General features: G+C 44.9%; 3 protein-coding genes across 7 annotated transcripts; 2 read left to right on the top strand and 1 right to left on the bottom strand.

Annotated features, from left to right (window-relative positions):
• The first annotated feature begins 13,486 nt into the window (after positions 1-13,486).
• Positions 13,487-71,096, top strand: PDE9A (phosphodiesterase 9A). 4 transcript variants are annotated; one of them, XM_058045678.1, is made up of 18 exons: positions 13,487-13,856; positions 29,225-29,295; positions 31,323-31,400; positions 32,277-32,320; positions 40,649-40,703; positions 41,564-41,634; positions 46,103-46,187; positions 51,030-51,111; positions 53,256-53,330; positions 56,350-56,436; positions 60,868-60,972; positions 62,817-62,899; positions 64,097-64,346; positions 66,542-66,655; positions 67,289-67,393; positions 68,157-68,285; positions 68,486-68,581; positions 70,138-71,096. In XM_058045678.1, exons 1-18 carry the CDS (start codon positions 13,788-13,790, stop codon positions 70,186-70,188), a joined length of 1,650 nt encoding a protein of 549 aa, XP_057901661.1. In that variant the 5' UTR covers positions 13,487-13,787; the 3' UTR covers positions 70,189-71,096. The 4 variants fall into 4 exon arrangements, with proteins under 4 accessions (XP_057901661.1, XP_057901662.1, XP_057901664.1 ...); XM_058045679.1 differs by having other exon boundaries at positions 13,489-13,856; positions 64,190-64,346; XM_058045681.1 differs by lacking the exons at positions 13,487-13,856; positions 29,225-29,295; positions 31,323-31,400; positions 32,277-32,320 and adding an exon at positions 37,694-38,242.
• Positions 71,097-90,293: 19,197 nt separating this feature from the next.
• On the bottom strand, positions 90,294-112,835 carry WDR4 (WD repeat domain 4). The gene is made up of 11 exons (XM_058043586.1): positions 112,714-112,835; positions 109,467-109,529; positions 108,556-108,702; positions 105,745-105,901; positions 105,094-105,206; positions 102,392-102,452; positions 101,275-101,373; positions 96,270-96,334; positions 95,421-95,604; positions 94,462-94,531; positions 90,294-91,435 (listed from the first exon to the last, which is right to left on the bottom strand). The coding sequence occupies exons 1-11, from the start codon at positions 112,833-112,835 to the stop codon at positions 91,254-91,256; spliced, it is 1,263 nt and encodes a 420-aa protein (XP_057899569.1). The 3' UTR covers positions 90,294-91,253.
• Positions 112,836-112,918: 83 nt separating this feature from the next.
• On the top strand, positions 112,919-122,505 carry NDUFV3 (NADH:ubiquinone oxidoreductase subunit V3). 2 transcript variants are annotated; one of them, XM_058043600.1, is made up of 4 exons: positions 112,919-112,998; positions 113,097-113,178; positions 116,579-117,487; positions 122,122-122,505. In XM_058043600.1, the coding sequence occupies exons 1-4, from the start codon at positions 112,948-112,950 to the stop codon at positions 122,280-122,282; spliced, it is 1,203 nt and encodes a 400-aa protein (XP_057899583.1). In that variant the 5' UTR covers positions 112,919-112,947; the 3' UTR covers positions 122,283-122,505. The 2 variants fall into 2 exon arrangements, with proteins under 2 accessions (XP_057899583.1, XP_057899593.1); XM_058043610.1 differs by lacking the exons at positions 112,919-112,998; positions 113,097-113,178 and adding an exon at positions 114,569-115,278.
• The last annotated feature ends 240 nt before the right edge of the window (positions 122,506-122,745 follow it).

The raw sequence follows: 122,745 nt of genomic DNA, 5'->3' as shown, positions 1-122,745 counted from the left end.
TCCTTTGTCTCCCTTCTTTTGGATAATTTCCAGTTTGGAATAAGGAGATAATTAGTTGATGCTTGGGGTGGTTTTTTGTTTGTTTGTTTGGGTTTTTTTTCCCTCTATAATTCCTTTGTCTACCAGTTCCCAGTTGGCTGCTCTGTAACTTCGGAATACAAGAGCCAAACTTTCTCCAGCATATTTCAGGATCCTGCTCCACTCCTGCATCAGGACATCAGCTACAGAAATGTGTGCCAAGTCTCTTGGTGGTGTACTTAAGGATATTTTCTTCATCTCATGCTGATACTGGGGTAGGGTTTCTCTCCCTCCTTCTCTCACAAAGCAGCTGACAAATGCCCACATTTCCACAGTATTCCCTTTGGTCCAGCTGTTTGTTTCAGCAGAGGAGGATAGTAAACCTACTTCACATGTGCTGCCATATAGGAATGAACTTTGGAATGCTGTTACAAGGCTGGAGTTATTCTCAGTTTATCTGGTACCTAAACCCTGAGCAGGTGGTCTGAATTGCATGGGTTATTCAGAAACCAGCAGCTGCTTCCAGCCTTGGGGCCAGAACTGGAAGCAGCAGCCTGAGTTTGTATGTTAAAACAAAGTGATCAATAATATCTGAGTTCTCAGCTTTACTCCCTGTGATGTGAAGGGTGGTTGGTGTGGGCAGCCCCTCACAGCTGAATGAAGCAGGAAAAACCTTTGGAAGGGGTGAGCTCCCCCTGAATCTTCCACCAAACCTGCTGCTGTTATTTCTGCTGCAAGGACAGAGTATTATACTCCACTCTGAGTCACCCAATTTCAACACAGGCCACATGAGGCTCCAGCTTAGTAAGTACAGCAGGTTCTGAATTTTATTCTTAAATTGCTCAGATCATGTGGTTGGGAGCAGCTGAAGGCTGTGTCCTTCTGTGGCAGAATCTGCAGGTTTAGTTTTGTACTGAGAGGTAACAATGGGATTCAATTTAGCCATTGCTGTTAAAAGTGTTTATAAAATCTCCCTCCCCCTCTCCCTCTGGCTGCAGCTTTTCAGTTACGTGAAAGGGAAAAAATATGGTAAAAAAAGAACAAAAGAAGTAAAAAAAATATCTCAAAAGCATAATCTTTTTTCTAAATTTTGGTCACTTCCTTGGCACCAAGGGAGATCCACTATCACAGCTGGTTTGTGTGGCTGCCTGTAAATCTGAAAGCAGAGAAAAATAGAAACCTTTGGGTTTCCTTGCTCTGATTTTCACAGTGGCAGCTCTCAAAATAGATGTCCCCAACCCGAAAAGGCAGAGCCAGGGTGACTGACAAATCTGGGCTGCAGGCAGAGAAGCCCAAGGATGTTTGGTTAAGGACAGATACCTGTGTTACAGCTAAATTAGATGGATTAAATTCCCATACAAATCCCTGCCAGGGATATCAGGAAGCTCTAAACTTACCCCAGGTGTCAGCAAATAATCTTCTGAGGAGGGTGAAATCCAGCAAAAGCACCTAGAAATGGAGCTGGAATGGATGAAATCCCATGAACATCTGAAGCAGAGCTAACACAGGCATTTCTCACAACAATATTCACTGTCATTTGAAATGAGACCTCCTGGTAGAAAGGTTGCAGATGATGTAATCCTTACAGTAACAGGGAAAACAAAGCTCCCCTGTTTGCCTGCTTGAAACGCTCTGATGAAATAATGCATCTGTCAGAGCAGCATCTAAATGTCATCCCTCTGTGTCACCAAAGGGGAAATGTTATTCCAAAATGCAGGCTGGTGCCCACACACAGGGTTTTTTCAGGCTTCCCAGACCCATAAAAGCAGACAGAATGTTTGATTAGCAGCCCTGGTACATTCACCTTATGCATCTCTGTAAACACCAGGAGCTGCCTTCTGCATTGTTTTTGCTGTCTCTGTTTTTCAGGCACAATTGGAATTGTCCACTTAAATGGGTTCTGCTTGGAACAGCAGCCAAAAACCACCCCATGATAAACTGCCTTGCTGGTCTTATTTTTGAGGCAAAAAAAAAAAAGGGAAAAAAATAAGATGTAGTGCTGTGTGCCTTCCATGCAAGTTTAGTATTCTGTGGCATGAGTCTGCTTTCAAGCAAGTTTGCCCAGGCAATTACTTTGTGAATTACAGTTTGATTCACCCAGAGTCAAATCCTGGGCTGTTTAGGAGCAGCCTTTGCTGGGCTCTCTGGGCAGATCTCTGAGCTGCCTGCAGCAGCTCCTGCCTGGGCTGGAGGCTGGACTGGGCTGCCAAGGGCAGGATGCTCTCACAGAGTGATCCTGAGTGATGGTTCAGGGGGATTTGATGGAGTTTAAACCTCCCCAGCTTTGGAGTGGGAGGCAGAGCTGGGTTCTGAGGCCAGCAGGCTCCCAAGGGATCACAGAGTGGGTGCACCTAGGGAGAAACTGGATCCCAAAAACACAAGGAGAGTGTGGGGATCCTCATGGGATATCTTTATCTTGTTAGAAGTTTGTGTATCCTTGCAGAGGGCTCAGAGGGAATTCCTAAAATTGACTTTCAGCGATGCTAATGGTGATGTTTGTTGCAATGTGATGCTGTAACACGCTGGCAATATTTAATTCATGGAGCCAGCAGCAGTCTCAGTGTGTGTGTGTGTGTGTGTTTGAGGAAGCCTGTTCATGGTGCAGGTTATGCCTTCAAGCTTTGCAGAGGCTCTCCCAGACACGGCTGTGCTCACAGAATATTGTATTTGCAGGGTCTCCCCACAAGGGAAGGAGTGATGGATCTGACTCCATGTTTTCAGAAGGCTAATTTATTGTTCAATGATACTATATTATATTAAAGAATACTATACTATACTAAGGAATAAAGAAAGGATACTTACTGAATGCTAAACAGATAATAATGAAATCTCCTGACTCTTTCCAGAGTCCTGACACAGCTTGGCCCTGATTGGCCAAAGAGTAAAAACAATTCACAGCAGAATCCAATGGAACAGTCACCTGTGGGTAAATAATCTCCAAACACATTCCACATGAGCACAACACAGGAGAAGCAACTGAGATAAGAATTGTTTTCCTTTTCTCTGAGGCTTCTCAGCTTCCCAGGAGAAAAATCCTGGGCAAAGGGATTTTTCCAGAAAATGTGAATGCAACAAGAGACCTGCACACAGCCCAGGCACTCCACTGAACACAGCCCCAGCCTCAGCCACTCACCCTGGGAATGTGATGTGCTCAGGTGGGAGGAGAAGGAGAGCAATGGGGAGAAATAAAGCAGACCAAAAGCACCATTTCAGTGGGAGAAACAAGTGGGGTGTTGCCTTTGGCTTTCTCCCCAGCGTGGCAGACTCCAAGGGAAGCAGGGCTGGGTTCCTCTGCAGGAATCCTGCTTGGCTGCTGAGGGATTCTGGGCTTTGCTGCTGCCCCTGGGCACAGTTCCTGGGGCAGAGGGAGGCAGGGAGCTGGTGGCTCTGCTGGCAGAAGGGCTGGATGGCAAACTGAAGGGAGATTGCACCCCTGGGATGTTGGGAAGGATGAAAGTTCGACAAGAAAGTCTCACAGATATGTGTGCTTGGCAGAAAGATTTTTAAATGTAGAGTCTGATGAAGGAATAGAGATGGAAGCAGGTTTTGATATAGAGGAAAAGAATTGCTGAGCCAGTCTGACTGGATAACCAAGGAGGCAAAGGGTGTGTTAGATAGAAGGGGTTTTTATGGCTTAGAGCAAAGGATAAACTCACCTCAAAAAATAAGATGTTTTTCCAAGCAGAAAGAGAGCACACGCAAACAAGTCAGCAAAGCTGCAAGCAGAAAAAAGGTCTCAGAATTTTCCACTGCAAGAAAACTGAAAAACAACTTCTAGCTTAAACTGTAATGTACTGACTTGTAGTGATTGGAGAGCAGTAACATGAATATGGTAATTACAGTAGTTATGATAGGCTATAGATAAAAGTTAAGGTATAGATTGGTTCTGCTGTATGAAGATGCTCAGCAAAGAAAAGTAAATAATGCATTGTAACCAAAACCAAAGGGTCTCCAGGCCTGCCTGCAGCTGGAGCTGACAGCTGTGGGCACAGCTCTGTCACCCACCACCCTGGGCTGCTGTAACCTCTTGGATGGAATAAACTGCATTTTGGAGAGCTGCCTGGAGTCCTGCATCCCTCATTTAGGCTCTTACACTGGGATGAAGAGGGGCAGGGGAAGAGTGTGGAGCCCCTTGAGCCAGGCAGGGAGTGGGGAGCAGAGCACTGGCCAGAGGAGATGATGGTGATGAAACAGCAGCAGGGAAAAACAAATGAGTAAAAGTGCAGGAAAAAAGGTGTGGGGCTGGAGAAAAGAGCAGGCACAACGTTGTGCCCTGTTTAGTGGAGGGCTCCTGGGTTTTCAACTTATTTCTGTGTGTTTATTTCTGTACGTCCTTGATCTCAGTTCCTTGATCTCAGTTTCTTGTTCCTGATCTCAGTTTCTTGTCTGGAAACTTCCTTCCTGTCTATTAGAATCTTTTAGGCAGGGGCTGAGGTCCAAGCAGAGGAAAGCCTTCACATCCAGTGTCCAGCTTGTCTGTGTGAAACTGAAGGTGAGAGGATAAAATTTAGGGGGGGAAAAATGATTTTGTGTGAATCCAGTGAAATCCATTCCAAGACGAAGGAAAAGGAGAAAGAGGAGGATGAAGGAGCAGGAAGGAGGCATGGCTTCAGCTGTGTTGTGACTGGAGAGGGTCCAGCCTCTGACAAAGCCCCTCTGGAAGAAGCTTCTCACTAAAAGGTTTGCCTGGGGCCACCTCTAAGAAAAGGAGGTGCAGGAGGGAAGGGGAGGCATGGGCTGAAACCCAGCACTGGGGTGAAAACCTGGGCTGTGTCCAGTGAAATGGAAGCTGCAGAAAGCAGAGTGAAAAGTAATCCAAAAATAACACAAAATTCAAGTTCTGTATGAGGCACTCCCTCCCCCCATAAGCTACTTCCCTTTCATTTTCTGCATTACTTCAGCACTGCCCTCTCTCCTGACCACACCATTAATCTATGATGTTTGCTGTTTCCTCAGGAAATTGGATTGTCTTATTGCATGAAAGTCTCAGTTCAATTTTCCTCAGTGAGAGTTTCTGGCTCTCAAAGTTCCAGAGGGAATCTGATGTACCTGACATGGATGAACAGTCAGGTTCAGTGAAGAGGAGCCAACCAAAAGGGAAAGCCACAAATGTGTTATTTGAAGGCAGACAGTAATGATTTGTCATCCAATCTTTTGAGTTCCTTTGGTGGTGACCTGTGATTTTTTGAGGTGGTAGAAATGCTCTGGAGAGTTGTGAGATTCCCAGGAAAAGTCACACTCAAGTGCTCATAATTTTGGGAATTAGTTAAAAATGTCCCCATTTCATGTTGGCTTCAAATGTTCTGGCACAGCAGATCAGACAGTTTCAGTGCTGCTGGAGGCTTTTGTCATCTTTTTCACATGGATTCTGTGACGGTTTTTTGGCCTCCCTCCCTAAAAGCTGAGAGACTCTTTCATCTCTTCTACTGAGAAAATGTTCTGGCCCTTAATGGAAACAGCCCTGCACAAAGGAACAAAAAAGAGAAAACACCTACATCACAGAAAAAAAAAAATCTCATATATCAGAGAGATTATCTTAGCTATTTATGAAGACTGGTACTTTGAAAATATTAACATGAAAAGTCTAATTTTCAATGCACTGCAAAGAATTGTGCAAAGTCTGCTTGACCCTGCAGGAATTCCACATGGCTGGCTCTGAAGTGGTGCAGCTGAGGGACAATCTCCCACCCAGCAGCCCTTTCTTGGTTTGGAAGACAGAAGTCTGCTAAGGAAGGCAGGAGCCTCCCCTGAAATGGAGAATGTGAACCCTCCCCACCCCTCCAAATTGCTGTCAATTTTAAATTAAGGGGCTCTCAGGCAACAAATATGGGAGCAGGAAATAACAGTTCTTTAATAGGGAAAAGGAAAAAAATAAAAGGATAAAATAAACAATGCAGTACACTAGAACAACACTGACAGAGTCAGAACCCAGCCTGACACCCTGTGGGTCAGGGTGTTGGCAGCAGTCCCATTGGAATTGTGGCTCAGCCCTCCTGCAGTGTCAGGGGTGGTTCTGTTGGAGCAAGGGGATCCTGTAGAGAAGGATGTATTCTTCCTCTGAGGATCCAGTGGGAGAAGAGGCAGCTGCTGTTCCTGTGGGGAATCCACTGGAGAAAGCTGTGCTGGTGTCTCAAAACCTCTGGATTATATCTGGGTAGCAATGCTTGGCTCCTCCCTCTGGGCTCACATCTCCCAGTGGGATGCTGTAGTTCTTATCAGCCATGCAGTGACATTCAATAGCTGTTATCAGCAATGTCCCCTCCAGAGGGAGGAGTGAATGTGGTCACTCAAAGAGAGAGATAAGGCAAACTGCCCACTTGACAAAGGTAATCTGCCATACAGATGGTAATGGAAAACAACTTGCATTGCAGTCTTCAACACAGCCCCAAGGAGTGAAACCCTTTGCAGACATTGCTGCTGCTGTGCTGATGTTGCAGGGGGTGATCAGCAGAGCAGGAGGCTCCAGGGATGAGTCACGAATGATCCCCTCATGCTCTGCCCGTGCCAGGTCTGTGTCACTGTCACTGTCACCACTGTCACCCTGTCCCCAGCTCTGTGACCTGAGGGACAGATGGCGCCAGGCTGGCAGCAGGATCAGCAGCCCTCAGCCTCTGGGTTAATCTTTGCCTTGCCAGGATTTGAGGATGTCTGAGTTCTGCTTGTCAGGGAGATGGAGGAGCTGACTTGCAGTGAGTCACTGCACAGCTCCGAGCTGCTCACATGGCAGCCTCCCAAACCAGGCATCTGAGGGAACTTCACTCTCCTGCACCACAGAAAATGCCAGGCAGCTTCCTTCAAGTGGAGCCATCTATCCCTTCTGTCACAGACATCTTTTATGAAAAATCCTTTCCTTGGGATTTTTCCTCCTGAGAAGCTGGAAGCCTCAGGAACAAAATGTAAACAATGATTATCTGCTGCTGTGGAATGCAACAGGTGCATCTGGGATTGGTCTCATGTGGTTGTTTCTAATTAATGGCCAGTCACAGTCAGCTGGCTTGGACAGAGTGTCCGAGACACAAAATTTTGTAATCATTTTTTGCTATTCTATTCTTAGCCAGCCTTCTGATGAAATAATTTCTTCTATTCTTTTAGCATAGTTTTAATACAATATATATAATAAAATAACAAATCAAGCCTTCTGAAACATGGAGTCAAATCCTCATCTCTTCTCTCAACCTCAGACCCCTGCGAACACCATCACACCCTTCCCTCCAGTCTGGGACCATGGGCTGCAGCCCCTGCTCAGACCTTGCTGCCAGGAGCATGAGCCAGCCTTGCCCAGTGGAGGGAATCGATTTTTCCACTTCTTGGCCATCACCCCTCTAAATGATCTACTGGGTGACTCCAGGCTCACTTCATTTCAGTTCTTTTTTTTTCTCATCAGCTCTTGAAAGTTCCAGTTGGGTCTCATTAATTTCTTCCATAACCTTGTGAAAACACAGCTCTGGGAGCTGGGCTTTCCCAGCAGCTCTGCTCCAGGGATGCAGCAGGGCCATTCCAGCCAGCTGTGTGTGTGTTTGTGTGCTTTGCCCTGCGAGCTCCACGTCCTGCAGAGGTGCTGGGACAGGATTCCTGGCTCTCTAATACCTGAAATGAAAGCCCAGGAGCAGAGAGCTGGATTGAGGAGATGGCAGTGGGACACTGAGGTAGGAAATGGAAAGCAGAGAGGAAATGGAGAAAACCAGGCAGGGAGGCTGCAATGGAAAGGAGGGCAGCCAAGGCTCTCTGCATGGCACAGGGGTGGAGATTCCTGGGGTCCTGTGGCTTCTGGAGGTGAAATTGGAATTGAATTCCGCTGGAAAGGAATCAGGATGGAGGGTGGGCTGTGCCATGTTTCAATAGTGAAAGGAAATGCTTGTGGAGAGTGTGACAGCACTTACAGGGGTCTCAGGATGAGGGAAGAGACGAGGATCGGACTCCATGCTTCAGAAGGCTGATTTATTATTTTATGATATATATTATATTAAAACTATACTAAAAGAAGAGAAGAAAGGATTTCATCAGAAGGCTAGCTAAGAATAGAAAAAGAAGGAATGATAACAAAGACTTGTGGCTTGGACAGGACTGTGATTGGCCATTAATTAGAAACAACAAACATGGGCCAATCACAGATGCACCTGTTGCATTCCACAGCAGCAGATAATCATTGTTTACATTTTGTTCCTGAGGCTTCTCAGCTTCTCAGGAGGAAAAATCCTAAGAAAAGGATGTTTCACGAAAGATGTCTGCGACAGGAGAGTGAGCTCCTTCCACAGCCAGCAGGGAAAGGCAGTGGGTCTGTCCCACTGGGAAACCTTCAGGAAACCAGCCTAGCACCTGCCAGGCACTGCAAGTACTGTAGAAAACAGATCACTGAAAAAATGCTAACATAGAGCAGAAGAAAAAAGGTTTATTCCCTCAATAGATAAAAGAGGAAAGCCAAAAAATGCCAGATGTTATCTGGACAAGTGCATTAAATGTGCTTTATGGCTTGGGTCTGCTCTTTTCCAAGGCAGCACTGCATATAGAGATATTTGTGAGGTACCAGGGATGGCTGCTCTCACTTTCACAAGACCTGAGCCTATTAACTGGCTCTGAGTGTTGAGACACAGCAAGAATTCCTGGTAAGCACCAGAATTTTCCCTACAGCTGTAAAGAGCAAGAAGGCAGCGTTGTCACCAGGGTGGCCAGGGCTGCTGCAGCGAGGAGCAGAGCCGGTTCCTGGGTGAGTAATCCCACATCTCCCACATCTCCCACCCACAGAGCCCTGCTGCTGCACCCAGTGCCCCAGAGCAGCCACGTCAGATGCCACAGCTCCCCTCCAGCCCACGCTCCTGGGGCTTTGCCATGGAAACCAGGCTGGAGGACAGCGAGGGTGGCTGCACTGCATGGGCTGGGCATGGGCATGGGGCTGGGGAGGGCAACAGGACCCAAAAACGGGGCTGGAGCCAGGAGTGAGGTGCAGAGCTGTGCTGCTCACTGGGCAGGGGCCAAACATCACTTTCAGGGTGCTCAGGGCCTGTGTGGACAAATCTATAAAGGTTCTTGTGACGGTGTTCACAGGGGTCTTATGCTGAGGGAGGAGATGAGGATTTGACTCCATGTTTCAGAAGGCTGATTTATTATTTTATTATATATATTACATTAAAACTATACCAAAAGAATAGAAGAAAAAGTGTCATCAGAAGGCTGGCTAAGCTAAGAATAGAATAGAAAGAATGATAACAAAGGCTCTGTCTCAGACTCTCTGTCCGAGCCAGCTGACTGTGATTGGCCATTAATTAAAAACAACCACATGAGACCAATCACAGATGCACCTGTTGCATTCCACAGCAGCAGATAATCAATGTTTACATTTTGTTCCTGAGGCTTCTCAGATTCTCAGGAGGAAAAATCCTAAGGAAAGGATTTTTTCATGGAAAGATGTCTGCGACAGCTTCTAATATTAATAATCAGACATTCTCTAATTAACATTCAGTTTGATCACTTCCAGGACTGGGCCTGTGGAAATCTGGTCCAGAGTTTAAAAGAAAAGTGCAAAGAAATGAAGTGAAATTTCCATGTGCAGCACATCATGATCTTTCTGTGGGTTTAGGGAGAGGAAGGAGAGCTGGGCTGGAAAGGTCATTGGGGCTCCCATTGCCACAGCCACCATTTGGCTGTTAAATCAGGAAGTTTTTTCCAATCAGAAAGTTAATTCCTGCATCAATCAGAAAGTTAATTCCTGCAGAAAGCCTGCATGACTTCAGGTCTGTGGGGGAAAAAATAAAAAACCCAGAAGCAAAAATGACAAAACACCGAAGAGGGTGAAAAGAGAGAGAGATGACTGAGTGAAGCAGGGAGAAGAGGAGCTGTGGGAGGGAAAGGAAAACCTCCCCAGCTCCAGGGGCAATCTGGCATTTTGGCAGGTTGGAGCATGGAGAGGTAAAGCAGCAGGTCAGGGCCCTGTGGGGACATGGAGACAGACACAAGGGACCTGCAGCAGGAGGGATTAATGGGCAGAGAAAGCACTCGAAGATATGGAACTGGTAAGGAAGAAAGTTGATTTCATGTTTTTAATTCTGTTTTCTTGTCGCAGACATCTTTCATGAAAAATCCTTTCCTTAGGATTTTTTCTCCTGAGAAGCTGTGAGGCCTCAGGAACAAAATGTAAACAATGATTATCTGCTGCTGTGGAATGCAACAGGTGCATCTGTGATTGGTCTCATGTGGTGGTTTCTAATTAATGGCCAATCACAGTCAGCTGTCCAGACTGTCTCAGTCAGTCACAAACCTTTGTTATCATTCCTTTTCTATTCTTAGCTAGCCTTCTGATGAAATCCTTTCTTCTATTCTTTTAGTATAGTTTTAATATAATATATATCATAAAATAATAAATCAGCCTTTTGAAACATGGAGTCAGATCTCCATCTCTTCCCCAATCCGAAAACCCCTGTGAACACTGTCACATTTTCTATTCCCTGTTTTTAATTCTAGGCAAACTTCTTTCAAAGTACAAAATCTTTCACTGTAAGTTTTGCATTTTGTGGCTCTTTTCCCCTCATTTCAGTCCCTCTGAAGACCCTTGATGTGCAGTGCCCAGGTCTGGATGGGCACACAGTGGGTTGCAAGGGGCACTGAATTTGTTGCCTGCAGCAAGAAAATCAGGTTTGAGAGAGGCTGAGGGCTGTGTCAGTGACCCCAGGGCTGGGGAAAGACTCAGATGGGAGGGGACAGGAGTGGTGCCACCCCAGGCCTGCATGGAGAGTGACTTGAGCAGCCCCTTCATCCTTACAGCTTCTCCCTCTCCCTCTGAGCAGGGTTTGCAGCAGGGGGAGATCTCAGCCCATGCAAACCAGCCTGGCTGAGCTGTGCCTCAATCAGCACAATCCCAGGGCAATGTGGGATCTGAGCATCCCTAAAAATCTGCCTCTACACCACCCACAGGGAGCTGACACCAAGGCTGGGAGACGGAATTGCTTTTGTCACCCCTTGGGAGCACCCCTGGGGTAAGGGACACCTGGCTGGGGCACTGCCACATCCCTGGGATTGACCCTGAGCTCTCCAAAAGGAACATTCCAGGCTTGGAGTGTACAGAGGGAAGAGTGTTGGCCTCAGTAAAAATCCCAGGGGAGGCAAAGCAGAGCTGGGAAACACCTGATGGGGTCAGGGGCACAGGAGCCTGGCACTGCCCTGAGCTGGGCAGAACATTCCTTTAAGGCAAATGATGGAAAATCACTGTCTGGCACTCTACTGCTTGGATTTGGTCTTGGATTGGAAGGATTTGATGAGACAGGATAATGCTTCCCAATAATTTTTTGCCCCACATTGCCCAGTGTATACTGAAATAAGGAGACTTTGGAAGGTTAAAGCAGCTGAAGGCAGTGATCTGCTGGAGCTGCACACTCTCTTTTATTAATATTATCTTTTGTCTTCTTTCAGGCTTGGTCTTAAACTGGGCCTTTGATTGCATCAGGCTTTTGTCATCGTTTCTGAGTGCTCAGCTTTTGAAGATTCACTTCTGCATGAAGTTCTTGAAAAGAGCAATAGTCAGCAGCTGTACAGAAAAGCAGTTTTTCCAACAAGCATTACTGTAATTAGGGAAAGGGGGATGGAGCTTAAGAAACAATTTTAAATACACAGGGAGAGTAGACAGGACAAGGACAGTGGAGAGGCAGACTGGAATCACCACCTGGATTTCAGAGCTTGTCCTTTTGCTCTTGGTCACATTAAAAAAAAAAAATTAAAAATAATCAAAAAGTAGGTTCTCACCAGTGTGAGACTGATCATTAGATATCTCAGTGATGTGTGATCAAATCCTGAAATGCCCCAGTGATGATGTCTGACCACTCCTGGAGTGGGTGATGACAGTGGGAGAGCTCAGCATCCTCCTCTCCCACCCCAAATGCCCCATGTGCATCCCCAGAGGGAGTGCAGGGAGTGCTCTTGCTGTCTCCTTCCCAATGGCTGCATTTTTGTCATCGTGGTCACCTTCCCCAGGAGCCTGCTGGGTCAGTCAGGTCACTGAGGGCTGAGCCACAGCAAAGCAGGGTTAAGGCAGTGCTCAGCAGAGCAGGGTGTGGAGTGGGGGGTCCCAGGGGTCCTGACTGGGGTGCAGAGCAGTGGGGCTGGTGTGGAAGGGCTGTGGAAGTGGGAGAAGCTCAGAACAGCCACAGGGATCACCTGTGGGGCAGTGTGAGGGATCAGCCTGTGGGAGAGTTTCCAGGATAATCTGTGGGATGGACAGAGTGCAATGCAGCCCAGAGGAGAATCGAGTGGGTAGTGGGGTGTGGGACAGGCTGTGGCACAGCTGAGGGGACAGGACAAGCCACAGGACACCCCTGCAGTGCCCAGGGCTCTCTCCTGAGACACCCCCAGAGCCTGCTCCAGGCTGCCAGAGGAATGATGTGAAGCAAAACTCGCACTTCCAATAAAACCACTTTGCTGCTGCCTCTGAGAGCTTTGGAAGCACCACTGCCTTCACCCTGAAGGGCCAGCCCAGCTCTGACTGCCAGGCAGCTCTGGGACCCAGGCAGCCCTCCAGCCCTACAAATCCCCTTTGAGGAGCAGCAGAGCCCTGCCTGCCTTCCCTGGGGCAGCAAACCCCAGACAAGGAGAAGGCACAGCCAAGGAGAAGGCACAACCAAGGACAAAACAGAGCCAAGGAGAAGGCACAGCCAAGGAGAAGGCACAGCCAAGCCCCTTGGCCTCTGCTGGGGTCAGTTTTGTCTCTCTCTGGCTGCACAGAAGGCTCAGGGTGGGCAGGGTGAGCATCCCCGACTGCGCTGCCCCAGCCAGCACAGCACAGAGGAGGCCAGGAAATGCTTTTGCAGCCCCTCCATGAAAATCCCCATAAAACCCAGAGTTCAGGCTGTCAGGACAGGCTGTGTGCTGCCTGAGCAGCCTCTCTGCTGCCTGTACATCCTCTCTGCTGCCTCCCAGCTCCATGCCCGAGCCGTGCCCGGCTCCGCTGCCCCGGGCACAGCAGAGGGCACCCGGCATCTCCGGGAGCATCGCTGGGGCTGCGCTCCCTCCTGCCCTCCTCGGGGGTGATGCCTCTGCCAGGAGGCTCCACATTCCCCTAAATAACAAATCCCTTTGCTCCGGGGCTGGCACGGATGGCGGTGGGCGAGAGGATGGGGTTTGTGGTCTCTTGGTGCTGCTGGAGCTTACAGAGGGGGGAAAAAGCTCCTTCTGTCCTGGCGATGGTAACGGGAGGGATGTGGAGACGGAGCTGCTGAGTTTGGAGTGAGAAGGTGCAAGCCTCGGCTGGGTGTCTGAAAGGACACTTCCAGCACAGGGCACTTCCAGACGGGAGCGTGTCACTGTGCAAGCAGCTCAGGAGGGGCACTAACTAATAATTGCGGTCCTATTTCAGCGTAAAATTAAATTATATCTCTCAGCACCCCGATGAAGGGGTGTTTCCTCCTCTGCAGCCCCCTTGGGGGATAAATGCCGAGCTGGCGAGTCCCGGGGTCAGAGCCCGAGCGCGGATGCCCAGGCTCAGAGCCACGAGGGGCTGTTGCTATGGGGATGGAGAGGGGGCTCGCCGGCAGCATCTGGAGCCTGTGCCTCTCCCCGTCCGAGGCAGCTGGAGCCGGAGCGAGGCAAAACTAAAAGGAGGTGGCAGGGAGAGACAGAGGCACAGCAAAATGCATGCACGTTAGAGGAGGGACCTTCCCAGAATGAGAGTACGGCGGGATACAGCGGAGCGGGGACACCGAACTGTCGGGCAGCGCTGGCTCGGCCGGCTGGGACAGAGCTGATTTTCTGCTCTGATTGACGCCGGGAACGAGCCCAGCCGCGGCAAGATGGGATCGGCCTCCTCCACTTACCGGCCCAAATGCATTTATTTGGACATTGACGGAAGGATCCAAAAGGTACTTTCGCTGTTTTTGCGGCCGCTCCCGGATGGGCTCCGCATCCCTTTTCCACGGCAAGGGGGGGATCCTGCCAGCCCGCTGCATCGTGCACGGGTGTTTATTTAAAGGGGAAGGGGAGGCTGGCACAGGGGAGGGCTGGGCGCTGCCAGCACCGAATCGCTGCCAGCTCTCCCTGCCGCCGTGGGGATGCTCGCTTTCGGTTTCCCCTCCCGGAGCAGCATCGCGCTGTGTTTACAAAGTTCAGCCCGGGGCGAGGTGTCCCCCCCAGGCAGTGGGAGCAGGGATTGAGCCTTTCGAGCTCCTGGAGGTTGGTTCTGCCCCCGGGCACCTCGCTCGGCCCGGCAGTGCCGGGGTTGCGGGACGCTCTGCCGCCCCTGCCCAAGTTAATGCTCGGTAACGCCGATAATTCAAACTTTCCCTGCCTTGCTTGGTTCAGCACGGGTCACAGCGCAGGGAGAAACGTGTCCTGGCTCTCTCTAAATGTGTCCTGGCTAAAAGGGAGGGCTCGCACGCTGTCGGGCTGACAGCCCGCTGCTTTTAAACGCGAACAATGCCGGCGCCTTTCTGCAAGGCTTTTTTATTTCCCCCCTTCTCTTTGTCAGCGGTTCTTTGGCCGCAAACCAAGCGCCTTTTCTGTAACAGAGAGCTCCGGAGCAAGTAAACTCTGATTTGCAAAATTCACATCACTCTCGCCTCCCTGCTCTAAATTTTCTGTTCACCCAATGTCGCTTTTTGTTTTTGATTTTGTAAAGAAGCAGCAGCGATGCCGCGTCCCTTTCTGTCCCCTGTGGTGTGTGAGTGAATGGAGAGCTGCTGCTCACAGTCCCATCCCACCACACGCCTCCACACTGCCCTGGAAATTCACTACCACCGCTCAAAGTCACATCCTTTGTGACTTTGGAGAGCAAGAGAGAGAACAAGACCTTGGAGAATCCAGATCTGTGCCGGGTTCCCCAGAGAAAGCTGCTCCCCTTGATCCATCTCAGACGTAGCTTAGTGGTGATGCTGGTCCCTGTGCTGCCGTGAGATCGTCCCTGCCGGCTCTGCTGAGATGAGTGAGGGCTCTGATTCTCTTTATCCAGGGTTTAATAAATTGGTTGCTTAATAAATTGTGGGCCCGCAGAAACACGGATTGAATGGAGGCTACTGGTACCTGTACAGTGCAGTACAAAAATTGTACTGAAATAATTTTTGTACTGAAATAATTTTTCTACTGAAATTTCGGAAGGTGGTGAGTGTCTCCATCTCATAGATGTCGGTAACGCACAGTGTTTGTCATCTATGCTGGATTAAAAAAAAAATAAATAATACAGCATTTCTCCAACCAGCCTCTGGAGAGTACTTTTAGCACTAAAGGAAGGCACGGGAGAGGCGCAGTCACATGAGCAAGCAAATGCAAACTCAGGCAGCATTAAAGGGGGTTTAATCTCGGTCAATGTTAACTGTTTCTTTTGTCAGATGTGAAATCCCACCCGTGCAATGTTTGGAAGGATTCCTGAAGTAAAAAAGCCGTGTAAATGGGGTTCACCCAGCGGTAAGCAGGGCACAGCTCAGATTCTCCTGCCTGCTCAGTAACATCATTAGAACGAAGCAGAAGGGAGGGGGGATAAAAAGCAGCAGCCCTTAATCTTCCAAGGAATGCAGCAGTGGAGGCTTCTGAAGGGACCTCATTAAATCAATGCTAAGCTTCTTGTCCACCAATAACGAGGAACAGCTTCATTATAGCAGCACTTGTTGAGTTTGGGAGGGCTCATGAGGCTCCAACCCCAGCTGGCATTGGGGACCGAGCATCCTTCCCCAGCTCTGCTTGTGGCTGCAGCTGCTCAGCGCCAATTTTTGCGTTTCCATGGCCTCATCCTGAGTTTCCAGCCGTGCTGCCGCAGGGTGTGCTGCTGCCTTTGGGAGGAGGAGGAGCTGTTTCACCTCGGTGCGGGGTAAAGGAAGGGACAAACCCGGCTGCCTCCCCCGGGACCCTGTGCCCTGCGCCAGGAGAGTGCAGCTAAACTAAGTAGGTTTGTGTGCTGGCAGCTCCAGAGGGGCTCAGCAGCGAGGGCAGAAGGACCTGGTTACAAAAGAAGAGCTGGCTGGCTTTGAAATCCTTCCCAGGAGTTATTAAAATAAAGGAGGCACCACCAGCCTGCTCTAAAGCAGTACGGTGCCAGCACGTCCCAGAGGAAGGGCTGAAGGCCATGTCTGTCTGTCACAATGTCCTTCTGGGCAAAAGGTGCAGCCCAAAATGTCCAGCCCACAGCTGGATAACTCTGTGGAATGGTGGGTGAGCAGCTGGCTCACAGGTCAGGCACAAAGGGTTGGAGTGAAGGGGTGACATCAGGCTGGTGTCCCATCACTGGTGGGGTCCTGGAGGGCTCCTGGGCCTTTCAGCACCCTCATCAATCTAGGCACAGGACTGTAATGAATACTAAATAAATGTGCTGATCACACTGAACTGGGAGGAGCTGTTGGCTCCCTCAAGGCCAGGGAGGCTCTGCAGAGAGACCTTGACAAGTTTGAGGGCTGGGCAATCACCAGCTGGATGAAGTTCAACAAGGGAAAATGAAAATGCACCTGGGATGGGATAACCCTGGCTGTGTGCATCAACTGGAGAGTGAGATGATGAGGACCAGCACAAGGAAAGGGACCTGGTTGAGAGAAATTGAATGTGAATCAGCAGTGCCCTGGCCAGGAGGGACATCCCAGTCCCAGGGCCACCAGGCCCAGCATGGCCAGCCAGGCAAGGGAAGGGATTTTCCTGCTCTGCTCTGCTCTGGGGCAGCCTCACATCAACTGATGGGGGCAGTTTTGGGCACCATAATATAAAAAAGTCATTGGACAATTAGAGAGTGTCCCAAGGAGGGCCATGAGATGGTGAAGGCCTTGAGGGGAAGCTGTATGAGGAGCTGCTGATGTCACTTGGTCTATTCACCCTGGAGAAGAGGGCACTGAGCTAAACTGACCTTCAGAGGCCCAGCCAGGCACAAAAATTGCCTTCACCAAAGCTGACCACAGCCTTAGGCTCTCCTCCAGAGCTGGCTGAACACCTCTCCAAGCTGGGGCAGCTTTAGGAGGGACCTGAGGTGGCCCAGCCCAGCAGATTCCACCCGTGAGACCCCAAGCTGGCAGAGGTATGGACATGCAGGAGGGGAAGATGAAAGGCTGTGGGTTTACAGCCATGCTCCAGATCCAGGGCTCTGCACAAAACAGCTTCAAAGAGATCACTTGTTCTGGAGCTGGGTGAAAAATGAAACTCCAGTGTAACCTTCTTCCTATCCAGCACCCACGTCAAGGGATGCACACCCAGGGGAAACAAGGGATGCACACCCAGGGGAAACAAGTGCTGCTCAGTTTATTTATTTGTAAAGGATCTCTCGGGATCTCTAACTGCTCAGAATGACCCCAAGATGCATTAGGAAGTCTCTTTTCCCAGCCCAGTGGTCAAAGAAGGAGTCAGGACTCTTCATTTCTCAGTCTCAAGGTTGTTTGTTGTATCTTATCTATAAAATTCTTTCTCCTGACCTGCCGAGGTCAGCTCAGCAAGACAGTCCAGGCACTCTGCCTGCCCCTGGGGCAGTGTTATATCTTTGTACTAAAAACTACATGTACAATGTTTACAATTACTTTCCAATACCTATCACCTATGTTAGACAGTGAGCTTCTACTCTAAACCAATCTGAAAGTGCCAACATCACAGCAGAAGATGGAGGCCAAGAAGAAGAAGGAGAAAGGCTGGACACGCCCAGTTCCCTCCATCTTGCCCCCTGAACCCCCATTCTAAAAACCCCAAAAATCTATTTTTCACCCCGTGATAAATTCACTATCATTCTATTTAAACTGTTGTGGCTTGCAATTCTTCATCTAAGGTTGGTAATTGTCTCCATGGGTTGCAATCAAACCCACAGGGGCACCTTGGGCTCTGTGCCAGGGTCTCTGAGCCCCTGGCAGGGGTCCTGGCAGTCCAGGACAGCCAGAGGGATGTCCTGAATTCCAACAAGGATCTTCTCAGCCAGCAGTCCATCGCCCACTTGCTTGGACACGCAGCTCCCTCTGCACTTCTCAGTTGCACCTGGGGCTGAGCACACAGGGAATCCACCACCTCCATGTGCCGGCCCAGCCTTGCTCTGCTGCCAGGCCCAGGAGAGCACAGCAGGGCAAGGGGAAGAAGCCCTGGCTATGTCCCATGTGGGATAAGGTGATCTCAGCAAACCCGCATGGACTGGGGTTTCTCCCAGTTCCTGGAGTGCCACTAGATGGGGTCAAGCACCCAAACCCCCAATATCAGTGGAGAAGTGCCAAATTTAAGTCAGATATTTAAGGCAGATCTGGAGTCTTACTTTCCTTCATACTGTTATTAACCCTTTGTCTGCGTTTTGAAGAAAAACTCCTATTGAGTCTGTTTTGAATTAAAAAATCCACCAGGAAAGAAATAAAAAAACAAACGTTCCCCAGCTCATGCCCAATCGTTTTTTCCATGGAGAAACTACTGGGAACATTTTCTTTTGACCTTTGAGATTTAAATGGTAGCAGAGCAGAACCAGCCAGTGGCCTTATTCCCAGCAGGATGGCTCCATGGCTCTCCTTTTTAAATGTCACAGGCTAGTGGCTTTGCTTGAAGAGTTTTAAGGAGTTCATCTGAGAAAAATGCTTCTTTCAAGAGGATTTCTGTTTCCAGTGTCTTAATCAACATCACATTTGTAACAAGTATGGAAAATCAGAGAGCTACAGAGCCTGAAGTAACTGGAAAAAAAGAAGATGACTGTTGTCTTTGTCAAGGATTCTATGAAATCACTCAATGGTATTTTCCTCAGAAAGCAAGTAAAGAATTTTGGAGTCATTTTGCTGGTTTATTGAGTCATTCTGGATATTAAGCAGAAAATTTGCTTCTTCTTTTTTTTTCTTTTCCTCAAAGAAATGCATTGAGTTCAAGATTTCTGGGTATCTACTGACCTGACTTGTGTTGCAGGACACTGAGCCATCCACAGCCATCTTGTCCCTCTTGGCCTGAGGTCCCCAAAGAAGAGGACAAGGCTCAGGCTGAGCTTTGGTGCCAGAGTGTGATGGTGTTCACAGGGGTCTTATGCTGAGGGAAGAGACGAGGATCTGACTCCATGTTTCAGAAGGCTGATTCATTATTTTATTATATATATTACATTAAAACTATACTGAAAGAATAGAAGAAAGGATTTCATCAGAAGGCTAGATAAGAATAGAATAGCAAAGAATGATAGCAAAGGCTTGTGTCTCAGACTCTCTGTCCAAGCCAGCTGACTGTGATTGGCCATTAATTAGAAACAACCAACATGGGCCAATCACAGATGCACCTGTTGCATTCCACAGCAGCAGATAATCATTGTTTACATTTTATTCCTGAGGCTTCCCAGCTTCTCAGGAGGAAAAATCCTAAGGAAAGGATTTTCCATAAAAGATGTCAGCAACACCAGGGTTGTTGCATCGAAACATCAGCGCGCAGGAACCGCTTCTGTCACGTGAGATTTTCATTTCAATTACAGCAGCAGCATCTGTGCTATGAATGCCCAGATTCTAGCAAAGCCAACAGATTTTTCCAAGGCTCACCAGGCTATTTTTAACCTGCAAAACTGGATTCAGATGAAAAACAAAACACAGCAGAAGAAATAATGGCGCGATGATCCCTTCGAGGCGATGAAGCGTTTTTGCATCCCCACGAATCCTTCAGCACAGCAAGGCGAGCCCATGGAGCCCACACTGTGTCTGTTTGCTCTGAGGGTTTAGGGGAACACCCTTTCAGCTGCCAAACACCAAAGGGGTGCACAGGGTGGGTGTTGGTGGCACTCAGGACATGGGCACCTCTGGGGGATGCTCCGTGCTACATCCTGCCTGAGCACGGTGAGCCATAGGAATGTTTGTGTGGGATCAAGGCCACTTTCCTAATGCTGGCAGAGCTCTGTGGGTGTGGGAGGGAAAGGTGGAACAGCCTGAGTCTGGCCAGGTCTTGGCTGGCCTTGGCATCCTCACTGCAGCTGGCCCTGGTGAGCTCCAACTTTACTTGGTGTAGAGCAGCCCGAAATGAGCAGCAGGTTCCTTGAACTCTGTCACATTGCAGCACATAAACATTTTAAGGAGTAAAAATGTCTTCAGCTCATGCTTTTAAAAACATGAAAGATAATGTCACACATGGGCCTCTCTCTCCTCTACTCTCCCTTCTCCTTCCTCCCCAGTGAGGGCTCCCCAGAGCATTTAGGGGAGCAAACCATAATCCCAGCACAGCTCCAAAATTCTTCCACACCCATCACCCAGCAAGGCTTGTTTACTGCTGTTTATCTTTGTGAAGTCACACTCAGTATATTGTATTTATTGCAGTTTATGTTCACACTAGACCAGACAAAGTGTAAGTTTAACACTCTCAGTCTAACACTTTTCTCATAGGTAACTCTGGTGTTACCTATGGGTTCAGAGCAGCCAAATATAGCTCATTCTCCTCATAAACAACTCTTCTGGCTCCTCACAAACAGGACAAAATCATTCTGTTTCTAGAACTGATGCCTTAACTTTTAGCTTTCATATTTTCCAGATTCTGTAGTGCATTAGCACAGAGCTCTGAACTTCATATAAAGTGTTAGCAAGTTCTCTTTGCAGTTTAATTAGATAAAACAATCCTTTTACAGCTGGAGAACCAAGGACACCATTGCAGCCTCAGGCCCAAAAGGTGCAAACAACAAAAAGGCCCAAAAAGTGCAAACAGCAGGGAATTGAGGAGAGCAGTCTGGGAGGATGGGACTGCATAACCTGAAGCTGTAATTGGACAATTAACCCCAATATGGAAATGGACCAAAACTTATAAAAGTGTGAAAACTCGTGACCATCTTGGGAGTAGCCTCAGCCAGGCTCTTGTGCTGCCCAAGGTGCATCCTTTGAAGGCTTTTTAATAAATCCCTACTTTATTCCTTTAACACTGTCCAGCCTCTGTTCCAGGCAGCCTCTCAAAGCATCAGAACCTTCCTCATGAACTTGCTTATACAGATTCCAGCCAGCCTTTTGCTGGTCTCTCCTCAAACCTGCTTTTCCTCTCTCCATTAATTACCATTTTCCTTCTAACAGTCCCCTATTACCAAGCCAGTGCCAATGTCAGGCTTTAATTGTGTGAGCAGCTTGGAAACAAGCACTTTCACTCACAGCCACTGAGAACATTTGGTGCTGAAGCATCTCTATTATCCAGTTTACAAAACATTTCAAGGCTCGTGTCTTCGTGTGCTGCAGGGTTAATTGCACTTAGAGAACTCCATTAGCAGCAAATGTGTGCCCTTCTTGTGTTAAGAAAAGCCAGAATATAGACATTTGTTAAAGGTTGAAATAAATAATTGTACGAAATGTTTTTACTTTTGGTGCAGAAGATAGGAAACTTTCAGCCTGACCCCTCACAATCAGCCTTGCTGGTTCCTGCTTGTGTTCTGCCATTAATAATTAGCACTGACAGATGCAATAATTGCAATATGTCCCTTAGTATAGTCAGTAGGTTGCACAAGTCTCTCCTGAACGTAATCTCCCTTTTTCTATGAGCCCTGATGACTCTAAAAATCACAGAGAGCCTTCTTTGCTCACAGTGGAAGAGCCAACCTCTGCCATGCTGTCCCTCTCAGTGACAATCTGCAGGGCTGTCCTGGGAGCGCATCATGAACATTTTTCTTTCCTAAAAAGAGGAAAATCCCTTTTCCCACAGCTCTCTTTTCAGGGATGTTAAGGGGTTGGGATTGTGCCTTACCACATGCCTTGGGATCCTGGTTCTTCAGCTCTGTCTGGCAGCTGCTGTTCCCTAATTTAGGGCAGTCCATAGGGGAAGGAATGGGATTGACCCCAGTTAAGCACAAGGGAGGGATGGCTGCTCCAGGAGAGCCCTGCAGCCATTGAAGGGGCAGGTGGCATCTCCAGGGATGATTCATCCCACCCCAGAGGGGCTTTGGGAGATTTGGGCTGATTTGGAATTGTCCTTCTTTCCTGCTGGCACCAGAGGGCACCTGGCAGAGAGGCACTCTGAGTCTGGGGAGGGTTAAAATCACATCAAACAAACCCCACACAGACATTTATGGTGAAATGAACATTATAAGCCATGTCCCTGCCCAAAACTGTGTGAATCAGCAGCATTTCAGAGCTGTGGCTTTTTGGGATAAAATATCTGCCACACTTCTCATTTTTTATCAGAGTCAGTGTTTGAAGAGCTCGGGGGAGTTTTCATTTCTGCTCAGACCCTCAGCTGAGGCTCTCGTGTTCTCTCCCCCACACATGGACATGCACACATGCTCTGGTTTTCTGCTCTTCTCCCAGAGCAGCTCCCACTGCATCAAACAGATGGCAAATCTGGCAGCCTATTTTTAATGCTCCTAACACTCCAAGCTCAGATAAATGAGTGGTTTTCTGAATATCAGCTGTTAATTAGTGCCAGAAATAAAAAAAAAAAGGAGACTGAGAGTTTGGGTGTAGTTGGGCTGATGCTGTGTTTGTATCTGAGTTTAAAGAATGAGAAAGCTGGAATGTTTTTAAATATGGGATTTTAGGTAAAGCTTCTTTTGGATACTGGGGACTATGGATATTTTTTAAAGATCTATTTGCTTATGGGTTGAGAAATATGAATTCCTTCCAGTGATTCCTACAGAGGGATACCTGGATTGTTCTGGATTGTTTTTCATTTTATTATGGATGACAAACAACTCTGAAAAGACAGGGAAAATCACAATGAAAAATTTCACATGAACCTTCTGCCTTAATAGTTCAGAAATCCTCCATGAAAGCTGCTTGTGCAGAAACAGCAGCAATTTTCACAGTCCATGCAAGATACATCACTGAGTTTTACTAGAATCTTTTCTGACACAGTATCCCCCATTCTCATTAGTGAAAGACTGCAATTTAGATTGTTTAAAGCCTGCAATTTCAGCCCTGACTCTGAACATTGCTCACTGAGCTGAATGAAAGACATGACCAAGTGCTAAAGTATTGAAGACAGCAGGTTGACCAGGAGAAATGAAGTAGAACTGGAAACTGAGGGTACATTGGCTTAAAAATATTTTTACATTATCTATTTAGGAATTTTACTAGGGTGAAATAAAAATAATCAAACAGAAATTAAATTCTTGAAAGAATACCCAATTACAGAGAGCAGATCAGAACATGATAATGTTCTGGACAGAGTTTACTGTTTACAGAGAGGATTAGCTGTTCTGAGGATCAAATATAGAACAGAAATTGGATTTGTAAGCTGTGGTTTTACCTATCCTATCTGAAAGCAAAGTATAATGTGATTATTTGTAAACTTGTAGGCTGCAGAGCCTGTGCACAATGGTCCTTTAGCAAAATCTCCATCACAGTCCTTAATCTGAGCTCCTCTCCAAGTGGGGAAGCCAGCCCAGAGCACCAGGGCTCTTATCCCTGCTCTTCCCAAGAGAAGTTTTTAAATCCTTGTCCTAGACCAGAGGTGGATGCTGTGCATTAAGAGACAATGGCTCCTTATTTCAGAAAAAATGTTAAAAAAAAAAAAAAAAAAAAAAAAAAAGCAGAATTGTTTCCAGGAAAGAAACCAGTCCCACAGAACTGAGGGCCAGGCTAGGAACCAGGCATCCCATCAAACTGTGCTGTCCTACTTTGCAGTCCCTGCATGTCTCATCAAAATGTTATTTCCACTCCAAAAAGCCTCAGCCATTATTCATTCTGCTTTTCCCCCAGTTGCATCACGTTGCTTTCCAAGGCACACAGAATATTGCCCTCCTAAATGGAATGGCTGCTCCTTGATCTTGATGGAATCTCCTTGGCACAAACAGGTTAAACATTCAGAGAAGGCAGCTTTTCCTGTCTTTTTGTTTTTTATACACGTGGTAGAATCACAGAATTGGGTTGGAAGGGACACTTAAGGGTCTAGTTCAACCCCCTGCAATGAGCAGGGACATTTTCAAATTGATCAGGTTCCTCAGAGACCCTCCCAACCTGGCCTTGAATGTTCCCAGGGATGGGATATCCACATCTCAGAGGTTTTGATAACAGCAGCAAGGACAGAAATATGAAATCATGTTAACTCTCAGGGGGAAATAAAAAACCCTGTTTGCAGATGCCGCATGACTTTCCAGGAATCCAGCCTTTTCCTCCTGGCACAAACCCAAGGGAAATGCAGTTAGCAGGGCTTATGTGTGGCTGATTTTCTTCTTGGCAATTAGCCATCAATCTGCAAGCTGAAGCAGAGGCCTCTGTTTCCCTTCCCCACGTGGTTTGTCACTGCTCAGACCTGATTTCAGTTCTGCCTTTGCTTTCAGCAGCTGAGTGATTTGTGTGTTGACTTGCAGGAAACCTTTGTGCCACCAGGCAATATCGAAGTCCCTGTATCTTCTTTTTCTTCATTCCTGGATTTTTTTGGCTGACTTGCATGACTATGCACTTTTAAAATGTGTACTATGAGGAAACCTGGAATTTCATTGCAGGAAACCCTACACATGCATGATCTTAGCCCACTACCAGAGCTGGAGGAGCTGCTGTGCTCTCCCAATTTTGGCCTCTGCTAAGCAAGATCTCAAACTTCTCCTGAGCAAGGAGATCTTCCAGCACCAGGCATTAATGCAGGGAATGAGGTCCTGTGACACATCCCAGAAGTGGCCTGTCACCCACAGGGACCTGAGCAAGATGTGGGTCAGAGACAGCTGAGACAGGTCTGAAGGGAGATGAAATTTGGGGATCAGACCCTCAGACAGTGCCAGAAATGTATGATCATGGAGACTCAGGCTGAGCAGCAAGGTTTGGGGACACCTGCCCAAGCAGGGACATCTCTGTGGTGGTGTTTTCAGGGTTCTCAGGATGAGGGAAGAGATGAGAATGTTGACTCCATGTTTCCGAAGGCTGGTTTATTATTTTATTATATATATTATATTAAAATAAAATGATATATTAAAACTATGCTAAAAGAATAGAAGAAAGGATTTCATCAGAAGGCTTGAAAGGAAAGGAATGGAAAGATAATAAAATCTTGTGACTGAACAGAGAGCCTGAGCCAGCTGACTGTGATTGGCCATTAATTAGAAACAACCACATGAGACCAATCACAAATGCACCTGTTGCATTCCACAGCAGCAGATAATCATTGTTTGCATTTCGTTCCTGAGACTTCTCAGATTCTCAGGAGAAAAAATCCTAGCAAAAGGATTTTCGATGAAACATGTCTGTGACACATCTGCACAGGGCTGGGTGAGTGTTCTGTCTGTCCCCCAGTGCCAGGGCTGCTGTCCTCAGAGCTGCAGGTCACGGGACAGCCCACGTGGCACACACGGGTGCCACCAAAGTGTGGCCACCAGCCAAGTGTCCCCACATTGCCTTCCTGCCGCTGATGTCCCCCCAGGGATAATGGACTGCAGGCACACAGGAGTCCTGTTCTGGGCTGGAGCCATCAATAGCACGCAGGGCTGGCCTGCCATCCTCCAAACCACATTATTCCAATTGTGTTCCATCAGCACAACTGGCATCGACTCTGCTGGGAGCACAGACCGGGGGACAATCACGGGAACAATTGCACATTCCCACAGAACATCTGAGGCTGGCTGCTGTGCTTCAGAGCACAAGGGAGGTGCTCAGAACAGCTCAGCAGGCTGCAAAAGAAGGAAGTTTTAATAGCATGTGCTTTTTGATTAAAAAAAACCAACCAGCTGAGAACAAGCATCCTGAGATGAGTATGAAACTGCGATGGGTGATTCACAAATCCAGTTTTAGCAAACCTAAGTAAAAATGCCAAGTATGGAAAACTGAAAAGCATGTATGGAGATGGCTCATGATCTAGTATCACAGGCTTTGTTTCCTTCCCACTCTTTCACTATTGCATGGAGTAAAAGGAAACATTAAAACTCATCCTCAGTGTGTTGAAAGCTCCTACTGCTTTCTATGAGTCAGGCCAACTTTCTCACCTTTAATGTTCCCTAATAATTTTTTTATCTTTTCCTCTCTTGTCTGTCCTGGTCAATAATAATTGATTTCCAGAATAAGAAACCTCAATACCTGAAATAGCACTCCTGGCACATCACAAGCCTTTGGCCTCTGTTCAGCCACAATTAACATCATCTGCCCAGTTACTGCATGTACCAGTTGTACTCCAATATTCTGCCAGTCAATTTCAGCAGCTATCACTCTGTCAGGATGCTGGGTTCTGCTAGGAGCAGGATTTCAGCCCTATGTGAACTCCACTGGCTATGTTTTATTGCTTTGATTGCTTCTCTGCTTTAATAACCAAGGGTCAGTCTTGACTTTTGAGACACGCCCATTTTCCCCAGCAGCAGTCACTCCCTGCCTCAGAAATCAGGTGCCTGAAGGTGTTGTGTTTGCATGGAGTGTCCCAATGAAGCCAGGAATGATGCATCTGGCTCCATGTTCAGAAGGCTAATTTAATACTATATATTATATTACATTACATTACATTATATTGTAGAATACTATACTAAACTATACTAAAGAACACAGAAAGGATACTTACTGAATGCTAAAAAGATAATAATGAAAACTCGTGACTCTCCAGAGTCCTGACACAGCTTGGCCCTGATTGGCCAATGAGTCAAAACAACTCACAGCAGAATCCAATGAAGCAATCACCTGTGGGTAAACATTCCACATGAGCAAGACACAGGAGAAGCAAATGAGATAAGAATTGCTTTCCTTTTCTCTGAGGCTTCTCAGCTTCCCAGGAGAAAAATCCTGGGCAAAGGGATTTTTTCAGAGAATGTGAATGCCACATGAAGGTTTTGTGAAGACATTGCCTGGAGTAATTTCACCTGGGGCAGAACACAGGGAAGGTGGGTGTGAGTGTAGGTGTGGGTCACACCCACCTCTAGAAGTGACCACCATCATCCTCCTTTGTGCCACAAAACCCTGATGCTTTGCTCAGGAGTGAGAATACTCCTCACCACCAGTGAAAACTGAAAGCTGGAGCTTTGCTGAAGTCTCTGTGCACCACCAGGGCAAGCCAGGCCTGTTATACTGTCCAGGCTGTCCTGGTACTTCAGGCATTTCCTGAGCCCTGAGCAGGCATTAGTTGCACAGCACACCCTGGATCTCCCAAAATTTTCCCATTTCCAGTGGAAGAGCTCTGATTGTCACCCTGTGACACCTCCAGGTGAGGGATTTCCCCTGCAGCCTGAAGGGCATCTTAGAGGAGCAGGGGAACCATGTCACACCAGTGCTGTGACAATTTAGGAACTAAAGCACCTGAAAATCAAGGCTGACAAAGTGAAGCTGCAGGCTTAATTACCTCCTGGCACCCACACCTTTCAGAGGAGGCTTTAATTAGATGATGACTTGTTATTTTTTAGTGTGGTCCTCACCTCACTGAACACACAGGGCCTGCTCAATCTGAGAGGGCAGCTGCAGCCCCCCTGTCTCCTCCCAGCTGTCATCCCAGGTGACACATTCCTTATTTCCTGTGTCACCAGCCTCCAGGCTGCTCTGTGGACATGCACACCCCTCATGCCTGTGGTGGGTGGCACCAGAAGCTGTGCATGAGAATGTGGGGTGGTTATAGGCGGCGGAAAAAATCACATTTCCAACACTCACAAGGAGAGAACTTTGATCTTGACGTCCCTGTTCATCTGCAAAATGCAAATTTCTTGTTTCTCCTGAGATTTGCCATTAGGTCAATCTCCACAAGTGTCTTTGAGCTGCTGCATCCTGAGCCCAGAGGCTCTGGGGCTCTTTCCTGTCGGATGTGAGAGGAGAGGGCTGCAGTGCTGGGCAGGGAAGCTGCCCCTCTCCACACCCCTGCTCCCCCCTGCCAGCCCCTGCAGCCATCCCATCAAAACCAGCAGCCTCTAGACAAATTATTCTCACTGGATAAACCACCCCCACTGAATAAACCACCCCCACTGGATAAACCACCCCCACTGGATAAACTTCACCCACTGGATAAACCATCCTCACTGGACAAACTACCCCCTACTGGATAAACCATCCCCACGGGATAAACTACCCCTACTGGACAAACCATCCCCACTGGACAAACCATCCCCACTGGATAAACCACCCCCACTGCTTGTTGCTGTTCCTGGCTTTAAGGAGAGTCTGGCTACAATGAGATATTTAATTTCTGCCTCCACCAGTCACTCAGAGGAGCTCAGAGTTGCTCTGAGGAAAGGGGCACAACACTGGCAGAAGCATTCAAGCCCCATCCTTCATTCCCATGTCTGCAATTTCTTTTTATTCCACCCACACTTGGCTGTTTTCACTGTCAGCAGAGATCCTTTTCAATGGCTGTTTTCCTCAATAAGTCCACTAGGAACAAGATTTTGATTTAGAGCAATGGAAGATTCAATAGTGCAACGTGCAGCCAACAGAGAAGTGAGTTTGGATTGGGAGCAACCTCAGGGACCTCAGTCACAAGGACAGACATCCTATAAACACACAATTATTGAAATGGGACACTCCTCATGCAGAGTGCTGCTGTTGAATTCCTGAGTGTTTTTCTTTCAGAGGCAGTGTGCCGTCTCTTAATCCAACAAGACATCAAATTAGGACTCCTGGGTTCTGTTTCTGCCCTGCCACTCACCCATGATAAGATCCAGGGCAAGTAATTTAACAAGCTTTAGATTACAGAGTTTAAATATTGCACTGGGGCATAGTGAGACTGATGGGAAGTGCTGTAATGGTATCATTAAAGTGTTTTCTGACTGCAGGAAAAGCTGGGAGGACCATGACCTACAAGTCCTGACGGACACAGGAGTCTTGGGGAAAATTGTGGCTGGGATTGTGTCACTGAATGGAAAAATGGGACTGGGGATGTGCTGCTCAGTCTTTGCACTGGGTCTGCCTGGTGTGTGTGGAAGGGTGGGAGGATGAAGAGGTGTTTGGGGACATGGGAAGGTAACAGTGGCAAATTTTGTGATTCTAGGTCTGGCTTCTGACCTAGCAACAGGAACATCTGACAGTCAGTAGGAATTTTGGCACAAGCTCAGCTCACTTTCAACCTAGTATAAGCTGGTGTGGTCCAAAAAGCAGTGCCCTTTTATACCATCCCATGACCTGCTCAAATCTGGGCAGTTTTCTTCCTAAATCTAGGCTCTTACACTCTTTAATTTACAGCTGTTTTCATCCCACAGCTGCACTGCATTTTAAGGAAGCCCCCTGCTCTCAGCTCACACAGGTTATTGCTCCACTTCTGAACAGCACTTGGGTCTCCAGAGCTTGTTTGTTTTATTGACAAACACACAGGAATTACACAGGAGCAGAGAAATATTCCAGCTCACAAATCAAACCAGATAACTGAAATCACAGACTGTGCCTTGAAATTAGCCCAGTGCATGCCTGAACAGGATTCATATCTCTGTGGGAACTAACCATCCTTTCTCTTTTTCTTCTTTTTTATCCCCCTCTGCTGCTGTTTCCTCTGGAAGGTGATCTTCAGTAAATACTGCAATTCCAAAGATATTATGGACCTTTGCTGCATTGCAACAGGGCTACCAAGGTGGGTCTGTCATTTGTGACATTCATTTCACTTTTATTTCTTTCCTTTGGGAGCAATTTAAAGACAGGCCCCAAATTATTTATTTAGCTGCTATTCAGGCTTGTCTCTTGTTTCTGGAAGAAGAAACTGGGGCAATCAAGAGCTGGAAAATGTGGAGGCAGGGAATTGAGCCACCTCGGTGTTGGCTGCACACAAGGAACAGAGTGGAATAGAGTAGAACAGAGGAGAAATAATCTAAAATAAAAGCAAGGGAAGAAGCCCAGCTCTGAGTACACACAGGCTGGGCACACCTACCACTTATATCTCAGTGCTACATTTTTGCCCATATTGAGTGAAATGCAGGAACATTTTTAGAACCTGTTTTTTAGGGGAGAAAATGGGGCTAACAAGAAGTATTGCCACCAGGTAATAAGCTTTCTCTTTAGGGGTTTTAAAATCTAATCCCAGGTATGGGATAGTCAAACACAAAGCACCCCAGCTGAACCATTTTATAGAACATAAATATCTCCAAATCCATTACCCAGGCCATGTATTTCCTAATTTATGTTGTCTCACAAAGTCTCTGTATCTCTCCTGTTGTAATTTTCCATTTGGGGAAAATCCAAATAGGATTTGTTCCCTTCAACCTCAAGAGCAGTATCCAGCTGAAACCTCAGTGCTGAGAGGGGTCCAGGGTCATGGGAGGGTATCTGGGAAGGGCTGGGATGTGGTGGATGGTGTAACATCCATCCATCCATCCATCCATCCATCCATCCATCCATCCATCCATCCATCCATCATCCATCCATCCATCCATCCATCCATCCATCCATCCATCCATCATCCATCCATCCACCATCCATCCATCCATCCATCCATCCATCCATCCATCCATCCATCATCCATCCATCCATCCATCCATCCATCCATCCATCCATCCATCCATCCATCCACCCATCCTGATCCATCCATCCACCATCCATCCATCCATCCATCCATCCATCCATCCATCCATCCATCCATCCATCCATCACCTCCAGGCAGTGAGGCAGGGGAGGGAAAGGGGAGGGAAGCCCCTCAGTCATTTCCAGAACCCTTAATCACCTCCAGAAGGGAGAATCTGCTGTTTCAATAAGGGCCTGGAGCAGCCCAGGCAGGATGCAACAAGGCAAAGTCTTTATCTCTGGACACACAACTTTACAGTACAGGAAAAGTGCAAGAGAAAAATAAGCCAGTCTTCTAATCATGGTTTTACTGCATGACTCCAGCTCTGAGGATTGAAAGATAAAATTGAATTTGCATAAGCTGCTGGACAGAATTAATGCCCTTTGCTGTTTGTTCTATTTCCTCCTATTTGACATTAGAGAGGTTAATAACTCTCATTTTCCTGTGATGTCAAAGACTTCCACTCCATCACCCAGGAAACTTTGTTCAGCAGTTTTAATCACTCACAGTCAGGGTGTTCATATTTGGCATTTTATTTTCATCAGAAGATTTTGAAAGGAAAATTGCATTTCAACCAGGAACCTGGAGCCAAAGTAAACCTCCAAGGTTTACATCTGAGCCTATGAGATCACCCTTAGCACAGTAATTAGAAAAGAGAAAGACCCCATATTCAGCAAGATATTTTTTTTGTTTGTTTTGGTAAATGAATAACTAAATAACTTCAAGATATTCATAGCACCAAAAGTCATTTGTATGGGATGAGTCAATACGTAACTGCTGAGTCAATCTATCACAAAATACAGCTTTTTAACAGAAATTATTATTCAGTGAGTCAAGAGAATAAATGAATTAGCAGGGAGCAAGGTCTGCTCTGAGATCAAAAATTATCACACTTCACATTTTTCATGGGTGAAGCACTGAGCCTTCCCTGCCCTGGGCTTTGACTCTTTCTGCTCTGAGGTAACAGAGGTTACCAGGCCAGAAGCAAGGAGAAAAGAAGCATCTGCAGGAGGGAGGATGGCTCTGCATCCCATGCAGCACCAGCACAGAATTCCAGCTGGCATTTCCAGGTCACATAACCCTCTTTGGAACTTGCTTTTCAGGAACACCACCATCTCCTTGCTGACAGCAGACAACTGCATGGTGTCCATTGACCCCACGATGCCTGCCAACACTGAGAGGTGAGCCCTGCTGCCACCTGCTCCCCCAGGACAGGCTCAGCCCCAAGGCAAGGCAGGGGCAGCCTGCACAAGGTTTTTTGTGTGCAGTGGGAGGGGATGGCAGAAGAAATGTGTGCTGGCCTGTAGCACGAGTGATGGTTGGGAAGATTTTTGGTTTATTACAAAACTTTTACTTGTTAAAGCAAGAGTAATTGTCTTAGGGGAAAAAAAAATCCTGCTTTTAGGTGTTTAATGTGGAATATCTATTCCCATCTCTCCCTGTTTGCTGTCAAAGGTCTGTTGTTCCCCCACTCCTGATTGCTCTGCAGGGCACAACCAGCAGATTACTTAAAAAGCAAACTCAAAATCTGTGATCAGTGATGAGTTCAGGTCTCTTCATTGCTGGCTTTGGCCCATATTTCATGATGACTTTTCAATGCCTTTATTGCACTGTGTGGTGCAGCCCCAGCAGCTGGGAGGGAGCTCCTGCACAGGACAGGGCACAAACACAGAGCAGAGGTTGTGGCTGCCCCATCCCTGGGAGTGTCCAAGGGCAGGCTGGACAGGGCTCTGAGCAGCCTGGGATGCTGAAGGGTGTCCCTGTCCATGGCAAGGGGCTGGGACTGGATGATTTTTAAAGTCCCTTCCAACCCAAATTCTATGGTTCTATGATTCTGTTTCTAAATCAGAGAATGTAATAATTCTGTTTCTAAATTCTCTGTAAATCAGAGGGTTGTGTGTGTTCAGGAAAAGTGCCCATTGCTTACTCAAACTCACAGGTTGCAAGAGAGCTTGGGATATCTTCAGATACTTCTTTGTACTTCTCAGGGAGCACAGATGTGAAATACAAACTGCATTTTGAGTCTTGCTAACATCAACCCTCTGTGGCTCTTCCAGGTCTCCATACAAAGTGATCCCAGTTATGACTGAGCAGCTCTCAGGTAAAATGACCCTTTGGAGCTGAATCTACTAAAGCTGAATTAAGTAAAGCTGAATTTTCAAATGTTTATTTGCATGTGGAAATTATGTGGCCATGAGGCAAAAACCCAAAGATGTCAGTGTCATGGTTGTAGCTGCAGCAGAATAAGAAGTGTTTGATCACAGTGTTCTGCAGGAAAGCTTAAAAAATGTGCCTGGATTTCAATGAATGTGAGGATCAGGTGAATGGTCGAGTTCAGGGAACTTGCTCTGGTCTGACTCAGCACTCCTGATGCCCTGGGGGAATCCTTGCATGGACCAGTGGGGGTTTTTCAGGCAAGAAAAATGAAAGTCTGTTCTACAATGTTTTGTTAAACCTGCCCATTCCTCTGCTGGAAAGCTGAGCACAACATTTGAGCCTCGTGTTATTTCCAAACAGCTGAGGAGAGAACATAATTTCTGCTGTGGGCATGGTAGCTGTAAGTGTGATAAATATTTAAATTCACCTGACAAGATTAAAGAGCGCCTGGGTGAAAGAAAACATTTGGAGCACATTCCCCAGCCCCAGGCAGGGCTGGAATGCCTCTTCTCCCACTCCTCTTTGCTGTCAGTACCATGCTCTCAGACTCTGGAGCAGAACTTTGGCTTGGGGCAATCCCTGTGAGCATCTGGCTCGTGGATTCTCTCATCTGTGCAGCTGCACAGTCTCCTGCTACTCACACCAGGACACTCTGGAGCCACCGGGAGAGGCTGGCAGGGCTGCAGCGGGACAGGAGACATCAGCTGGGGACACTCCTTGGAGCAGTCAAGTGGGAAGATAAGAGAGACAAAGGGCACGAGGTTGTGATTGTCCTGGAAACACAGAACAGCAGTGAGACAAAGCCTGGGGCTGGAAAAAGTGGTGTGCAGGAGTGGGTGAGCTTGTTGGGGTGGGAGAGGTGATGTTTTGGTGGACCCACCTCATCTTCTGGCTTAGGGTTCTGGATTATGAATGGAAAGTGACACTCTGACACTCTGAAAATATTCATTTCATTAAAATCACTGTGTCTTCTTCAAGGAGAGGAGCAGGGAACTGAGGCTGTTCCCTGAGGCATCTGCCTTGGCAGAAACATCTGGAAAGGAGGATGTGGGGAGGACACAGAGGCAGCAGCAGGGAGATTGTGCAGGGAGCAAAGGTGAGCAGAGAGCACAGAGGGTAGGGAACAGGGAAGAGCCACAGTGAGATTTGTGAGAAGCCATAAACAAATCCCATGTCAGTGATTGCCAGTCACACGTGTGACTGCAAAGGGGAAGGAGCTGTCTGCCAAAGTGTTTCCTTATTGTGACAAACCCTGCAGCAGCAGCAGCATCACTCTGCTGCTCTGGGAGCACAGTCTGCTTTATCACAGCAGAAAAGGTGGGGTGAGCACGTGGCTCTGTGTCCCAGCTGCTGTGAGTAACCCCATGGCAGAGAAAAGGAGACAGCATGGCTCCAGCAGGGAATGCCACTGAGTTACACCAGCTGGGGAGCTGATTGAGGGGATTTCTAGCAAACACACTCCTTTTTGAATGTATTTTTGTTATTCCCCTAACATGGAGCTAGCAGTGTATTTTTATAGGACCGTGGATGACTTTTCACACTCTCCCAAGGCCCTCATTTTTCATCCCCAACTGACAGCACACGGCTCTGCTTTGTGCAGAGCACAGCTCACTGTGTCAGCAAGACCTCTCTTCACTCCCTGCATTTCATAAAAAAAGGATTTCCAAAGATCTTGAGCTGAAAAGGGCAAGAAAAATCCTGGCCATAGATTGTCAAAACATAAGACAGAGTCTGCTGTGGAAAGAGGGAGAAAGTTGAGCTGAGTGTGATGGAACTAATGTTCCTTGGTGCCTTTTTTCTCTTTCACATGGCTTGTCATTAATCTTAAGCATTCCTGACATTTTGCTGACAGTAGGAAGAATAAACAGAGTGGGAAATTGTTCCTTTTCATTAAAAGAAAAAAAAAAAATGAAACAACCCAGCTCTGTTCTGTTCTTCACTTCTCACACAACTCTGCCTGATTCCCAAAGCAGCTCATCCAAACGGGTGCCAAAAAGGGGGTCACCCCAATTTTCACAGTGGTGGGAGGTAATGCACCTCTCCCAGCAGACTCCCAGGCAGCTGCAGGAGAATGGCACAGGGAACAGAGGCTGTAAAAGGTGGGATTGGGAAATATAATCCTTGGGGAAGAAAAACATGAGCAGTGGCTGCTGTCCAGCAGAGGAGATCTCCACTGGAGTCCTGCTAGGGAACAGTTCTTCATTTCCTGGCCATGGTCATGGGACAGGGTTGGAAATAAAAGCATCATTATTATTCCAGAGAGTGTGGGATGCAGCAGCCATGGATGTGGCAGGGGTCAGCTGTCTGCAAGTGTTGGGATCAGTCAGGATTAGGGTTAGGGTCAGGGTTAGGGTTAGGGTTAGGATTAGGGTTAGGGTTAGGATTGGAGTTAGGGTTAGGGTCAGGATTAGGGTTAGGGTCAGGGTTAGGGTTAGGGTTAGAGTTAGGATTAGGGATAGGGTCAGGGTTAGGGTTAGGATTAGGGTTAGGTTTAGGGTTAGGATTGGGGTTAGGATTAGGGTTAGGGTTAGGATTAGGGTTAGGGTTAGGGTTAGGATTAGGATTAGGGTCAGGGTTAGGATTAGGGTTATGGTCAGGGTTAGGATTGGGGTTAGGTTTAGGGTTAGGATTAGGGTTAGGGTCAGGTTCAGGGTTAGGGTTAGGATTAGCGTTTAGGTTAGGGTTAGGGTCAGGGTTTGGGTCAGGATTAGGGTTAGGGTTAAGTTTAGGGTTAGGATTAGGGTCATGATTATGGTTTGGGTCAGGGTTTGGGTTAGGTTTAGGGTTAGGTTTTGGGTCAGGATTAGTGTTAGGGTTACGGTCAGGGTTAGGGTTATGGTTAGACTTCTGTTTAGGCTTAGGCTTAGGTTTAGGCTTAGGATCAGCGTTAGGGTTACGGTTATGTTTAGGGTCAGGATCAGGGTTAGGATCAGGTTTAGGGTTAGGGTCAGGATCAGGATTAGGCTTTGAGGACAGTTACGGTTAGGTTTAGGTTTCGGATCAGGATTAGCGTCAGGATCAGGGTCAGGATCAGGTTTACGGTCAGGATTCCGGTCAGGTTCAGGGTTAGGGTTAGAGCGGCCTGTGCTGGCTAGCTCTGAGCCCATGAAGCTCCTGGATCTCACCCTGTCTCTCCTCCTATGGCCCTGGAGCAGAAGATTCTTGGCTATCCAAGCAGAGCATCAAAACCCCTGTGGCAAAATCTTTTCTCTGTGGTATTTTAATTTCCAAGCCCATTGAATGAGCATCCTGTCCCTCCCCGCAGCAGAAGGGCTCTGGTCTGTGTCCTCCTGGTGGAACTGGCTCACAGCTCACAAACTGATGGCTGTGTTGTTGCTTTAATTAGTAAGATTCATGCACTTCTAGATTTGACAGGGGTGACAATTAAATGAACAAACCCTATTAGCAGCACCCTCTTGAGGGATAAAATTGAAATCTGTTTAATTTCTGATTGTGCAGAAGAAGGAGCTGTTATGGAGTCAAAAGTGCTCCTGACAGGACAGGAAAACATTCTCAGGGAATTTCTGACTGCTCCAAAGTTAGGACAGCAAAGCCCAGCATTGCTGCACTGGGATGATTTTCCCCATGGATGATTCAATACCTGAGATCTTGTGTGGTTTGGTATTGGTAAAACGACAGAAATTTGTCACTGGGTCTAAATCTTATTCTGGCACCTCTCTCTTCTCCTTTTGGAGTCTTGTTCATGCTCTCAGCTCAGGCAAGACTGAGGAGGCAGAGACTGAGAGAGAGAAAAATCCTCCTCCCACTGCTGCTCCGTGCACTGGGATGTGGCCAACTCCTTTGGGATTGCTCACCTGATGGGGAATTTGCATGCAACAGCCCGAATTAACCTGAGCTGTGAATTACATCCATCTGGGGCTCCATGTGACAGATTCATGGATGTGGGCTCGAGCTTAAAATTCACCCCTTCCTGAGGCTTTTGTCCACCTGGCTCCTTGTGGGTTTTTAAAATTCCTCTGACTACCCTGATCCAAGCAAACCACAGAAAGTGAAATGCAGAGAACAGCCTGAGCCAGGTGATACAGGGCAGGGATTCACCAGCCTGACGCTGGCAAGGAAAGGGAGATGCCCGTGCCCTCCCAGCCTTGCTTGGCCAAAGCAGAAAAACCAGGGGGAATCCAAGCCATTCCCCCAGCCCCAGGGACTCCCTGCCCACAGCCTGTGAGGCTGGCAGGGTGGCAGGGGCTGACAGGGTGGCAGAAGCTGGCAGGGTGGCAGGGACTGACAGAAGCTGGCAGGGTGGCAGGGGCTGGTTTGCAGGGTGGCAGGGGCTGGCAGGGTGGCAGGGGCTGGCAGTGTGGCAGGATGGCAGGGTGGCAGGGTGGCAGGGGCTGGCAGGGTGGCAGGGGCTGGTTTGCAGGGTGGCAGGGTGGCAGGGGCTGGCAGGGTGGCAGAAGCTGGCAGGGTGGCAGGATGGCAGGGTGGCAGGGTGGCAGGGGCTTCTTTGCAGGGTGGCAGGGGCTGGCAGGGGCTGGCAGGGTGGCAGGGGCTGGCAGGGGGTGGCAGGGTGGCAGGATGGCAGGGTGGCAGGGTGGCAGGGGCTGGCAGGGTGACAAAGGGAGTCACGAGAGGATGGAGGCATCTCCCTGGCCGCGATCCCAGAGGGTGAGAGGCTGCAGGAAGAGGCTCTGTGAGCAGGGTGGTGGAGGCAGAGGGTGCCTGCCAGTGTGTAATAACCCATCTGTGCCAGGGCAGCTCAGCTGAGCTGCTCAGAGTGCCCCTGGTGCCAGGCTGGCAGGGAATTTGGGCTCTCCCTGCCAGCCTCCCACCCAGCCACGGCAGGGGCACAGGAACAAAGGCTGCTGCCAAATCCCCCACACCTGCTCCGCTCCCAGGACCTGCTGGGGACGAGGCAGAACAGCTCCTTTCTCCACCGTGTCCTGGCCAAGCTCCCTGCTGAGCTTGGCACAGGCCATAGGGCAAAGAGCAGGAGTGGCACAGAGCCCTGGGCAGCCTGAGCTCTGCCCAGCATTAACCATTGCAGCATCTTCTGGGGGGTTCTGGTTGTCTTTTGTCAGCTGCAAAACACCCAGGGTGTTGTGCAAAAAGCTGGCTCGCTGGACACCTGCATCTGTAAATATTGCTGGTTTGAAGTGAGGGGGGAAGAAAGGGGATGTTTTGGGGGGGATGCTGCAACAGGACCCTCAGTAAAGCACCCAGGGCTGCTGCCAGGGCTGCTTGCAGCAGGATTTCCTTTTCAGAGAGGGAATTGCAGCAAAACAAAGGAAGCAATCTGAGGGAAAAGGTATCTGTGTGAATCTGGGGCTTTAGCCCTGCCCAGGGGTATAAAAAAATGAGACAGACGGTAATGAAGGGAGCAAAAGCACCCTTAGCCCTCCTGTTTTACAAAGGAGGGGACAAACAAGAGTAAATTATGTCAGATCAATGTCTCATTTTCTTCAGAACCCGGGGTTACCAGAGGTCTTCCCTTTGGAAAGGAACAGGGCAGAGAAATGGATCTTTGTCTCTTTAAGATGAGGCGAGCTGCCACTCTTAGTCATATATCTTTACTGCACCCTAGGGTTATAAAAACATACATCTTCATTTTGAAAGTCTTTTATTACATCCATAAACATCAGATTGCAGCTGACTGTTCCCTGGATGGGAATTTCTTAGTCCTCTGAGTTTTGACAGGGGGAGGGAGTGAAAGTAAGATTGTTGGGGTTTGGTTTTTTTTTTTTTTTTTGCTGGAACAGTGTTTATAGGGAACTTGTCAGTCTCTGGCACGCTCCAGCCACTGTCAGAGGGCTGAGCAGCCTCGAAGGGAGAGGACAGGGGTTGGTTTCTCTGCTTTCCCTGCTTGTTTCCCCTGTTGGACTCTGTGCCATCCCAGGTGCTGCCCACGGTAAGTTTTCCTCCTCTCTTAAATAGGCGTTTGCTTTGTTTCAGCGCTTGGTTTTTGTCAGAAAAAATGGAAAATGGGTCTCTGTGAGAAGAAGCAATTTCTGTTTTCTCTGCTGGGAGCTGGGGGGGGGGGGGGGGGCAAAAGGAAAATAAAAGAGGGAATTAGATCTGAGACCTTCAGAGCACAGAATGCTTGCTCCAGTTTCGAGGCACAGGGGATAACAGGCAAATTGTTTTGACCTGTGATGTGAATGCTCCTGACAAGTATTGCTGATGTCTCTAATACCCGAGGAATTGCAAATCCTTTCAACAGGTACAAGAGCTGTTATTTGGAAATGAATGGTAAATGCTGGGCTGTATTTCTGTCTGATGTGTTTTGCCTGGGTGATTGCACTTGTGAGGTGCTGTGTTCCCTCGGGGAAGGACAAGAAGTATCTGCAGAAATGCCATGGGGTGTTTCTGTGTGGGGTATAAATAAATAGGTGTTCTGAGATCTGCAGTGTGTTTCTGAGTGCACTTAGTGCTTCCTTCCCTTGAGCACACCCCCAGTGCAGGAATCTCTGCAGCACTTTGGGGCAGTTTGCTTTAGCTGCTGGGGGAAAGAGGGAACAATCCCAAAACAGCATCTCAGGGCTCAGCAAAGGTGATTTGGGCTTCCCCTTTTTGTGTGGACATGCTAAAAGATGGGAAAACATTGCTGTCATACTTCTTCCTTCCTAAAGTGTGCTGTCCCTTGAAATCTAGGGTCCTGCTCTGAGGGGTTGTTTGCTTTTCCTTGTGCTGGGAATTACAATCCTGTGATTTTCTTGGGAAGAAGCTGGGGCTTCATCAGCCTGACTTTCCTGAGGCAGCAGGAGATCCTGAGAGCCCACAGGGCTCCCAGTGTGGAGGAACTCAGGGAACAATGGGGTCTTGACAGGATCCCTGTGGCAGCTCCATCCAGGCTGTGCTCTCAAGGGAAAAGGGGCTGGAAAGTTGTACCCTGCTGTGTCCATCCCACAAACCGGGAAGGGCAGAGCTCATTCTGCAGGGACAGCACTTTGTCATCTCGTGTTTGCCTGGAGTTTGTGCAAGGCAGCACAATCCTCAGGCACTTGCACCAGGAAAATAAATAAATGGTTCTCCAGGATAAGACTGAAAGGCAGGCTGGGTTTTATTTAGTGTTTATGGGCTGTGGGGCTGTTCGTGGGCTATGGGGTTGTTCATGGCTGTGGGGTTGTTCATGTGGGGTTGTTAATGAGCTCTGAGGTTGTTCATGAGCTGTGGGGCTGTTCATGGGCTGTGGGGTTGTTCATGTGGGATTGTTAATGAACTCGGGTTGTTCATGGGCTGTGGGGTTGTTCATGGGCTGTGGTGCTGTTCATGAGCTGTGGGGCTGTTCATGTGGGGTTGTTAATGAGCTCTGAGATTGCTCATGGGCTGTGGGGCTGTTCATGTGGGGTTGTTCATGTGGGGTTGTACATGGGCTGTGTGGTTGTTCATGAGCTGTGGGGCTGTTCATGGGCTGTGGGGCTGTTCATGAGCTGTGAGGCTGTTCCTGGGCTGTGGCATTGTTCATGTGGGATTGTTAATGAACTCGGGTTGTTCATGGGCTGTGGGGTTGTTCATGTGGGGTTGTTCATGGGCTGTGGGGTTGTTCAGGGGCTGTGGGGTTGTTCATGGCTGTGAGGTTGTTCATGTGGGGTTGTTAATGAGCTCTGAGGTTGTTCATGGGCTGTGGGGCTGTTCATGAGCTGTGGGGCTGTTCATGGGCTGTGGGGTTGTTCATGTGGGGTTGTTCATGAGCTGTGGGGCTGTTCATGGGCTGTGGGATTGTTCATGTGGGATTGTTCATGGGCTGTGGGGTTGTTAATGAGCTCTGAGGTTGTTCATGGGCTGTGGGGTTGTTCATGTGGGATTGTTCATGTGGGGTTGTTCATGGGCTGTGGGGCTGTTCTTGAGCTGTAGGGTTGTTTATGGGCTGTGGGGCTGTTCATGGGCTGTGGGGTTGTTCATGTGGGATTGTTCATGAGCTGTGGGGTTGTTCATGGGCACTCTGTCACAGAGTGGTGGTGGTGTAGAGACACCGACTGTGAGCAGGAAATTTCAAAAGCCAGGTGGGGTTCTTGATGTCCCACCCAAGGTCTGTGAAAGGGTCTCCAGAAAGTGCTGCCTTAAAACGAGCCACCTCTCAGACACTCAGCCTCCCAAAAATAAAACTTCTGGAAAACCTGTCTGTAATCTGCAGGAAGAGGAAGGCAGGTGAGAAAAGGAGCCATTTCCAAACCCTGTCACTCTTCAAAGCACCTAAACAATTTTTTGGCCTCCCCATCAGAACTGGAAGCCCACTTTGCAGAAGGGCTGAGGGTATCTTTCCTTTCTTTTTTTTTTTTTTTCTATCATGTCTTCTTTCTATTTTTTTTTTCAGAGAAAGAAGAATTGTTCCAGAATTTATTGGGACAGATTGCTGAGCAGTTCTCGAGGTAAGAAACTGAACGTCATTATTAATTTAAAATGCTGTTTCTTCTATCTACCTGAAGTGAAATTTTCACAGGAGGCAGAGGGGCATTTAAGACATCTTTCAAATCCCACTCTGCCTGCCAAATTTAGGTCTGGGATACATTATTTCCTGCTGACAGCAATACAGTAGCTCAAACCAAAAGCAATTTCAGTGATTATCTTTGATCTAAAAAGGAGATCAAGTAGTAAATGCTCCTTCCCTCTTAGGAAGCAAAAGAGACACTGCTTCGTTGAGCAGTCACATCATCAGATTTGTTTCGTTTTCCCCTTTATCACCCAAAAATGTCTCTCCTCAGAGAGGATTTCTCCACATCTGTGTAGCTGCTTATTTAATCCCAGCTGGTTTCAATAAGGCAGATCAGTCCCAGAAATCAGCAGCGTAACTTGGCAGGAGGGGAGGAGGTTTCAGAGCCTGCAGACACCAAGATGCTGCTCTTGGACAATCATGAATTACCAATTGGACAATCATGAATTACCAATTGAACAATTAGGAATTACCAATTTAACTTTGCTTCCCTGGGGGGGTACAGTAGCAAGGCACTGCTGAGAGAGGGGCAGATGAAGTGTTGTAGAGCCACAGGACATTCCCAGGGCCATAAAAAAAAATATCTCCTGTTAATTTTTCTGAAAATTAAACCCAGGTGTATTTTCTGCCCCAGTGTTAGCATTTCCATGGAAAATTTGCTTTTCCTTATGGCAAGTGTGAGCTGGGCAGATCAATCACAGAGATACAAATATGGACATTTCTAGCAGAAGTCCATAGCATCTAGGGTAGGTAGAGCATGAAATGGATGCCATTAATAAATGAGGGTTTTCTTTCCAGGGTTTTTAAAATCAATGAACTGAAAACGGAAGTAGCTAATCACTTGGCAATGCTGGAGAAAAAGGTTGAATGTGAGTGTCCCTTTATTCCTATCACAGTGGGAACTGGTGCCTTGTGACCTCTGACCTGTCCTGCTCCTCCACTTTCTCTAACCCCTTGTAATTTGGCCAACTCTGAGCCCCCAAGGCCACAGGTCAGCCCGTGGGGATGGTGGGGATGTGGGGACCAGGGTGGGCTGGCTGGTGCTGCCAGCATCCAGAGCTCTTCCTGTCCCCCCTCTGAGGGGCTGCTGAGCCCTCCACTGAGCTTTGGGGCTGGGTCCTGCTGTTCCCATGTCCCTGTGGCACAGGGTCTCCACCACCCCCTGTCCATCTCCACCTCCCAGCCCCTGGCCAGCCCTCCCATGTCCCCCATGGCCCAGTGGTCTGTCACCTCCTGCACCCAGCAGTGACCTCCCCATCCCTCTGCACCCCCTGATCCTCTGAGGAGCTGATCCCACCCTCACTGGGGCTGTTTGGTCTGTAATTCCAGGGGGTAACACCCTCCTGCTGCTCTCAGTCCCATCCCTCACAGAATTCACAGAATCACTGAGTTGGAAGAGACCTTCAAGATCATTGAGTCCAGCTCAGCCCCAACAGCTCAACTGAACCCTGGCACCCAGTGCCACATCCAGGCTTTGTTAAATACACCCAGGGATGGGGACTCCACCACCTCCCCGGGCAGCCATTCCAGAACTTTCTCACCCTTTCCATAAAAACCTTTTCCCTGCTATCCAACCTATATTTCCCTTGGTGCAGCTCGAGGCTGTGTGCTCTGGGTGTGTCAGTGCTGCTGCAGAAAGAGCCCAGCCCCAGGTGAGCACAGGCACCTTTCAGGAGCTGTGCACAGTGATGGGGGCACCCCTGAGTCTCCTTTTCTCCAGGCTGAGCACCCCCTGCTCCCTCAGTGATTCCTTGCACTGTAACACAACCATATTTTTACAGTGCAACAGCCAAATTCAATTCACCCGCTCAATGAGCTCCTTTCCTGGGTTTTTTGGTGGTTTTGTTTCCCCCTGTGCAGTTTCTGAGTTGTTTCAGTACATCAGGCAGAACACAGGTCCCAGAGAGGCAGGGAAGGGTGTGGATAAAGTGCTGCCATCCAATTTTGACTTCAAACCCCCTGTGTCCTTGAGGATGCTCAGGGGCATGGGAGAGCCTTTCCCAGCACTACAGCTGCAGAAACAACTTTCCCACTAGGGTTGTCTGGGAAAAAAAAAGAGTTTCTGGTTCTTGAAACTTCCCCTGACCAGAAGCTACCTTGACCCTGCAGCTGCTCAGGGAGACTGATCCCTCTGTCAGCAGAGGGAGGAAGAAATGTCCTGATTTGAGGAGCAGCTGCAGGGAAGCCTCTCCCTGTGGCCACCCCATCCTCAGGCTCCTGGTGCTGAGGGATGTCCATGGAGGGGGCAGCCTGCAGCTTTCCTATCCCCAGAAATGAACCCAGGTATGGATTCCTCCCTGTTTGGCTGCTGCTCCTCCCAAGGCTCTGCTGGTTTATTCTTTGACCATCCCCCCCCCCAACAAAAGAGAAAAGAAAAATGAGCTCAGCCACTCTGCATTTTCAAACTTCTGCCCAGCTCCATTCCTCAGGGCTAAATGCCATGGGTTAGAGCACATGAGGTAAACTGTGGGTCTCTGTGTCCCCTTGGCAGCCCAAGAAAGGAACAATCCCAGCCAGCCAGGGGCTGCTTTGGGGATCCCTGGCACAGCTCTGCCTCTCAGCACTGGCACAGGGGGGAGATAACCATGGCATCCATGCCATTCCTGGCAGGAAAAACTGAGCACCTGCCCAGTGCAGCACTTTATTCAGTGCTGGTTTAGGGAAGGCAGCATGCCCAGAGCCATGCAGGTGGCTGAATTCCCTGCTCCCCAAAGGAGGATTCTCTCCCTGGGTGGGTCCCACTGCTGATGGAACCAGCAGCTGATGGATCAATCCATGGGAAGGAACTCCCTGGGCTGCCCCTCTGCTCCACACCAGACTTCCAGAGTTTGCAACAGAGCCCATTCTGCAGCATTCTGAAATAACTCCCTGGGCTGTCATGTGTGAGAAGCAAAACCGTTGGAGAGAGGGAGTGTCCAACCTCCCTGCCTGAGCTGGGCTCCCAGAGGCTGCTCTGAGCCATGTTTCACTGCTGGATTCAGCCCAAGGATCTCTTTAGACAGCACAGGGTCTTTTCAGAAGGTATTTCTCGCTGCAGAATAATGTATTGAGCCCTTAATCAGTGCACATGACATGACCATTTATCATTTGCAAGCCAAATGTGGAAAGAATTGTGCTTTTTATTTTGCCTTTTCTCCTGCCTCCTTCAGAGATCCCTTTTCCACCACTTCCACATGTGCTCTCCAGGATTTCTTCCCCAGAGGGGACGTGTGTGTGTGTGTGTGTGTGGATAAGTGCTCATGACAGCACCACATCTGCACCTCCCATGAAATGTTCTCAGCTTCCTTCCCGTTCCTAGAGGCCTCACCAGAGATGTGTTTTCAGGGAGCCAAATCTTTTAGTTGATTTTTAAATCCCAGCTAAAGCTTGTCAGTTCCCCTTGGAAAATGAGCCCATGCAGAGCAAGCACTGGGAAAGTTTTGTCCCATAGCTTGACTTTGCACAGCAGCCCACACAGGAACAAGGAAGCTGCCAAAAAACCCTTTGCAATTTGTCAGCACTTCACATCTACCTTAAGAAAATAATTATGTAAAATTCTCTGCTTCCCCAGAGAGATTTGGGATGAAAACCAATGAGAAAAATGCTCAGGGCTGCCCATTTTGCACCAGAACTCCTCCCAGCACTTGCCTGCCCCATTTCCCTGTCACTGATAACTCTGCTTGGCTCCTACTGCTTCAAATAAGCACTGGCCACCAATTAGACACCTTGGAAAATGGAATTTCTCCCAGGTGAATGCACCAGTGTGGTACAGAGCCGCACAGGGCCTGCAGGTCAGCTAGAGATGACCATCAGCAGTTGAGCAAAGCACCCAAAAAATGCAGGTATCCAGAACTAAGATATCCAATGAGCAGCTTGTCTGCATCACCACGTTGTGATCACCCAAAGAAATTGACTGTAACAATGACACATGAAAAAATATAAATGCCTAAATGGGATTTTTAGGAGAGCATCCCTGTAAACAAAAATAAACTAACACCCTTTTCCCTTTCCTCTCCTAATATAATAATTTATATCAGGATAATAATATAATATATTATAATATTATAATATATATTATAATATATAATATAATATATCTTATAATTTTATATAAATATTATATTATATAATATATAATATATATTATATAATATAATATATATTATAATATATAATATATAATATATAATATATAATATATTATATATTATATATTATATAATATATAATATATAATATATAATATATAATATATAGTGTATATATTATATAATATATATAATTATCAAACACATCTCTTTCCCTTTTCCCAGCTGCAATCTTTGTTGTTACTCTCCTAAAGGTAAACAAAACTGAGGTCTCTGCTTATCTCCAGAGCTGTGCCCTTCAAGGCAGGGCTTTATCACTTGCTCTCCAGATAAGTGAGATCCAGACTGTGATTTTCTAAGAAAGTTGCTGAATACTGATTTTCCTCCATGCAAACAAGGAGTTCAGTAAACAAATGAGCTGTGAAATGATTGCATGTGAATGACATGCAGTGATAAATGGAGCTGTGTCCTTGATCACACTGACAGTGCAACGAGGGGGAAAGAAAAGGGAGAATTATTCTCACACTCTCATTGCATTGGGCTCTCTCAGCTATGGGGAATAAAGTGCCCTACTGCATAAAAAGGCAATCAAACTTTTTGCCTCATGGCTCTCACAATTACATGCAGAAGGGAAATATAGGATTTTCTGTGCTTCATGTAGAAATAACCTTTGATTACAGAATTGATTGGCAAAAAGAAGTGACAGGATTTCAATAGCTTTAAAAAAAATCTATCATTAGAGCCAAATTTTCAACATTTTTCTCTCCCCTCTGCATTCTCACTTTGGTTTTTCTGTATCCAGCAATGCCTCCCAGAGCTCCTTAATGCTCTGCATGAACTTCCGAATTAAAACCTTTTATCTTAATGGGAATTCTAATCCTGCCGGGACGTGTTTGCATAGCCCTGCTTATCATCCCATCAGGGGAGTGGGGCTTTTTCCTGCTCAGGATTTCCTCTGATTCCTGCTCTGCAGCCCAGGAGTGAAGGCACCAGAGGAGCAGCCTGCTGCTGTGCAGAAGCTGAGATGTTTTAGCCATCGAGTGAATCCAAGCTCTGTGGGTGTTCTCTGCGTTGGCAGCAGAGAATCCCTGTGGGTTTCCAGGGTCTCCTCTTGCTTTGGCAGCACCTCTCACCTGTGGGAGAGCCCAGGCAGCCTGTGGGAGCTGGATAACCCCACTGGCAGAGCTCCCTGAAGTTTTGCACCATTGTGAAACCAGACCCTGCGACTTCTGGCCATGGTGACAGCTCTGTTGTTTCCCTTTGTTGGCAGTGGAAGGCCTGAAGGTGGTGGAGATTGAGAAATGCAAGCGTGACATTAAAAAGATGAGGGAGGAAATGGCAGCAAGGAGCAGCAGGTAAGTTCTGCTTGGCACCCAACCACAGGAGTGCCTGGTTTCAAACCCTCATGCAACATTTCCACTCAGAATTATCTCCTGGGCTTAGAAGTAAAAGAGCAGGGAAACCAATAACCATCAATGACAGAGGTTTTAATTTACTATTTGAAGATTTATAGCCATTCACCAGTTAATTTAGCTTGGGCCATGGGAATAGAGAAAAAGGTCCTGGGAGTTATTTGTCACCATACAGAATGGGAATTCTTCATCCAGATTTACTGGGCGAGAGAGAGAGGGAATGGGAAAAGAACTTCTGCACACTGCAGCTTTTGGTTGGGAACCAGTTAGCACTCGAATCAGCTCCAATATATTCTGGGAGATTACCAAATAAATATGTAGCAGCTCCTCTAATTATGATCTCATGCTATTATAAATCACCCGTTTCAAATTCAACGAGAAATTGGGAATTTGCATTCTAATGCAAGGGCTCATTGTGATGGTGGAGCTGGGTTTTGCTGTAATTAAAACAGCAGCAGAAAAAATTGCATTTCCTACGGTGCGTGGTCTCAGCTGGAAAACAGCCCCTGTGTCACTGAAGTGCCCCACTAGGACAAACAAATCACTCTGAGATTGGGAATACTCCTGGGAAAGATGCTGGAGAGGAATGTACCCTGCTGCTCAAAATGGGGGTGAAGGGGATTTTTCTGGGGAGGAATATACCCTGCTGCTCAAAATAGGGGTGAAGGGGATTTTTCAAATGTAACTTTGCTGTCTTGACAGCCTCGGGGTCAAATTGTCTGACCCTTAATCAAAACTGTTTCCTGCTGAGGGCAGTGGAAATGTGCTAAAAGATTCAGGCTTTATAATCACTCGTTTTTGTAAATGTTGCCATGCAGATATGTCAGGAGGCACAATGATAATTCATTGCCATGAAGTCCAAGGCCAAACTCAGCTGTCATATTAGCATAAAAGCAGAGTGACATTATTAACCTCAGATTTGTGTGCCTCAGCAGGGTGGAATGCAGTCTGCCCTGTGACTTGCATCATTTCTTTTTGGGGTGTGTGGAGAAATCTCATTAGAAAAATCCAAGCCCAGGCTGGCAGCCAATGCAGGAGCATGTGTGCTGGTTTGTGCTGGGTGTGATGTGAGGAACGTGTGTGCCCATGTGTCTCTGCCTCAGCTGTGGCAGGGAGCTGGCAGAGCTGAACTGTGATGCGCAGTGATGATGATGATGAGCAGTGATGCACAGGTGGACAGGGAATTAGCTCCAAAAAAAGAAGTTATGGCAAGTTCACGTTCACTCAGTCACCACCACAGCACATCAGGGAGTATGAGACTGTCCCAGCAGCCATGACTAATTCCCATCCCAGATCCTGTCCCCTTCCAATCTATATTTTGTGGTCTAAACAGCAACCTGTTAACAGGAAAAGCTGGAATGGGGGGTGTTCCATCTGCTCAGTGCCAGCTGGGGTGTCACCTTCACAGAGGGCTGGTGGTGAGATGTGACAGGCTCCAAAAGGAGGGACCAGCACAGGGTGTGAGGCTGGAAAGCTGTGCTAAAGATGGGAGTGGGCTCAGCTGGGCACAGACACCCACCCTGGCTTGCTCTGGGCTCACACCCACAGCTGCTGTCTCTGGAGCAGGAGCAGGGCTTGCTCTGCTCAGCATCACCTTGGTGCTGTGTCCACATGGTTCTGTCACATCATCCCTTTGGTGCTGTGTCCATGTGGCTCTGTCACAGCTCCTCCTGGTTACCCTGAGCTGCCTCTCCCTCCTCCCAGCTGCTCAAAGGCTCTTCCTGCTCATGCAGAATTCTGCCCATGATTATCTTCACCCTGTGAGTGTGGGAGCCAAAGCAGCTGGACGTGGATACAAGTCTGAGGAGATGATGATGCTCCTTGGTGGCTCCCATCAGGAGCTGAAGTTCCTTATTCCCAAGCCCCAGAGCAGCCAGGTCACCAGCCTGTGGTGACCCCAGCCTAGGGATGCTTCACCCACCTCAGGAAGCTGAAGCCTGAAACCTTCTCCTGCTGGCATGGGATGTATGTGGGAACAGAGGCATCCCAGAGAAGTGGAAATGCTATTTGCTCTCATTTGGACCTGTCATCCCTTGTGCAGTGTCATTTGCTAGATAATGCATTGTGGTTGCAATTAGGGATCCCGTGTAAATTTAATTGATGTACATAAATATTTGTGAGTGCCTGTATTCCTTCAATAAGATCTCAGTGTACACAGCTGTATGGGTGTTTACCTTTTCTTATATTTGCTGTTACATTATCAAATGAGAGAGTAAGGCAGGGCAGCCAGGTTTATAAAAGCTCAGCGAATTGTTCAGCTCTCTGCTCAGAAGAGCAAAGCAGCTCCATTTGCATCCTCCTCAAATTGCTTTATTTTTTTGCTTGTCTGCTTTTTGCACTCACCACTGGCAGATGCTAATAGCATTATGGTGTCATTTAAAATCATGATCATTTGCAGATCCAGTTTTGCATTTGTGAAGGTCTGATGCATCCTGGCTCTGGTGTGCTCCCCAGTGTGCTGGGATGAAGGCTTCAATATCCTGCTACAGCTGGGAATTAGAGATAGCTGGCTGACCCTCAGCTAACCCTGGCAGTCAGCTCCAATTAGGGCAAGGAATGCCCCAATCTCACTATTTTTATCCTACTAATACCCCACATAGTGGAGTTTTGAGGAAAGGGCTTTAGGAATGATTAAGACAGCTTTTCATCAAGTGAGAACCTCCTTAAACAGGGCAGGAAAAGGCAGCTGGCTGATGTCAGCTGACCACCATGAGCTGTGAAATGACATAACTTTCACAGGATTCTGACACTGCCACCAGAAATGACAGCAGACATCAATGTTAAGAGGAAAAAAGAGACCTGGACTAATTCCCAACAGAGAAGAGAATCACTCAGAAGAGATACAATGCAAAATGTAATAATCAAAAATGCCCAAACCGAGTTAATGGAATGCTTTGCTTGGCTTCTTTTGGGAGGTTTATTTCTGCTTCCTTTGGCAGGAGGCTTGAAAACTGAGAGAGGATAATCCAAATGTTAGGACTCCAGGGATAAATCCCTGGAAGTGCTCAAGGCCAGATTGGATGGGGCCCTGAGCAACCTGACCCAGTGAGCAGCATCCCTGCCCACAGCAGGGTGGGTGCAGCTGGATTTTTCCAACCCAAACCATTCCATGGCTCCACAAATGCAAAATGCAAGAAGATCAGCCTCACACAAGAGTTAACAAAGTCCATGTGGACAGCTAGCTGGGAAAAGCCCTGCAAGGCCATCTTGGCCAAGCTGGGCCTGGTCCCCGCCTTGTCCCCAGCCCAGAGCTCTGAGTGCCACGTCCAGGCCTTCATTGGACACCTCCGTGGATGGGGACTCCAAACCTCCCTAGGCAGCCCCTTCCAGTGCTTGACCAGCTTTTCAGTGAAGGAATTCTCCCTGATGTCCAGTCTGTCCCTGCCCTGGCGCAGTTTGAGGCCATTTGGGAGAAGAGCCCAACCCTCCCCTGGCTGCAGCCTCACCAGGGAATGGCAGAGTGATGAGGCCCCTCCTGGGCCTCTGCTCAGATGGGAAAGCATCAGCTTGGCTTTTCCATGTGCAGAGGAAAGAAGAGTAGATAACTGGCAGTGTTAATAACCAGGCAAGTGTTAATTACCCATAATTACTGGCAGTGGCTCCCTTTCTCCAGGATCAGGGAGCCAGGCAGAGGCGTCTGCCAAATCTGTGCCTCTCTGCTGTTGTCCCACACAAGGGGCAGCAGCCAAGGAGGTCACAGGATCAAAGTGGAAGTTCTCATGGGCTGCAGCAAGGCTCAGTGGGTGCCCTCAGCAGTGAATGAGCATAGATTTATAGAATAAATTCACCATAGCCAATGTGGTGCCGCCCTGGAGAAGGATGCCTGCCATGGACATCAAGGTGCTCACTGGAAGTCTAAGGAGAAGTGGTTGGGTATTGTCTTGGTTTGGAAAGCCAGGTGTCTGCTAAGGAAGGCAGGAGCCTCCCCTGAAACGGAAAATGTAAACCCTCCCTCAGAATTGCTATAAATTTAAAATTAAGGGGCTCTCAGGCAAAAAATATGGGAGCAGGAAATAACAGTTCTTTAATAGGGAAGAAAATAAAAGGATAAAATAAACAGTGCGGTAAACTAAACCAACACTGACAGTCAGAACACAACCTGACACCCTGTGGGTCAGGGTGTTGGCAGCAGTCCCATTGGAATTGTGGCTGCAGCCCTCCTGGAGTGTCAGGGGTGGTTCTGCTGGAGCAGGGATCCTGTAGAGAAGGATGTATTCTTCCTCTGAAGATCCAGTGAAAAAAGAGGCAGCTGCTGTTCCTCTGGGAATCCAGTGGAGAAGCTGTGCTGGTGTTCCAGAATCTCCAGATTATATCCAGTTAGGAGTGCTTGGCTCCTCCCTCTGGGCTCACATCTCCCAGTGGGATGCTGTAGTTCTTATCAGTCATGCAGGGACATTCAATAGTCTCTTATCAGCATGTGTCTCCTCCCGAGGGAGGATTGGGTGTGGAAGAGATAAGGCAAAGTGCCCACTTGACCAAAGACAACTGCCATACAGATGGCAAATAGAATATGTCTTGCCTTGCAATCTGGTACAGGTATCCATGGATACATGCCTGAACTTGGATCCAGATCCTTCTCTCTTGAATGCAAATAGACCAAGAAAGGGAAACAGGGGTGCTGCACAAGGGGAGAAAATCCTGAGGAGGATCACACTTCCAAAGCATTTTGGACAACACTGCATTAGAAAGGAAGAGGTGTTGGAGCAGGATGGTTCTCTGAGGGGTGGCCACTGAGGCACTGTGCTTGTGTTCCCTCAATGTTAAGAGATGAATATTTCATTTCAGGACTAACTGTCCCTGCAAGTACAGCTTTTTGGAGGAAAACAAGAGGCCAGCTCCACGGAGGGATGTACCATCCTACCCAAAGGTACCACACAATTTTCTCTTCCCATATTCCTGCCATCCTGACAAGTGCTGCCTTACAACGTGTGACTCCTTAGCCATTAATTCCCTGTTATTCTAAATCCAAGATCTGATCCAAAATGCCAATGGAAAAAGCCATCAGTTGCCCATGGTGACTTAAAGTTTAATTCTCAGTAGTCTTTAATACTTGCAAGCTCGTTAGTGCTTGAAATGTTAATGAACATTGTGCATTCATCAACATTTAACACTCTTTTGTCTAGTTATATTTGTTTATTCTCCACACTCATAGCAACAATCAAAAACACCCTGTAATGCTGTGTTCTGATTGAAAGTAGTGCTGCTGCCTGTTTTCTCCTAATAGATTATTTTTTAATTTAAAAAGTAATTTATGGGGATGCTTCACCTAGGGAAACAAAGAGAAAATGCGACATTGGATTCTCTCCAAAATGATTCATTGTCCCTGTGAAAATGAGTTAGTGTATTTGCTAGAGAAAACAGTAATGCTGGAAGAAAAATGTCTCCTGGGCAAGCACAACTACAGATCCACAGTGATGAATGAGGCTGAAACCATGAAGAGCACAGGGTCTTGAATGCCAGAACCTGCAGTCTTTGCCCACAAGAATTATTTAAAGCTGCCTGGTTATGCCTGCCCAGTGCCCAGCTCAGACCTTGACAAAACACCAGCTCACCCATTTGCAAATGATGGTTTAACCATGAGCATCACCTCACACACACCAAAGCTGAATCCTCACAGTCCTGTGTGATGCAGATCCATGACATGGACATGGGTCTGTGCACATTTATCCTCAGAGCCCAGCAGAGCAATAAATTCTGCTCTTTGTTCTGCTCTGCCTTGCTGAAGTGACCTCCACTGAAGCACAGACTCTGGCACTTCTATTTCTTTTGGTTAACTTTTGCCCAGGAGGCTTGTGCTCCTGACACTAACACATGATTTCACAGAACACATCATTTCTAAGCCAGTTTTTTTTTTCCCTTGATAAGTATATATGTCAGATTAAACTTTGATGGACTGCTGCATTAGGATCTTGAATTAAGAATAAGGAGTTGCACTGAACCACTGCAGAGTAAACTTTTGTATTTCTGCATTATTCCTAGAGCAAAACTCATGGGAGTTTGGGGTTTTGGAGATTTGCAAAATTTGTTATCAGTTGTCAGGTGCTGGATTTGTCCGATGTCAGTGAGGCTGAAGGAAGATGTCATTGCAACACCCAATCTGTACTGCTAAATTGCAGTTTTCTTGCAGAAAGTCACACTAAATGTGCATTGTGTGGGCAAATGCAAAACTCCTTGCCTTCTGAAGAAGAAAAATTAATCTTCTGTGTTGTTCCTCCTTGGATTAAATATCAATTTGATGGCTCAGAAATTGTCATTCACTTGCTCAGGAGAGTAAACCCAAACTAGAGACAGCCATGGTAAATGGGCCAATTGAAGCCACAAAGGTTTTGAGTCCCAAAACCACTGATGAATAGGATCCTGAAAAGATGAATCTGTAGAGTCCTGATATCCCCATGTCTTTTAACCCTGCACATTCCTTTTCTTTTCATTTTCTATACAGCCATAACTGGTGAATGAGCTTGATTTTGTTTTAGGCTTTGAGCGTAATGATAAAAAATCACTTGAATCTTGCAGGCTGACAACCAATTTGAAACTGTGGGTTCTCTTTTAAAAACACTCGAAATGAGAGCATAAATCATCTGAAAATAAACATATCATCCCCACCAGCTAATTTAGCACTGTAAGCAGAGACACTTCACACCACCCTCCCCAACTGGCAGCTTCGAGTGCTGCTGATGCTCTGCAGGCAGCAGAACCAGTGCAGGGATGGGTCTGTGCCCTGTGCCTTTGATTTTCTGTGCTGGATTTAGCCATGACCCTCTCCTAAACACCTCCACTCTCCCTTTTCTCCCAAGTTCTGCTCCACAAGGATCTGCCCCAATGAGCAGCTGCCAGCTGGTGAGAAGGGTGAGGAGGGTTGGGTGTCCAGAGGGAGAGATCATTTGCTCTCTCCTTGGGAAATGTGGCTAAATCCCTCATGAATGGAGCCCTGGGAGCCCCAAGGACGTGCCAGCAGCATTCCCATGGCAGGGACACCCTTGTTTAATTACCCTCCTGCCTTTCTGTTTGCAGTACATGCTGTCCCAGGAGACCATCGAGGCTCTGCGGAAACCGACTTTTGACGTGTGGCTGTGGGAGCCCAACGAGGTGAGGATGCCAGGTTGGCAGGGTTGGCAAATTCTGAGAGCCAAAAAGGTCAGAAGAACCCTTTGAGACAGACTGCAGGGTTTTCCCCCCTTTCCTGCCCCCTTACTCTCAATATTTTTCCATTTCTATGCCACACCAGAAATGCAGTGCTTCTTCCTAGCAGATGGCAGGTAGATGATGCTGCTTATCATTTCCTGGCTTCTCTTTATTTGCTCTTTAATCTCTTCCTAGTAAAGTCCCTCAACTGGTGCACTGTCATTACTGCCACATGAGTTCTCCCATGCCATTTTATCTGAACAAATCAATCCCCAGTGAAGTGTGTGCTTAAGCACATCATCAATAACTCCACTCAGATCAATAAAGCAGCAGGCAGAGGTGCAGGCATTGATTCACACCCCTTCAGCTGAGGGTTTTTTTCTGCAGCTTGTTCTGAAGAGGTTGCAGGGCTGCATTCAAAGCCAATTAATATCTCCTTATTGCTTCATTTTCTTCCTTTTTTTTACTGCTATTAGTGTTACTCATGGTTGACCATTTGTACTGCAGAAGGTTCTGGAAGGTTCTTTGTGTAAACCTCCAGAAGCGTGAAGGAGGAGGATTTTAAGAGTGGACAGCTTATAATATAAAGTAAAACCAGATATATATAATATAAAGTGTAAAATCAGCTTATAATAGAATATAAAACCACATATATATTATATAATGTATAGAACCAGCTTATAATATAATGTAAACTCAGACATATATAATATAATGTACAAAACCAGCTTATAAGATAATGTAAAACCAGATTTAGTAAGGACTAGCAAATCTCACTCAATAAAAACATCATGGAGGACAGGACTAAATTTTTTAAACCAGGGAAAGGCTTGGGTAGCTCTGGAAGCATGCCCAGCAGCAATCATACAAATTACTTAATTTTCTTCTTTTTTTAACTGCTATTAGTGTTATTCATGGCTCATCATTTGTACTGCAGAAGATTCTGGAAGGTCCTATGTGTAAACTTGCAGAAGCCTGAAAGAGAAGGATGTTAAGAGTGGACAGCTTATAATATAATGTAAAACCAGATATATATAATATCATGTACAAAACCAGTTTATCATATAATGTAAAACCAGATTTAACAAGTAGTAGCAAATCTCACTCAAGACAAACATCTCAGCAAACACAGCCTTGCAGCAAGCCTGGCTCCTCCTTCTCAAATGCCTTCTCACTTTTCAAGCCTTACAAAGTCCCATTTTCACCCTTTTGCTGCTGACCAAGAAAGCTGCACATGAAAACTGAGATTCCCCTGTGTTCAGGGGAGTTTTGGGACTGAGAGTCTCCTCCTCACTCACCCAAAGCTCTCTTGGCAACAGCTGCATTTCTAATTCAGCACTTCTGGGTAAAGTTTCTTGTCTTGGAAAGTCTTTTATTGCAAAACATATATTCTACCAGGACAAGGGGATTTTCAGCAAAATGCTGTCCCTGTGATCTGAGCAGCATTCAGCTCATGGCATTGTCCCTCAGGTCTTGCAGGAAAGTCTCCTCCTGTTTGGATTACTCAAAATCAGCCCTGTTGTTACTCCATGACTTACATTTATATTTCCCTGGATAAATATAAAGTTTCATAAGATTAAATCATTTTTTCTGGTGAGTTTCTAAGAGCCTAAATAACAGAAAACTAACTCAAAATGCCTTCAAGGCTGTATTTGTGATATTTTACCTCTCATGCTGAAACCCCTGGATTTACTTTAGAGTCTAAAAACTACATTTTCTAAAACAATGGTCACATTCCATCCCCTGCAGATTGGGCCTTCAGAAATGGGAATGCATTTACACATAAACTCCTGAACTCCAGGAAACCTGTTCATGTCTGACTGGTGGAAGCTGTTAGATTGAGACTATCAATATCTTTTGCTTCAATTCTTTGAGATTATCAATATCTTTTGTTTTTAATTCTTTGAGATTATCAATATCTTTTGTTTTCAATTCTTTGAGATTATAATTATTTTTTTCAATTCTTTCAGATTATCAATATCCTTTCTTTTCAGTTCTTTGAGATTATCAGTATCTTTTGTTTTCAATTCTTTCAGATTATCAATATCCTTTGTTTTCAATTATTTGAGATTATCAATATCTAGAGATTATCAATATATTTTGCTTTCAATTCTTTAAGATTATCAATATTTTTTGTTTTCAATTCTTTGAGATTATCAATATTTTTTACTTTCAATTCTTTGAGATCATCAATATTTTGAGGTTATCAATATTGTTTCAATTATTTGAGATTATCAATATCTTCTATTTTCAATTCTTTCAAGCCCAGATGATTAAACATGAGGGGTGGTGCTAAATTACCTGAATCCCCCTTGCTGTTGCAGAGCAGATGTTGTCTCAGAAGAGCAGCCTGTGCCTGCATTTCAGCTGTAGGGATTCATAGTTTCAGTCTCCATGAGGGGATAATCACAAAACTGCTGCAATTTTGTGGGGCTATAATGGGAAATCTTTTAAACAAGAAATGTGAGGTAAGATAGTGGAGTTAGGAACTCACAAGAAGTCATAAAGAAAGAAGGTATTGACAAATGTCTGAATTAAATGTTTCTTCAGGGATCTCTTATTTTCTGCTGTCATTTTCTGTTCTGCTGAAGCCTGATCCATTTCTGCGCAGCCAGGGAGAAGCTCCCACTGGTTTCACTGAGCAATAGTTCACATCCCAGCTGAACTGGGAAAATGGCAATGCTTTATTTGTGAGCAGGAATTGCTGTGATACACACAAATCACAGTCTCTGAAGAGGGCTGGTGTGACATTCAAAGCCCTGCACAAAGCCTGTGAAGTCAACAGCAGCCTGTCTGCTTCAAAAAGCTTCCAGCCCTCTCTGCCTCCCCTCTTGCACTTTAATCATGCAGCCTTTGAACATCTTTCTTTCATCTAAAGAGGGCTCTGCAATTATTTGATGCTGGCAAGGGGGAATTCACTTCACAGGGTGTCCTCCAGGGGTGTTTACAGAGCCAACCATAACCTGCCTGTTCCTGGCTGCAGATGCTGAGCTGCTTGGAGCACATGTACCACGACCTTGGGCTGGTGAAAGACTTCAACATCAATCCCATCACCCTGAAGAGGTGGCTGGTGAGTATTTCTAGTTACTGGTGTTTGCAGTTTTTCTCATTCAAGAATCAATAAACAAGGCATTGAGTCATGGAATTAACATGCCTGGGATGAGCAATCCCAATGAAAGCAGTCTATACAAATTCTTAAAATTTAAGTACTTCAGAAAATATTTGCATTCTTGTGGTCACAAATGAGTCTTTCTTTAACTCATTGCATTTTTGCATGCATTTGCTGAGGTTTCTGTTACTGAAAGCAGTACATTTCTGCTGAATGCTCTCGATACCTACTGTAAATGGAGGCAAGACAAGTGCCTTCAGATATAGCTAGAAAGTGCAATAATCATTCAAAGGACTAAATCACGGGGAGCAGAGGAAAGAGCAAGTCAGGAAGGAAAAGGAATTGCTGAGAAGGTAACTTTCTGTGCTTCAGTCTTTGATGTGAGAATGTTGCAGAGATGCAAAATGTGAGAAAGATGAGATCATACCAAAAGTGAGATGGCTGAGGGAGAAACACTGGAATATTTAAAAAGCAATGAGTTTTCAGGTCCAAGGGAGAGCAAAAGAAAGTGTTTGCTGAAAAGCTGAAGAATATATTTGCTTTCTTAGGAAAAAACCCATCATGTTCCCAGAGAACTGCAAACCAGTAAATATTTTAACCATTGTTTAAAAAGCATCCAGGGATAGCTTGAGGAATTACAACTAGTAAAAACTTTCCTCTGTGTCTCACAAATGGATTGAGACAATAATTAAAAACATCATGGTATGAATTCATCATACAGATGTTTTATAAAATAAAGACTTACACCTCATTTATCTCATCTAATTCCCTGAGCAGCTTGCAGAGAGCAGAGGGCACTGTTTCAGATGGATGTAGACTCCTAAAATATTCACAAAATCAGGATGTAGACTCCTAAAAAATTCACAAAATCATCCTTTCCAATTTGTAAAGGACAAAGAAAAGGCTGGGTCTGGGTGTTACAGCACAACAGGAGGCACATGGGGCTGTCACTGCTGGGTGTCCTGCTGCAGGAGGGACACAACCAGGCATGAGGCTGAACAGAGCCTGGAATAAAGGATAAAATGTCACCACACAAGGCAGGAGGCTCACCTGAAATTAATTCCCAGCACTGGTGAAGGCTTTTTAGATAAACAATATTGACTGCATTAAAGGAGACACCAAAAATTATCAAAATCTGGTAAATCTCTCCCTTTGAAGAAGGCAAAGGAAAAGCTGGGTGGTGTTGACCCTATAAAGCAGCTGAAGACAAGGGGTGGGATGAATCCCAACACAAACAAGGGTAACACAGAGTAGATAAAGCAGAAGATCTCCTCCTCCTCCTGTTTCACAGCCCAAAAACATGGGAAGCAAGGTGATATGTCAACACACACCAACAGCCCACCCACACCCTGCTGCAGGCAGCTTCCCCAGCTCTGTCTCCAGGCAATTTGTCACCACTAACATTTCAGACAGCCTCACTCTGAGCAACAAAAAGGGAATTTGTTGTGTTTTTTCTACAATGGTAAGGCATGGTGAGGTCTCCCATCTTCTTGAAGAAGGAAAACTGATTTTTAAAAGCCTCAAGGGCTCTGCTCCAAAGTGGCCCAGTGTGGGCATCACTTTGTGTCACCACATTTCTCTTCACAGAAAAAAGCAAAGCACAGCTTCCCAAAAAAATTCTAAAATTCATATTGTCTAAACCTCAAAAAAAAATTTCTTATCTCATTTGCTGCACCTATGTTTGTTCACAAGTAAAATACATTATAAAAATTATTTTGCTAAAAAAAATAACTAAATTAATTAATAATTAAATTCTAGTGTATTTTACTTCACTAACCAATTAAATACATATATATGTATATCAAAACTGTCAACAATCACACAATAATATACAATAAAATACAATTAAATATTTAACAAATTCAATTAATAGAATAGAATATATAATATCACATATAGTAATTAACCTTGTAATAAAAAAAAATCCTCTTCATCATTCCTCCCAAACATCAAACAAAAATAACTTTGAACTCGAGTGGGAGAGAAAAAGCCATCTCATGCTTCTCCCACATCCACTGGCTACAGAAGTCTTCCAGAAAGAGGAGGAAGGAGTGATTAATGCAACCCAGTCACTCCATCCCTCCTGAGTCAGGAGTCCCTTGGGATGCTCTGGGCTCCAGAGCTGGATGTGCACATTACACCCATGCAGCTTTGGGCAGTGCCATGTGTAGGCTGTGGGATAGCTGACAACCATTTCATGCCATTCTTAAGTCACTTTAAAAAAGTGAAATGTGTTTCTAAATTCCTTGCTGCAGAATGATCTGTGCAGCTTTTGCAATGGAACACACAAATACTGAATAAGCACTGAAACAACACACTTCTCTTGACCTCATCCAGAGCTTTGAGGTCTTCTGGAAGTCAGGTGATGGGTTGAGGTGTTTGATCCTGATGGGGTGTGAGGACTCCTGAATTAAATTCCTTATTTAACTGGAGAAGGAGGCAGCAATTCTGTCCATGTCATGAATTCAGGCTCAGTAACTGAAGCATGAGGGCTCTCCAGGCTTTGGAGGAGGATTCAGCAGAGGGGTCCAGCAGTGCTGCTTTGTGAGGGACAGAAAACCAGAGCAGCATTGGAATAATGACCATGGCACGTGTCAATGACCAGCTGTGCCAGCCTCCCTCTGCCAGCCTGGCACCAGCCAGGACGCAGGGACAGACAGACTTTATCCTGCTGAGGAATGAGGGCAACCAAGCCAGGACCTGTAGAAAGTTAAGCCACACTAGAATGGCTCCTGTGAGCCCATGACAGCTCAATCCCTCCCAGAAAAGAAAACCCACCATAGAAACATAGAAACCCAACATAGAAAACCCACCCAGGTGTGCTCCAGCCTGCTGTGCACTCACATCCTCCCTGTGCCAAGCAACACGTCCCAAAGTGCCACCTCTGAGCAGGGGGAAATGATGTGACAGCCACATTTCAGCCCTCAAGGTATCAGAGCTGCAGTTTGTATTCAGCAGGAGAGGGGGACAGGGGTGGGCTCTGAGCCCTTTACAGTCCCCCTTTAGCCACTGCAAGGTTTGAAACACAAATTCAGAATGAGAGCAGAGGACAGAGATGCAGCTGTGCTGGGGTGTTTGCCCATTGCTGGCTGGCATGAGAGGGGATTTTCTGTGAGCTGTACCTGCTGGTGAATTCTTGGAACACACAAATGTGAAAAACACCTTTGCTCTCCTGTGAAAATAAAGAATTTAATAAAGAACAATAGGAGACAAAGACCACAGACCAAAGTTTATTATGGGTGCATTTTGGCACTCAGCTAAGAGCACACTGTTATCTTGGGGATACCCCTGAAATACCTTTTAATTACATCAGCTATTTGCATATTCATAAACCCTTATGCATAGTAAACATTCCCCCAAACTAGTTTACATGTTCCAAGAATTGTTTAACACATCTCCTCCTTGGGATCCACCTTTTTTGAGCATGCACCTTCCTTGGCTGTGGTTTAAGTCCTTTTTTTATCACCTCCAGTTTTGGGCCTTGGTCCACACTGCCTTCAGACAGTGAGTGCTGATAATTGGAATATCTGTACAGGTGTCCTCATCCTGTGTTCATTGGGTGTTATCCCATCCAAGCAGGCATTTTAACACAAGCATACTAACATCTCTATTTCACTATTTCATCACTATTTCATACTTACATCAGCTATTTCACTACTATGTCTAAGCTTAATTAACAACAGAAATAAAAGCTATATTTTTATAACTAAGTTACTTTAACACCACACATATAGAATCTATTTTAATACTTTCAAAAAGCCAATATAATAGTATGTATTATAACACAAATGGCACCCAGGAAGGCAGAAAGTGTCAGAGGCCCTGTGCTGTCACTCTGTCCTAGAAGAGAATAATCCTGGGCCCCATAGTATAGGAATATGTCCCTTCTTGATGAGTGACAAAACTATCCTTTGTCTCCTCAGAAAGGAAAAGAGCCCAGAAGTTTCTTTCCTCAATTAGCAGAAAAGACACCTCATAGGACTTGGGGGACTTCACCTCAAACTTAAGGGTAGCCAATTGGACAGGAGCCAAAAAAGTCCCGTCTGAGCAATTTACTAGAAAAAGAAGAGAACAAAGAAACTGATGGCTTTTGTGAGGTGTTTTACCAGGAGCAAGAGCTTCTTCCACCTGGCTCGGTTTTACTCTGTAAAGAGCTTTGTTATTTTGCCTTTTATTAAAACTTTTCTGTTTCCAACACTGCCACAGAAGCCATCCTGCTGATTTTAGGCCATCTGAGGTAGCTGAGCTATCTCGGGTGTGATACAGATCTCCAAGAGCTCATAAGACCTGGCTGGAGGAGACCCCTATTTCACTATAGGACTCCTTTAAGGATTTCCCATGCTTGGCAAACATCTCTGCCACCTCTGACAGCTCCATTCCCTCTCTCTGCAGCTGTGCATCCACGACAATTACAGGAACAACCCCTTCCACAATTTCCGGCACTGCTTCTGCGTCACCCAGATGATGTACAGCATGATCTCGCTCTGCAGCCTCCAGGTACAGCCCCTCCGTGGCTTTATGAGGGCTCTGGTGTTCAGATGGTGACCCCGAGGTGTTAGAAAGTCTCTTTTTCCCAGCCCTGAGATCAAAGAAGAAGGCAGAATTCCTTGGCTCTGGTTCTCAAGGTTGTTTATTTTTTGTTATCTATCACATTCTTTCTCCAGCCTGCTGAGATCTGTCCAGCAGGTTGGTTCATGGCACACTGACTGCCTTGGGGTGATGTTGTCTTTTTATACTAAGAACTACATGCACTTTATTTACAATAGCTTCCCAGTACCTATCACCTATGTTAGACAGTGAGCTTCTACCTGAAACCAATCCATAAGTGCCAACATCACAGTAGATGATGGAGGCCAAGAAAAAGGAGGAGGACAGGACATGCCCAGATTCCTCCATCTTGCCTCCTGAACCCCTATTCTAAAAACCTCAAAAAAATCTATTTTTCATCCCGTGACAAACTAACTATTATTTGACTTAGACTTTAATGGCTTGCAGATCCTCATATAAGGTCAGTAATTTTTTCCATGGGTTGTAATCACAGTTACAGGTGTCTTGAGCTCTGTGCCAAGGTCTCTGAGCCCCCTGGCAGGGGTTCAAGCAATTCAGGACAGCCAGAGGGATGTCCTGAATCCCGACATCTTTTTATACTAAAAACTACGTGTACTTTATTTACGATAACTTTACAATACCTGTCACCTATGTTAGACAGTGTGTCTCTACTCTAAACCAATCCAACAGTGTCACCATCACAGCAGAAGATGGAGGACCAGATGGTGACGGTGATGGTGTGAATTATAACATCTGTATTGTTTCACTCATATAAGACTGAAGAGAGAATAAAAGTTTTTTAAACACTTCTCAGGTACCCCATCTCTAGGGGTAACCTTTACTTAATCTGACACCCAGGCACACAAGGAGAGGTGTTGGATTTCCATTCCTGACCCGCAGCACCTGCACAGCTTTCTGAGGTTGCTGGGGAGGTAACTTCACCTCCTGGATGTCCACAGTTTGTACTCAGATGGAGTGAAACATTTAGGAATGACAGACAAACCCTTACTGAATTATGGTCTGTGGGTTTGTTCTTTGGGGCACAAAATGTTCCCACAAAAGGTTTCCTCCAAATGTGTGATTTTATCTGTGCTTGTCCTGTAGCCTGGCACGTATTATATGCAGGACGCACATTTGACCTTTATTTTGTCCAAAACCATATGAATCAATTAATTTCACTGTCTGGATAACCTGCACTTATATATTCATTTCATTTCTTTACAAAACTGTTTTTTTTTCACTTAAAAAACCTCCTTTTTTCTCTATAGTTACACATATCAGTTACTGGCCTCATTCTGTTTTCTTGCCATTAGCAGTGTGAAGCAAAATGTGCTTTAACGTAAGTCCATGCTGTTCAAAAGCTGTGGGAACACACTATTTAATTTTTCTTGCTCTTTTCCTAACTTTATTTAATGCAGAATGCAGTGGCAACAGAGCCATCTTCCAGCCCTCCCTTTACCTAATCAGGGTGCTCAAATGACTTCTAAGAGACTGTACTGATGTCTCAGAGCTTTTATATCATCTCTGCAGTAATAGCAAGTTTCAAGGAAATTGCCTCCTCTGAGCTGCTGTTATTTCATGCAACAAAGGCAAATCTGAGTCACTTTTACTGGAAGGGAAGGCAGATTTCTCTCTCTTGACTGAAGTAAACTCATCTAAGGAAAAATGCTTCGTTTTGCTCAGATTTGCATTTCTCTAAAAAGTAAACATGTCTGGTTTCTTTATTTCTTTTGATTTACAGAGATAGGGGAAGTAGAAATCATAATACTACATTCATGTTTTGTATTTTACAGGAGAAATTTTCCCAAATTGACATTTTGATTCTCATGACTGCAGCAGTGTGCCATGACTTGGACCATCCAGGCTATAACAACACGTGAGTCTGGTCTCTTGCTTTACCTTCAATTAAAATCCCTTGGAAGGTAACAATTGGAAGGTTGGCAATTTTTGGTAGATCACCTTTTCATTCTCACAGCCTGACCTTTTTCCCAAGGCCCTGCTGGTCACTCACATGAGCCAAAACAGAGCTCAGGTCTGTTTGGGATTTGCCAGCATGTTCTGGAAGAAAAATGTTTCTTTTTTCAGATTTCTATTCAAGTACTTTCCCCCCTAACTCCTGAGAAAACAAGATGAAATATTTTACAGCTGGTAACAGAGCTATAAATTATAATGGAATAATTACACTAAAATTCAAAGGGGGATTTAGCTTACACTTTATTTCATCATTATAAATCACGAAGTGTACTTTACTCTGTTTATTTTCATGTGAGGAAATTATTGCTGTTGACCCACAGACACTTCTGTGTGCATGTGAAAGAGAGAGAATCTGATTTATTTGTAACCACTCAATAAATAAAGGCAGAACCCAGTTCTGATTGGGATCAGTGAGAATCTCTTCATCTGCCATTAGTAGGGGTTGAATTAAACAGCTCAATTCTGGTTTTGTTCTACGTCAAAACAAAAAAAAAACCAGTTTAGATGGTTTTTTAGAGGGGGAAAAAATGTCAAAACAGTTTTTGATTTGTTCAAAATCAAAAAAACCAAAACCAGTTCCTTCTGGATTTGTTCTCCATCATTTTAAACCAGAAACGTGGCAAAATGTTAAACTAGAAATTTAAACTAGACATTTTAAACTCGAAATGTGGCAAAATTTTAAAAAGGAATTAAAACCTTTTGGGTTTTTTTTTTTGTATTGGTATTTTGGCATTTAATATATTATTTTATATATTATATTTATATTATATATATTTTAAATATAATATATAATATAATATAATATATAATATATAATATATAATATATAATATATAATATATAATATATAATATATAATATATAATATATTATATATTATATATTATATATTATATATTATATATTATATATTATATATTATATATTATATATTATATATTATATATTTATAATTTTGTTTTATAATATATTTTATATATTATAATCTTTATTGGTATTCACCCACTGAAGGGAATCAATGCCTGAGATTATATTAAATATCTATTTTCTGTGAAAATCTGACTTCATACTAACAACCCGAAAAACCCCAAATCTGCAGCTCATTGAATAAGCACAGAAAAGAGTGCAAGCAGGTGGTTTGGAGCAGCTGGGGGTGTCTGGGAGGTTTTGCTCAGGGTGTCCCTGCCCTCAGCTACCAGATCAACGCGCGGACGGAGCTGGCCGTGCGCTACAACGACATCTCCCCGCTGGAGAACCACCACTGCGCCGTGGCCTTCCAGATCATCTCCCAGCCCGAGTTCAACATCTTCTCCAACGTGGACCAGGACCAGTTCAAGCAGATAAGACAGGTAGGAATGCTGGACATGCCATTCCTGAGGTTATAAACACGCACAGAATTCCCTGCTCTGCAATGGGAGGGACTTGTCCTCCCTGGAGGGCAGGGCTGAAAAAGCCCCTCACACCTGGGAGGTTCTTGTTGTGGGGTTTTGAGGGGCCAAGGATGAGGTGAGAAGTAAGAATCTGAGTCCAAGTTCTTAGATGGTTGATATATTATATTATATTATATTATATTATATTATATTATATTATATTATATTATATTATATTATATTATATTATATTATATTATATTATATTATATTATATTATATTATATTATATTTGCATTACATTACATTACATTATATATATTGCATTATATTGATATTATATTATATTTATATAATAATTTATAATATTAATAATATTTATATTTTTATATAATTTTTACTATTTATATATTATTTATTTATATATTATATAACTATTATTTTTCTATTATTTTATAATTTTATATATTTATATTATATAATTATTTATTATTATATTATATTATATTATATTATACTATATAATTTATATATTATCTTATTATATTCTATTATGTATATTATCTTTATAATATTTTTATTTTTATTATTTATATATTATTTATTTATATCTATTTATATAATATTTATTTATATTATATATTATATATGTATAGTATTTTTATATTATTTTATATATTTATATTTTACAAATTTATATTTATATTATATTATATTATATTATTTTTATATATTATCTATATTTATTTATATAATGTTATTTCTTTCTATTTATTTATATAATATTATTTATTTATATTGCGTATTGTATGATTATATTATTTTACATATATTTATATTATTTTATATATATTAATATTTTATAAATTTCTATTCTATTCTATTCTATTCTATTCTATTCTATTCTATTCTATGAAAATGATATACTAAAACTATTCTAAAGAAAGAGAAAGGATACATCAGAAGGCTAGCAAAGTATGAATAACAAAAACTCCTGACAGACTCAGAGTCTGACACAGCTGGCTGTGATTGGCCATTAATTAAAAACAATTCACATGGTGGATAAACAATTTTCCAAATCACATTCCAGAGGAGCAAAACTTGGAGAAGCTGAGGCTTCTTATCTTGTCAGGAGAAGAAATCCTGGTGAAGGGATTTTTCATAAAACATCACAGTGACAGGATCCAAGAGGGATTCTTGGAAAATTTCCACAGCAGCACTCCCTGGAATGAGTTGCTGAGGAATAATGAGTGCATCCTGACTATTAAAGCCTAAGACATTTTGAGGGTAGATGTTTAGATTGTTGGAGGAGCCAATTAACTCTGACTGGGGAAGGATTAAGCTCTCAGGGCAGAAGTTTGTGCTTTACAGGCACACTGTATTAATTTTAAGAGGAGCTTCAAAAGGGGAAAAGATTTGCAGCAGCAGAGCACTTGTACTGTTGGAAGAGGCCCTGGTGCACTGGAGAGTCATCACAGTTATCTCTGAGGCACTGAACAATGTTACAATTCCCATCAGGGCTCTAAGGGCCAAAATTCAGTCTTAATTTCCACACCTTCCTTACACCCCCAGTGAAGAAGCAGAATAAAGGCTGGTTGGAGTTCCTGATTCTGCCAGTGTGTGGGAAACTGGCACGCGCCCAAAATGGACTGTTCTGTATGAAAACCCACAACTTCAAATTAACCACATGTTTTCCCTTCATAAGCTGCAGAGAAGGAGGATACAGAGCTCCTTGTCCTCATCCAAATGTTTCAAAGCCCTTAATCCAAAGAGAATGGGCACAGCTGGCATCCACATCATGATTTCTGTCTCAGGGCCTCTACGAGTCAGCAGCAAAACCCACAGTGCCTTCCAAGGAGAGGAAAGTGGATCTTGGCAGCCACAGTGTGGCTTCCAACATCCTGCTGTACAGTTTACTTTTCTACAATTAGTCAATGAGAAAGGAAAAACCTCAGTGTCTCTGGAATATCCCATAAAACCATGATCCTCATGTACCACGAGCTCCTTATAACCCTCTTCCTATTTCCTTGGCAGTTCCAAGTCAGAAACTTCCCCTTCCAGCATGAGCAATTCAGTGCATCTGAGGCATTTTGTGTGCAAGACAGGCCCTGCTTGGCTTTAGCAGACCTTGTAAGGAATGTCAAGTTAATATGTGACCATGTTTTCTTTGCTAGGGGATAATTACGTTAATCCTGGCTACAGACATGGCGAGACATGCAGAAATACTGGACTCTTTCAAGGAAAAAATGGAAAACTTTGATTACACAAATGAAGAACACATGACCTGTGTAAGGAGGTTTTGTGGATTGTTATTTTTCTGTGCATGGAGTGAAAGCTCGTAGATTAACTTTTGTCTGTTGAAAAACAGATATTCAATATGTATTATAAAAAAAAAAAAAATCCATCCCACACCAAAAAATAATTACAATTTGGAAGTGCTCTATATTAAATAGGTTTTTCCAGCTTTAGGAATCCTGGAGTCTCATCAGGAAAATAAAAAAAAAAATTTACTCTATTAGGGCACAAATTTTTACCATCCTTTACAAAAAAATCCATGAGTAAAACCTTTAGTCTCCTCTATTCCCCAGTGCAGCTGTGTTTGATTTCCAGAGAAATCTTTTCCCAGCTGCCTCTGAGTGTTCCACAAAAACCTTAATGGTCACTTGTGACTGAATCTCTTCCTGCAGCAGATAAATGCACATCCCACTGTGACACATCCCAGAGAGGGGATAAAATATTTACACAGAGCAGCTGAGAGAGGGAAAATGGATCCAGATCATTTAAGACCTCTGGTTAAATCCTGAAATTGTCCTTTCTGGTTGAAAGCTTTGGCTCCCAGTGCATTGCAAGGACAGGGGTTGTGGAAAGGGGGGAAAGGGCTGGCTTTAGGAGTGCAGCATTGAATTGTTTTCCTCTTTCAGCTGAAGATGGTGCTGATAAAATGCTGTGACATCTCCAACGAAGTCCGCCCAATGGAGGTGGCAGAGCCCTGGGTAGATTGCTTGCTGGAGGAGTATTTTATGCAGGTAAGAGAGAGGGAGAGATGCAATTGCACAATTTCACAATTTTCTGCTATTTCCAAACCCCACAGGTGCTTCACTGTTTGACAGCCCAGTCTGGTTCTACCTCTGAACTCTCTGGTTTAGTGGAAGTTTCCCTGCCCATGGCAGGGGTTAGAACTGGATTATCTTTAAGATTTTTCCAATCCAAACCATTCTGTGATTCCATGCAAAGCTTCTATTACACAAAGTCAGAGAAGGATGCCAGCAAAAGAACCTGCTCAGTAAGCAAGGAATGCAACTGATTTTCTCTTTTAATCATTAGTAACGAATGAGATATAATTTCTCTTTGAATACCTGAAAATAATCACTCTCTGGAAAACAATGAGGAAATCACAGAACTATTCCATCTCTTTCAGAGCAGCAAGGGCCATTACCAGCTTTCTGAATGCTCTGAAATATTTTACCTCACAAGTCCAGTGGGTTTGCAAAAGGAGCCAGCCACCCTGCAAGCCTGGAGGTGAACACTTTGATGCTGGTGCTGAGCAGAAATAACTGAACAGAGTTCTCTTCATTCAGATGCTGCTCCACACAAAGCAGAGACATTGCCCTGAGGGCAGCACATCCCTGTTCTGTGCTGCCTACACCTCTGTGATCAGCATCTGAGGGCTGCTCATCTGCTTGCTGCATTGCTCTCCTCACAGCCTGCTAGGCAGGATTAATATTTGTTATCTCTGGGTTTGTTATCTCTGGGTTTGTTATCTCTGGGTTGTTTCTCTGATTGCTCCAGAGCGACCGAGAAAAGTCCGAGGGGCTCCCGGTGGCGCCGTTCATGGACCGCGACAAAGTGACCAAACCCACAGCGCAGATCGGATTCCTCAAGTTTGTCCTCATCCCCATGTTCGAGACAGTGACCAAGGTAAAGTCACCCAGGGCCAGAAACCAGACAGGGGGAGAGCAGAGCTGCAGTGTTTGCCCCACCAGGGGTTTGGTTACCCAGGGAAATGGGGATGCACCTTCCACACCCCATTTCCAACATGTACGGTTAAATGATGCTGCAGCAAGTTGAGGAATGCAAAAGGAAATGCTGATACAAGTCTTTCTCTTGTTCCCACCTAGCTGTTCCCAGAAGTGGAGGAGGTGATGCTCCAGCCTCTGTGGGAATCCAGGGACCACTATGAGGGGTTAAAACAGATAGATGATGCTATGAAAGAGGTAAACTCCAATTATGTCCTTGATACTGCAAACATTATAATTGAATAAACCAAACATTATAATTAAGCTGCAGCTCAATTCTGAAGCAGTGGGATTGCTCATGGCATAATCATTATCCTGAGAAACACATTCACTACACCTGCCTGGAGAGAGGTGTGTGCCACAAGTCCTTGCAGAGTTCACCAGGAACCACACAAGTATGGACACAGGACAAGAGCTGCTTGCAAAGCACAGAACCCAGGGATAACCCCTGAAGGGAGCACAGATCTCCCTGGAGGGATCTGCCCTCCCTTGGGAAGGAGTTTGCTTGGGTTACACTGCAGTAAAATGTTCTGGGGTTGGGCAGTTCAAGCTTTGCAGCACCAGTGCATGAGTTTATTTTCTGGGAAGGAACTTCCAGTCACCTGTATGTCATCAAGGATGTGCTTGGTGTTTTATGAGGAATCACTCAGTCATGCAAAGCCAGGAGGATTAAACACACAACCAGGGAAGCCCTTTAATCACCCATTGGGGACTTCAATGTACAGAGCATCTCTCATTTTGTAGGGCTCAGGGGATGTGGGAATTCCAGGTAACCACATTTGCTGCCTCTCAGCAGGTCTGCATTGCCTCAGGAGCCTGGCAGGGCAGAGAGCAGTGCCCAGGGCAGCAGCCAGAGTGCTGGTCCAGCTCCCTGCAGCCTGTGACAATGGCCCTGCACTCCTTCCTTGCACACCTCTTCCAGTGCCTCTTTTCCCTGCCAACATCCACTATAAAAACCTGCCCTAATGGCATTACAGAGTAGGGAGTTTCTGACATGAAAAAAATTCACCATGTAGGCAGGCTACTCTCAGCCACTCCATCATTAAAATAAGGTGGGAAGTGCCCTGGAGCAGCAGTTGTGCTGATTGTTTGATGTGTGGGTAATGAAGGTTCCTCCACTTGATCATCCATGAGTGGAACTGAGGCTTTGCTGTAGCTCCCATCTCCTCCCAAGTGCTCTGGTGAAAAAGCCCCTCAGCACTTCAAGTACTGAGGCTGGTTGATCAAAGAGCACAGGCTCTGAGGGCGCTAAATTTTAAAGGAGAACAAAGCCTTTTGGGCATTTTTCCATTTAGACAGGAGCATTTGTCAAACTAGGGCAAAAGAACTCAAATACAACTGCCAGACTTTCTGAGTTTTATTCATCTTTCAAGTTGAGCTGAGATTTTACTTCTGGTTTACAGAATCTGTCAAAACAGCATTTTTATACAAACTGATGGAGCTTTTATTGCAGTGTATTGGCACTGTAAGAGGCCTTAAAAAATAGGAGCTGCTTGAATCCAGAAATATTCTGAAACAAGAGGACCTAATTAATAATCTGAGAGCCTGGTACAATAGCTGATGAGAAAGACTGAGTTCTGCTTGCCCAGGACATTCATCCAGAGCTGTTTGCATAAAACTCTGATATTCCAAGCTGCTGCCTATTATTTCCCGGGAAATGTTGCAGATGCCTTGTGGGAAGCTCAGTGTGGGACTCACAGCAGCACTGTGAGTGTGAGTCAGGGGGATTAATCCTGCTCTGCTCTTCATTCCAGCTGCAGAAACAGAAAAGTGAAGGTTTGACCACGGGCAGTACCGAAAAGTGAGAGGAAACAGCCTTTGAACAAATAAACCACGAGCCGTGAGGCTGCCCTGCTTTGAGAAATGCTCCATTAGCCAAGGAGAGGTGGTGGCTACATCAAAATCCAAGTGGGACCATGCAGGGAGAGATGGACCCACAGCCTGCAGCCTCCTCACAGAGATGCTGCTGCCGTCGGACACCGCGGGCTCCCAGACTCCTGAATTCCCTCTACAGGCTCTGAATTCCCACCACAGCCTCCTGGCAGGATTCCCCAGGCTCTGAATTCCCACCACAGCCTCCTGGCAGGATTCTCCCTGTGGACACTGCTCAGGCTGCAGCACAGCTCCATCCTTCAGCAGATGTGTCTTCCTGGTGACCCAGCTGCCCACAGTCTGTAGAGACAAATTAGAGTTTAGCCAAGGAGCCTTTTCTGGGACATGGTCCCCTGGCACCAGGGGTTGTTTTAGTCAAGATACTCTCTGTATGTGTACAGCAGGATGCTAATTACAGCATAGCTCACCAGATGCTTATACACTGACAAGGGTCCAGGCATGCATTTTTGTTTGCTTGGTAGGCCCTGATGACACATTTCTCCTCATTATTCTCTGAATTTTATAGTGTTCACAGTACATTCAGAAGCCCAACATAGTGGATGCAATTTTCTTTTTGTTTTTTTTCTACATTAGAAGAAATCAGAAGAAACCTTAGTGAGTTTGCAGGGTGGCTTTGTGGCCTGGTACAGCTGGACACCATGGGATTCTTCAGCATGGGCAAAGAAGGGAGCACAAAGCTGAAAAAACCTCAGTGCAAACACATTTTTATCCTTGTTGATGCAAAAAAAAAAAACCAACAAGAGACACCTTCAAAGATGTACAGATTTTTTTTTTTTAACTTTTAAACCGATCTGCTAAATAATATATTCTTCTACAGAAATGGGTGTTATTGTTTCATTTTGTGTATGTGTTCACATGAGAAGAGTCCATGAGAGACCACCAATAATGAGTACAATGGAAGGGGCTTGGGGAGGGGAGGGATGGTTTTCCTTGGAGGAGAAGCCTTGCAATTATTCCTGTGGTACATCATGGAAAGCTGCAGTTCCATGGATGGTTGGGAGCCAAGATGTGCCCAGGTGTTGCAGCAGTGAGAGCAGACAGTGCTGGGATTGATTTCTGGGCACCACCTCACCAAAGGGAAGGCTGGAATAAATCCCACAGGAATCAAGCCACAGCCATGCTGCTCACCTGGTCTCTCCTAGCTGGAAAAAGTGTTTTTTTCTGAGGGTTTCAGGCCCTACCATGGTGTGGGAGCAGGGATCTCCCACACTGGCAGTCTGTCCTGGTTCAGAGCAAATTTGGGAGAGAATCCCCAAAGGGGCTCTTTTATTAAAGTAGACTCAATCGGCTCCTCCCCCAACTGGTCCAGGAGAAAACACCGCCTTGGAGAAAAGTGGAAAAAACCTGTTTAATAAACAATAAAACCTAAACAATATTAAACAATAAAACCCCTTGCTGCTCCAAAAGAGATGACAAACTCAGAAAGTCCCTCCATGGGCTGTAGCTCAGCTCACTCAGTCTCTGATCAGTGCTGGAAATGTCGCAGGCCAGGCCCGGCCTGGTGGCCTCAGGTGGAGCTGCCGGTGCTCCCCTGGGTGTTCAGGCCAGGGCAGGTTTAAACAGGACAAAGAAAAGGGAAAATACCACAGTCCAGGGAACCTCTATTGCCTCACCTAGCTAAACTAACTAAAAGCAAAGGAGAGCTCTGTCCTGCTGTCTGTCCCTCCGCAGACAGCACAGTCAGGAGCAGGAATGTGGAGGAGTAAGAGCAGTGTCTGAAAACAAACTGCTGCTTCTTCTCTCCCCCACTTCACTCTCTGGAACACATCTTAAAGGTGCAAAACTTATTATTCAGCATAACAGAGCAAGACAATTGGAGATAAAAGCATCATGTAGTCAACCCAGGACACAGTCACAGGCATGGACATTGCTCAGGTTCCCCTTGTTCCCCCAGCTCTGTAAATCCCAAAGCTGCAGCTGGTTTGTCAGGGGGATGAGCAGAAAGGGGAAAATCCTTCCCCCCATGGCCCAGGAAACACTTCAGGCAGCTCATCCTCTCTGGCAGGTCTCTGGTACCAGCCCTGAACAGCAAATCCTGACTCCTGCTCTGGAAATTAAAATTGTTCTCCTCTTGTTCCTGCACATTAATCCTGAGTTTAACTCTCCCAGTGCCATTTCCTGTGTTTGGTCTCTTTCATTAGCACACAAACTGTGTTATTGCAGTTACTCTCCAATCTCTCAGGGAGATCCAAATTACCCCAAAACTTCCATACCTCTCCTCTTTCCTACCTGGAGGTTTCCAGAGACCCAGGACAGACTCACAGCTGGTTCTGTCTGCTGCTGCCTCCTTCTTTAAACAGCTTTTTGTGTGTGATTTTGGCCTTCCTGCTGAAAACTGGAAAGGGCTCTGATCCCTGGATTTGAACAGACCCCAAGGGAAATGGAAAGATCCAAGCCAAGGGTCAGCTCCAACTCACACAGAATCTTCATGAATGGATGAACTACACCCTAGGTTTGATTAACCTCAAACTTGTGATGCTTGAAGGTCGAATCTGAATTATGTGGTGTGAGAGACAACTTGAAAATTTAAAAAGGTTTATTAAACCTTGACAAAAATACAAGAAAGGGACTACATAAGGAAAAATTCACAGGGCTGGGAACTGCCCCTCATGGATACCTCATGGCCAGTTCATCTTCCAGATGGATGCTCAGTCTTTTATACCCCTGGGGGCTGCATCAGCCAGCCCTGGCCCCTCCCAAAGTCTGTCACTCAGCTCTTCTGTGCCATTTATCAGTGCAAACTGCTTTCTTGTCACTGGATTGGAGCTCAGCTGTTGCCGTGCTCACCCCCTGAGCACCCCCAAGCTTTTCCATTCCCAGCTGCCCCATGCAAGGGACACCTGTGCAGCTTCTTTGTACCTGTCCTGGACAGCCCAGGCTGTGTGATGGCAAAAATACAGGGGGAAAGGGAACTGTGGGGAGAACAGAGGACATCTAAACCACAATAACATAACTATACACCACTAAAGCTTTTATTAATATTCACGCAATAGTTATCCCTGAATTGCCAGAACCAATCATCTCATGATCCATCTATAACAACTGGTTTGTGCCCTTTGTCTTTCCTCAGTCTTATAATCCAAAGTACATTCCCAGATTGTTCCTCTATTGAATTCTTCACCACTTTTGCACAAGTAAATGGAATTTGCCATCTCCATTCAGGCGGATTTCTGTCCCAAATCAGTTCCCAGGGCAGATGAGCTGTGCAGGAGCCATCAACAATTGCTCAGGCCTTGCCAGAGCTGCTCACCCCAGATGAGAAAAGCTGCCGTGCAAACTTCACTGCCCCCTCCTCCCACCAAAACTTCCTAAGAGTTAGATCCTTACAGGAAGTTTTGTTTCAGCTGGAAGGGTTTTCTCTAACCACAAACCATAATCCAGCAATTATTTATGCATCTGCTTTGCTCCCTACAGTCCTGGCACAAAGGAGTTTCTTCCTTGGCTTTCTCTGACTGAAGGATTTTTGGGAATTGATGGTTTGTTTTGGCCTGCAACATTTTTAGGAGCCACCAAAAAAAAAAAACCTGTTTACTGGAGAGAGATGAACAAAAGATGTTGATGAAATCCTGCTGAATATTTTGGAGCTGCATCAGAAATGTGGGAAAAGGGAATGCAGCCCATCCTCAGGGCTGCAGCAGTGGCTGTGGTGATGCTGTCATGGGCTGTGAGGGTTATTGAAAGAACAGGCAACACCCAGGCTGCTTTCACAGGCAGCTGTAAAATAAATGCAATCAAAACCAGCTGATTGTATAAATGGGAATACCACAGTTTTGGGGTTTTTTTAATCTCATTTGTCTTTGTAATATTAGATTTCTATGAGACAGTCCTCCCGAGATATGTTTAACCAAGGGAAATGCAAGGCATTCTTTCATAATTCTAGTTTCTTATGCTTTTCCCACAATATTTAACATTGTGATTCATATGCTAATTAAAGGATTTGAGAATCTCAGGCAATCAGCCCATTAAAATGTCACACATTTTCAAGGTGACATTTTAAAACCAGACTCAGCATGAGAATGAAGTTTTTTTGAGGCAGGGAGACAGATGTCTGAGTGTGATTTAATCTTTTCTCCCCCTGTTCCAATGACTTAAGAGTGGGTTTTGTGTCTCAGTGTTGTTTCTGCTTACTGTGGGTGTCTTACAGAGAATTTTCTATGACCTGTTGCAGCTTTCAGCATCATGACAGTGCCAGGTGCACCCCAACCTTGCACTGCTGTCCTAGACTTGTGATCAAAGCTGAACATGAAATGGGTTATAACAATCCCACACCATTTAGCCTGGGAAACTAATGATGAGCTCTGGGATTTTACTTCTTTCTCTTTTTTTAAGCTGTGAGATCGCACAGCTCATTACTCTGTGTTTTATTATGGTTTGATAATCAGATCAAACTGATGCTGCATGTCTTGGGAACAGCTTTTTTAAAATGGGAGTGCCCCCACAGCAGCCAATTTACAAGGGAGGTTTAGTGTCTGTAAATACAGGAGCCATGTAATGCCACAGGAGTGTCTGTACATGGAAATTGTTCATCTCAGAGCTGCTCTGAGCAGCAATAACAGCATCTGCCCCATGTGGGAGTTTGAGCCTGTCAGGAGAAGCACTGCCATGCACTGTTCAATTTTCCCATTTTAACAGCAAGTTTTTGCTGCAAACTTCTCTCTAAAAACGTCTGAAGAGCAAGTTTACCTTCATGCCTGGTTGTCAGGATCTCTCGCTGGTCAGAGGGACCCCAAGAAAAGTTGGAAAGTCTCTTTTCCCAGCCCAGTAGTCAAAGAAGGAGTCAGAGCTCTTCATTTCTCAGTCTTAGGGTTGTTTATTGTATCTTATCTATAAAATTCTTTCTCCTGTCCAGCTGAGGTCCACTCAGCACAACAGTCCCAGGCACTCTGCCCGCCCTGGGGCAGTGTTATGTCTTTATACTAAAAACTACGTGTACAATGTTTACAATTACTTTCCAATACCTATCACCAATGTTAGACAGTGAGCTCCTACTCTAAACCAATCTAAAAGAGCCAACATCACAGCAGAAGATGGAGGCCAAGAAGAAGAAGGAGAGAGGCTGGACATGCCCAGATCCCTCCATCTTGCCCCCTGAACCCCCATACCAGAAACCCCAAAATCTACTTTTCCACCCTGTGATAAATTCACTATCATTCTACTTAATTTGTCATGGCTTGCAGGTGTTCATATGAGGTTGGTAATTTGCTCCATGGGTCATAATCAAACCCACAGGTGTTTTGGGCTCTGTGCCAGGGTCTCTGAGCCCCCTGTCAGGGGTCTTGGCTGCTCAGGACAGCCAGAGGAGTGTCCTGGGTTCTGACTCCTGATCTGTGGGATTAAGAGCCACACTCTGCTTTTATTCTTCTGTCATGCTGTAAAAATTTCTGGGAGAGAGCAAACAGAGCGGGCAAATCTTCTGCCCCACTGACACAAAACCTCCCCTGTTTGCCTGTTTCCCATCTCTTTGGTTTACCTGTGGCTATAAAGCACAGGAACAAGCCTGTCAGGGATGAGGAGCACTCAACCCCCAGCCCACAGGAAGAGTTTATAGGACTCTTTCACTTACTTCATAATCATTCCAGTTTTATTCCCCCTTGCAGCCACCCTAGAAAATAAACTACTCAAACTCTAAAGGTGCCTCATGGAGAATCATCCAGCTGCTGCTCTGACTCCCAACCCAAAGAAATTACTGTTCAGGAGGTGTTTCTGGGGCCTCCTGAGCCCCCCTTTTGCATGCACCACCCTCTTCCACACAGCGCCCTTGTCAATAGGATTGTTTTGTACCAGAAAAACACAGCAAAAACTTTCTGAGGTGTGTTTAAAATAAAAGAGCTTGGATGCTCCTTCTCTAGGCAAGATGGGAGAGCAGCCGGGGATCTCTCCTTTCTGTCAGCTCTCCAGGGCAGTGCCTAGGCAGAGATGTTGCTTGGACTCTGAAAAAGTGGGACATTGGAGGTCTGTGTGTGAATGCTGTGATGGCACAAAACCCCAGTGTTAGGAAAATTAATCCACAAACGCCAGAGGTTTATGTCCAAAAAGGAGACAGAGGAGTCCTTTTTGCTTTATTGGAATAAGGGAAGAGGCCATGGGGCATTCCTCTGGGATCTCTCAAATTTTTGAAGGATGCAGACTCCTTTTTATCCCAGTTTCCTGGGTGCATTTCCCTTCTCTCTTTCCCCATTGGCTGAGGTACTTGAGAGGCACAGACTGCCCAGAATGCCTGATACCAGAGATTGCCCTCTAATGTATAACACTCCTTTGTAATTTTTAATTCTTACGGAATTTAGGCGTTTTTCTTCCCCATTGTTTCTGTCATCTTTCAATGTCTAATTTCATTTATCAGCAAACCTAAAATTTATTTGTAAAAGCAAAATATCTTTTTCCATTTATCAATCAGTGGAATCCTTCCCATTGTTTATCTCCCAGTGCTAGTTTTATCTACCAGCTTGTTTGTAAAGACAAATCTGCTATTCCTCTCACCATTAAATCATAATAATAAATTTAATAATCTGCCACTGGCTTCAAATCCCTTCTAGAGTGAGTCAGCAAGCCAGGGCTTCCTTCTCCTTTCAAACAATCCCCATTTGTAAAGCACCTTGTGGTTTTTTGGATGCAAAACCCAACAATTCCCATTACCAGAAAATAAAAACTTGTGCCCAAACCCATTTTTGGATGTCCCCATCAAGGAAGGAGCTGTAACCAACGGGTCAGACACTGAGGTGCAGCAAATCTGGCTCCTGCCTGGTGAGAAATCAAACTCTCAGACACAAAAAAAGCTTTCTGGCTATTTTGGCAGGCAGTCAGGAATCACAGGTGCACTCAGGCACAAGCACACACAGAAAGCAGCTATCTGCAGACAATTTTGCAGCACCACTCTTGGCTCTGTTGCAAGACAAACTTAGAACCAGGAGGGTTTGGAAAGTGCAGACCGGCGCTGTCGCAGCCAACGTTTGCTGTAAAGTCTCTGAGGAAAAATCTGCTTTCCAAACTGTGTGGAAGCACAGTCACAGCCTGGCTGGCAGACCCAGCAGATCCTCTGCCCTCAAGCTCCAAACTGACAGGGACTTGGAGCAGCTCTGTCATTTTATACAAAATAAAACAAAAAAAAAAAACCAACTTGTTCTCTTGTTCTCAGCCCACTGATGGTACTCTGGGCTCAGGACAGCTGGGACACACTCCAGGCCGGAAAATGGCATGAGAAAATCAACGCAAAACCACATAAATCTTGCTCAAATTTGTGTGCCCAAGCCATGCCTTCTGGAATGCCCAGCTAGCAGCTGCCCTGGGTAAGCCCTGGGAGCCAATTTGTGCCTCAGTGCTGCTGCTGCCACGTCAGGGCTGGCCAAAATTACAGCTTGTTATTCAGGGCATTGCCAAAACACACCTTAAGCACCAGCAGGCTTGGGGCACTAACCACCTCTCTAGGAAGGTGGAAATATTTCCCTTTTGATGAGCAAGTTTCCCACCAAGCAATCCCAAAAACCAATACAAACTTGAAAGTCCGAAATTTCATTTTCTTTACTGAGCAACAGCCAGCTAAATGAAATGAGCATTCAGAACACTGCTTATATGTTTGAGTTATTATTTCCCTTCAAAAAAAATTCATTTCAGGCAGAGTTATATTAAAAAACAAACTCCTAACATGCTTGTTAGAAGTGTTTTCCACCATTTTTCCTTGCCAGGCTTTGAAGCAGCCATGGAAATTCATGATTGGGGCTGGGGAGGGTGCTGGGCAGCAAAGACATGCACAGAGCACAGGGAGCTGTGCAGGCAGCAGGTTAAACACCCACCAAACCCTTCCCACACTGGGAATTTGGTGTTTCCCCAGGGGCAGCTGCCCTCCCACCACTCTCCAGGGCTGCCCAGGGCAACTGGACCCACTGGTGCCTCCAGGACTGGCTGCAGGGAGGGGATTTCTTACTGGGGAGAAGAGCTGAAGAAATGTGTTCCTAAAGGTTATGGGGTCACAGGTCTAAAATAATATGTTCATAAATGTTCTGGGGTCATAGGTGTAAAAGATATATTCCTAAAGGTTTTGGGGTCACCAGTCTAAAAGATATATTCCTAAAGGTTTTGGGGTCACCAGTCTAAAAGATATATTTCTAAATGGTATGGGATCATAGGTCTAAAAGATATATTCCTAAATGTTCTGGGGTCACAAGTCTAAAAGATATATTCCTAAGTGTTATGGGGTCTAAACCACCATGTCCTGCTGACAGTTCACTGGGGCGGCGTGTGTGTTATAAAGGAAAATTTCATTTCTTCATTCATTCTCTTCATTTTTCTCCCCCTCACCCAAGATTTGATCCTCCTCCTCCTGCCTGCTGTGTGTTGCCAAGGGTAAATCTCCAGGGCAGTGACTCTTCCCAGCTCCTTTCCCTGCAGAGGACGCTTCACCCATTTTAGGGTTGTTGAGCCAAGGCTGTGTCATCCAGAGCCAAGGAGATCCTGTCTTGTAATGGACAAAAAGTACAGGAATGTCCCCTTTATTTACAGTCTTTCATTTTATCCTCCCAGCTGTGTCATTTCTCCACCCTGCAGGTGATTTACTCCTTGACCTGTGCTCCAAGCTGCCTTTTCCACCCATGCAGGAAGCATCAGGTGCTGCCTGATGGCTGCAACACCATGGAACAGAGCTAGGACAGCTCATCCAGCTTCATCCACTGGCAACTGCATGCAAAAGGCAGGAAAAAATTGCATTTCTAAGCCTACATTTTTATTTATGTACTTATCTAACTGTTTCTACTGAAGAGAAAATTGTGAGCACTCAGCAGCTCCCACAGCTTTGAACTGCACTGAATTACAGACATTCACATGGCTTCACGTAGGTGTTCCACAAATCCAGGCATCTTTTGCATGAAAATACCTAAAATTAAATTGAAAAGGTTAAAAGCTGATTAGTATTAAAAGCTTGCACCAGTTAGCATGGTACAGCTCTTTCTTTCAAACATGAACTGTGCAGGCTAACTCAGAGTGTTTACTCCTTTCAATGCTGAGATTAAGTCCATTATTTCCAGTGCAACAACCTTGTGACACCTCTGAATTTATCTCCAGGACAAAGGTCTTTTCTCATCCCAGGAGAGACAATGATCACTCATTAACCAGGGAGACAATAATCACTCTGAGAGTCACATTGTACATGCAGAGGGGTTCCGTGGCGTGACTTGCAGGAGGAACTCAGAGTTTGCAGAGTGAGAATGGTGTTTGCAGACTGTAAAAGTGAATTACAACCTTTATTCACATTGACATTCTTTCAATAAAAGAACTCAGTCCTGTGCTTTGCTTCACCGATGGATTTATTACTCCATAGCGTGGGGTCAAAATCAAAGCCTGTTTGCCAGATGGGGTTTGCCTGAGGTTTTTAAATTTTATTTTTTTGAGCCCTGTCTTTTTCAGAGCCCAGCAAAAAGTTAATTTCACCACCCTGAGTCCTATCAAAATGTGCCCTCTGAATGTGCATTTACCCAGGGCAGTCTTCCTGAAGCTGCAGGCTGGTGCCTGCAAGAATTGCCTGGAAATTGAGCTTGGCTGTGAGCACAGCAGGGCAGATGGAAGTGCCTGGGTCAGCTCTGGGTGTGTGGCACTTGCTGCCCTTGCTGCCTGGGACACAGTCATGGACACTCTGTGTTCTGGGCCTCCCTCTTCCTTCCTCCCTTGCCCAGAGGAGGAGGAGGAAGCACTGTCTTGGGATTTCTGCTGCTCAGAGTGACCCCAAGGTGTGTTAGAAAGTCTCTTTTCCCAGCCTGGCGATCAAAGAAGGAGTCAGGGCTCTTCATTTCTTGGTCTCAAGACTGTTAATTGTATCTTATCTATGAAATATTTTTTCCTATCCAGCTGAGGTCAGTTCAGTTCAGCAGGACAGTTCCAGGCACTCTGCCTGCCCCCGGGGTGGTGTTATCTTTTTATACTAAAAACTACGTGTGCAGTGTTTACAATTACTTTCCAATACCTATCACCTATATTAGACCGTGAGCTTCTACTCTAAACCAATCCAAAAGTGCCAACATCACCCAGAAGATGGAGGCCCAGAAGAAGAAGGAGAAAGGCTGGACACGCCCAGTTCCCTCCATCTTGCCCCCTGAATCCCCATTCTAAAAACCCCAAAATCTATTTTTCACTCTGTGATAAATTCACTATCATTCTACTTAAACTGTCATGGCTTGTAGTTCTTCATACAAGGTTGGTAATTGTTTGTCCCAAGGGCTAAATCAAAGACACAGGGTGCCTTGGGGCTGCTGCCAAGCACCTGGATGAGGTCACCTGAACACCAGCTAAATGTCTCCATGCTGCTGGTGTGTTTCTCAAGATGCAGCACCACCTTTAACAAAGGTTGCACACTGATTTGCAGACCAGGCTCGTTGGACAAAATCCCAGTTAGAGATTCCTGGGTGCAGGAGGCCCAGCAGGTGGATTCCTGCCACGTGATGGCTGCAGGAAGGACATCAGGCATGGTTTTACCTCCTCCTGCCCAAACACAGGTTGGTTCATCAGCTGGCATCAGCCCCAGCCATGTCCCACACTGCCCAAAGCTGAAACCTTTCATCTTCTCCACCATCTCATTTTTTCAGCATTATAGTATCAGCTACTCCACTCCATTAAGAGCCTCTTTTGAGCCCATCTAAATGTATTCTCATGTAAGGAAAAGCAGCATAATAACAAGGACATGTTATAAGAGCCTGACATTTCTTTTCATGCTGGTACATGCTGTTCACAAAGTCCCAGAAGAATATTAATGTCTGTCTTTACACAGGTGAAGGGGACTAATCATTTGAAAGGACTCCCTATCTTTGAGAGCTGTTTCATTTCATTATCCCTTCACAGAACACATTGAAATCCTTCACATGACACCCACATCAGTCTCCCCACTCCCAGCTGCACAACCACTGCTCTAAAGAATTGCCAAGGGAGGATCAAAGAAGAAAATTACACAAAATTTTCAGATTATTTTTATCCTCAAGGAGTTAGCGGGGTGGAGAGGATAATAACCACTTTTCTCTGTGATTACATGGTGCTGGCAGTAAATTTTGCAACTATCAAAAGCTACTGATCACTTCCAACACCTCTGCCAGGAATATGAATCCATAAATCCATAAGAAATGTACATCAGCCACCCAGCCCTGAGTGGTTCCACAGGCAGAGCCACCAGAAAGACAAAAACTCCCCTAAAACCACAGCAGCTGAAATGAAGCCACAGCTCTCCCTCTCAGTGTGACAGTGTTCACAGGGGTTTTTGGATGAGGGAAGAGATGAGGATCTGACTCCATGTTTCAGAAGGCTTGATTTATTATTTTATGATATATATTATATTAAAACTATACTAAAATAATAGAAGAAAGATTTCATCAGAAGGCCAGCTAAGAATAGAATTAGAAGGAATGATAACAAAGGTTTGTGGCTCAGACAGAGTCCGAGCCAGCTGACTGTGATTGGCCATTAATTAGAAACATCCAACATGAGACCAATCCCAGATGCACCTGTTGCATTCCACAGCAGCAGATAATCAATGTTTACATTTTGTTCCTGAGGCTTCTCAGCTTCTCAGGAGGAAAAATCCTAAGAAAAGGATTTTTCACAAAAGATGTCTGTGACACTCTCAACACTGAGTCCACCATGAAGTTTTTCCAGTGATTTCTCCCTCCATATCAGGCAGAGATTTACCAGCTGGCCATTTTACAATAATCACAGATGTGATTATTATTATTATTATTATTATTATTCATAGTGAAGGTCTCTGGTGTGAATCATCCCAAATGGGTTTGGCCCAAGCTGCAACTTTGACCTCAAATCTGAGACTAAATCTCTCAAATCTAAACCCTGCTCCTTCAGTCTGGCTCTAGCAGCACTTCCACAGTGCTGATCCACATGGCTCCACAAAGCTGTCACATTGCTCTGGGAGCCTCTCAGTTTAAAATTCATCCATCTTTCTCCAGGAGACAGATCCCTGCCAGGATAAGATGGGAATGGCTGTCTCCTTTTCCTAGGAGAAACAGATGACATTTCCATTTCTAATCCTGCATGTTGCTTTCTCTGCAAGAAGGCCTCAAACCATGGTGGCCCCAAAGTGCTGAGCAGGCTGCAGGTGGGAAGTGAAGCACAGCTCCTGCCTCAGGGAACTACATAACCCAAAAAGGGACATTCATGAAATTCAGGGCTGCACTGCATGCTGTTATAAATAAGAAGCTTGACTAGGCCAATATTGAAGCAGCAATGAATTTATTAATTAATATGGTAAAGTATGAGCAATACAGCGCTGGGTACAGTGGGGGAAGTTTTCCCTCCAACTGCACACCAATAGCTGAGGCTTACAGGTATTTATAGGGGTACTCATCAGCTTTCTCAGCAGTTTATTCCCAATATTTACTCATCAGCTGTTTCTCTTCCCAATTTTTACGTCACAATTCTATACGCTATTGTGATTTAGTTTTTCTCAGGATGTATCCCAAAACACAAACTCATCCTCCCACCTCAGTCCTTGTGCAAGTCCTGCTCTGAACCTGTGTGAACACAGTGCTGATCATCTGGGAGAGAAGTCAGGAAAGTCACCAGCATGCAGAACCCAATCAGTAAAACACTAATTACACTCCTCCAGAAAGAAGTTGCCAGTGCAAAGCCATTTGCACTTTCTTTTGTTTGGGTGGGGTTTTTTGGGGTTTTGTTTTGGTTGGTTGGGTTTTTTTGGCTGAAGATTCTTGCTTGGTTTTTTGGTGGTTTTTTCAGGGTTTTATTTGTTTTTTGTTTTTTGGTTGGGGTTTTTTTGGTGGTTTGGTTTTTTGGGGGTTTTGTTTTGGTTTTGTTTGGTTGGTTCAGTTTTTTTGGCTGAAGTTTCTTGCTTTGTTTTTGGGGGGGTTTTTTGGGGATTTTTGGCGTTTTGTTTGTTTTAGTTTGGTTTTTGTTTTTTGGGGGTTTTTTTTTTTGTTTTTTTGGTTTTTTTGGATTTTGTTTTGGTTGGTTGGTTGTTGGGTTTTTTTTTTTGGCTGAAGTTTCTTGCCTGGCCTGTGGCAGGGGCAGTGATGGCCGCAGTTTGTTTCTCCTGTTGTAGCTCAGGAATGATTTGCTGATTGCACAACTCCTACCCCTGGCAGGGTGTGCAGGGACTGATGCAGCTCCTCTACAGACAGACAGACAGACAGACTCCTGCTTGGAAACTCTACAGAGGGGCTCTGCTCACTTCCCAGAGGCTGAAACCTCAGCTCCAGGAAGACTTTCCCTTCCTGCCCTAGATCCCTGTGTTCCCCTGAGCATTCATCTCCTCTGGTGAATTTAAACCAGCATAATTTAGACATGATTTCCTCATGAATTAGTCATTTTATTGTAAGTGGATGAGCTGAGTTGGGAACACCATGCTCAGCCCAGCTGAGTGCCCATTGAACTCACAAAGCAAAGAACCCTGGGGTGAGGCCAGGCATCCTCTGCCATCCCAGGAAAGGCTTTTCCTTTCCATGGGGTGTGCTTTACTCACCACACACGATTTCCCTGGAAATCGGTGCCCAGTGCTGCCTGGGAGCAGGGCAGTGTCACCACAGGTCACTGTCACTCCCAGGTGAGTCAGGGCTGGGTAATTCAGTGCCCATCACAGGGTGGTGCAGCCTGTCTGCTCCAAGAGGAGCTGGCTTTGCTCTGTCAAGGCTAAAAGGGAGCAGTTGGTGCTCACTAGATCTAAATTCCCTTTTTTTTAGGTTTAGAAGAGCTGACTCTGACAGAGCAGAGGGGCTGGGTGGGTGTGTGTGTTGTCATCTTATTACAAAAGTCCCATACCTTCTCAGTGATTTCTCATGGTCATCTCCTCACAGCAATGATGACTTCTTCACAGCACAGCCAAGAAATTCCATCTCTCTCCTCACCCAGCTACCCCACTCTTTTTTAGCACTCATCCTCACAGGACACAGCTGCGGCCTGTTAAGGGCAGGCCTGTTCCTGATCTTTGGTGATTAATACAGCTGCAGCTCCTCAGGGGTGAGATTGCCTTCTGCACTATCTTTATTTTCTTACATTCTGTCCCTCCACATGTGTGATGGGCTGCAGGTGGACAGGAGCTCTCTCTGGGCAGGGTTTGGCAGCTCAGTGCTGCAAACTGGGGGCTCCCCCAGCTCTGCAGCAAAGCCTGGGAGCAGCTGGGCTTCTCTGTCATCAATGTCCCCCATGGCTTAGAGCTGGCCAGGGTGGGATCAGCTCACAGTGACACCCCCTGCCTCTTGTCCAGGGGCAGGAAAACACCACAGAATCACCGAACAGTTTGAGAGGAATGGTGGATTTGTCTTTACAAACAAGCTGTGGGTCTGCTGGTAGATAAAACCAGCACTGGGAGACAAAAGAAACAATGGGAAGGATTCCACTGATTGATGAATAGAAAAAGATCTTTGCTTTTACAAATAAACTTTAGGTTTGCTGATAAATGAAGTTAGATCTTGAGAGATGAAAGAAACAATGGGGAAGAAAAACCCCTAAATTCTATAAGAATTAAAAATGAAAAAGGAGGGTTTTACGTTAGAGGGAAATCTCTGGTATCAGGCATTCTGGGCAGTGTGTGTGTGTCAGGACTGTTGGGTGACAGCCACGAGATTCTGTGCAGTTGAGTGCTTGGCAGATTCAGTTTAGATGTTATGTAATATAATGAAATATAATATAGAATAATATAATATAATATAGTAATTAATTAGCCTTCTGATAAGATGGAGTTCTCCTCATCATTCCTCCTTCATCGGGGGCGAAAATATCCACTGTAGCTGTGATTAATTCACACATGGATTTATTTCCCTTCTGCTGCCTCCACAACGCTGCTGGGTTGCCCAGCAAGGACAACAAAATCTGAGAGTGAAAAAACCTCCTGCTTTTTGATTTAATCAACTTGTTTCCAGTGCCTTCCTGAATATACCTGTGGTGGTGTTTGCAGCGTCCTCAGGATGAGGGAAGAGATGAGGATCTTGACTCCATGTTTCAGAAGGCTGATATATTATATTATATTATATTATATTATATTATATTATATTATATTATATTATATTATATTATATTATATTATATTATATTATATTATATTATATTATATTATATTAATTATATTTTATATTAAAACTATACTAAAAGAAAAAAGAAAGAAGACATCAGAAAGCTAGCAAAGAAAAAAATGAATAATAAAATCTTGTAACTGACCAGAGTCTCAACACAGCTAGACCTGTGATTGGTCATCAAGTAGAAACAATTCACGTGAGACCAATCAAAGACGCACCTGTTGGTAAACCATCTCCAGACTACATTCCACAGCCATCAAATGGTTATTATTTACATTTCTTTCTGAAGCCTCTCAGCTTCTCAGGAGAAAAATCTTAGCAAAAAGATTTTTCAAAAAATTTGTCTGTTACATATACCCACTGCTTATTTACAGAAATGGAAATGGAGCAGCAGCTTCTCCATGCCTGACACATCCAAACAGAGCTGCTACACCTGAGTGCTCTGAGTGTTCAGGGGTCTCTGCAGCTGCAAAGGTGAAACAGGAGGATTTCCCTTTATTTATTTTTTATTTTTATTGTAGATTGTACCTGTGCTGAAACTTCCTCCTGGCTGCACCATGGAGAGGAGAGAAGGGACAGAGCTTGATTTGATAGGACTACTTTTGACCAAAAATTTGAAATCTTATTTAGGTGGCTTTACACTGAGCAGAGGGATCACTGGGATCTTTTGTTTTAATTTGCCATGTGTTGGGGTTTTTTTGTCACTTTGGGGTTTTGGAGACCTTTTTTGGCTTTTAATGAAGGTGGTGGCAATAGAGGGAAAAGGCTTAAATCCAATTTTAAGGCTTAAATCCAATTTTAAGGCTTAAATTCAATTTTATGATGTAATGACCAAAGTCCCTGTGCCTCTCTATTAAAACAAGCAGGTAAAAGTTTCTCTTCCCCCTAAAGAAACTCCCATAGATTTCAGGGAAGCTGAGAAGCACCTGCTGATTTATATTGCCCTTACTAGAAGTTGCATGCCACAGAACAGTTCTGCCTTGTTTACAAAACAGAATTTCCCAGTAAAGCATTCCACAAGTGCAGTACATGCAAATCTTAGAGACAGTGACTAAATATTACAATCATTATTTCCTTGAAGATAAGAAGCTTTCACTTTTAAATTGCTGGTTTATTTCCTGAATACTGTTGGCTTTAGAGGCAATGATGAGTTATTACTTCAGGTAGAACTAAATGCATATAGATAATAATATGAATTCTTCCACAGGCCAGGAAACAGGGAAAAAAAAAAAAGTAATATTGCTTTTAATTTGATATAGCTGGTGTGTCACATTCTGCCCTTCTTGAGCTTTGAAATATTAGAAAGCAAATGAAGCACTGCTATGTGAAATATTGCAGTGATAAAGGGGAAATGTCAGTGGAGACGTCCAAGACATCCAGAACTGCAAAAAACTAACCAGAATTTATATGGGATGCTGCCATCTTGACAAGATGCTGATGAGAAAATACAGTAACACAGCTCTTATTTAAAAGCACAAAACGCTGGTGGGCTGCAGCACAGCTGTAAAGGCAGTGGATCAAGCAGCAAGCCTGAAAACCTGCACAGATGGAATGCCAAAAATGGATGCTTTAATTGTGTTTTCACGTTGAATATTGTGTTTCATAACTGCCTCCCTCCTGTAGTCACTTCAGAAAGGATTAACAGCACAGCTACTTGTTTATACTGTGTTTTCTTTAACACAAGGCATGGAAAGCTCCAAAGTGCCAACCTGTGCTGTTCCTGGACATTTCACAGGATTGAGGTTGTCTCTGTCTCCCGTGGAGATTGAGGAGGTGAGGGCCATGTGCAGAATGCAGAATAATTCCTTTCCCAAGTAAAAATGCAGCTTAGGCCAAAGGGTGATATAACAGCAATATTCAACACATGGTGAGGATCTCCCTATTTTGTGTTAGAAAGAAGTTTGGGTCCCTGAATAGTTGGGGGCTTTTTTGTTTGGTGGGGGGTTTCTTACATATATACAAACACATATATATACACACACATATATATATGATTATATTTTTATTTATTTATTTTATACATATATCCATATATATCCAAATGTTTTTTTCCATATATCCATATAGATATGCATATTTACCCCTATATATATGTGTATATTTATCCATATACATTTTATGCATTTTTATTTTTATATATGTGTATACATGTATATACTTCTATCTGTATGTATATATGTATACATATACACACATATATACATGTATTATATATATCTTAATATATTTATATGTATGTATCTTTTGTATATATATACACAAATATATGTGTATTATTTATATATATATATATATATATATATATATATATATATATAATATATATGTGTGTGTGTGTGTGTATGTATATATATGCATGTATGTATATGTATGAGTAGGTGTGGGTCCAAAATCAGAATTTCCATGCCAGATAAGACTATTAAATTCTGATTATCCCTATGGCAACATGCAGAAACACTGCATCCTGCCTGCAGGTGTAAATGTGATAAATCTCAGACAGGTGAGGAACTGTACAAAGCTTTCCATGGGGATCTGGAGCCTGGCTGTTGACAGAAGCAGGGGAGGCTCCATGGCTCAGTTCAATTTGCTCCTACCTGTATTTGTTTCATGCTGATTCTCTGGAGTTACTGCCTCCACCCAGCTATAAAGAGTTGTTTGAACTCAATGTTGAATTAAGCAACAGCAGCACCCAACTCCCATTGCCAATGCCCTGACTCTAATAAATTTTCCAGAAGCTGTTCACAGTCAGGGCTATACTGGAACTGGTTAGGAAATGAGGGGCAGCCACTCCCCTGGATGTCCAGGTCATGCCCATGGGCACATCTACCTGTGCAAACACACCCATTACCTCTATTATAGAAAAGGAGAGGGGAAATAGAATATTGAAAGCAGTATTGTGTGCAGTAGTGGGGGATAACCTGTGCAAATACATTTAAAATCAATATTTAATTCTCTTTCCAGCCTCTGCATCCACAGCTATTGACAAATCACATTGTGCTTTCCCTCACCACACTCCAAGTCACCCTGGTCTGCTTTCTCACCAGGACTGATGGCAGCAGGGATAAGAAGAGTTAAACCCACAGGATGTTTCCTCCTCAGATCAAAGCACTCCACACAAAATAGTTCAGCAAAGAAAGCTGAGGCAGATTTTGGAGTGCACTGAAATTGGCAGCAACTTTTTATTAGCCTGGAGATAAAGCAACTGCATTGTATTGGGGTTTTTCTTTTTAAAGAAAGGAACATCTTTGTTTACAGTCATATTTGTTTACAGAACAAGCTTGTTTTCAAAGTTTTCTTAAAAATGTAAGGACTGTTCCAAATCATAGTTCTGGGCTGCATTTGATTAGGGCTCCTTCCTGCTTTGACAGATAAAAGGGCACTCTGCTCAACTATGTGCTGCTCCAGGGGGTCTTGGTGAAATCCCAGCAACAGGAGTGGAAAGGATCTGTTTTGGTTTGAAATACTGAGGAAAAGCAACACCTTTTCCCCTACCTGCATTTTTAAAAGCTCCTTGGATTGTCAGTGCTCTGGAGAGAGGCAGGGGAGTTGCACAATCACCACAAAAATCTCCAGTGCAGCACAGGGTGAACTTCTGTGGCCTACAAATATTCTTGGAATGGTTTGAGGGTTTCCAGTCCTGCTATAAAACTACACCCTCACTGACCTATTCCCTTTTGCCAGGCACACAGACAGGCCTTGGTTCAAGTTCACAAAATAAACACAAGCAAGTGACTTCAGGTTTAACCACTAGAAATAAATAGTTCAAATTCCAGGGAAAGGAGTGTTGTCTTCCTCTCTGCAGCAGTGGTATCCACTCCCTTTTAATGATTTGTGTTTTCCAGTTGGACAAGGCAGATTGGAAAACATCTAAAAGAAGGATTTAGACCTTCCTTTCTCTGATCACTTGGCACAGAGCCCTTCAAAGCAATGCCCAGGCACACGTGGTCTCACAACTGAAGCTCAGGAGCTGCTGTGTGCAGAAAAGGAAACATGAAATGGAATGGGGAAGGAGAACTTGCAGGAAAAAGAACAAAAAGGCTTGAGCCATGTGCCAGATATCACATCTCATGTCACTCCCACACACCACAATCTGTCATGAGTTCAAGTGTTGGAAGAAAATTTGGGTTTCTTCCAGGAGAGCAGCAGGGTGAGGATCACAGGAGTGCCTGCAGCCAGAGGAGATCACTGTCAAGGTCTATTCTGTGCTGGGGAAAAATATCCCTCACAGGAATAGGAATTGCCATGGCAGCCTCTGATCCTTCAGAAGTTTAATACTGACATACAGGATCTGAAACCAACCACTGAAGGCAGTTACCCGTGTCCTCCTCAGATTTTCCTCCAGTGAGAAAATGGGTTGGAATTGACCCAATACAGGCTCCTGCTGCAGATTCAAATTTGTTAAGAAATGTTGGGAGTTTGCATGGTGTCTGCAAGCTTCATCATGAGATAATTTCTTTTTCACAGCTAGTAAAAGATCTAGTCAGAACCTTTTCCTGCTGTCCTGTCTGGTTCACAGGCAGTGTGAATAGAAGCCCATTTCTGGTGGTATTTTACAGAATCTGCACACCAGCAAATCTACTCCTAAATAAAAGCTACACTCTGAGGCTGAGCTTCCTTAAGTGCTTCCCCAACTGCTTTCCCTAGAGCCTCTCTTTAATTAAATAACACGAGAACCACCAAGTTTTAAAAGCCAAGCCACCACTCCTACCAAATATCAAAGCACTTCAGATGGCAGCTTCTCACCCTTTCCTGAGACCCAAGAAAAATCCTCATCACCAGAGCTGCACCACTGGACTGAAATTACAGAGTTTTTTATCCCAGCATGGCATTGAGGTGAACTACCAAGAAATCTGCCTACTTGTTGCTGAGCTCTATTATTGACATTCAGCATCTTCCACAGGAGCAAGGGAGAAGCTGTCAGCAAACCAAGCAGCTGGGCCCCACATCTGCATTTGAATGCAAAAATTCTCTGTGTCCAGACACTCCAGAGAGAACCACTCACAGTGCACAGGTTAATTCTGAGTACTTTTAATGGACTGTACAGATTTCCACAGCTGGTTTTGTGAAGGACATGATATTCCACATGAACATGACACCATCTGGCAGATGAACACATCTTCTGCCCCCCTGATGGGCCCATAAGGCTCTCACTGATAACTTCTCAAGAAGATGTATCTCTTGGATAATTAAAATGGAAAAGTTCTCCATGAAAAAAGCAGGATGCACTCCAAATTTTGCTCCCAGGCCTCTGGAATGATTTTCACAGACACCAGTAGGATCATATTGCAATGGGAAGAGCTTCCAATAGCACAATGTTGACTGACACGTTTTACTTTTACTTTGCAGAATACAAAATTAACTTTTGCACTTCTTCCTACAGAGATATTCCACAAGTAGGAAGTAATGGATTAGAAGCTAGGCAAAATCCCAACCATATGAACCAAAGTTAAAGGATAAAAACAGAGAAGGCAAAGTCTCAGCTAAAACCTCTCATACCCAGCAAGAGTTTTTTCTATACTCCCTTTCCCATAGCCAGGCACACTAAGTTAGTTACATTAACTAACAGACTTTTTAAAAAAAGTTTTTTAAAAAAAGCCCCAAAATAACCCAAACCAAAAGTAATAAAAATAAAGTTGCATCCACTTTAATCAGCATGTTTCCACCTGAAAAAAAAGCCTGAACACAGTAGGCAAAAAGAACATCCTGTTTCAAGGGAAAGACCATCTCCAATGTTCATACAACATGCATCAGAGATTCACAGGACTGAGCCACTGACACTGTATTCTGCTAGACAGTTTAGCTATGTTGTAAATGCATTACTTGCTGCAAACAGGATATTGCCATATCAGCCTGCCTGAAAACCTGAATCAAATTTTAAACCAGTCCTTTTGCATAATTCATTTTTCATATAAAAACAGTCCACAGCTGGATCATTTCCTTTCCTCAAGGCAAAGATCACAAGCTCACAGCAGTCATAGTGATGGCTCTTCAGTCTTCATCTTTTTTTTGGCCTGTTCACTGGAGCCATGCTGCAGATCCTGCTGCTTCTTCTTCTGCTGCTGTAACTTTTTCTCCTTCCTCTGCAGGTACTCATCCATGTTATCAAAGGAGGCCTTGTACAGGTGGCTGTAGCAGCTCCCTGCACCAACAAAACCTGGAGTTGGGCAAAGCAAGGTGTTTAATTAACACAGCTGTTAATTACCTCAGAGGTCTCATCAATGACTTCCTGGACTGTAATTTTAGATAATGGCATTCCAGTTCATTTACTGTAGTCCTATCCACTGTATCAGTACCTTCCAATACCCCAAGGGGCTTCAGGAGAGCTGGAGAAGGATTTTCACAAAGGCATGAAGTCACAGGACAAGGAGGAATGGCCTTAAACTGAAGGTAGGCAGATTTAGATTAAATATTGGGAAGAAATTCTTGACTGTGAGGGTGGTGAGGCCCTGGCACAGGGTGCCCAGAGCAGCTGTGGCTGCCCCTGGATTCCTGGCAGTGCCCAAGGTCAGGCTGGACAGGGCTTGGAGCAGCCTGGGACAGTGGAAGTTATCCCTGCCCATGGCAGGGGGATGGAATGAGATCATCTTTAATGTCTCTTCCAACCCAAACCACTCTGTGATTAAATATCAACATTTACACTGTGTAAGCCTGGTTTGTGTTGGCAAGCACCTGTTCAGCATTCACCAGCCAGGCACAGCCTCCACATTAGGCTAAAAAATTCACACAGAGTCAAGCAGCTCACAGTGAAGCAAAGAGAGGCCTCAGCTCTCCTCACACACTGGACACTTGCAAATTTCAGGGCTTCTGTTTTCCAACTGCTGATGTTGCTCCCTGAGACCCAAGCACTACAAAGGGAGTTGCCACTGAACTGCACTTAGCTGGATTTTCTCCTGGAGTATTAACTTCAAAGAAGGACAAAGGAGCAGATTTCAAGTAGTCATGTTCTATTGCACATAGATTCCCAAGCCTTTGTTCCAATTCTGTGAATTCAGGGTAATATTCCTCACAGCATCCCCAAGACTGCAGGTTTAGATGAGTTTAGCAGGGAATTAACTGCTAAATCCCTCCTCAGATTGTTTCTGTAGAGAACACAGAATGAGAGCAGCTGGCTCGGTCCATATTTCTGAAAAATTGTTGGAGTGGCACTTGACAAAGGCAGTTATCTCCAGTTCTCCTCTTTTCCCAAAAAAATCACAATTTTTAAAGGACAAATAAAGAGAAATGCAGCACCTGCTAAGGTCTGGTCCTGAAGCTAAGTGTGATACTCCACAGAAACCCACATGCAGCATCCCCCTGTTTCTTGGTAGACCAACAAATCAAGTTTCCCTCTGTGGTCCTCAGCAATGCTCAAGCTTTCACTGTCAGGGGTGCTGCACTCAGAGGCTTTACTGGCTTTTGGCTCTGGGAGAAATTGCATGCTGCCAGTTTGAACAGCCATGCTGCTCTCCACTTGATCAATCTGCACTAAATCCTCTCCTGGGATCAGTTACAGCACAGTGCCAAACTGGTTCATGTGTACAAGGGGCAATGGCTTCAAACTGAGAGTGGCTTTAGATTCAACATTAGGAAGAAATTCTCCCTGTGAGGGTGCTGAGGCACTTTGAACAGACTGCCCAGAGAAGCTGTGGATGTCCCATCCCTGGAAGTGTTGAAGGCCAGGCTGGATGAGGCTCTGACCAGCCTGGACTAGTGGAAGGTGTCCCTGTCAAGGAGTTGAACTGGGCTGTCTTTAGGGTTCCTTTCAACCCAAACCATCCTGGGATTCTGTGATACTTCCAGATTGACCATTACATGCCAAATCCTACAGAATAAAACATCCCCCAGCTCTTGTACATCCCCAGACAGGTGAGAAAAGCTTATAAAAGGACAATATGCAAGGATTGGGACTGAATACAATGTAATGATCACTTGTTTCAGAAGACATAAAGACATAACTCCCTTTAAAGCACTAATTATGCACTGGAATAAGTGCTCATCAAGTGAGCCTCCCCTTACTAATTAACACTAATGAACCCTGTCATGTGAGCTGTGCTCCTTTCCCAGCTGCACATGAGCTGGTGACTGAATTTCCACGTGCTAATTATGCCCAGAACCTCTCCCCCTGTCTGCTCTCTGCTCCTCTCTGCTCATTTCCACTCAGCCCTCATCCTCCTAATTATCTGCCTGCTTGTAACTATCAAGTCTGCACCATCTCCATGCAAACATCTCCCTTCCAAAGGAACACCTGACTTACACAGACTGCACCACCTTAATTACAATTTAATAACCAACTTAATGACAGCTACATGCTACACCATCCAGTACCAGATATTAAGGAGAATTTACACCAGACTGAACATTTCTGCAGCTCTTCCATCTTTACCTATGAACAGACCATAAGACTGGTGGAATCTGTACCATGTTTTTAAGGAAGATTCCAGTCTCCCAGCAAAGTGCAGGATAGAAATTTCTATGACTGAAGTTTCAATACATAATTGAGATTTTAGCACATGCCACAGCCCTTCTCTACCCTGCAGCCACAACCTCTGCTATAGTTTCAGTATATATAATATATATAGTTTCATATTATTTTTGTTTATAATACAAAAAATGCTGGAAACATAGGGTGAGTCTGAATGAGGAAATTATTTTTCTGACAGAGACTTGGGGGTGGGGCAGGAAGCAAGAACAAAATGAGCCAGCCAGACACTAAGCAATGTCATCTGTTGTCCCATCCAGGGTCACACCTTCCAGTCACATCAGGCTCCTCAGCCTGCCCTGCCAAGGTGAGCCCATCTTTACAGCAGAGCTGCTCCATCCTGTCCCCACTGTACCTGTGATAAAGCCTCACACCCAGGCAGGAGAAAAGACAACACACAGCAGTTTTTGATACCACAGCAGTAAGACAGACTCCAGCAGCTCTGCCAGAGGCTGTTTGATGCATCCCTGTGATAAGGTGTCTGTGGAAAAGTTATAAGGCTGCAATTCAGCTCTAAATTCCTCCATGGTTCTGTGATAACACAGCCCTCAACACACCTCATTATCTGCACTGACTTCCACACCAGACAGAGTGATGAAATTGAGAAAAGACTGAGTGGCTTCAAGAGCCAGCTGAACTGACCTGAACTCCAATCTTGTTCTAAATTTTATGCTTCAGCTGTAAAAACTGCATTCCCTAAACCTTTAAGCCAAATTTCTCACCTTCAAACACTGTCCAGTTGTCTTGAATGTATTTTGACATCTTCTGTAATCCCTTGTCATCAGTTACAGCCTGGGAAAAGAAGGAAGGCTGCATGTTATTTTGAGATTAATAGACAATTTCATGTTCCACAGCATGCTGAAAATGCACCAGCTCTCAGAAGTGTGTAGTGAAACAGAGTAGGTGTAAAACCTCCATGATCTCTTCCAGGCTCCTTTTTCTAGGACTGTTATTGAAACCTGGCCTGAGATCTCAAGTTCTGCTAGGAAAGCTTTGCCATTTGAACAAAGACATTGATTCCCACTTGCTAATCTGTGAGGAAAAGAAATATCCCAGGGAACACATTAGGGTCAAAGAACACACTCAGGAGTTTCATCAAAACCTCTTCACAACCAGACCATAATTAGCTGGGGACTTACAAGGATAACAAATGAGTTTCCAGTTTTTAATAGGCAATAAAAGAGAACTTGATAGCACATACCCCAAATCTGATTCCCTGTTCTCATTGAAAATAAAAGTAATTCCCTTACTGCTCCCAGGGTGCCTTGTCCTGGAAAAGATCCCTCAGAGGCAGGCACAAGGAAAGCTGTGTGAGAATTCCTGAGCAAATCCAAAGGGATTTTGTAGGTTTTGGGTTTTGGTTTTTTTTTTTCAAATCGTCAGGTGTAGCCCACAGAAAGCTCAGGCAATGGTTTAAAGCAGTGAGTGCTGACAAGCACTCTGATCCTGCTGGGGCAGATGGCAGCTTTAGCTCAGAACAGACACACTGGGCTTCACGACAAGCTCCTGACACCTCTGCATCACACACAGGTGGGAAGAATGAGATGTGCACCTATGGCTTTTACTCCATCTCAAGACAGAGAGAAAGGTGCTTTTTTAGCTTTCATGGAACAGCAAACTGCACTTCTGTTGTGGCCTCAAGACATCACCAAACACAGGATTTCCAGCATTAAAAAAGTACCTTCCACTGTCCATCACATGCTCTGTACAGAAGGAGAGGAGCTTCCTTGTCTTCCTGCAAAATCCACAGGTCTCCCATTTCCTGGAATGCAATGTCCCAGCCTTTGTGCTTCAGGGAGATTTGCTGTTTGTAAAGCAGCTGCTGGGCAGTGGCATCGAGCTGAAAGATGTAGACTGTGGGAATACTTTTGAAAGGAAAAACTTAATTACCATTATTACCAAATCCACCTACAGCCATCACTTGTACAGCAAACTACAGACACCCACTCCAATTCCAAACAGAGCCAAAGCCAAGTGGTTACAATGAGCACTTCAAATGCTGTTTGCTTACATGATCTGAGTCAGAAGCTGTAAATACCCAAAGTACCAAACAGCTTTTCAAGTGTTATGTGAAAGAAAAAGCAGCCAGTGCTGCCTCCTCTTTAAAAGAAAGGGTAGTAAAGGGAATTTCAGAAGGATTACTAAGGACTTTTATGAGGAGTGTTGCACTGTGACACACTGGCCTACAGGGCTGCAATGAAGGTAAATACACAGCTGAGCACCAGCCAAAATAAAACATCCCCAGCTCTTGTACATCCCATCCTTGTGCTTCCTCCACTGAGGGAAAGGCATCACAAACTGAATCATTTGTTTGAATCATGTTTGAATCACAAAAATTAACTGAGCCAGGTAACCCTTGCACTCCCCTCTGCACTCAGAGCAAGTCCAGGACCCAGAGGCTCCCTGGGAGGCCACAGGCATTCCTGGACATCTGGAGATGCACAGCACCAAGAACTCCAGGCTCAGGGAAAGCTGCTCATGCCTTTGCAGTAGCTGGGATGATTTTAGGCATTATTCCATGTGCTCTTACCTGTCACACAGAATGGCAACATAACCACCTTGACAGCAGTAGGTTATCCTTGACACAGTGTATTTCTATTAGGAATAGATAAAAAAAAATCCTTGTAAGTTAAGGCCATTTATGGGCAAAAAATTCACATTCCATTTCACTAGGAGCCTTTAAAATTTAGCAGATGTCTTAATTTACAGCAAGTTAAGCAACTTAATTACCTTCTAACTGCAGTCAAGGCTATTTTTGTACCAGTGTTTGCTGTTTTTATAAAGTTTTCCACACTTCTCCCTTCCACACTGTCCCAAAATCAAATGTAAAGGTGTGAGTGAACTACTCTTAGCAGACAAAGCAGCAGATGAAGGAAAATACAGCACCTCCAAACATTCTCTCCTGCAATGCTAATGGCAAAAACATTGACATTAAACCTGCTCAGGCAGAGTATCACTCCAGCAGCTCAGACATCACAAACACAAGCTATTAGCTGCTGTTGTGTTGGTTAAAAAACGAAGATAGTGATGCATAGCTAATACCCCCCATATCCCTGCTGTGCTGCCTGCTCCAACCTGAGTCTGGGTGAAGCCATCCTGCTCCACAGAAAATGTGTTCTGAGCAACAAGGAAGGCCTGCCTGAGGCCATTTCCCTCATTAAAACAAAAAATCCCCAATAAAACCAACACAGCAACAAAAAAAGCCCCACATCACACTCCTGTTTTATCTGAGAGAAGCAGCACCTCTGCTGCACAAACCACTCTACTTGAAATATAAAACAACTCATTTGAGGCTCCTGGAGTGGGAAGAACTTGAGAGGAGTAGAAAAACTGCAAAATGATGTCCTGGGGTGCTTTTTCCAAAGTATCTATTATATAATGTGAACAGCAAAACTGCAGCAGCAAAAGGCTGGCTCTCAAGTGGATTTTATAAGCAGTGACAACACCAACACTGCTGATGACTAAAACCTTCCAAGTAGAGAAGCAGAGATTTATTTCCTTTAGGGCAGGGAAAATACATCTTTCTGACACTCTGCTGGCTGAATTCTGATGTATCCTCAAATACTCATTTTTTTTAACTTCCACCTTCTTCCCTAACACAACACTGTGACTGGACAGAAGCTCTGGTTCACAAAGTTAGGGTCAATTTGGGAGTTACCACAGGATTTTACCCTTGCAGCTACCAGCTGATGTATAGATATTGTCAGGGTGCTTGTTTCACAGTTTTGCAATCCCTGTAGGAAAGCAAAACAAGCTGTACAGCTTCCAAAAACTCAAGTCAGCAAGTTTACCACCAGAAGCTAACCATTTTGTCAACAGCACATGATGCAACCACTAAGAGATAAACCAACTGTGGGAAAGAGAATTAATTCATGGTATAACAGAGCTGAAAACAATTCTTTTTTTTCTTCAGCACATGAGAAAAATTGTGTGACACAATTTCCTAGGGGGAAGGAAGAACAGCATGCACACACTTCTCACTCATCTCAACCACCTGTCTGGACAGAAGAGGAGCATTTAATAAAAAATATTATCAAAAGGATTGATATGGTTCAGAGCTCCTGAGAACAGATGGGACTGATCTCCTGCTACTCTGCAGAAATATGAAGTTATTAATCCATATTCAGCACCAGGACCCTTGTTTCACACAGACACAAAACAAGTACCAGGTAGGATGAGTGGGCTGAACCAGAAAGGTTCTGTGTGGCTGATGTGGCTAAATGCTGTTTCTGCAGGATGGAGCCACTTAGAGCACAGCTTTGGAGTAGAACTGACAGCTCCCATTTACTGTAAGCCATGAGTGGGTTCTTCAGACACTTAAAGGAACAAGCCAAAATAGATTTTATATCTGTATGTATATAAAAGCTGAAACCTGTGCCATTTATTTCTAATAACAAAGCTCTGCCTCTCTGCCTGTTGCCTGACAAACATGCAGGGAAGTGCCCACCTACACAGCCAAGAGCTTTGTGAGAGAGACAAAGGGCTCTGTGAACTTGAATTAGGCAGCAGCTCTCTCCCAACCCCACTGGAGGAGGGAGGAGGAGGCTGTTTTGATTTAAACCAGGTTTTATTCACAGCTGGAAAGAGACAGGAAAATGCATCTTCTTTCCAAGCTCTTTCCATGTGTGGGTAAGTTAAAAAATCAGCAAAATGAATGCAAGACCCACAGCAGTATCATGGTCAAGGACAGGGCTATGAAATCAGTTAAGGAAGGGCTACAAGAACATTCTGTGACAAACAGATGTTCACTTGATACTCTCTGAACTCAAGACAGCATTTATATGGCACTGTTATCAGCCTGCCAACACCTTAAAATTAACTTTTGATGTCATCTGTGAGAAGAGTGACCCTATAAAAAATTAATGTACTGGTGCATTGGGGTAGAATTGTGCAATTCATGTTCTGGACTTTAAACAAGCTTCTGCTGTCAAGAGGATCAGATGAGGTGAAAGCTCTGAAGCAGGAAAATATTTATATAGCACTATGGAATTAAGAGAATTACTCCCATTCTAGTGGGAAAATGAAGTGAGGATCTGCAAGCCATCAGCTGAAACCGATGCTACACTGCTCCAAACACTCCCACATTCCCCAAACAGACTCATATTCATCATCTGCCAAGCAAAACAAGCCCACAGTTTTGTGCTCACATGTCCCACCATTAGTGATGATTCCATCCCCATTGAGCTTCAAGCTGTGTTTAAGGCTCCACTGCATTCACACTGGCTATCAATGGTAAAAATAAAATGTAACAATACACAAAAAAAAATAAAAAAAAACAACCAAAAAGAAAAGAAAAGCACTTCTATCCCCATCTGATCCCTGGCTGCAGAGTCCTTGTGTTGTTACAAGCTGGCTCAAGAGATTGTGACCTTAAATTCAGACCATGAATGTCCCTCTGGGTTGTGGAGATGCCCTGTGACACACCTGGATGCCCAGATGACTGAACACTGCCACCAGATGCCACCTCTGGCACTTCCAGCACTGTGATGCCAGCAGAACAGGAGTTTTTTCACTGCAAACACCTGTGAGAGTGAGCAGTGTCCAGGATTTCACAGAGTCAAGTCACAGGCCACCATGTGCCTTCCAACAGCACCACCACACGTGGCAGTGGATGGAAAAACTGCAGAGCACTGCAGGAATAATGTTTATTACTTAATTACTGTGTTCTAATTATTAACCCACAGTTTATGGGCTTTCCCTTTCTGTCTCTGCTTACTCACACTGGGGTAAAGAAGCTAAATGGAAACTCCTCAAGCAAAGGGCACCTCCAGTTTCTCCTGAGGCTGGATCAACACGTGGAATATCTTATGGAAGGGAGAAAAGGCAAATATTACTAAACTCCATTTAAAAACATTCTAAGAGAGCTGGAGAGGTTTTCTTAGATCAGCTCCTACCTGCAGCAACAACCTGACATTTGTTATTTTATCCAATGCTACATTCAAGGTTTATTACATAGTTCAGTATTCTTTTTTTATTAACTTGTTTGGAATCAGTGGAATTAGGGTTCAGTGTCAGATTAAGCACTGTGAATTTACTCACGAGCCATCTTAATAATGCTAAGCCAGTCTAAGGAACAAAATAGCATTTTTAATATTAGTCACAGAATTCCCCACTTCAGTTAGTTGCTGACTTGCCCTCAGTGATCCTACAAATCTAGAAAGCAAACTGTTTTAAAATAAACCCATAATTTCCTCTAAAACAAATGCTGCACCCAGAGTATCAGTGGATACCAGTTAGATGGGCTTGTCACCCAATCTTGTACCTTTGTCACTTGCCTAAAACCCCAAGAACAGCTTTTTCAGAGATTTCAAGCACTGCCATTGAGCTGAAAAGAGGCAGAGACCTTGTGAATGTGTGTGAGAGGTGTGTGCCTCAGGTGTGCTTTCCAGAAGACTCCAGGGTCCAAGGAGCAGCTTGAATTGTCCATATGGACACCACCCAAATCTCTGCTAGCAGGAACCCAGGGGCCCAACCCTTGGCCAAAGCCAGGATTCCCAGTATGTAAATGGGACAGCTGTGACCCAAGTGGTTCCCAGCTGCTGGGAGGTGAAGCACAACATAATCCCACCAGCAAAACCACAGCACAAAGGAGGGAAGGCAGAACTGAAATCCAGTTTCTGCCTGGATATGGATTCCACAGTGGATTTCCCTTCCAGTTGTCACCTGAAAACTGGGAGGCAGCTGTGGTGTGCAGGGAAAGAAGTGTTTTTAGAGATTCACATGAAAAATCACACACAGCAGGATGGGTGGTGAGGAGAACTCAAGTAACCCAGCAGATGAGTAGGTGGTTTAACTCCATGCATGCAGCAGGGACAAGGACAGTGCTATTGCACTGCTAATTGGTCTTATGGCACATTAAATGACAAAAAATCCCCAAAACTACATTTCAAGCACTACCAAAACAACTGCTCACATCAGGTGAGCATCTCAAATCACAGCAGCACCCCAAACTTCTATGAGACTGCTGATGTAGAGGCTGGAAGCTCAGGAGAGCTCCAGTTTTTGTAGGACTCACACATCTAAATTCTGGACACTGTCCAGCTGTGAGAGAACCTAAAATAACAAGCCCAGAGTTTTGACTCCACAGGGCACTACTGCAGATCACTGGTTAAAAATATTACCAAGCTTCTTTTTGCTCAGGAAAATTGCAACTTGAACACCTGAAATTCTAAGCATTTAAAAAAAATGGGTGAATGTTTAGATCTTCCCAGTGTCACAGGATGTTTTCTGCCTAGAAGACTACAACACCTGTGGTTTTGGTGGAAAAAAAATTTCAAGTGAAGGCTTTGCCCACTGTGCAGAACTTGAATTTGGGAAGAATTACAATCAGCTTCTTTTGATCACTGCTTGGCAGAGTTTAGAAATTCACACAAAACACAGGAATGGATTTCAGGGACTGTCCTCCCAAAATCCCAGACTGTTGTAACAGCTTTTGTAAGTTCTAAACCCAGTGAGAGAAGGGAAAATGCAACCAAGACATCTGGCAGTGCCAAGGATCAGGAGCACAGCAAAAGCACTGGCACTCATGGACACACCTGGTCTGGTTTGGTTGCCTGGGGCCCACAGATGGCACTCAGCTGACAGCAGTGCACTTCTTCTCCACTTTTATACTGCCAAAGTCTCAGAGTGGAGTCCTGGACAGATGGAAGTGGACACAAGTCTGTTACAATCAGCACTCAGGCAAAGAGAGGCCACTCCTGGCCTTCAGCTAAACCCTGTTTCCCTGAAGAGCTCCCCACAGAAGCTGCTAAATAGTCACTTAGTTAAGACCTCAAATTGCAGATAAAGCATTTTAATTAACATAATTTCCCCCTGCATTCTAAATTATTCAATCATGCTAATTTTAATTCTCCTTTTGAAGTGGAAATTGGGGAGCTGGAGGAGGGCATTTCAAGCCTGTTTTAAGCAGCACAGTCATGCATGTGCTCAGCATTTTAATGGCAATTCTTTCAGGCTGCCCTTCTCTGCCCCATGCTCTTGTTATCAACCAAATTGTCATTTGATTTAGCAACCTCCTGAAGAGAGACTAAACACCTCTCTGGAAGAACAAAGCCAAGAGCATTTGCTAGGAGTGAAATACAGCCACGTGCAGCACTAGCACTGGAGCTGCTTCAATAATTAAGAGGGACAAGAGCCTTAGGGAAGCAAGAACAGCAGCTGAAACCAAATGGCAGGAGTTACTGTGATCTTCACAGGAAGTATTATTTATTTCCTGTGCAGTTTTGGTAGTCTGGGGAACAAATATTGTTTCCCTTCTTTTAGGCCAGCTCCATCCCTGTACATGTGTGGCATGGCAGCAGGATGCCATCAGTTCAGGAAAAGGGCAGGGGAGGGAAGGGAGGGAACATTCATTTCTACAGCTCTCAGCCAAGAAGGCAATGTCTGTGCTCCAGAGCAAGAGTTAATGGTAATTTCACCAGCCCAAAGATGCTTTTACTATAAGCACAGTAAAAGGTTCTTGGTGATCCAGCAACAGAATGGCTGAACACTGAGCAGAACCAAGAAAAAGGAGGAGGAGGGAGGCCATGCTGCAAACAATGAGATTATTCCAAGTATCCCAAGGAATTTGGCCTAAACACAAGTATAAATAATAATTTAAAAACCCAAACATACAAAAACCCAACATTTTTTGGAAGAAATTGCAATACATACCCCAGAAGCTGACAAGAGCAGGTCAGGACAGTTGGGTATTACAAGTATTTTGCTTACAAACCTAAAGGAAAAGCAGTCAAAAGTTGAACTCTCTTGCTTGACACCCTGGTCTTTAAACACACACAGTAAGAGAAAACAGCAGTTTTAAAGAGAACCTTACAATAAACAAACAGATTTTCCACATCAAGATAATTAGGAGGAAGAAGAAAATGTCACCAGTACTTAGTAAACATGCACTACACAAACTACTGACTTTCTACTTAATAAAGAATTTCATTTCCCCATTTGCACTCAGGGAATTCTACTGACTTCCTCCCAGCTGAGAACATTGTCATTTAGATCAAAAAGTGCCAGTGGAGACAGATTTACTCAGGTAGCAAATTCCCCTTTCTCAGTTCATGATGCACATTAAAAACATGAATCAACAGATCCTTTAAAGCACAGCAGTGATGGCTCAGCCTCCAGAGTGCCACATCTCCCCAGACACAGTTGGGAGATGATTTAAAAGGAATCTTCAGAGAATTTTAATGTGGCAGTTTACCAGCCCACATTCAGCAAGAAGTTCTGTTCTCCAGAAGTTGGTGATCCTGTTTTGTCTTTGGTGAGCAGTGGTGTCGCAGACATCTTTTCATAAAAACCCTTTATTTAGGATTTTCCCTTCTGGGAAGCTGAGGCCCCAGAAAAAGAATGTAAACAATGGTTATGTGCTGCTGTGGAATGGAACAGGTGCATCTGTGATTGGCCCATGTTGGGTGTGTGTAATTAATGGCCAGTCAAGGACCGAGCTCTCTCTAGGACAGAGTTGGAGAGAGCTCCTTTGTTATTCATTCTTTTCTATTCTCAGCCTTCTGAGAACCTTTTCTCTCTATTTCCTTTTAGTATAGTCATAATGTAATATATATATCATAAAATAATAAATCAAGCTTTCTGATTATGGAATCAACATTCTCGTCTCTCTCTTCATCCTGAAAACCCCTGTGACCACTGTCACACAGTGGTGACCTCAACTTCTGGGGATCATTATTATCTCAGAGCTCAAACAAACACAGTGAGCTGAGCAGAACATGACCTGAATGGGACAGTCTTGCCTTTGAAAACAGGCACAGCTTTAAAGCCATAGAGTGAAAAAATAAAAGGAAGAGATTTGGTCACTGTAACACAAACTTCCAGGACAAAGCAGGCACAACAGGTCCAGCAAGAATCACCATGAGCCCCACTGACAGAAAAAAATCCAGGACTGTGAAACAAGACAATTATTGCTTTATGTAACCCTTTTTAAAAATTTCTTATTTAAATATTTAATTTTGGGATACATTTCAATTAATTTACACTGCTTTTCCCTCTGCAACCACTAATGAACATCTTGGACACTTCCAGGGTTGGGGCATCCACAACTTCCCTGGCTAATCCGTGTCAGTGCCTCACCACCCTCACAGCTAAGAATTTTTTCTTAATATCTAATTTAAACCTACTCTCTGTCAGCTCAAAGGCATTCCCCCTTGTCCTGTCACTCCAAGCTCTTATAGACTCTCTCCATCTTCTTGAATTTCTTTCACAGTGCATTCTCCAGCACACTGCAGTCTGGTGCCCAGGCTCTATCCACCCTGGTGACACAGCCAGGATTATCTGTATTACCACACAACCTAACGAGCCTGAATTCTGCTCTGAAATGCCATTAATTTAATTAGCATATGTTCAAACCTCCCAAGACAGTTCCTAGGGACTTCCTAAGACTAAGACAGGCTCCATCCTGAGCTAACCATTTCTGGAGCCTCTTGTGAGCAGCATGTGGAAGGAGATGATTCTGCTCCTCTGCTCAGGCCCCAGAGGTTGTGTCTGCAGCCCTGGCTACAAGAAGGACATGGACCTGTTGGAGCAGGGCCAGAGAAGGCCACAAAAACAAGCAAAGGGCAGGGAAAGAAGTGTTTTTAGAGATTCACATGAAAAATCACCCACAGCAGGATGGGTGGTGAGGAGAACTGAAATAACCCAGCAGATGAGTAGGTGGTTTAACTCCATGCATGCAGCAGGGACAAGGACAGTGCTATTGCACTGCTAATTGGTCTTATGGCACATTAAATGACAAGAAAAAAAAACAAAACTACATTTCAAGCACTACCAAAACAACTGCTCACATCAGATGAGCATCTCAAATCACAGCAGCACCCCAAACTTGGTGTGTGAGACTGCTGATGTAGAGGCTGGAAGCTCAGGAGAGCAGCTCTGCTGTGAGGAAAGGCTGAGAGAACTGGGGGCTGTCCAGCCTGGAGAAGAGAAGGCTCTGGGCAGACCTTGCTGCAGCCTTCCTAAAGGGGGCTTTTAAAGACTTCTTTAGAAGGACCTGTTGCAATAGAAGGGATAACAGGTTTAAACTCACTGTAGACTCAGACTAGATGTAAGGAAGAAATGTTTTACAATGAGCCTGGTGAAACACAGGTTGTGCAGAGAGGTGGTGGAGCCCAATCCCTGCAAACATTCAAGGCCAGCTGGGACAGGGCTCTGAGCAAGCTGATCTTGCTGAATGTGTCCCTGCTCATGGCAGGGGGTTGGACTGGGTGACTTTTAAAGGTCTCTTTCCACCCAGACCATTCCATGACTCCACCACACACCAAGCTGTTGTTCAGTGTGATTTGAGGAGATTTCACCCACTGGGAGTGGGTGGAGGTGGCTGTGCAGGGCATGGCTGCACACAAGGCACTCACTCTCTGTGGCCCATGCAGTAGGACACAATGCTGTAGGGAGCCTTGGTCAAGCTGACTCTGATCTTCTCATCTCTGTCTGCAGTCAGGATATACTGGTCATCAGCACTCAGGGCCTGTTGGCAGAGGGAGAGCTTTAGTGCCCAGCAGTTCAAGCCTTGAAATTCTCCTTAACTAAGCAAAAAAAAAAAAAAAAAAATCTCCTCACCCCAAAAGGTAGGTATAGGCACAAAGTCACTTTTTTCCACCAACAGTGGAAGCCTAAATCTTTGTGACAATAAGGTTCTCACTCACTGAGATAAGCAAAACAGACTTCCAGGTCCAGTGAAAGCCACTGAGCCCAACAGCAGAGCTGCAAGACCCTTTCCATCTCAAAAAGAAACTCATCACACCAAAGAGCTCAGCTGGCATGGCAGAGAGGATGAACTCCCAAAGACACTCTGTCACCAAGACTTCTGTCACTGTAACATGAAGACTTTTTCAACACTCAAAAGCTTTCTTCCTTACCAAACTCTGCCAACACAAACTCAGTAGGAAGAAATCTGGACCACATTTCATTTATATAATTTAAAAAAATATAAAAAGCAAACCACAAATCTGGGACAAGAGCAACAATGAGAGACCCAATGCAGGTTTGCAAATACACACACTTACCACATCCATGAGCAGAGAGACATGACCCAGCTCAAGTTTTCCATCAGCTTTAGGTTCTGTTATTGAGTAAGAATAGACATCACCAGACTTATCTGCAACAAAAATCTTATCCTCTGCAGCTGTGATAACCAGGGATGTGCATCTCCTGCTCACAAACCTGAAAGACAAAAGGCACAGCTTGAACAGCTCTGCATGGCAGCTTCAGCAAGCCTGGAGTTAAACAGACCAAGAGGCTGGGCAGAAAGTTCTCAGATGCAACATTACTGAAATGGCAGCAGTGAGAGTACCACTGAGGGGCTGAAATGGCACCTTTGAGTCTGTAAATGAGTGACTGATGTAACAGCAAACACCTGGGCTGGGGACAGGCACAGGGGACCATTAAAAAGCTGCATGACTGCATTTTGCTTTGGTATTTTCTCAACTGAGCACCTCAGCCAGGCAGCATGCCAGGGCTCTAATGAAGGCTGGGAGACTTCCTTGCACTCTACATCATAAAAACATGAGTTAAACACCTAGAAAAGACAAGGTAGGATTTGTCCTATTAGGAGCCCTTTGCAGCAACACTTTTAGAAACTGTGTAGGAGCTACTCCAGTTACCACTCTGTACTGCAAAGGGAAGCCCTTGATGGAGAGCCTTGGAACTCTTTTTTTTCTCCTCATATCCCAAGTCACAGAGCCACAAGCTCTGTGCTCCTTGTCCAGACAAAGCTCTGAAGTTGAACTCTGAGTTTCCCTCATCATTTGCCACCATCTCATAGTTCCAGCTGCCAGTGCAGCAGGTATCAGCTTTCCTTCATCTACTCAGATAAACATAAGGAGCACAGGTGCCAGAAAACACATCCTGTGTGCTACCACAGGACTGTGGGCACCAAGGATCATAGAAATGGATATTTTATTCACCTACTCTGAAATTCTGTGGCCATGTGGAGGCAAGAGGACAATACACTATGCTCCAGGTAGGAAGAGAGAAATTCCCAGACTTTTTAGTGGCTGTTTAAGGAACACCACTGTGACAGTGTTCACAGGGGTCTTAGGGTGAGGGAAGAGACGAGGATCTGACTCCATGTTTCAGAAGGCTGATTTATTATTTTATGATATATATTACATTAAAACTATACTAAAAGAATAGAAGAAAGGATTTCATCAGAAGGCTAGCTAAGAATAGAATAGCAAAGAATGATAACAAAGGTTTGTGTCTGGGACAGAGAGTCCAAGCCAGCTGACTGTGATTGGCCATTAATTAGAAACAACCACATGAGACCAATCACAGATGCACCTGTTGCATTCCACAGCAGCAGATAATCAATGTTTACATTTTGTTCCTGAGGCCTCCCGGCTTCTCAGGAGGAAAAATCCTAAGGAAAGGATTTTTCATAAAAGATGTCTGTGATACACTACAACAGGATCACAGGCAACCCAGTTCCAAAAAGGTGACTCTGCCAACCAGAAAGTCTCACTCCCAGTTCACTGTACCACCTGTGATCTTGAGCAGAAAGATTCCAAAGCTCCTCTTTGTCTGACACAAGCTGACTACAAAGGCCAGCACTGTGTGAGACCTTTATAGAGCTTGTTACAAAACACCAACACAAGTCACACAGCTCAAACTTTGGCATTGTTATCCATGCAGAAAGCCTTCTTGCCTGTATTCCCATTTTCCCAATATGAGGTAATGACATTCTAAAAAAAAAAATCAGTGGTCCTAGTTAAACTTTCAGCAGAAATTAAACACCAAACCATTATCCAGTGGCTCGTTACAGGCAAGACACACAAGGCAGGGCAGCAGGGAAGGCAGGACACAGAATGAACAGAATTGGGCATTTCTGGGTTTATCACAAAACATCCTGAGCTGGAAGTGACACATAAAGATCACTGAGTCCAACTCGTGGCCCTGCAAAGGACACCCCAACAATCCCACCACGTGCCTGAGAGCATTGTCCAAACCCTTCCTGAGCTGTGACCACTTCCCTGGGGAGCTGTTCCAGTGCTCACCACTCTGGGTGAAAAACCTTTTCCTAAAATCCAACCTGAATGTCCCCTGGCACAGCTTCATGCCATGACCATTCCTCACCACAACCCTGTTTAACCCCAAGGGTTCATCCTATATCCTGCACACAGGGCCAAGCTACAGACACTTGAATTTATTTTTGTTTGCAACCAGGGTCTCACATTTGTCAGAGACCAGCAGAAAGCAGAGATGCCTCTTGCTCAGGTACTTTCTCAGAATCCCTTCACAATCCTGGTTTTTCTACAGAGAATTGTCACAAGCAGCAGCAGCAGCAGAAAACTTGGAACTGGAGGACCTCTGGTGGACAGCTACAGGCTGTTTCCTCAAGAGGAATGTACTGAAGAAAAGCAGCTGCAGCATCTCTAAAGATGGGCTTTTTGAAAAGATGACAGCTTTTTCAAAAGTTCACAAACTCCCCAAAACTCCTCATAATCAGAAGGAACAGAGGGAATCAGAAGGAACACACTCACTGAACTGCTGGGCATCAATCTCACAGGCCCAACCCCTGTGTAGCAAGAGTGGGCAGAGTTTTAGTTCTTAAAGATAAAAAACACTGGGTTTGGGGTAAGGAAAGAGATTATCCTTCCTTGGACAGTGATATTAAACATCTGCACTCCCATTCTTGGTGAGGGGAAGACCACACATCAATCCTTGACAAATACTCTGAATACCCAAAACCATTAAATTTGTTTGTGTGAAGGAATTAAAAAAAAAAATAAAGGAAGCTAAGTAATAACAAATATCAACATCCCAAATATTCCCATTTTAGAACTCTGAATCCACCAGCTATAACTGCAGCTCCTTACCTGACACTGAGACATTCCCAGGAAGGTTTTGTTTGGAACAGAATCAGGCGTTTGCTGTCATCTGTCAAGGCAAAATAACCTCCTGATGGGGAGAAGGCAAAAGCCAGGATGTCATCACTTCCTTTATCTGGCCCTTTTCCATCCTGCCTAAGAGAAAGAAGGGACCAACAGTTCACAACCTGGCAGCCACTAAATTCCCTCAGGAGTGTGAGGAACAAAGTAAAACTGTAAATGCTTTTATTTCTGCTTGAAATGTTGAGCCAACGTGGACATTAATGCAAAGAAATAAACCAAGACACAGGAAACTGAAAGATCTAAGCCTGGATCAAAGCCTGTTTAGAAAACAAAAATTTTCTAAGAAGTTTTCAAGAATTTTTCTAAAAATATGAGATGTGCCCAGCAGATGGGCACATTTAAAACATAAGATGCTGGCACACCTTGATATAAATTATGAGGAAAACAGTAAAATGTTTCTTGTTTGGCTACAAGTAAAACAATGTCCAGTGGTTGAATCTAAACTAAGAAAAATACTTTTTTGTCTGTGTGTGTTTTGAATTCTTGTGACTTACAGAACAGATCTGGAGGAGAACTTATGTAAGTGCTTTGTGGGTTTTTTTTTGGTTTTTGATGTCTAACAAAAAAAATGCAAGACTTTTCCACAGATGTCTTGACTGACAAGAGACAGAATTATTGAATTTAATTTTGCCACTGCTAGTAAAGAGAAAAAAGGTGCACAGTGGAATGAAACTCTGGATGAAACAGACACAAAAACCAGATTCATACATATCCATCAGGGTTAGCAAAACCAACGCTTCAGTTGTTCAAGGAGTTATCCTGTGGCTTCCTTCTAGTGCCCTCACAGCCACACAAGCTCAGGGATGCACCCTCCAGAAAAGGGCAGATTTTCTCACCCTTTCTCTCCTAAGGGCTGCTTCTCAGCACTGCTGCAATCGTACACGAAGAGATTCTCATCACTGCAAGGAAAAACAAACCCAAAATTACTGCCACTAGAACAACCATGCTTAACTATGGAGAGTGGCAACTCTTTGGTAAAACTCTCTTATTTTAGTTACTGGGCACAACTGCCCCCCATCTTAGAACCACCTCTGCCCAAGTGGGTTCCCAGAGTGCTACAGCTGTGGCAAAATAAAATTCTGGATGGTATGCACGTGTCAAAAGGAAATCCTCCCCTGCTGGTGAAGTAACTCTGCATTTTGCATGAATTGTGTTTCTGTCAGACTCAGCACATCTGCCAGCAGCATTTACCCAGTCACAGGATCACAGATGGGTCAGGCTGGAAGGGAGCACAGTGGGTCACCAGGTCCAAGCCCCTGCTCCAGCAGGATCCCACAGCACACAGCACAGGATTGTGTGCAGATGGTTCTGGAATAGCTCCAGAGGGGGAGACTCCACAGCCTCTCTGGGCAATCTGATCCAGTGTTTGGTCACTGCATAATAAAAAAGTTCTTCCTCATGTTCAGCTGGAACTTCCTGTGCATCAGTTTCTGCCCCTTGCCTCCTGTGCCACCGCTGGGCACCACAGAGCAGAGCCTGGCCCATCCTCTGACACCTCCTTTCAGACACCACACAGAACCTCACAATCCTCTGGGCTGGAAAGCACCTCTGGAGACCACTCAGTGACTTCTGGAGATCACCCAGTCTGACCCAGTGCCCAGGCAAGGCCCCCTGGAACAGTGACACAGGGATGGTGACACAGGATTGTCACCAGAGAGGGAGACTCCACACCCTCCCTGGGCAGCTGTTCCAGAGCTCTGCCACCCCCATGGAAAGAAATTCTTCCTTGGGCTGAGGTGGAACTTCTTGTGTTTTATGGCCATTGCTCCTCACCCTGTCACTGGGCAACAGATGGAAAGAGTCTGACACCATCCTTTTGGCACTGACCTCGAAGACATTTACATGCACCTTCCTTATGGACATAAAATACACCATTGTTATGCATGCATATATATGTGTGTGTGTATATATATAAAATAATATTGCATACATTCTAGGCATTTATAGTTTTAGATAGAATGCACATTTTATGTATAATAATGTGGTTTTATGTATAATAACATATGCTTTCTATAAGTTATGTACACGTATGCACTATGCTATATATATAATATATACTGTGTATGTACATATCTATATATAGGGTGTGTGTATATCTATATATAAAATAATATTGTACACATTCTAGGCATTTATAGTTTTAAGTATAAGGGGTGTTTTATGCATAAAAATGTGGTTTTATGTACAATAACATATGCTTTCTATAAGTTATGTACACATATACACTATGTTATATATATAATATATATGTATATATAGATGTGTATGTACATATCTATATATAGGGTGTGTGTATATCTATATATAAAATAATATTGTACACATTCTAGGCATTTATAGTTTTAAGTATAAGGGGTGTTTTATGCATAAAAACGTGGTTTTATGTATAATAAGATATGCTTTCTATAAGTTATGTACACATATGCACTATGTTATATATATAATAACATGTATGTGTGTGTACATATATATATAAAAAATAATATTGTATACATTCTAGGCATGAATAGTTTTAGGTATAATGCATGTTTTATGTATAATAATACAGTTTTATGCATAATAATGTGGTTTTATGTATAAAACTATATGCTTTCTATAAGTTATGGACACATATACACTATGCTACGTATATAAATGTATATATTTGTAGTGTACATATATATATTTGTATATATATGTGTGTGTACACATATATATAGGGTGTGTGAATATCTATATATAAAATAATATTGTATACATTCTAGGCATTTATAGTTTTAGGTATAATGCATGTTTTATGTATAATAATACAGTTTTATGCATAACAATGAAGTTTTATGTATATTATATGCTTTCTAAAAGTTATGTACACGTATACACTATGTTATATATATAATATATATGCATATGTGTGTGTACATACATATATATATATATAGGGGGTGTGTATGTTTATATATAAAATAATATAGTATACATTCTAGGCATTTATAGTCTTAGATATAATGCATGTTTTATGCATAATAATGTGGTTTTATGCATAATAATATGTGCTTTCTATAAGTTATGTACACATATACACTATGTCATATATATGCATATATATGTGTGGGGGTACATATATATATAAAATAATATTGTATACATTCTAGGCATGAATAGTTTTAGGTATAATGCATGTTTTATGTATAATAATATATTATATGCATAATAATGTGGTTTTATGTATAAAACTATATGCTTTCTATAAGTTATGTACACATATACACTATGCTATATATATAAATGTATATATATGTAGTGTACATACATATATATGTGTATATATGTGTGTGTACACATATATAGGGTGTGTGAATATCTATATATAAAATAATATTGTATACATTCTAGGCATTTATAGTTTTAGGTATAATGCATGTTTTATGTATAATAATATATTATATGCATAAAAATGTCGTTTTATGTATACCAATATATGCTTTCTGTAAGTTATGCACACATATACACTATGGTATATATAATATATATGTGTGTGTATATACATATATATATAGGGTATATATATATATATAAAAGTAATATTGTATACATTCTAGGCATTATTATTATACATAAAACATATGCGTGTTTTATGTATAACAATATGGTTTTATGCATAAAAATGTGGGTTTATGTATAATAATGCAGTTTTATGTATACTTATACATGCTTTCTATAAGCTATATATACATATTCACTATGTTATATACCTATAACATACATGTACATATATGTATGTGTCTATGTGTCTATATCTATATATATAGTGTGTGTATATCTATATATTCTCTATGCTATAGTTTAAATGGGGGAGCAAACCATGACAGAAAACCGCCGAGGCTAGAAAGTTTAAAGCGCTGTTTCTGTAGCAGAACACGCGGCCGAGGAGCTGCAAAGGCACGAACCGCAGCAGGGCCAGCGGCTCCCGCACGGCCCCAGCACCTCCCTCAGCCACACGGGCCCTGCGAGCCCCCTCAGAGGGCACGGGCGGCCTCGGCCGCTCGCACCCGCCCTGCCCCGCCGCTTCCCGCGCTGTGCCGGCCCCGCACGCCCCGCACTGACCCGCCGTGGCCGGGCCGCGCCGCCAGCAGCCGCCCCCCGCCGCTCGCCGCCGCCAGGGCCCCGCGCAGCGCCAGCGCCGGCCGGGCCCCGGGGCTGCGCCCGCCGCCATTGCCGCCCGCCATGCGCCCGCGCCGCCACGCGCGCGATGGCGTCACCGCGCACCGCCGTGACGTCACCCAGCGCCGGCCCCGCCCACCCGGAGGCCGCGGGGGCGCCGTGAGGGCTCCGGGCAAGATGGCGGCGGCCGCGGCGCTGAGGGGCGGCGGGAGGGCGGCGATCCGCGAGGTAAAGGGGCTCCTCCCGGAGAGTTCCTGCCCGCGCACCCCCTCAGCTGTCGGGATTTCCTCCCGCTTTGTTAACTCTTGTTGTGTTGTACCGTGCAGGTGCTGCAGCTGGAGGCGCGGGGGCTTTGCACGAAGCCGGTGGGCACCGGGATGGCGCCGCCGCCGCCGCCGCCGCCAAAGAGTAAGAGAGGGGGGTTTGGGTGTGAGAGGTATCGGGGTGTCAGTAAAAGGAAAGGGTGAGGAGAGCTGGGCAAGGTCAGGCCTCGGAAGAGGCCCTGCATAAGCTGGGAGGAACAAGGGCTGAAAGGTCACCGCCATGTAAACGAGGGTGTCTGATAAATGTACCGTGTAGTAATAAAGGTAAAAGCAAAGGTCTGGCTGTGTGGAGTATATTTATAAGCCATATATATATACATATTTTATATACATATATATATACACACATATATACGTATATAGTTTTATAGTTATGCGTTTTATATTTATGAGTTTGTCACTTCTTTCCTGTTTACCTTCCCCTTAATATCCTAGGCCAGGCTGGATAGGGCAGTGTCAGACTGTTCAATGTGTACGTCAAACTGAAAGAAATTAGGGTTAAATCAGATATCAAGAAAAAATTCTTTACTGTGAGAGTAAAATGAGGCCCTAGCACAGGTTGGCCAGAGAAGCTGCGGATGCCCCATCCCTGGAAGTGTTTTTAATGAGGTGTAAAATCTATTTTTTAACTTTAGATGTTCGCCCTTGTCCTTTGAAGTGTTTGTGTTGTCAGGGTTAAAAAATAGAAGGACTTAGAGAAGGAGTTCCAAAATCCAAATATCCCAAATAGCAGCTCCAGGCAGCAGTGTAAGAAGCTGCCATGGCCCTGTGTGTTAAATTTGGTTATAATGCTTCTTGCCCCGTGGATCTGCAAGGCTGAACCTTGGTTTGGATGCTGCCCTGCATCCTGCATTGAGGACTATTTGAGCCCCTTTTATCCCTGAGTCAAAGCAGGAATACAAATTTCAGAGGCTGATGTTTTGTTTGTATGAAGGAGGCTCAGTGGTTCAGGGAGGTTTCCTGTCCCAGATTAGAGATCCAGGTGCTGAAACAGGAAAGCTCCATGAACCACATGTAGGAGTGATCAGACTTGTTGCCTGCTGTTGAAAAGATCACTGAAAGAGCAGCTGAAGGCAGACTTCTGCCACCTCCAAAAGCCTGGCTGTTCCATTAAGAGAGCCTTCAGTGCAAAGATTGATTGAACAGCAAATTGCTTTTTATTATGATTTATTTTTTTGCATTAAGTGTGTTTGAGATGCACTTTGGTATCAGTTTCTGGATTCACAGCCCTGCAGCTCTGATTGGTGTCAGGAGCCCTCTCAGGCCAGCAGCTCCCCCTGCAAACACTCCAGGTTAATTAGGATGTGTGGAATGAAGATGTAAAGGATGCAGCTGCCTTTGCCAGACTCTGGCTGGAGCAGGATGTGCAGATTTTCCTTGCTGTGATAAGATGGTTGTGTTTACACACAGAGTCAGTGATGGGAGGTAGAGCTGTGGTTTCTGCCTGTCAGCTCTGAGTGTGAGCAGCCTGTAGGCACCTGCTGGGGATGGTGCAGGAGGAGCACATGGGAATGCTTTTGTGACTGATATGGGGCTGTTGTTCTTTTGGCATGGTGGTGCAGGTACAGGTTAGCTGGGGCAAAGTTTGAAATACCCTAATTAAACATGTTTTGTGTTAGTGGAGGAATGCAAGTTTATGTGATGTGATTGAAACATCTCAAAACCTCTGCTCTTGTAAAGGGAGAACAGAACATACAACTTTATTTAATCATCTGTTGGGGGCTCCAGCAGTACTTGAAATAATTTTAAATGTATGAGAATCTCAGTGGGCAGTTCCTAATTAAAGTGGATCAGTTGTGTTGGATCTTTCAGCTTTTAAGCATCAAATCTTTTTCACTTATCCAAACTGAACTGTTTAAAGTATTATCTCAGTAACTAATGGTCAAGTTGAATTTTCCTTGCTTACTTGGTTTCTTAGGATGTTTTAACATTAATTCTTCTTCAGGTTTTGCTCAGCTTTCCCTTTTCTATCCTTCCTTTGCCATCCTTGTGTTAGTTTAACCTCTTCAGTGCCTCTCTGAGCAGCTCTTCCATCCTGAGTGACTCTTCCTCCTCACGTGTTAGTTTCTCCAGGCTGCTGTTTGGCTGGGTCAGGGAGTCAGACCTGTTCCAAAGGTGGCTGCCCATCCTCCTGCCTCCCCCTGCCCTTCCTTCCCATCCTGCACCTTCCATCTGGCAGAGAGAAGTATGTGCTTGAAATTATTCCAAATACTACCTGTAAACTTGAGACCTTCTTTTACTGTGTTTTGTTATGATAAATCTTTGCATTTCTTTCTTAAATACTTTGCTTTTGTTTTCATGTGCTTGTCTCTTCTATGATGTTTTCATTTAGACATTGCTAGACTTGCTTCTGTTCAGAACTAATGGTAATAACTCCTTGAATCATACAAGGTATTACCACACAATACCAGTGAGGGGAAAGCTGTGTTTAATTTATGGGCATATAAAGTAGATCTGGATTTCCAAACTCTGCAGAAAAATCTGCACAATGGGCTGAAATCTGTTGAATTTTGCTGCTGGTTGGAAGGGGTGCAACTTGTAATGGAGTTGGCTCTGCTGTGGCCAATTTCAGTCGTGGAGAATCTTCTCAGTGTGCTCCCAGCCCTCCTTCACCTCCTGCTTTCTGTAACCACAACAGTATTTGCTGTTGCTCAGCCTCCTGAGGATGATGATAAGCATCCAAGGGATATTATGTATTCCCTGAAGGGACATGAAAGTTGCTGCCTTCTCCTTCAAGTGTTGCTTCCTTGTCTGGAGAGTTCAGCTTAGTGCAGGTGTCCATGAGGGAGAAGAATCTAAGGCAGAAACAAAGGTGGAGCATCAGGAGATCTTCTGTGAGCCCTTTAACAAAGGTCTCAGAGCAGCAATAGGGGGTGAAGCCTGGAGGAGATGAGGGCCTGGAGAGATGCTGTTGCACTGTGGGGGCAGCTCATGGGGCAGTGAGCAAGGAACATTTTCATGGATGGCCTCAGTGTCTCTCACTCTGCTGCTTTTCCTTTTGGGACTCGCCCCTGCCCCTGCTCCCAGGGTAACTCCTGCAAGCAGCTCTGGCTGTGTGTCCTCACTGTGGCTTGTTCACAGACCAGGCTGTCTCTGCAGCATTGAAGAGCTTGGCTGAGCCATCCTAATGCTCACCTGGGATAGGGAAGTGCCTGCAGGCCTTTTCCAGTGCTGCAGAGTTGAGGCACAGGGAAAACCAGCTCTTGGTAAGGCCTGGCTTTGCTCTGGCAAAGAGAGGAACACAAGGGTTTGTCTCTCGAGTTTTGGCATTGCAGCAGCAAAAACTGTTCTGTGCTAGTAGAACTCCAGTTCCCTTAGCTTAAAAAGTCTAAAAACTTTCTGCTTTGCAATGCCTGTATTTAGCATTATAATTACTTTCAGTTTATTTTAGTAGCAGATTATGTCTGAAAGTTAAAACTGTGACTAAGATCAGTGCCAGTGATGCCAGATCCAATGATGATAATCCTCTTTATGCCGTTTCCTAGATGTAGCGGCACCACAGGGGAGCACCAAGCTGCTTGCCATGAAGGCACCAGTTGAATTTCGTAAAATGTTGTCTTCCAGCTCTCTCCTGCTGTCTGCAGACAAAGGTGAGAGCAGTTCTAGTACCACCCTGAAGGAAGCTGCAGAATCTGCTGAAGACACGAGGATGCCCAAGGCAAGAAAAACTCAGGTTGCGTTTCCGCAGCGAGGAGTTGTTTCCTCCCGTGAGGGGGAAAAGCTCAGCACACCTGCAAGAGGAGGAGGCCTGAGGAAAAAGTTAGCTGAGAAACAGTCTTCATCTTCATCCAGCTCAGATTCTAGCTCAGATTCTGAGGATGAAAGTGTTGGTGATTCAAAAGTTGCCACTAAAACTAAAGTTGAGTTTCCCAGACGAGATCCCGTCTTTTCTGAGAATATAGCAGTAAAGGCATCCATGCTGGCAAAAGAGAAATTGTCCCAGAAATCCCTCAAAGAATATGGAATTAAGAAGCTGCCACGCAAACCAGAAATTGACGTGTCTCCTGTAAAGCAGGTCAGCTTTTCTAAAACATCAGTCGGCCAGGAAACATCAAAACCCAAAGCAAGAGACCCCAAAGCAAAATCCCCTCCGAAAGAACAGAAGCCGGGCTTAGAACCACACACGCTGAAAGGTCTGGGCCTCAGCAATGTCACTGCTAAATCTGATCATGTGGAGGAAAAGTCCACTGGGCTGAAAGCCTCAGCAGTGACTCAGGAAGACAAAAAGCAAGATCTGCTATCCAGAGGAGAGAAGGAAAAGATGAAGGAGGCACAGAAGTTGGAAGCAAAAGAAGTGACTGCTCCTAAAGTGGAAGAGACTTCTAGAAGCAGAACGTTGGTGATGGAGACCACGCAGGAAGGAGCCCAGGCTGGAGAAGGCAGCACAACAGAGGGTACAGCTTTCAATTGTTTGAACTCTATTGGTTCATCTGGGCTAGGGTTTGACATTTTTAAAGGGTTTCTACATCTTCTCTGATCTTTCTACTGAAGCTGGCAGAGTGGCAGTGACTCTCTGGAAGATAAATTGTTCACTGCTGATTGTTATAAGCTGTCAGTAATACTCAGTCTCCAGCTATGCTGGAAAAGGAAGTGGTTTCATTTCTCTGTATTTATAGTTTCATAAAACAGTTACTTATAAAATGGAAACAAGATTGTTTCCACTGTGAGCAAAATCATGGGTTTTATATGACAACACTTGTTTTCATTCTCCTCTTTTCTTGGAAGGCTTTGGTGGCTGCCATTCTCATGAGTCAAATTTGGTGCCATCTCATTGTTGCTTAAACCCTGCCATCTTTCTGGTTTTGTTTTGGGTTTTTTGGAGGTTTTGTTTTGATGGGTTTTTTCCCAAGCTGTCAATGTTTCAGATTTCAGAAGACTTCGAGAAATCATAGTGTCATGCCAGAAACAGGCACTGCTGATTGTGAGCCTGGAAGGTTGCAAAAGCAACTCGTGTGGAAGTAGTGAGTCAGTGTTGTAGAGAGCTGGGGAGGAGCCAGGGCTGTGTTTTCAGGAAAGACCATCACACAATCCTCTCCTCAGCTGTGCTTCCCTGTCTGACCTACCCTTCTTATTCACTGCCCTCCTGTCCATTGATGCTCCTGCTGATCTCATTTATGTATCTCAGTAGCAGATGTCTCTCTGTCCTGATCTGTTGAAATCCTGCTTTTCATCCTAGGCAATATAAATCTGCCATTCTTGAGACCCCTCTTCTCATTGCTACTTTGAATTAAAGAATTTGCCTGCTGGAAGTAAAAGCAGCATTAATTTAAGGTTGTTGGGTATCATCCTTCAGGAAATGATAGGGGGGCCAGGGGAACAGCAGTGGGCCAGGAATGTGCCCTTGCAGCCAAGGCCACCAGGGGTGAGCTGGGAGGAGGCTGAGGGAGCTGCAGCTCCTGCCCTGCTGAGGTGCTCTGGGGTGCAGTGTTCACTCTGGGGCTCCCCAGGGCAAGGAAGATGTGGGGCTGTGGACAGGGACCAGCAAAGTGCCACTGAGTGAGGGAGGGACTGGAGAATCTCTCCTGAGAGAGCTGGGACTGTCCTGCCCAGAAAAGAGAAGGTTTAGACAGATATGGAAATATCATATATATGGAAATGGCAGAGATGACAGAGCTGAGGCTTTTCAGTGGTGCACAGTGATGGGACAAGAAGCAGTGGGTACAAACTGAAACACAGGGTTTTGCCTGAACATCAGTAAATATTATTTTCCTGTGAGTGAGTGATGGAGCACTGCCCAGGTTGCACAGAGAGGTGCTGGGGTCTCCATGCTTTGAGACACTCCAAATCTCTCTGGGCAGGGCCCTGGGCTCCTGCTGTAGCTGACCCTGCCTGAGCATTTGGGGTTGGCCCAGCTGATCTGCAGAGGTGTCTCCCAACCTCAGCCATTCTGTGACTCTGCAGTGCCTGACCAGGTTAAGGGACAATGAAATTGCATTTCTATGCCAGCTTCCAGGAGATGGTGCTGAGTAAAAGGCCTGCCTTCTGTTTCAGGGGTCAGTTTGCTCATCATTTCATCTGTTTCCTTTCCTCCTTCCTTGATGGCAGCTCAGATGGCTGAAACTGGCACTCTGTGCTGGACTCAATCTTGGAGGTCTTTTCCAACCTAAATAATTCTGCAGTTTAAAAACCAAAATGCAGCACTGTTAGCAAATGATATTTTGATTTGCTTGTTCCTTCTCGTTGTCAACAGCATAAGCTTTCTTTTAAAAATAACAAACACTTGGGGAGGGCTCTTTGTTTTTATCTACAGATGATGCTTTTCTCACCATTCATCCACAGTGGAGTTCTAGATGCTCAAACATTTTTTTCTCCAGATGTATCTTGTTCTCTCTTCCTTCTTTGAGAGCAGCCACTGCTTTTCCTTGTTGAACATTCACAGCTGACTGTCCCACTGTAACTCCTACTTCTGTCCTGCCCCTGTGTCCTTAACTCTGCAAACTCTGCAGCAGCCACACAAAAGATGTAAAAAGAATTTTTCTCAGTGCAAACCTGGATGTTGAGGTGATGTCATCCCTTTGAGAGCAGTCAGCAAAAACTGCTGCCTTGAACTGCTGAGTGAGGAGCAAAGCTGTAGCTGGGAGCTCAGGAATAGGCCTGGGATTCATTTCAGAAGAGCATCCCAAGAAGTGCTTGCTCCTTAGGAGACAAAGCAGTGAGGGGAGGATGAACTCAGGAATAAATTTTTCCTTGAGAAGCCAAGTGCAGTGTGTTTGGGCAGGAAGAACGAGGCTCCATCTGCCTCCCTTCCTGCACATCTGTCTGAATTTGGATCTGGCTCTTGCAGGTTGAGCTGCTCCTGCCTCCCCCTGCCTGTTGCTGGGGCTCTCTGCAGCACAGAGCATCATCTGCCTTTTCTCCCTGATCTCCTGTGAGCTGTGTCAGGAGAGCTGAGCAGCAGCACAGGGATATTTCCTGTCATGGTTTGCTGAAACCATCACTTACTACCTTGAGTTTTATAAGCAAGCCTTGCTAAATGCTGCAGATAAATCTTTTAATCTGCTAGCTTCAGTAATTGTGTCATGAGTAAAGGGAAATCCTGGTGTTCAAGTTCTTGTGGTTTTTATTGTAGATGGACCTCTTAAAATAAGGGCTTAATACAATCTAACCTGAGCCACCACACACAAATCTATACAACAAAGCTTTTCACTGCACTGTGTCTTCTTATGTTGTTAAAACTCTGGGTATACAAGAGTAAATTAATACTGGGAGTAAAGTTTTATTTCTTGCAATTTGCTTGGTTGTAAAATCAGACTGTGTAAGAACCTTTTAGTAAATGATACTGCCTAGATCTGCATAATATTCTAAAAGCACAATAATTAATGTTGGCTTTAGAGGAAGTAATGAGTTCTGAATAACTTTATTGGGTTATTCTTTTTTGAAGGAGAGTTAATACAAAGGTTAGAAGATTATATTTACAAGAAAAGAAATTTACATCAAAGGCTCTTGATAGATTACTGTTTGGTTTGACCACATTTGAAATTAAATGGTGGAGATCTTGCTAATTCCATTGCTTCTCCCCATGGCAAAAATTCAATCTGCAAAGCAGCTCTGAGAGCTGTATCTCGTGGTCTGAGGGTATGATACATCATTTGTACTGCTCCTTTGCCCCTCCTGGTTTGCTGAGAATGTCACCTACTGTTCTGGCTGGACTGAAAACCAAGGCAAAGATGAGAAAGCCAGGAAATGCAGCCATATGTCTGCCAGAGATAAAGGGAATGTCCTGCCCTGTGCACCCCCAGCATTGGGTGGTGGTTTGGGTTTAAAACCTGTCTGAGATGCCTTGTGCTGATCCCTGGTGAGGCCTCACCTGGAGTATTGCATCCAGTTCTGGGCCCCTCACTTCAGGAGGGACCTTGAGATGCTTGAGCATGTCCAGAGGAGGGCAACGAGGCTGGTGAGGGGCTTGGAGCACAAGCTGTGTGAAGAACGACTGAGGGAGCTGGGGTTGTTCAGCCTGGAGAAAAGGAGACTCAGGGGTGACCTCATCACTCTCTACAGCTTCCTGAAGGGTGGCTGTGCTGAGCTGGGGTCAGTCTCTCCTGAAGGGTGGCCATGGTGAGCTGGGGTCGGTCTCTCCTGAAGGGTGGCCATGCTCAGCTGGGGTCGGTCTCTCCTGAAGGGTGGCCATGGTGAGCTGGGGTCGGTCTGTCCTGAAGGGTGGCCATGCTGAGCTGGGGTCAGTCTCTCCTGAAGGGTGCCTGTGCTGAGCTGGGGTCGGTCTGTCCTGAAGGGTGGCCATGCTGAGCTGGGGTCAGTCTCTCCTGAAGGGTGCCTGTGCTGAGCTGGGGTCAGTCTCTCCTGAAGGGTGCCTGGCTGAGCTGGGGTCGGTCTCTCCTGAAGGGTGGCCATGCTGAGCTGGGGTCGGTCTCTCCTGAAGGGTGCCTGGCTGAGCTGGGGTCGGTCTCTCCTGAAGGGTGGCCATGGTGAGCTGGGGTCAGTCTCTCCTGAAGGGTGGCCATGCTGAGCTGGGGTCGGGCTCTCCTGAAGGGTGCCTGTGCTCAGCTGGGGTCGGTCTCTCCTGAAGGGTGCCTGTGCTGAGCTGGGGTCTCTTTCTCCGGGCAACAACAGACAGAACAAGAGGACACATCTCAAGCTGCGCCAAGGGAGACACAGGCTAGAATTAAGGAGGGAGTTTTTCACAGAAAGAGTGGTCAGATACTGGAATCATCTACCCAGGGAGGTGGTAGAGTCACCATCCCTCGAAGAGTTTAAAAAAAGACTGGATGTGGCACTTGGGGCCATGATCTAGTTGAGGTGTTAGAACATGGGTTGGACTCGATGATCTTAAAGGTCTCTTCCAACCTAGAAATTCTGTGATTCTGTGATCCTGTTCCCCACTGCATGTGCTGCTTTAGGCACCAGCTGGACTTAGTAAACTTCTCCTTTTCTTCAACTTGCTGACTTCTTTTTCTTTCAAATACTGACTGGATGAGGGATCTGACAATTTATGAAGGCTGACTCAGGGCTTAAAAACATTGTCCTCTGGTGTGACACCCTCATAGTCACCAGCTGCTGTTTGTTTTCACAGAGCCAGCTCAGCCTGCTCCAGAGGAGGAGTGGGATAATTCCACCTACAAGAACCTGCAGCACCACGACTACCACACGTTCACCTTCCACGATTATGTTGCCATCCTTGCAAAGTACAGGCAGCCTCAGCCATCCTCTGGAAGACCATCCCCAAGGCACTGAGACAGCCACACCTACAGCAAGCACCCAGGCAGGATGGGGAATTGTTCTGTTTAGCACTGTTGCTTCATCTGTATCACTGAAATCAGATAATCAATAATAAAGGCTTAATAACTTGGGCTTTTGAACAGTTCTTCCTGGCTGTTGGAGTCCCTCACTTCTTGACTTTTATGAGTGAACTGCAAATGAATCGTAACTGAATAAAAATATCTTTTCTACCTCTCCATATATATTATTTGGTGATAGTGTAAAAAAGTCTTTTTGACTTTTCAGTGTCTCCAAACTTTGGATACTGACAATTCTTACAGGACCACATTAAAGATTGCTGTGGGGTTCAACTCCTGTTTCATTTGGTGTCCCTGTACTGCAGTGGGCTGTGCTCCCTGCACACAAATGTGCTCCCAGCTCTGAAGGGGTAATGTTTACTCTGGATTTGGGAGTTAAAATCATTGGCTGGGAGCAGCAC

This window comes from Melospiza georgiana, chromosome 2 (assembly GCF_028018845.1).
Source record: "Melospiza georgiana isolate bMelGeo1 chromosome 2, bMelGeo1.pri, whole genome shotgun sequence".
NCBI lineage: Eukaryota > Metazoa > Chordata > Aves > Passeriformes > Passerellidae > Melospiza > Melospiza georgiana.
This window is presented reverse-complemented; position numbering and strand designations above follow the sequence as displayed.

What these genes read in the sequence shown, in the direction of transcription:
- PDE9A (XM_058045678.1), top strand. Translation starts at nt 13,788, where the DNA reads ATGGGATCGGCCTCCTCCACTTACCGGCCCAAATGCATTTATTTGGAC. An exon ending in ATGTACCATCCTACCCAAAG is followed by an intron (nt 51,112 to 53,255) that starts GTACCACACAAT and finishes TTCTGTTTGCAG; the next exon opens with TACATGCTGTCCCAGGAGAC. An exon ending in CATCCAGGCTATAACAACAC is followed by an intron (nt 62,900 to 64,096) that starts GTGAGTCTGGTC and finishes CCAAATCTGCAG; the next exon opens with CTCATTGAATAAGCACAGAA.
- WDR4 (XM_058043586.1), bottom strand. Translation starts at nt 112,835, where the DNA reads ATGGCGGGCGGCAATGGCGGCGGGCGCAGCCCCGGGGCCCGGCCGGCG. An exon ending in GCGCGGCCCGGCCACGGCGG is followed by an intron (nt 109,530 to 112,713) that starts GTCAGTGCGGGG and finishes TTTTCCTTGCAG; the next exon opens with TGATGAGAATCTCTTCGTGT. An exon ending in TCTCTCTGCTCATGGATGTG is followed by an intron (nt 105,207 to 105,744) that starts GTAAGTGTGTGT and finishes CTCTGCCAACAG; the next exon opens with GCCCTGAGTGCTGATGACCA.
- NDUFV3 (XM_058043600.1), top strand. Translation starts at nt 112,948, where the DNA reads ATGGCGGCGGCCGCGGCGCTGAGGGGCGGCGGGAGGGCGGCGATCCGC. An exon ending in GCCGCCGCCGCCGCCAAAGA is followed by an intron (nt 113,179 to 116,578) that starts GTAAGAGAGGGG and finishes GCCGTTTCCTAG; the next exon opens with ATGTAGCGGCACCACAGGGG. An exon ending in AGAAGGCAGCACAACAGAGG is followed by an intron (nt 117,488 to 122,121) that starts GTACAGCTTTCA and finishes TTGTTTTCACAG; the next exon opens with AGCCAGCTCAGCCTGCTCCA.